Raw genomic sequence first — 119,175 nt, 5'->3', positions numbered from 1 at the left:
GACATATGGATGCACACGTCCCCTCAAAGTAGCATTTTGTGTTCTTCAGATAAATACCCTGAAGTGGGATTACTGCGTCCTTCATTGTCTCTTCATATGGCCTTTTTTTTAAAGTCTATTTTGTCTGGTATAAGTATTGCTACCCCAGCTTCTTTGTTTTTTTTCATTTCCATTTTCATGAAATATCGTTTTCCATCCCTTTACTTTCTGTCTGTGTGTGTCTTTTAATCTGAAGTGAGTGTCTTGTAGGAAACATGTAAGGGTTTTGTTTTCTTATCCATTCAACCTTCCTATGTCTTTTGATTGGAGCATTTAATCCATTCACATTGAAAGTAATTATTGACACACAATGGGATTTATAGATGATGTAATACAGAATTGTACACCTGAAATCTATGTAATTTCACTAACAATTGTCACCCCAATAAATTTTTTAAAAAGTAATTATTGATAGATATGTAGCTATTGCTGTTTTATTATTCATAATTTTGATTTTTCTTTTCCAACTTAAAGAAGTCCCTTTAAATTCCTTGTAATACTGGTTTGATGGTGATGAACTCCTTTAGCTTTTTCTTGTCTGGGAAGCTCTTTATCTGTCCTTTGATTTTGAATGATGGCCTTGCCGGGTAGAGTAGTCTTGGTTGTAACGGCCTTGCTTTCCATCACTTTGAATATTTCCTGCCAATCCCTTCTGGCCTGCAAAGTCTCTGTTGAGAAATCAGCTGACAGTCTTATGGGAGCTCCCTTATAAGTAACTAGTAGCCATTCTCTTGCTGCTTTTATGATTCTCTCTTTGTCTTTAACCTTTGCCATTTTAATTATAATGTGTCTTGGTGTGGGTCTGTTTGGGTTCATCTTGTTTGGGACTCTCTGCACATCCTGGACTTATGTATATTTCCTTTTCCAGGTTAGGAAAGTTTTCAGTCATTATTTCTTCAAATAGGTTCTCAATCTCTTGCTTTCCCTCTTCTCCTTCTGGTTCCCCTATGATGCGAATGTTGTTATGCTTGATGTTGTCCCAGAGGTCTCTTAAACTATCCTCATTTTTTAAAATTCTATTTTCTTTTTGCTGTTTCAATTGGGTATTTTCTTCTACCTTGTCTTCCAAATTGCTGATTGGATCCTCTGCTTCATCTAGTCTACTGGAGATTCCTTCTAGTTCTTCATTTCAGTTATTGTATTCTTCGCTTCTGATCTTGTTGTTGTTGTTCTTTTTTATGGTTTCTGTATCCTTTTTTATGCTTGCAAACTGTTTGTTGAAGTTCTCACTAAGTTCTTGAGCATCCTTATAACCATTGTTTTGAACTCTGTATCTGGTAGGTTGTGTGCCTTCATTTCATTTAGTTCTTTTTCTGGATTTTTCTTCTGTTCTTTCATTTGGGATGCAGTTCTTTGTTTCCTCATTTTGGCTGCCTCTCTGTGTGTGTTTCTATGTATTAGGTAGATCTGCTATGTCCCCCAGTCTTGGCCAAGTGGCCTTATGTAGTAAGTGTCCTGTGATGCCCTGGCACAGTCTCCTTGTTTACCTGAGCCAGGTGCTCCAGGAGTGTCCCTTGTGTGGTTTGTGTATGTCCTCCTATTATAATTGAGCCTTGATTGCTATTAGAACATCAGTGGGTGGGATTGACACTCAAGCTGACTGGCTGTGAGGTTTGGCCACATCCACACCTTATGGGCTGGTGTGCAGGAGGCTTATCCCACTGAGTGGGATTTTCCCAAGTGGGCTCTGGTGCCTGTTGAGACCATTCTTTGTGTGTCCACTTGTGGGGTTAATTGGGGGTGCTCTGCTATGGTCTGACGCCAACCTCCAATTATGTCAGTTCTGCAGCCACTGCCTGGTGGGAGCTACAAAGTGATCTGCAGTGGTTCAGTGCCTGTGCTAAATCTGGAGGCATGTGAGAAATGCCACGCTGCAAACTGAGGATGGCTGCAACCCGTACCAGGCTTGGGATAACTCTGCAAAAAGCTGGAACACCCAGAGGCCTGCTGCCATCTGCCAGCTCCTGTAAGGTTCAGCCACTGGTAAAGCCTCGTGCTGTACACAAGTTGGGTGAAGCAGGGTCTCGGAGTCACTAGAGTGGGAAGAGTTGTGACCAGGTTAATGTAGACTCTGTTTTGGTGCCAGTTCTGAGCCTGGAGTGACTCAGCAAAATTCTCAGAGCACAGAAGCCTGCTGTCATCCACCTGGGGCCTTTGAACTGCCAAGTGTTATTCAAGGAAGGGTGCAATGGGGGAGGAGCTAGCTGCTCTCGGAGAAAGTGTCTGCAGCTGTGCAGGAGTTGGATGGGGGCAGCGTCCCAGCTGAATCAGCAGGGTGGAGCAACAGAGCTCACCAGGCCAATCAGATTCCGATTTGGCCTGTGGGGCAGGCTCAACATAGGAAAGATGGTGCCCACCTGCCAGCTGCCTGGTAAGACGACCCCTCCCCTGGGAAAGACTGTCTGTCCAGTCCTCCTTCCAAAGCCACATGCCTCAGTCTGCCCCCCATATGTCTCCGAGGCCCCCAAGTCATTGGCCCTCTGCTGGAGCCCAAGGTGAGTGCCGGCAAGCGACTGAGTCTGTGCGCAGGCTGTTTAAGAGGATGTCCAGGTTCCCTGCAGCCTTCCATCCCACCCGAATGGTTGGAATCCCCTGTTTTTCATAGCTAGATGCTGTAGGAGCTCCTCTTCCCAGCACCAGGGCTGGGTAGTCGAGTGTGGGTGGCTGAGGTCCCTCACTCTCTGGTGGGAAACTCTGCAGCAGAGATATCCCTCCTGATTCTCAACCACCACAGGGAGGTTTGGGACCCGTTTTGCATCTCTGCCCCTCCTACCAGTTTCAACGTGGCTTCTTCTTTGTATTTTCAGTTATAAGACTTCTGTTGGGCTAGACTTCAGGTGGTTCTCCAGGTTGATTGATTTGTAATTCAGTTGTCATTTTTAATGTGTTCATGGAAGGACGCAGGCGCAGTGTTTATCTACTCTGCCATCTTGGATCTCTCCCAGTTACTTTTATAACTGTGACGTTGGTTGATATTCATAGACTTCCTACCATGAGCAAAGATGGAATTAATGTATTTCCTGTCCCTCTTCTCCACCAACCAATTGATTATCTTCCTTAGTATTTTACTTAGTGCTATTAAATATATTTGCTTCTATCTGGTTCTAAAAATTTCAAAATTCATTTAGGCCAGGGTAAGTTTTTCTCAAAGGGGTTCTTTTTAGACTTTATTCTGCGCTTCCCTCTGTTCTACTCCCACCCCATACCTCCTCTCCTCCCCACCAGCCAAGTCCTTTGTCATCTTAGCCAGGGAAAACAAGGTTTCAGATGATTGGTGGGCAGCTGCAGCCTCCACAAGGGACAGAAATAAATTTAGGTCCTGTCACGGGCTGAGACTCTATCAGAGAAGCTCAGAACATCCTGCCAGTGCTCCATAAAAATAGCATCACTAGGCTTACACGGCTCAAGCCCAGGGTATCATCCTGCCCTGTTCCTTCTCCTGAGGGGCCTAGACAAGCTGAGGGCACCTCCAGATTGTGAAAACCTCTTTATGCCTATCTTCCCATGATTATGAGACAACTGGGTTCCTGAGCACCTCGTTCTCTCCATATAAGGCTCTCATCTCAATATGCACAAACAATTTCAAATTAAATGGTTTTCAGAAGAAATCCTGGCAGAGATCTTAAAGGCTGTCCACCCCAGCCTGGGCTAGCTGTCACGTACACTTAACCATGGCCACACCCTTCCCACCCATTCCTCTTCTCCTAACTCCCATGCCTTTTCTTCATGGACTCCTCCCAAGCTCCAGAGTTCAGGCCAAAGGGAATTGTGCTACCAGATGGCCACTCAGTTGAGAGAGCACCAACTCTGATAATACTGATGTCTGCAAAGGTCTTTTTTCTCCTGGTGCTTCAAAATCCTTTGTTCAGCCCAGGAATTGTCTTGTTGTGTATTTCAGTTTCTGTCTTTATTCCTGTTTTGTGTTTTTTTTTCAGCCCCGTCTCTCACACCCCATCTGTCCTGAATCTCCTTCAACTAACAATTATGTTCTTCCTTCCATCATATGTTATCACATCAGAAGATGTCATTTGTTTACAAGGTGTAGTGCAGAAGGCGGAAGAAATTTCTAGACTCAAGGAAATGAATCTAACCTTTCAGTGATCATGAGAAAGGCAGGAAATACTTTTGAAGAAGCCGTCTTGGTTCTCCTTGAATCAAACTGCATTGCAGTATTGGGACCAGGGAATGAAACCACTTCCCCACTGGCAAGATGGGCAGGAAATAATACAGCACAAACTCTAGATCAGAGTCTTTTCAGTTTGAATAGTCAAACTCAGGCCCCTCCCTTTCCTCTCAGCCATCAAGGACTCATATATCATCATTTAGAGTTTATTTCACTCAGTGGTGTAATGGCAGAGGAACCAGCATGGGGGGGGGAAGGCTCCCCCAAGATACCTCAGTCACACCTAATCATCACTTTTTAGGTCAGAAAGTCAAGACATAGATTAGATCCTAAAGTCACCTAGTTGCTCTGATGTGCTAAGGATCTAGGGCCTGGGCTGACGGGGTGAGTGGGTGCACAGAAGGAGCCCCAGGGGCGGTCTCTGTGAGCGCACAGTGTGGTGAGCAGCTCAGCCAGGTAGAGTCTGGCTATTAGCAGCATTTAGGGCTGGCTCCCGGGAGGCCCCTCCACCTTTGTCCCCTCCAGGGAAGATGACTGTGGCATATGTCACAGGGTTGGAAGAAATCAGGACCTTAGAAGGCAGAGGGGGCAATGAGGACGGGGCTGGGGGTGGAGTTTTCCCTGATGGGGGCTCAGGTAGGTTGCTGTAGGTGGTATTGTCAAAGGAAGGTGGTGAGTCGAGCCTCACATGTGGTACGCCCGACGGCACATCTGCAGTTGGTCCGGAGTCACAGGTGGTGTGGAGCGCTGAGGAGGGCACCTGTAAGAAACACCAGAAAATCAGGCCGAGAGAACCCCTTCCGTGGCCCCAGTTCCCTTTGGTGGGAAGCCCAGGACCACACCGGATCTGCCTCTGGAATCCTGAGTATGTCAGTGGGCAAGACAACTTGTTGAAGATTTTCAAGCCCCAAGTTTTTCCCCAAATCTGGGAAGGTGGGATACCAAGGTGGGAAGGTGGGAGAAAATTGGTGCTAAGTTTACAGCACTTAGGAAGACAGTTTGGACCCTCAATGGGCCCCGTCTTTTCTCCATCCCATTTACCTGGGTCCTCTCAGTGAGCATGGCAGGCAGAGGGTCTGGGGAATTTGGCGGGCAGCCTGCAGAGGCCTCTTACCGTGTGTGAAATTCCACTGCTCTGGGATTGGCCACTAACACCACGCCTGTTTGCTGGCAGGACAGAGGACAGCCACACAGTTTGCTTTCTGTGCTGGCTCAGAGCCCACGTCCCTACTCCCTTCAGAAACCTATTTCCAAGTCCAGATTCATCTTCCCCACGCCCATCACAGAACCTTTCTCACCTCCGTCTTCCCAGCCCAGCCTGCCCTGACTCTCCCCATCCACTTACTGCTTTCCCAAAACTGCTCTCTTCCAAAACTGTCTTGACACTAATCCTAGCTCTTGAAGCCCTTTCCCCACTTCTTCCAGTCCCCTGTCCCCAATCCCACATCCCCACCCTTTCTAGTTCCTGTGTTTCCCCAGGCGTGCTCCCACTGAATCTCCTTCCTCCCCTTAGCCCCTCAGCCCCTCATCCATAGGAATTCTAGGATCTGGGGGCCCTAGCTAATGCCCAGACAAGCCCCTCTGTAGGGGGCAGACCTATTCTTGGCCTGGACTGCAAGACTGGCTGACGTAGAGCCAGTGGAGCCATGCTAGGTTAGGAAGATGGACAGCTACTTACCTTTCCTTTTGGCCATCACAGCAAATAGCACCACCGCAGCCACCAGCAGGCCCAGCAGGACCACAGCGCCCCAGATCAAGGGGATACTGAGGGACACAAAGGGATAGAAGAGCTTGGCCCTGAAGCCAGTCGGGAGCTGCTTGCCAGGAATCCCAGAGCAGTGGCACAGGGGTGTAGCTCTAGTGAGCCATGGTTGGGAGAAAGAGATTTTTGGAATGGAATGAGGAAGGCAGGCTCAGGCAGGGCAGAAAGGAGACACATTATGAGGATATCCTGGCCGAAAGCCCACTGGGATGAAGGGATCATTGCTCAATGGGGATGGAGAAGTCTGTCTGTCTACCTGCCTGATTAGAAGTCCCCCAGGAAGGGAGGAATCGTAAGGTTTCCCTTTGATTTAGTCTGGGGCTCTAAACAAGCCATATCTTCACCACCACCCTTTCCCCAGCCACCCAGGTACAGTTGTTGTCAGTACCTCTTCTCATCCTTGCTGGGTTCCAGAGGGCTGGCACTGCCTGCAGGGTCTGAGGAAGGGCTGTCGGCCAGACTGCCAAACTTGTAGGTCTCGTCTTCCTCCTCTTCCTCTTTCAGGCCAGGGGCTGAGTCAGAAGGAGATGTTTAATGAGCGCATACCCATTGAGGGCAGGGTTCAAGGGCCTGCTGAGGTCTGAGATGGGAGAGTGGGGCTGAGAAAGAAGAGGTCTCTAGTAAGAGACAGAAAGAAGGAGGATTTGGGGTATTCTTTAAGGGCCTTTCATTCTGGGGGCCAGAGAACAGCACTCTACCTGGTTGTGAATACACCCATGCTCCCCTCTACCACCAGCTCCACCCCCTGCCCCCTGCATTTCTCCTTCACCATCTGCTCCCCCATGTCTCTGTGGTCTTACCAGGTTACTCGTACTGCACCTCCTGGGGCATCTGTGCCCACCTCCTCACCCTAGAATAGGTTCTCCACTCTCATCCTCACTGCTGCTCTTGCTCCTGGCGCTCATCTGTTGGTTTCTAAAGGGGCCTCATCACAGCCTGCTAAGCCTTTCCACATACCCATCACGGTGTGGCCCCTCTGCAGGCTGGCTGAGCCCCACCCTGAGCTCTGCCCTCAAGATCTAAGGAACTCCAGGGTCAGCCCTAATGTGACACATGCCAGCTGACCCCCTTGCTGAGAGCCTTGCTCGGACCCTGAGACAGTTTTGCGACAAGGCTTCTGTCATCCTTACAATATGCCCGACTTATGGCTGTGGCACTCAGGGTTGGCTTCTCTGAGCCTGAGGATCATTCTTGGAAAAGCGGCCTATCCTTCTAGACCCTCTGGAGTGGAGGCCTTGACCTGTTCTTGTGAGATTCACCATTCCTCTTCCCCACCCCACACTAAACCAGGAACAGGAGACGCTGTGGCCCCCATCTTGCTGCATATGTTCTGCCCTCCTGGTGCCTCTTAAGCCACCGTGGATGAACCTCTCTGAAACGAAAATCTTGCCCCATCCTTCCTAGACACCATGTACTGAACATCCAACCTCTATAGATATTGGGGTCCCCCGCACCTGCACCATTGCAGGTGCCTGTCTCCCAGCCCCTGTGCCGGTGCATCTGGTCTTGTCATAATCTGCCATTGAAGGAATGATAACCTTGAGTGTCTAGACCTTAGAGCATCAGGGGATGAGGAGGACAAAGATGACGAGGATTAGCAGGAGTGTGTTTATGATATAAAACGGTAATCGTGAACTTGAGATGAGAGGGTTTCTCATGACAACTTAGTCCATCCTCTTACTGAACAGATGGGAAAAAAACCAAGAGAAGGTAAAATGCCTTTCTTGATTTCACTATTTGGGGATTGGGCACGGATTACTTGGGAAAACAAAGACCTGAAAATGAAAAAATGTCAGCATCTATAAGAGAAAGTGAGTAACAGTCTCTGCTTCACCTGATAGCGAACCGTTTTCCCTTCAGCACATTTTTTTTTTTTTACAACATCCTATTTTTCTGGGGATAAAAATTTTTAATACTTAAAAATGTTCTGTTAATTAATGCTGAGACATTAGAAAATTGTAGGCTGTATGAATGAAATCTGTAAAAATAAAGTGCTTCCTATATTGAAATTAGGGTTGAGAATGTTGGCTTAAATATTAATGACACTTTTCTCATTTTTAAAACTGAATGAGTTGAAGTAATTCAGGTATATTGCATGTACCCTGCCTGTAGATGAGGCACGTATTAGATGCTCAGTAAAGACTTATAAGATGAAATAAGATACGACACGGTAATTTTTAGGCCATCAAACCCATTATTACAGGAATAAAATACTGGATGACGTAAAAAAGTAATTCAAGTTGATATGGCCAAATTAAAACGTTGCTTACATTTCTAAGGAAAAAAATAGCATCAAGTAAGTTGGAAATGCAGGACCAGGAGGCCAAAGCCACGGGTGAGGAAAGAGGCTGGGCCTTCCTACCGGGAGACCTGCTTGTGCAGGAGGGGGCAGGGGGCTGCGTTTGGCTCTTTTATCTCAGACTTCTCACCACTTTGGTTTCCGTTCCCTGCAGAACTGTCGAGAGGATATCTCCTGCCAAAGCCTCTCCCCCAGAGGCTCCCACCCCCCAAGGACCCAAGAGCAGAAGGTGGGGGCGAGGAGGGCCTGTCAGAGGGGTGGTGGCCAGCCCGGGTAACTCACCTGCAGGGAGGATGTCCAGAGCAATTCTGTGCAACGTCTGGGGTCCAGCGGGTCCCTCCACCACGCAGCCATACTCCCCGGCATCGTCCTCCCGCAAGGCAATCATCTCCACCTGGAGCAGGCCGCTCCCCAGGTCAGTGAGAAAGGCGCGGCTGTGCCCGGGGGCTCTGCGATCCACAGCTGAGGACACCAAGGGCTGGCACCCCTCAGGCATGAACCGGCACCACACCTTCCGAGCCCTGATATCCTGGAGTCGGTAGAGACACTGCACCAGGATGGAGCCCCCCACTGGTGCCTGCAGCACCTCGGGGAAGCTGCCAGCTGCGCCCTGGCCTAGGGAAGGAAAGGAACGTGGGAATGTTAGGCAGGAGTTGGGGGCACCTCCCAGCCCCCACACTGGCACAGGGACCCAGAGGTCCACCTTCTAGGGCCTCCACATGTTATTGTTGCCACAATAGTGTGCATTATTTCTAGGCGTGGAACAGAGTATACAGGGCCCAAAGTTCAGCTCCTCTGACCCTTACCTGCTAGTCCCAGGAGCAGCGGCAGGAACAGGTTGGGACCCATGGCTGGGCAGGGAGATGTCAACTCTGGGACTTGCCTGGGCACTGACACAGCCTTCCCCTGGGGGCAGGAAACATCTGCCTCAGACAGTCACATGGGGCTCTCGGTGGCCGTGGGGTGGGAGGCAGACACTGCTGGGCCCTCCATGGGTGGGGATAAGGAGCTCTTCCAAACCCTGGTTGGCTCAGTGCTTGGGAACGGACACTGAGGGTAGGGGTGGGCAAGGCAGTGTGAGAAGGCCCCGGAAAGGCAGGGCCGGGGCCCAGCTAAGGAAGAAAGATGAGAGGAGGATCGCAGCAATGGGAGAGCATTAGAGAAAGAGGAAAGATGAGCTTAGGAATCTTCCAAATATAGACTACAAGGCTGCCGAGCTGTGCAGGAGTGGGGTACAGCGTCCTACCCGTGGTCCACAGCCATTCTGATTCTAAATTCTGTGCGAGTGACCCCACCCAAGCTTTCAGGGGACTGTCCTTCTCCTGGGGTACAGCCTCACACCAGGAGGTCCCCCCCGATGGTGGACCTGGCCTGTCTTCATTTATTTCACTGGCTGCTCTCTAGACCCGTTCAATGTGGACCCGTGTTCTTAAGTTCTGGGAAGTGCATTGTTTCTTTGATAATTCTCCATTTTCTTCTTTCGCTCTCTGTTTTTCTGGAACTCAGTAGTTGGTTGGATGTTAAACCTCATGTATTCGTCTCGTTTTCATATCTTTTCTCTCTTATTTGCCATCTTCTTTGTCCACTTCTAGAAGATCTCCTCATCTTTTTCTTCCATCCCTTCTATTATTGTCTTTTCTACTTTTATTCTTTAGTGTTTAATTTAGAAGATTTCTTATTCTCCAAGCACTTCTTATGTATAGCACATTATTTTTGTTTCCAGAATACACTATCCTCTCTGTTGGGAGACCATTCTTCATAAAGATTTTTGCATGTGTGCTTGGTCTGAGCCTTCTGAGCAAAGCGCACTGACCAAGCTTCGCCCCAGGGTGACTGAATGGCAAGCATGCCTGAGAAGCTAGAGACAGGATATCAGCTCCAGAGAGATTTGCTTGCATCTTGGCCTGCCCTCCAAGGAGAAGGTGGCGGGAAAAGGTAGCTTTGTTTTGTTTTGCCTTTTAATAGGAGAGGACCCTGAAGCTCAGAGGGGTTAAGGGACGTGCTGAAAGCCTCTTAGTAGGAGGCAAAGCTGAAGTTTGAAACCAAAGAATCTGACCCCTTAAGTTCAGAGAGTCCAAGGCAGGAAACTCCAAGGACGATCCAAGTCCCCAGGCGGATGTCTCCGACATGGCAGAGCAGGAAAGAGACAAGGCCAGGCTCCCAAGACAGGAAAGCTCCAGCGTGCTCGTTTCACATGCTGCTGACTCAGAAGGCCAGGGGAACACAGATGGGACCAGTGAAGCAGCCTGAGCGGGGAGTGGGCCACGCAACCACGTGTGACCGTGGTCAGAAGATGGGGCCGACTCGTTTCCTCCTCTTCCTGGCAGCCCACCCTGGAAAAGTCTCTCCAGTTTCCCTCGCTCTTGGCCTGGGTGGTACGTGTGTGCTGACGAGAGAGATGAGGTTATCTGAGCTGCCCTGGCTGTTCCCACTGAGCAAATACTCTCCCCCTGATATGTTCATGGGTCACTTCCTGGCGTGAAGTGTTCCCCAAGCGCTAGTTCCTGACTGTCCTTTAGAATTGCATCGTCCCTGTCCCTTCTGCATTCCCACATACTCCTGACCATCTGACTAACTAATTTATTGCCTGTTTCCTCTCTCCTCCCACTAGAACGTGGCTCTGCATGGGCAGACATCTTTGCCTGTGCTCTTCGCTGTTGTGTCTCCAATGACTAGAACAGCCGTGGCCCAGGAAATATCTGTTGAATAAATGAGTAGGATTGGACTAGAGGGCGGGGCACCTTGAACACCAAGTGAAATTTGGATTTCCAGGGTCTATTGGGGACTTTGGGTAAATCTTTTCTCTTGTGAGCCTCAGTTTCCCTTCTGTACAATGAAGGGCTTGGATCAGTCGTTCCCAGCTCTGGTGTGCTGCCCTCTCTAAGTCAAGTCCTTGTCATTTTCTCTGGAGGGGAAGTAACGTGATGAAAGCAAAGCTCTCGGGAGATGAATGGATGAGTCATCTGGAATTGGATGGACTTGGGATGCGAGGGTGAGGGGGTGGAGGGAGGCCTGGGGTAGAGAGGCCAGCAATGATCTTAGGAAACCTATGGACAGGAGGCAAGAGGAGGAGAGCAGATGAAGACTGAATGCGAGAGAAATTCCAGAGGAGGGGACAGGACTTGGTAATTAGATCTAGGTAAGGGAGAGAGAAGAACAAAAAGATTGGCCAGTTTGGAGCCTGTGAGAATGGGAAGATGTAGTATCCTCTGACCCTAGGTCCCAAGGAGCCAGACCTTTTCTCCTCATCCAAATGTACTCTCCTAGCCCTGTAGCAAAAGAGAAGACCTCTGCGATACCCAAAACCACCCAGTTAAACAAAAGTCTTGGATTTATTTGTGAGAGTGTTTAATGCCCAATGTCTAGAAGATGGTAGATGTCCTTCCCACCTCCCAGGCTCATGCATATGCGCACAAACACACATGTGCATACACACACACACACACACACACACCCTTGCTTCTGAGGGCCAGGGGAGTAGCGTATAGGCAGAGTGGCCTTTTGCCAAAGCAGAACCAGGTGTCTTGGTGGCTGAGGAGCCAGTGTGCAGGCTGGGGTGGTCCCTGCAGACCTCTTCAGGGCCTGTCCTCCGTGTAGAATCCTCTCCTCTCATGTGTCTCTCAAACCTGCAACAGATTGAGTGCTTACACGGCCCCTTTCTGGCCTGTCCTCCCCCAGCCACTGCTGTGCTCTCCGAGCTCACCTGTCAGGGTTTGGAGCTGGTAACCTGATTCAGGGCCACAGTCCGGCCCACTAGCCAAAGGTGTTGGCCGTTTCTGCCCATGCCAGGCCGCTGTCCAGAGGGCACTCGCTGCCAGCAGCTTGCTGAGAAAGATGCAGGCCAGGAGGAAAAGGATGGAAGTGGGTGGAAAAGAGATCTCCTCTTCCAAGATGCTCCTTGGAAACACAAGGAGAGCATGTGGGAGGCCTGGAGGTTTCCTGAAGACTGGCATCTGCCCTCAGCGAGGGAATAGGGAGACACCGGGAGCTTCCAGGGGCTCAGGAGACCCCTCACCCAGCACCATCCATGGGATTCAGTTTGTGGGGCTTAGGAAATCTGTAGTCAGGAGACCCGAGTCTTAGGCATGGACCTGCCCACTGAGTGCATTTAAACATTCACCTTCCCTCACTAAGCGGTTTCTGCCTTACATGATGGTGTGGAATGGTGCCGGTGCGTGTGCATGTGTGTGTGTGTGTATGTGTATGTGGGGGGTCACATGTGCTTCATGGTTATAGTAACAATGTTTGACACCAGTAAATAGGCATAAACCAGTCAAACTGGATTCTGGCCCACCAAAGGAACAAAGATCTGGGGATCTCAGTGTTGTACTAAAGTACTAAAACTTTCATTGTTGCTGAATTGTGGAGATGTCCGAGGGCTGCCAGGGAGGGACAGGAGGCTGACCATTCCGGAGTCTTGGAGCTGCAGCAATTTACAAACTGTTATGAAAGTATTTCAATATTTTAGCAACTGGCACAGTCCTACCAACACACCCTGGCTTGTTTGGACAAGATCGTATCTAAGCCCTTCCGTGCCCTAACTGCCTTGGACCCACAGCTGCCACCCCACGCCTGGGCTCTGCAGGGATCTGAGGAAAGACCTGGCACTGTACCTGGAGATGCTGTGCTCCACCTGGACGTCCTCAAAGCTCCGGGACCCCTCGGGGACCCAGACATCATCAGGGTCCTGGGGATCAGGGGGGTCTGCGGGAGACAGAGCCTGTGAGCTTCCAGCCCAGCCCCCTTGAGGCAGCGTGCAAGGTGGGGAGAACCCCTCTAGGCGGCATGTGGCCCTCGGGGCTCCTGCCCTGTGTGGATCAAGTGGTTAAGCTCCCTGAGCCTCAGGGTCCTCCCCTGTGAGGTGGGACAATTCGGAGCACCTGCTCAAGGCTAGTGCCGCGGAGCCAGTGGGAGCACCCTGCGGAGTGCCTCTCACCTCCCCAGGAGCTCAGCAACGCGTCTCCCGTCCTCCCCGCTCACAGGATCTTTGGGAAGGTCAAATGGAATAGTGGTATATTTGAGTGTCCTCTGTGTACTGCCAAGCTGTCTACACCAGCTACGATTATTATTATTATTATTATTATTATTATTATTATTATTATTATTTTCCTGCTTCCCTCTTGGGAGCCGGCTGAGCCTTAGGCCCTGATAGGGTTTAATTTTGTGTCTCCTCACCCCCTACTCAGAAAAGTGGTGGAGGTGCGGTTTGGGGTCCATGGCAGGCAGTCGCCCCTAAGCCCCCCACCTTAGACAAACACTAGCTAGACCCTCATTTCCATGATAATGGGCCACATTGGGGGTAGGAGCTGGGAAAGGAGAGAGTCAGAAAAGAGATAGTAACCCCAGATTTCTTCTCCTTTGGGACGCAATCATGTTCTGGAGACCCAGGCAGAGGCTTTCCTGGAGGACATCCTGCATACCAAGCTCGCCACCCCCACCCTGCCTCACCTCGCCAAGCCTGGAATAAGGATGCCACTCGGTTCAGCCACAGGAGATGGGGTGAGCCTGTCACTTTCCCCCACCCCAGCAGGTTTAACTCTTTCATCTCCCGCAAGCCTCACAGGAACCCTGAGACCACCACTTCCATTTAAAGATGAGGGTCCCAGAGAGATGAAGCGCATTGCCCAGGGTGCTCACAAGCAATGTTCCTTTCCAGGGTTGTTTTTCTGTATCCAATTGGTGCTTAAATTACGTTGGTAGGTCCCTTGGGTGGTTGGGTGAGGGAGGAAATGAACCTCCTCCTCCTACTTAGGGACCACCTACCCTAACCGATGCCAAATGGATAAAGCTGTGTGGGGAAGCAGGCCCACAGCTAGCTCCTAAGGGGCCTGGTGCAAGTTAGAGAGCAGTCCCCTTCCCGCAAGTGACACAGTCCTGCCCCAGAGAGCAAAGCCTGGACAGAAGAGACAGGACGGGATTGCTGCTCCCTTGTCCAGTACGCAACCCGCATAACTATCCATGGTGGCCCTCAGTGGGGGGACAAGAGCCATTCTGTGGGTTTTCCTAGGGTCCCCGAAAGCCCAGAGGGTGGTCCTGTGCACAGACACCAAAGACATGAGCGCCGGCCCAAGGGCTGGCCAAGTGCAGCCAGCACCCACTCACCAGCCAGCACCTGCACTAGGACCTTCCTGAGGGTGTCAGCCTCGCCACCGTGGAGGCTCTGACACTGGAAGAGCCCAGCGTCGTGGACTTGAAGATTCCGCAGTGTGATGGTGAGTGTGCCCCCCAGGGCATCGTCTGCGATGGCTGTGCTCCCATTCTGCCTCTTCAGGAAGGACAGCAGCCACGAGCTGTGGGTGCTGACCACCCGCTGGCACGGGCCCTCTTCACCCAGCTGGCGGCACCAGGCTTTGCGTCTTCCCCAGTGCTTCAAGGAATCATAGGGGCAGGAGACCCGCAGGGACTGGCCTGCTTGGACCTGGAACACTGTGGTATTGTGGGCCCGAGACAGCGCTAGGGAAGAGAGATTCATTCACTCCGTCATTCACTCACCAAATATTGATTGAACACCTACTGTGGACAGCAAACAAAAGAGACAGAAATCCCGCCCTTAAGAAGCTCAGCTTCTTATAGAAGGTGGAAGAAGGTGGCACAACACAGGCATGTGTTTATGGGAAATTGGGAACCAGGAAATCGGGGTCCTGGGTCTGGCTCTATCATCATTGAACCTCTGGACATCGTTGAAGAAGTAATTGACCCTCTCTGAGCCTTTTTCCAAAAGCATTTGGTCTTAAAGTTCCCTCCAGTTGTATTTCACACGTCTTCTCCCTAGCACATGGGACCAAGACCTCTCCCTTCCCCTCTCCATCTCAAGATAAAGGCCTGGCACTGGGTCCACAGGGTCCTGGGCACCCCTCCCTGCCCTGGCCATGCTCGCTTCCTCTGCCACTGCCCACGCTGGTACCGGTTCTGCATTCTCCTCTTTCTGACCTTTGGCTTCCAGCTTCCCTGTTTCTGTGGCTTTGTTCCCCTTTCAGGAGGGACGTGTCCCAGAGCTATTTTGGGGGAGACATGAGGCTGCTATTTTGGCCCTCCTTGCAGTGAGGGAGATGGGCTTAGAGCACCCGTCTCCCGCCAGGGACAGGGTTGCAAGGACCACAGCCCTCTGCTTCAACTTCTCTATTGCGCCTCCTCCCTTCATCCCATCTTCAACCAGATGATGACAGAAACTTGAAAGATAGAATAGGGGAGCTGGTAACCTGTCTTTTGAAACCAGAAAGACATGATGTGCAGTGCCCCTTCCACATGTCACCCCATCCATCCCTTTGCCTCTAGGCAGCCCCTCCCATCTTCCCCCATTCCACCCCAGCTAAGAAGTTGCAGGCGCAAGGCTCTATTAGGATGGTTTCCTCTCACCCAGGTTTGCTTATTGCTCTGCAGGAGCAAGAGGCAACCTTTTTCCAATGAGAAAAGGCAGTTGTGTGCAAGAGGAGGTATCAATTCCCCCAGCTCAATGACAGAAATATTCAGCCCCCCTCACATCCCATCCAGGACTGACAACAAGAGGACCTTCAGAGCATGGGAAGGGGCACCCAAAAGATGCAGATTCTGAGTCCTGTGTTCTTTTCTCCCTCCCACCCTACCACTCCTCTGAGGTTAGTCTTATGCTTAAGTGATTCGTAATTGTAGGGGCTTTCACCAGTGCCCCCCAAAACTTCCCCCAGCTACTAGCAAGTGCCTGAGATGCCGCCATCAAAACTCCTTCCTTTTCTCATGGCCAGAATCCACCAGCCCTCATTTCTGCACATGCATGGACTCTGACAGTGGGTCCTGATCCTGGGGAGGGAGCGAGAGCATGAAGGATGGGGACAGGGTGGGAAGAAAGGGCTGTAGAATATGTGAAGACTTCGACTTCCTTCAGAGCTCAGCCCAGTGCTCCCCCACCCACCCCTCTGCCATACACTCGGGGAAGGGGAAGGAAAGAAGGCAGCGGAGCTGGAGGGAGGTGAACCTACCTGTGACAGAGAGCAGGATGAACAGCCGAAGAAGCTCCATGTCACCCTTCCCTGTGGAAGGCAGACACCGCGCGTCTTGTGCAAGACCTCGTCTTTCCCTTGAACTGAAGAAAGGAAAAAGTCAGGCTTGTCAGGCGCTGCCCACAGGAACTGGCTCCTGGGGATTGAGCAACAGTCAGGACTGGGGTCTGGCTTTATGATTCAACGAGGGTTTGTGGGGTGGGGGAAGAGAGGAGAGGAGGAGCCAGCCGCTGCAGCCTGGCAGCAGGAAGCTGAGGATCTCAGACCTCCGAGAGGCCAGCCCACCATCCGTACCAGCCAGCGTGACCCCACACGGCCGGGGCAGGTCAGGGGCCAAAGTGGCAGAGCCTCGCCCAGGGATTACTGTCCTCCCAGCCGTGTGCAGACCCTCCTCCAGGTGCAGTGCCTGCCCATTCATTGGTTCCAGCCTTGCGAGGGATGGAGAACAGCTGCTGCCGTAGAAGACTGGACCCTCACCCAACCCCTTCTAGTCTTTTGCTCGGGGCCAGCGCCCCTGTCCTGTGGCCGCAGTGAAGAACGCTGCTGTGGAGCCAGACTTCGTGGCTCCGACTCCCTCCTTCCTCCCCTCCCGTGTGTACAGCTACACATCCACCACCTCTTCATTTCTGTACCTGTGAAATGGGAATAATGATCGTGTATAGGGTTGTTGGGAGGATAACATGGATTTCTACAGGGAATGTGCTTTAGACCAGGGCCAGACACACGGTACCGTGAACTAGTACCATTATCCTAGTTAGCACAGGAAAGGGAAAATGGGCCATCTGCGAGAAAGAGAATTTTCTCTGCTACCGGAATCTCCTGGCCAAGCTTAGCCTCCTTTGCACAGCCGGGCACTTCCTGTGTGCACATGCTCACATAGCCATTATTTTGTGCGCACAGCCCCCCGGGAAGTCCCCCACCATCCTTTGGGGCAAGACGGGACCTGACATTTCCTGGAGATCTGGGGTGGGGTGTTTTTCCATAAGCACAGAAACTCTGAAGGGCGATCCAGGCACAGGGACCTGTGTGTGCAAAGGCAAAAGGTGTAAAATGGCCAGGTGAGTCAGGGGTGGGGTGAGGGAGGTGAAGCCGTTTCCAGGGACAGGGATTGAGTTGTGCTGGCGGAAGTAGCAGGGAGGCTGGAGGAACCCTCAGGGGCCAACAGATCATCAGGAAACTTCGGTTTCCTGCAAGCACTCACTGATCTGTTCTTTCCTTCATTTATTTACCCATATTTACTGCGCATCTACCATACAGACAGGGAATGTGGGTGGAGATGGGGGTTAATGAAGAACAGAAGACAGTCCTTCACTTAGCCAGCCGAGTGCCTGGCCTTGAGCTAAGGGCCTAGGCAATGAGGGGTCTGAGGCCACCTATACGTATCCTTCTTTGGTCTTTCAAGTCAGGACTATTGGCACATAATTTAAATACACAAAATTTTACCTCCTTAGGGTATCCCGTCCTATGAATTTTGACAGACTCACAAATCTATGTGACAACCGCCACAATCAAAATATAGAACCTTTTTGTCAGCCCAAAAAAGTTTCCTTGTGCCCCTTTTAATGAATCCCTTCCTCTCCAAACCAAGCCCTGGCAATTGCTGATCTGACTTCTGTTCCTACAGCACCCTGCCCTTTCGACAATGTCATATACATGGAATGTTATGGTACGTAGCCCTTTGAGTCTGGCTTTTTTCACTTATCGTGATGCATTAAACATGCATGAAGTTGTGCTTCTCAGTAATTCATTCCTTTTTAATGCTGAACAGTATTTCGTTGTGTGGCTGAATCACAGGTAGTTTATCCATTCATCAGCAGATGAACATTTGAGTTGTTTCCAGTTTGGGGCAATTATTGATACAGGATAGTTAGCATGTCCCCAGGTAGACAGGGAGGTCCCTGGTGGAATTAACAAAGACAGCCATATCCTAAAACCAGGTTTTGAAATCACTCCTTCCCTCCAGGACATAATGTAACAAGGCCTTGAGGTTAATCATAAAATTCCTTTTGGCCTGACAAATGGAGCAGATCTGATAGATAAGAGTGGGTTACTTTGCTAATTCCTTTAGGATGGGCAAGCAGAACAAACCCGGTAGATGAATTTCATTAGAAGGTGCCAGTTCCCTTCTCCAAACCACTCCCCTTCCCCAAGCAGGCAAGAAGGTATAAAAGTAAGAGCTTTTGCCTCCGTCATTAGACACCCCCATTCGGGACCCCCTCCCTCTCAGGAGCTGCAACCTCTTTTCCTGCCTCTAATAAACTATCCTCTTTTTAAAACTTTTTGCCTCTCCCTGGTCCGTGTTTCCATTCTTCGGCTTCACAAGACACGATCCCGGCCCGCACTCAGAAACTGCCGGCAGATCCAACATCAGTTACATCATTATGAATAAAGCCACAATAAGCATTCATGTACATATATTTTGTGTGGACATGTTATCATTTCCCTCAGATAAAATCCTGGCAGTGGGAATTCTAGGTTATATGGTAAGTATATGTTTAACCTTGTAGAAGCTGCCACACTATTTTTGTCAAGATTTGATATTGTTGGGTTTCTTTTTAAGCCATTTTAATAGGTTTATGGTAATATCTCATTATGGTTTTAATTGGTATTCTCCTAACGACTAATAAGTTGAACACCTTTCACTGTTTATTTGTCATATCTTCTTTGGTGAAGTAGTAATTCAAATCTTTTGACCATTTTTTATTTATTATCATCATTATTACTGAATTCTGAGAATTCTTTATATGTTCTGGATACAAGTCTTTTATCAGATATGTGATCTGCAAGTGTTTTTTCTAGTCTGTAGCTTATTTTATCATTTCCTTAACAGTGTCCTCCAAAGGATAGAAGATTTTAATGCCGATAGAGTCCAATTTATTAATTTTTCATTTATAATTAGTGTTTTTTGTGTTCTACTGAGATTATTGTGCCTACCTCCAAGTCACAAAGATTTTCTCCTATGTTTTCTGTTAGAAGATGTATAGTTTTCGGTTTTTCGTTTTGGTCTATGACCCATTTCAAGTTAATTTTTGTATGTGGTACAAAATATGATTTGCGTTTCTTTATTTTATTTCTTGTCTATAGGTGTCCCGTTAGTTATTCCAGCCTCATTTGTTGATGGAAGGACATCCTTTCTCGTTGAATTGCCTTAGTATGTTTATCACAAATCAGTTGATGTGTAGATCTATTTCTTGTCTGTTCCATTGATCTATGTGTTTATCCTTCAGCCATATCACACCATCCTGACTACTCATTGTGGTTTTACTACAAGTCTTTAAATCAGGCGGTGTGGGGAATCCGACTATGTGCTTCTTTTTCACAATGGTTTTGGCTGTGCTGGTTACTTTGCTTTGCCATGTGAATTTCAGCATCAGCTTGCCAATCTCCCCCACCCCCAACCTCCACCAAAAAGAAAGCCTGTGGGGCTTTTGCTTGGGATTATATTGGCTCTATAGCACAGTTTGGGGGGAACTAGACCTCTTAACACTAGTAAGTCTTCCAATCCACGGACACAGGTTAGCTCTCCATTTATTTATTTCTTGTATGGTTTCTCTCACTAATGTTTAATAGTTTTCACCATACAAATGTTGCACATATTTTGTTAAATTTCTACCTAAGTATTTCATGATCTTGGTGCTATTTTAACTATTTCTAGCTTTCTATCTCTTAGGCAGAAGCAGAACTCAGAAGTCCCATGAATCTTTCCCTTACTTGCTGGCCCGTTTCTGCTCCATTCTGACCCATACTTTTCACTTCCTTTCTACCTGAAGAAAGGGTCTCTTATCTTCTTTTAGCCTTATTTCAAATGGTAGGCACCAAGAATTCTTTATTCATTCCTCACAGCACGTGCATATCAAATGTTCTCATCTTTTAGCTCGTGTAATTTGTGGTGCAATCCCCTGACCCTCATATCTGAGCTCAGGAATATTTGTGGACCACCACCCCCTCCTCCCAAGCATAGGGTGATTTCTTTCTCTTTGCTAAGTATGAGTTCCAAGATACCTTCCAACTCACATGTGGACACAGAGATCGTTTTCCCTCTATCATTACACCTGAACATGATCTCTCACTTGTGCATGGACTCAACCTCCACGTATGTGCCAGTCACAGTGCTAAAGGACTCAGGTCTCTCGGCGGCCCAGCATGCCTGGATGACGTTGACTAGCAGCTGTTCCAAATCATTACCCTCCTCAAACACAAACATCTATCCACCCCCTCCTTCTTCCCTAGGAATAAATCAAGTCCATCATATGCGAGCATCTTCATTCTTTTTCAGATCCTCTGTTATCCTCTCATCCCCAGTCTAGCCAACCTGAGCAGCTAGAGAAGTAGCAGAGTCTGGTCAGGACCATGGCCAGCACCCAAGCCTGCTTTGGACTTAGGGGGTGGGGTGGGGGGAAGAGTGCAACTGGAACAGCTGGAATGGGAACAGACCTCTCGAAGCTGGAACAACTCAGAAGTATCAGGACACACCACCAGCCCAACCGGAGAAATCCCCTGCCCAGCCCTGCCTGAGAAGTGGGCCTGAGAGACTAATTGGTGGTGTCCACTGGCTCCTGGCTATCAAACTCAAACATCAGAGCCCATAAATGTCATTTTCTGATGAGCAGCCACTTAAGACTTCCCTTTCCCGGTTCCCTCTTTGGTCTTGTTCAGCTTTTACTTGATCTCACCTTCCTCGATCCAATCCCCTGCCTTCAAATCCCAACCTCTCTCTCACTTCTGATCCCTTGCAGACTTGACCTTCTTCCACCTCTCTCTCTTTGTATTTGTACTGTCAGTCTCCGGCACTTCCAGCTGAGGCAATTCCCCCATTTTTACCATCTCATATTTTCTAAGTTGAGGATCTCAGATCCTGTCCAGGGACAATGACTCCTCTTTTCAGGGCAGGACATCTCCCAGGAAATGAGCATGAGTGTGTGTGTGTGTGTGTACATGCATACATGTGCATGTACTGGGATTGGATGAGGGCACAGGCAGGCAGACATCAGGCCAGTCAGGCAGCAGCTGGTAGGACCAATGGAGTGATGCACGATGGCAGGTCCAAAGGGAAGATCTGGTCAAGAACCCAGGAGCCGAGAGGCAGGGACCCAGGCACTGAACCTGATGCGTCATAGGGCTGAGACACAAGGCTAGGGACCTACCTGGGGCCACTGGCTAACTGGGAATCTCTCCCCTTGTCTCTCCAGCCAAGTCAGCCACACTCCTACTATCTTCTGTCAGCTTCTGGAGGTTTCTATCAGAAATAGTCATGCCCCTCACCCTCTCCTCCCTGGCACCTTTAGCATTCCTCAAGCTGTAGCCATGATTGCTTTGTATTGTCATTCTTTTTTCATACATCTATCCATTGTGTACATGTGTGTACACACACACACACACACACACCCCAATAAGATCCTTACAGGAACAGAGACCTACAATCATTGTGGTTAAAATGTCAGGATCTAGGGTCCACCATTTACTAGATGTATAACTTTGGGAAATTATCTAACCTCTCTGTGCCTCAATTTCTCCATCTGTAAAATGGGAGAAAGTACTTCCTTTATTGGGATGTTTGAGCCACTAATGCACGCAGAGGCACATAGCCCAGAAGAAGCACTCCATAAATGCTGGCTTACTAGAATTAATCTCTGTATCGCCAACCATGAGAAGTGCCTGGCCGTCAGCAGGCACCCATAAGTACTTATCTAATGAATATAACTCCAGGAGCTCTAGTCTAAGTCCAACCTTTGGGTTTTGACAGTTCGTGAGGAACCTGACCCCTGGGATGGCTCTTGTTGCTGCAGCCAGAGCAATGCAGGCAGCAAACCCAAGTCGGGGAGACCCTCCGTGGTTACTAGACTAAAATACAGACCAAGAGTAGAGGCACCGCTTAGAGTCTGGAACTGTCAAAGGACAGAGATCAAATGAGGCCATCCGTCAATGCCAATGACTTTCTCAACACAAGGGCCAGTCACGTGGGAGCTCAGGGTGCAGCGGCTGCCCTGCCTGTAGCAGTCGGATCTGGGCAGCAGGACTGAGGCAGGGAGGGCCGGACAGAGGCCTGAGCAGGAGGCAGTGAGTTCCCAGTCCTCAGATAGACTGAGGCAGAGACTGCATAAGTCACTGGAACTTCACAGCGGGGGTTCTGGCATCCCACTGGCAGTTGGACTTGATGACCTTTAACAGCTTCCTGGAGAAGTGATGACTGGGCAGTGCCAAGCCGTCTTCCCCATGACGTGGCAGGCTATAACCCTTCTGCCCACATGGCCTGGACTTCCAGAGTTCAGAGCCAGTCCTTGGGGGGCACATAATAAAAAAGGGGCCCAGGCTCCAGAAGGGCCATGTGAAAGGGACTTCAGTGAAGTAGGAGGCCTCCCTCACCCGCTCTGTTTGCTGAGACACAGTTAGCAGAGGGAAAGTGGTTTCCGTGGCAGATGGAGGAGCCTAAGCTGTGTGGCCACCAGGGGACGGAGGCTCCCTCCTCCCACCCTGCCTGTCAAATCCAAGGATTAGGGGAGACCCCTGAGAGGCTGGCACTGCCCACATCCTGGCTGTGTTATTCATGAGGAGAGGTTAGAATCAGGAGGCCGAGAAGGAGAGGAGGTGCTGAGGGGGGAAATAGAGCTTTTCAGCGTGGCTTAGAGGCCCTGAGAGGCCAGTGAATAGACGCAGCTCCCATCTATGGAGACAGTCACCAACAGAAGAACATGCACAATCTGTCAGGATGTCATAGTCCCGGGTCAGGAAGGGAGGGTCAGAGAGGGAGGCGAAGACTGGGCTGCTCAGAGGCTCTGGGTCCCAGACCTTATCTAGTTGGACTCGGTCCTAGTAGCACTCCCTCCAGACGCTGCAGAGGGGAGCAGCCAGGTGTCCAGAAACCCCCTTCCTGGTCCCCACAGCGTGCCCATCGCAGTCCTCAGACTCGATGGACTCCTTTCTGGGTTGATAAGGACGTTCCTTCCTTTCCTCTCCCTTCCTCACCTCCTTTGCAGGAAGGGATGACCCTTGCTGGTTTGGAACTGGTTCTGCCACACTGAAATCACCCCACCACTGGGAGGGCAGCCCTGTACCTCACTGCCCAGTGAATTCTGCAGTCAGATCCTGGGCTCTTCCTCCAGAGCAGCCGGCTTGGAGGGCAGGGGTTTGTTTTTAGGGATGTTGGCACATTCCACAGCCAGAAATGGGTCAGGTATTGGCTTCAGATTGGGCTGGGTATTGACGTAGAAGGAGTCCTCAGGGCTGAGGTGGTTCAGGCAGGTAAGTGTGGCATCGTGGATGTCCCCAGTGTCCTTGCCAGAGCCCATCTGCTGATCGGAGCCCTGGGAATCAAAGAAGACAGAGTCCATTGTCAGATCCCAGCTGGGAGTGCTCAGTGACCCCCTGGGTGCCCAGAGCAGGGCAGAGGACAGCAACAGGGATAAGGTGTAGGACAGGATATGGATGAGAGCCTCTAGGAATGGCTGCAGGACAGGGCGCCACCACCGAACACATTTCAGGGTAAGGAAGGCTACACAGAGCACAGTCCACAGGCCAGCAGCTCCAGCACCCCCAGGAGCCTGTTAAAAATGCACAATCTCAGGCTCCATCCCAGGTCTATTAAAGCAAAGTCTCAGGGGGTGGGGCCCAGGGGACTTTTGTGCACACTCCAGTTTGAGTAGCATTGAGCTAGAAGAGCGGAATGTCTTTTGTAAAGTTGATTCCAGCCTTACAGAGGGTTGGACCACATGACGTTAGATCCTCCCAATTCTGTGATTTCAAGAGCGTCAGATCTGTGATAAGACAGACCTGCCCAAGAGAAACGGCCCTGTCCCCAGCTCCTGATGAGAGAGCGCTCTAGGGAGCACTTTTTGGACCATGCGATTCCCTTTTCCGCAGCTGATTGGACCCATGGTGGCCGAGTCACAGGCTGGTTCACGATCCACAGGCTAAGTCAGCAGGAAAAGCTGTCTCCCACACGGGTGAAGGTGAACAGCTTGGTCAGGAAGCTTCTCCCATGCTCTAAGGGGTTTGCATTGCGAAACATGGGGGAAAGGACACACACAGGTGAGGCATTCGGGGCATCAGCAGTCATGAGTGAGTCCAGGTTCAGAGTAAATAGAAGCTGTGCGTACACACAAGCCAGGAAGTTAAAACAGAACAACATAAATGACAACAGAGTTACCCAGGAAAGCTGAGATTCCCTCTGTCCTGGTGAGGGGTGCTTCCTTCTTACACACAGCGGTCTCGTCCTCGTGGGCGAACATGTCAGATGTGGTGGGATTGGTCCTTTCCTGTGAGGAAAACAGTGAGGTCTGGAGGAGTGACCTCTCCCTACCCCACACTCCCATGGAAATTCGGACAAGGGCTGGAGGTCCTGGCTGGGCAGAAGGACCCTGATGCGGGAGAGGCTGGGCTTGCTCAGGAAACACCATCCCGCGTGGGGAGATCCCAGACGGCACAGATTATTATATGGGAAGCGGACAGAAGTGCTGGAGAGCAAAACAAAGTGGCTGCCTGTGGCCAATCCACATCACGCCAGTAAACTTAATTCCAGGCCGCTGAAAGTTCCAAATTTAAATATCACAGTTAAGTAATCTACAGAGGGTACCGAAAAAATGTATACACATTTTAAGAAAGGAAAAAACTGTATTAAAATTGTAATACTCAATATATACCGGAGCAAAAGAGGAATACAAGTCATGTGGATACATTTTGGGGGGGCCCCCTGGTGTTTGCTGATGAAGGTATACGTAATGATGTCTTTCTAATTTGGGAGGCTGGGCACCTCAATGAAAAACATGACTCTTGTTATATACATGTTCTCCTAAAGTAGAAGTTCAATGAAAAATTATCCTTCCAATGTGCAAGGAATTTTGACATTTTGTTTTTCTGTTTTGTTTTATAAAAATACCGTTGTGACCCACTAAATTGACTTTACGCAGTGTGAAAAATATGTACATAAAATTTTACATACACTACTACTTGAGGATTTTTATAGCTTGAAAAATGAAAATCAATGAGGTCCAATAGAATTCTGGCTTGTTTCTATATTTCACTCTTGTCGACAGACACGTCACTGGGTGACATACTTAATAAACACACAGCACATACGTGCTGAACAAGCCAAGCAACAGAAAACAAAGTAGGAATCATCAAAAGGCACTAATCGGATAAATCTTCCACAAAATGCTGTAGATTTTCCACGGGAGTAATGCTAAAAACTTAGAACTTGGAAGTTTAGAAAGTCCTTCAAGGGCTTCTAGGAAGACAACATTTAAACATGGCAGCAACAATCAAAACACAACATCCGTAACCAGAAAGGTCTTCAGATAAATTTGTTTTAAAATATCCGAAACTATAAAAAGATGATGAAATATAGCATCCCAAATGGATACTGGAATACCCAGTTTTAGGCAAATTGGCGCTGAGTGGAACTGCCTGGGCTTAGCTGGCCTTGAGCCTCGGAAGAGAACTGGTCTGTCCTGGGCACCACCCAGCCTGCCTGCCGCCCTGGCCAAGTGGGAGGGTCCAGAGCCCAGGGAACCCTGGCTGCTTCACCTCGGCAGCCATTTCTCTGTTGGTACAATGGGCATGATAAGCCTGTCCCTGTGGCTGGACGGCGCCTCAGTGTGGCTAAGCACACTGCTCGGAGCCAGTGATGGGTTTCCCTGTCCTGGCTCTTCCTCGGGCTTTCCTGAGATACGGGATCCCGAGTAGGGTGAACATCCGCGGCAGAAGGGCCACCTTCACGATGGAGATGCCATTCCAGTGGCCTGGGGGGCTTTGCAATAAGGACCAGCCAGGTGAGGAAAGTCAGAGCCTACCTTCTGCCACGGAACCATCCCCCCACCCGCTCCCCCCCCCCCCATGCCTGTTGTCGGGACAGATGCTCCCCTCCTGCTGAGCTGGCAGGAAGCAGCCCCAGGGTCAAGGGCTCTGCCCCATAGGCTGTGCGGTTTTGCCATGTCATTCCATCTCTGGGCTTGTTTCCCTCTCAGTAAAGTGGGAATGCTGACGATGTCTTTATTATTTTTATTATTTTTATTTTTTTAACATTTTTTTATTAGCTTCAAGTGCACAAAACAATGTAATAGTTAGACATTTGTCTAACTATATATATAAATATATCCCTCACACAGTGACAACCCCCCCCATCCACTATCCCTCTGACATTGCACACAGCCATTACATTTCCACTGTCTATTCCTAATGCTGTACTCTGCTTCCTGTAACTATATATATATAAAATTTTTATATTTATATATATATATAAAATTGTAGTTGACATTCATTATTGTTCAGCTTCAGCTTCTGGTCTTTAGACTTTGCTCCTTTCCCCTTTCTGGCTGCTGTCCTTACCTGGTCTTCTGGGCCCCTGTTTTGGGATCTGTGCTCACCTCTCCTGCATCCTTCCTTTAACCAGCCTTAGTCTCAGCTGCTTACCATTAGCCCTTCCCTGTGAGATCCAGTTAGCAATCAGAGAATACTGGTGTCATCAGACAAACAACTCTACACATAATAAACACGTTTTAATAGGTCCTGTCGTAAGTCAAAGGAAGAACACAAAGGTAGACTTTCTTACCACATGGCAGCCTTCTAGGAAAGGTGTCTGGGAGGTCAGAGGTCCTCCTTTGGAGGTCCCCCCTGTCCATTGCGGGGACAGGGCAATGGCAATAGGGACACCACCACACAGCCCCGCTGCCCAGCACCAACTGATTTCTGGGGGAATGCCGTGAGGAAGGAATAGTGGTTTGCAGGAGCCCAGGGTTCACCATCCGCAGTGACAGAGGAAGGGGAGAACATACGCAGGAAGGAAAACAGCCATCAGGCCAGTCCCAGGGGCTGGGGACTAGAAACCATCAGGCAGGGTAGAGAAAAAAAATCAGGCCCCAGGGGCTGTAGTGACTACAGTGTGTGCCCTTTCTCTAGACCCCTGTGACTCTGGGATAGCTCCCCTGAAAGATGGAGAGGCGCTGGGAGTGGGGAGAGGAAAAAGAAGCAGCCCTTCTCGTGGGCCTGGCCCTGGGTGCTTTGTGTCCCCCGAGGCAAACTTGGCACTGTCTGGAGACAGTTTTGGTTGCCACAGCTGGGCGTCTGCGGGAGGTCTGTGCTATTGCTATCTCGTGAGTGGAGGCCAGGGGTGCTGCTAAATATCCCACAATGCACAGGACAGCCCCTCACGACACAGAATAATCTGGCTCAAAATCTCAATAGTGCCGAGGTAAGAAACTCTAACGTAAGGTGGGAATGTTACTGGCCCCATTTTGCAGATGAGAAAACTAGGGCTCAAAGAGGTGAAGTGACCTGAATCAAAGTGTTGGACTCCCATTTCATCCCCTGAGAGCCAGGTGTCCATGGGAATGTGGTAGTTGAAGGCATTTGCATGGTCGCCAGTGGATGGGAGGAAATGGAGATCTAAGAGGACAGGGGAGGGAGATAGACAGTACCCATCAATGACAGGGCTGGTGGCAGAGGTCCAGGCTGTGGTCCTCCTGGCGCTCCTGGTGGTGGGCAGGGTTAAAGCTACAAAAGACAACAGTGAGGTGAGCCCCCATGTATTTGCCCCACACTCCAGGGCTCCCCACTTTTAGCCCTCAAGCCTGGGTAGGAGGAGCCCACACATGTCCCTGGACCAGGTGAAGACTCTAAGAAGCAACACATGCCCTACAATGAATGCAGGTGTTACCCTGAGTCGTGTTGGATTTCCTTCGCAGTGAAGTGCCACGCGGCAAGCAGCTCTAGATTAGGTATCACACTGTCACTTGTATATTGGATATATTCTATAGTCTTTTCTAGTTTCCTTGTTCTTGAACATGTCATGCTCTTTCAACCTGGAATGCCTCTCTTCCCCCACTCCCAACTTTATTGTCTCCCCTCGATAAATTCCTGCTCTTCTAATCAGGCCCATGTGGTGTCACCTCCTCTGGGAAGCCCTCCAGGAGAATCCATACCCCTGGTCTTCTCCAGCAACATGGTCCCTCCTTTCAAGGGGTGTCCAACCACCTTGCATCATAACCCTTTACTGATGTGTCTGTCTTCTTGGCTAGACTGTGGGCTCCTGTGGGGACAAAGCCCCAAAAAACAGTTTCCAGGCTCTTGGCCTCACATAGAAAGGTGCTGGCTCGGGTAGTAAATGGCCGTCAACTGTGATCAGATGGCCAGCAGCTGCGGCTAGTTGGCCATCAGCTGTAACCCGTAAGCCATTGGCCACTAATATAACGGTTGTGGCTATGCTCGCAGAGAGAATGGGGGCTAGCAAGAAGATGGTGGCTGGCAAGTGCGGACTGCTGTTAGGCAGATTATGCAGGTCCTGCTTCCTGTGTCTCCAGCCCAGCCACCAGCGAGAATATATTGGTTTGACTCCCCTACCTATGGCTCCGTGGGTGTTCCTGTTTGGCCTTACCGTGTCCTGCATTCTTATGTGGGGAGCGGGACCAGAGACCCCGCAGGCCGCCGCGCCGGACGCCCTGCACGACAAATGGTGCAGCGAGCAGGGTCCCCTGCGTGACAGCTCCTCCAGCAAAGATGGGGGCTCAGGTTTTGGATTCCCCTTCCAGAGCCCAGCTCCGAGCCCTACATGGAGCAAGCAATAAAGCAAGGCTTGTGACTGACGGAGCAGCTGATCTGGGTCCACCCGGCATTTGACTGAGCAAACGCCGGGCAGGCGTGGCAGCAGGGTGAGGGCCTGGGAAGGTGTCATTCAACGTCTGACCATCACAGAGAAATGCAGGGGGCTTTGTAACGCTGAAGTTTTCAGGAGACGTAACCAGGGGCCTCAGGGTTCGGCGTAATCTCAAGTTCTCCACTCTGAGGTTTAAGGTCTCTCAAGTAGTAGGGGCAAGTCCAGGGTGAGGACGCAGCCCCTCTGAGCTCGCGGCCACTACACCTCCCAGCCTCACCCCCAAAGCCTCACGTCTGCCTCACTCGTTGGCTGTCTCCTGTCTGTCTACATTTCTTGAGCCCCAGTTACCTGTGACCCACCTCCAGCACAGCCCTTTGAGAGAAGGTCGGGGATTAAGGCCAGGGGAAGGGATGCCCTGGAAATTACCAATAACCCATCTTGCTCAGACTTGAGGAAGCTGGGTGATCATTAGAAATCAGCAGTGTCCTGTCAGCAGCAACGGAAGTGTTCAGAGACATGGGTGTGATGGGGAAGGAAGAACAGACCTGAAAGTAACAAGTCTGAGTTCTGGTACTGGTACTGCCCTTAACCAGCTGGTGACTTTCGGCAAGGGGCCCTAGCTGTCAGCTTTGAGGGGGCTGAAGGAAAGGACTTTTAGGGTCCTTTCCAGCTCTAACATCTTGTGATTCAGGGAGTCTGAGAAGCACACATAAGAAGGGAAAGAACTCACCCTGAGATCCCACCAGACGGATGGTTCTGAGAACAGAGACTCTGGAAGATTCGTAGGTTCCACACCAATAGAACCCCGAGTTCTTCACCCTAAGCTCAGCCATGGTGATGGTGAAGTAGCCCAATCTGAGGTCATCGTGGACACAATATGTGTCCATCGTGGGCACTGCCAGGAGCCTGGGGTGGGTGACTAATGTGGTACAAGGATGTGCTGATGATTTTCTGCACCAGGCTTTTGTCTTCAAACCTTGTCAGAGCGGATACCAGCCTCTCATAGAGACTGTCTCACCTTCCAGTTTATGCAGCAACTCGAGCTGCTCTTCCCAGGAGCCTGAGAATAAACCCTCAAATCAGGGAGCCCCAGTTGGCACTGCAGACCTGTGAAACGGGCCTCCCTCCCTCCTCTATGTTTACACTCAGAATGTGCCCCAGAAATGGCCTCCGGCCATAGCACCACCCTGCCCCTTGCCCTGTCCTCTGCATAGTCTGCTCATGCCCACCTTACCAGGCCACCCCATCTCCTCTTGCCGTGTTCCCTCTGCCCTCCTCCCCTGCCCCTCACCTGAGGCCAGGAGCCCCAGCAGGACAAGTGGCAGCAGGTGTGTGGCCTCGCAGGCCCTGGGCTGGGTGGAGCAGGGTAGCCCCTGAGAAGACGGAGCCAGAGCTGGACAGGATTCAGTGCAGCCCCCCAGCCTGTCTGGGAAGAAGAGATGAGGAGGGCAAAGGTGGAACACGGGGGAACTGGGAGGAGGCCTTGGCCTGTAGGAGGGACCCTCCGCCTGCAGGTGCTGTATCTGGGCCTGGATGGAGACTCCAGGGCACTCTGTATCTACTGCTGGGCCCTCTTGTGCCCAGTTCCTTTCCCATCAGGCTGTTTCCTTCCCACTGGGGTGGGGAAAGCTGGGAAAGCCCAGGAGGAAACTATGGTGAAATAAGAACCGATTTCTCCTCCCTCTTTCTCACCTCTATCCTACAACTTCCTTCCCAGCCTCAACTTTCTCCTCCCGACCCAAGAAAAGCAGGGGCTGCAGGTTAGTGACAGAGTTAGGGGACCCTCTGGAGGTCCCCAGTGGTCAGAGACTTCCTGCCCAGGCCTGCCTGCGAATTGCGAAGTTCTGTGGGGACTGGAAGGGAACAGGAAAAGGAGATGGAGGGTCATTTCCAGGAGTGGAAGTGCAGGGAAGTTCCCTGGCAAGGGTGGGAGAGAGCAAAGTAGACCACCAGAAGGGAGAGGGAGGGGGAGATAGGTTCAGAATGAGGGGAGACACAGGGAGGAGACACAGGGAGGAGAAGAAAGGGAGTCTCTGCCCCAAGGTCACCCCTGTGTCCCCAGCTCCCCGCTTGCCAGTAGCACTCCATGAGCATTTGTTGAAAGACCACACTAATCAAACACATTTAAAAACTACTTTGTCATTAGACGAGCTACAGACAATTGTCGCAGACTGTTTATAGTTAATAAACAACGAAGAGAAGAGAAAACCCTGTAAACGTGCAATGTGGCAGGCTGGGTTTGGGTCTGTGGGGAGCAAACTCTGAGGTGGAGATTAGCACAGAGCGTTTAAAGCGCTTGGGGACCAAGCTGGGAAAAAAGACAAGGGCAGAAAGCAGGACGGCAAGAGCAGGTGGGCCGCCCTCGGCCAACAGGAAGCTCAGGCCACCATCTGAGGTGTTCTAAAGACAGACTGCCCTTCAGGACTTACCAAGGTGGCAGGGGATACCAGGTCCCCTGTGTCACAGTCAGGCGGCTGGGCTGCCCTGGCAGGGGGTCTGCCCTTCAGAGGACGCCTTCCACCTTCACTGCTCCCAGCACCGGATGAGGAGTCCATCAGCCCTGACAGAGGGGCTGGGCGGCATGGCGGAGCGTCCACAACTCAGTTTAAACCACATTTTACAGCCGTCGGGAGACCTGAGCCTCAGGCTTGCTCGCTGGCCTCCCAGGAGGAGGGGTCAGGTCCGCCTGAGCAGTGCAAGAACATCCCAAACATTCCTGGGAGTCTGGTTTTCTTTGTTCTTTCCCTCCATCAGACAGGAAGCCTTTCAGAGGTGTACTCCGCTCAGCCTGTTGTTCTGGGAGCTTGCTCGTCTCACCCACAAAAGGTGGCCTCAGCCCCAGCCTGTCTGGAACCCTTGCCTGCCCTGGATCTGCTGGGATCTGGGTTCCCCCTGGAGCTCTGGAGACAAGGGTAAGAAGAGGACGGCGGAAGTGAGAGGCCAGGGTTTGGAGGCAAATGTCCCAGAGGCCTGGAGTCCCCAAGAGGCCACCCAGGCCCCGAGGTGTTGGGGCAGTGGGGACAGCACCTCCTTCTCAGTGCCGTGTTCTTCCTTACCATCCATGGTTCATGTGGGACCAGGCCCCACGAATGGGAGCACATGCAGGTCTGCCCGGGCTAAGGAGACCCTCATCCTGGGCCAAAAGGATGGTGGTCACCCTGATGTCAGCGACCGCCTGACATCGGGGCACAGACAAGGCCTCTGCCTGGGGCCAGCACCCACCACCCAGGGACCATATTCCCCTCCGTCTGCCCTACCCCTTTATAATCCAGGACAAAACAGAGAAGTAAGAGTCCTAAGGTCTCAAAAGTAGAACGTGACAAACAATGTTAGAACTTGAAAAGGACCGACAACCACGAGGCACTTACTCAGGTGTATGAGGTTCACATTCTTTCGTTTTATTCTGACAACAGCCTTGAGGTAGGAATTAGTGTCCCCTTTCACAAGAGGAAAACTGAGGCCTGGTAGGGTTAGTGAGTTGCACAGGGTCACAAGGGGGCAAGTGGCACCCGAGTCCCAGTCCTGAGTCCTCTGTCACACTCTCCCACCAGACACTTGCTCTCCAAGGAGGCAGTCCCATCAGGGTGGATGGAAGTGAGCTGTTTCTCCCGGGTGAGTTAAGACCCCCACCTAGTTACACACCAGCTGGTGGCCACCCCCTCCTGATGAGGACAGGTGTCAGTGTGTGTGTGTGTGTGTGTGTGTGTGTGTGTGCTGACACGGGGCCAGTTAGTTCCTCAGTCTGAATCTCCCCTCTAGTGCCCCCTCCTGGACACAGGGAAGAGGTGCCTCCTCCCCGCTGTCCCCTGTGATTACCCCCTGCCCCTTCCTCTCTCCTCACATGCATCCTGGAAAGGCCCCACCATGGCTCCAACTGTGTCACCCTCCTGACTGTGGTGTTTGCTCTCCCCCCCGGGAGGTCCCTGACTCAGGGCCGAGAGTGGAAATGCCACATCTGTACCCAGGTGCTTATTCCAGTGACTCCAGGCTGGTGGAGCTCCCTTCCAGGGGAGGAATCCAGCCCGTATCCTCCAGCCTTCACCGCAATAGAGGCCAAGTCTCAACCATGAGCCTGTGAGGCAGGGGCAGACTCCCCAGGCTCCTTGGCTCCATCTTCCCCATCTTGCCCCCACCGGGCAGTTCTCCAGGTTGTGGTCAGCTGAGTTGTCTTTGCTGTGTCACAAGTGGCTCCTCTTTTTCCCTGGAGGTGGGGGTGGGGGTGGGGATGGTGATTTCCCCCCTTTCTGTGAGCCCTGGTCCTCCCTTCACTGCACTCTGAGGGCCCTCGGTCCCCTCCAGGAGCTCAGACCTGGAGCTCAGGTGTCGAAACTGGGGGAGAGAGCCCTGAGTTCAGCCTCTGCACCTTAGTCTGGGGACAAGGTGGTCCTGCCGCTGAGAGGGGCTCTCAGGGGCTCTGTCACAGCTTTCCCAGGAGGGGCCAGCCAGCAGGCGGCAGCACTGAGAGTGTGGGCTTGCTGGCTCCCAGGACTTGAGGGACCAGTAGGTGCCAAGAGCAGGGGACATCCAGAGGCCGGTCAGAAGATGCATGGCCCAGAGGGGTGAGGGCTTGGACATCTCTGTGGTCCCCTGCTGCCGATGCCTCTGCGGACCCCCAATTCTTAGTTACTGTTCCTTCTCCAGGGCAGGTCACAGGGACATGGGCTTCCTCTGGGACGCTTTCTTCTCCAAGTGCATGGAGAAGCTTGGAGGGAGCAAAGGGAAGCTGAGGACACAGGGTTCTGGTGAAGAGAGGGCAGCGATCCACCCCCCAGCCCTGCTCCCTTCACCGTAGTAGTAAGAGGTTTGAGGCCAAAGGGAGCTGAGGTTCTCTGTCTGTAAACAGCATCGTCGTCGGGGCTTCTCTGTCATCCAGCGGGGGCCCGGGGGCCTGTGGCTCTCAGCAGAATCCCTTGGTGGCTTCCCCCAGGGCTCACTGCCTGGTGTCCTCCACTCTGGGTCCCGCCGCAGGTTCCTGGCAGCCCAGGGGGACTGTGTGTAAAGTGCAGCCTCTGGTTCTGGAAAGGCCAGAGTCCTCTGCACAAGTCCTCAGCCCCCACCCTGGCTCCAATCCAGATAGGTCCCCAACTTCACTCCTCCTCTGGCCTCCTGGGGCCCCTCTGGGAGAAGCTCCCCCACTCCGTAGGTGGCCTTAGACCAAGCAGGTTTCCATGGGGGCTCCGACCGTCCAGGTGGGTCCTTCCAGGGTCTAGCAGAATCCCTGCACACGCGGTAGCCTGTGAGGACCGGAAAGAGAGATGAAGGACAAGGCTCCTGCTCCCCGTCCCCCAAGCTCCGGCCTAGCCCAGCCTCTTCCGGCTCTGCCCTCCACTTCCTACCAGGTCAGCCCCGGAGGATTATGCTGTCCTGGCCCAGCCTGCCCACCCTCCTCCCTCACCTGGGGGCCTCACGGTCCTCCTGACTGGCAAGGACACACTGCCTGGGGACCGACTGCAGTCAGACACTTTGGAAAGTGTGTCAAGCCCCCAGTACTCTGCCCTCGGGAATGCGGGAGGATGGGCTCTACTCACGTCCCATGTGTCTCTTCTTCCAGAACCCATAGACCACGATCAGCACCACAGGCACTGAGAGGAAGGTCAGTACTCCCACAAGCACAGTGGGATAAGAATCCTGCTGCCTGAGGAGATGGGACAGAGTGGGGAGGTGAGCACCAGGTCCTCCCCCTCCCCACGTTTTTCTGCATACCTAACACGGGAGGAGTCCGACCAGGGGAAACCCTGACAGCCCCTGCAGGGAGTGATGGCCTTTCTTCTTTGGGGACCCAGCTGTGGGGGAGGGAAGTGAGGCGCTCAGAGTTCAGGGGCGGAAGTCCCCAGGTGGAGGGAGCACCTCTCCTCTTTATTCCCCCAAACCTGCTCATCGTTGAGGACAAGAACTCTAAGAGACACCCATTAGTGATGGGAGAGACCAAGATTCTTATTCCCCTTACAGCGACAGAGGAGGCGTCTTCCCACCTTCCTCGTCTGTAACACATGCTGTAGGGGCCCTGCCGGTATCTCTTGCTTGTATCACGCCCATGTACCCCCATGGTCAGCACCTCCATTTAAATATTTTTTGTGCCTAAGGACTTTCTGTTGTCACTGGTGCCCTCCAGGCCACATACGGCAGGCAGCCCTCTACCGATGACCCCCAGGAGTGGGAATTCCCTTACCCCTCTGGTGGCTGCTTGACACTGGACCCCAGAGTTTCCCCAGGGGGACTGAGCTCCTGCTGCCCACAACGGCTTGGTGGAGTCCTCTGCCCGCTGCCTTCCATGCCCTGTCTCACTGCTCCACGTTCTCCCTAGTGTTCCCAATACAACACGAATCCTGATCTCAGAGTCTGCTTCTGGGGGAACCCAAATCAGAGCGTCCTCCGTTTCCTACTTCCTACTGGGCAAGCCACCACCTTGTCCTGTCCCGACCCTCTCCTCTCCGTCCCCTGGCCTCATTTCCATGCCATCCTTTACGTCACGTCTCCATCCCAGCTTCCAGTCTCCACCTCTTATTCAGCAACAGGCCAGACTGACTTTCTGGGGGCTGAAAGGGGAAGGTCTGCTATAACATTTGCACCTTGACGTCTGTTCAGGCACCAAGAATTGTTGCCATGGCTGGTAAGATCTCGTTCAACCCCAAGTCCCACAGGTACCTGATAGGGGGTAATTTGTCGAGGGGGGATCTGCTGGTATGGCACAGTCGCGTGGTGGGCGATCTGGTGGGCAGGTGCCCAGCCTTGGTGAAGACGGATGCGGGGCCAGCAGAGGAGGCTCTGGCATTGCTGGGAGATGCAGTCGCAGTCTGGAGCTCCGTGGTCCTCCTGGGCTCCGGGCTGGAGGGGCTGGTGAAGCTGTAGCCCGTCAAGGAGGCCAGGCTGATGGTCCCTGAGGCAGTGGAGGGCAAGAGTCTGGCAAGGGTGAGGACTCCAGGTGTGAACACCGGCACACCGGTTGTAAAAGGGGCATCAGGGCCTGAGGGAGGGGCTTGGCCCGTGGTGACGACCATTCCGCTCTTGAGGATGCTGGCCAGCTGGGTAAGAGGAGTGTTTCTTTTGGTTGTGGGGGCTGAGGGACCAGAGAGGGAGGAACGTTAGACCGAGTTGGGGGCCTTGATGCTGAAGCAGATTGTGGCCACCGAAACGGCTGTCTGGCTGCGGGGGTGGGGCCTCTGCTCCTCCTTGACCTTGGACCCAGGATTCTGCTCTGCTGGTGTGCGTTTGTTCAGAGGGTGATATCAGAGAGAAGTAAAGAAGGGAAAAACCTTCACAATTTCTGCAGCCTCCCCGGCCAGGCCTCCTGGGCCCAGAGGACACACCCTCCCCATCCCATCTCTCTCTTGTCCATTCCAGACCCTCCATGTTCCTGTGGGTCAAAGAGATTTCTCTACTCTGGTGCTGAACAGGGACTTTTCCAGTTGCTCCATAATTAGTGACTGGGGTCCAGAGATGAGGATAAGGAAGAGCAAAGGCCCCGATTCCAAAGAACGCCACAAGCAGCTTGGTCAGACAGCTTCCTTGGGGGCTTTCTAAGAGGTACCCAAACTGGTCCTGCTACTCTTGTCCATCAAACTAGCCCTTTGCTATCTCATTTTCTAGAAAAAGACTGGTGTATGGATGGTGAGGGAGAAGGGACTTGTAGTTGTGAGGTCCAACCTAAGGGGACAGTGTTAGGTCTTTCTCTGCAGGGAACAAGAAAATTGGAGAGAGATTGGGGTTGGGGGGGAAGCTGCTGCATTCTGGGATTGTGCATGGCAGTGACACATTCTTCAGGGCTCGGGGGTCACCATGGAAGGTGCCTGTTTTTCTGGGCAAGGGAACCCAGAACAAGCGGCACTGGTGAGGGTGGGCATAGGGGAAGAGGCTGACCGGGAACCTGATCTCCTACTCAGCAGTGGGGAGACACTTCAGAGAACTCACAAATAGGTGCTTTGGGACACCCACCTCATAGAGGATCTCAAAAGGTTGGGCAGAAAAGGAGTGGCATCCAACAGAAAGAGAACTCCTACAAGGGTCAGGGAAGTCACACAACCATCTCCTTCTTCTTCATGACTGCCCAATACACCAAGGAGTTGGAAGGGGGAGGACGAGGAAAGGGTGACCGAGAGGCACCCCCTCTTCCCCACCTCCTGAGATGGAGGAAGGAGAGGTAGGCAGCAGGGTACCTCCCCTTCTCTACTTCAGGTGCCTTGTGCCATGAAACCTGGTCTGCAAGGGGCGCAAGGGGGAGTAGAAAAGAGCACACATTGCTAGAAGATTTGAGCTTTTACTTGGGCTGAGGATTTTTTATTTCCTAATAACTGAAAAGGTCTGCAAAGTTGAAATTTCCCCCAAATTGTCATTAAGAGATGGAAGGTAAGAGTTGACGTAACAGAATAGAGGGATACGCTAACCGTTTCATATTTGTAATCCTACAGATGAAGACATCAATAAACTGGTTTCAGCTATTTCCCTGGTCTAAATCCAAACAAGAGTGGAGGAATGAGATTTGGTTCCTCATCTTAGACACAGCAGTTGCCTAATTCAGGCCCCGCAGAAGATGGGGATATAATTGGACGAGGGGAACAAGAATAGGTTGATAATGAATTTCATAATCATTAGCTACTTTTTTCAGGCTCTTTCACTGGCCCTTCACCATTTCCTATCTATAAATGTGGGAGGACCTTGCCCTCCTCTTTTCTTTTTCTACACTCAAGGGAGAGCTTTCATAGCTCCTTGATTTTTTAAGAACTACGTTGAGATATAATTTAATTTACATCCCATGTAACACACCCATTTATAGTGTCAAATTCAATGGTTTTTAGAATACTCAGAGAAGACCTTGAGCAAGTGACATTGAGCAGAGCCCTGAATAATGAGAGTTTATCAACCGTTATCAGTGAATTTTAGAGAATATTTTCAACTCAAAAAGAAACCACTTACCGTTTAGCTGTTACCTCCCTATTACCTTTTCCTTCCCTCCAGCCCTAGGCACCCACTAATCTACTTTCTGTCTATAGATTTCTCTAATCCCTTCAACTTTAAACTGTCTTTACTAAGATACTTTCAAATACATCTCTAGCTCTCACCTCTCACCTGAGCTGCAGGCTGATACATCAACTGCCTGCTTTATTTCTCCACTTGAGGTTCTAAAGTATCTTAAACTCAACATGACCCAATAGAGTTCTTAATTTCCCTCCTTCAAACTAGCTCCTCTTTCGGATCTACCCTATCCAATAAATGGAACCATCATCCACCCACCTTGCTGATGAAACAGGACACCTTGGAGTCATCCTTGATTTCTCACTTTTGCTCACCTCCCACATGAGCAAATCCTGTCTTACCTCAAAATCGTACAGGGTGGGCAGGAAGTCTGACGGTCATAGATTTGAGCCACTCCACTTCTTTCCACCTCCAGGGCCCACACTCTATCCCCACACACTGCCATTTCCAGCCAGGGCACCCTCAGTGGTCTCTCTGCCTATGTTCTTACCTTTCCACAATCCATCCACACAGCAGCCATTATTATCTTGAAGATAAGCCACAACACACCCCTGTCGGCTCTCCACTAGCTCCCGATTACACTAGGAATAAAATTCGAACTCCATATCATGGACTTTAGGGTTGCTGTGTGACCCTCCAACCTTCTCCTATCCTTGTGCCCCCACTCAGTATGGACCTGCCACACCGGACTGCCTTATACAGGCCTAGCACCTCACCTCAGGGCCTTTGCACATGCAGTTCTCACCACCTAGAATGCCATCTGAAGCACCCACATTTCCACAGGGTTAGAAAACTCTCATCATTCAAGGGCTCTGTTCGATGTCACTTGCCTCTGAACCCCTGTTCTTTGGCAGTTCCTCCTACCATCGAATTACTCTCTAGTTTACCACACAGTTTTATTTTCTTAAGATCATTTATTGGTATCTGCAATTATCTGTCTGAAGATGTGCTACTGCCTATCATCTCCCATAAGGCCAAACTGTCTGTTTTTGCTCATCACTGTACCCTCAGAGCCTAGAATAGTGGCTGGCACATAATCTGGGCTCAGTGAATATATATGGCACAGATGACTGAATAAAACAAAGCACAGAGAGTCCTGAGTTTGAATTTCATCTCCGCCACTTGCTAGCTCTGTGAACTTGGACAAGGTCAGAGGCACGTACGACTTTCGAGATACCATTTATAAAATGGTGGCAATAATGTTCATGAAGCTGTCTATAAAAGAACGACGAAAACTCTACTGTGCAACATGCCCATCGATGGATTATTATTATTATATCTGATGTTAGTGGAGTGCAGGGCCAGGAGAAGACACCCCACCATCCCAGGGCCCCAGCAGGCCTGCTCACCTGGAGCCACTTCCAGCTGGAAGCCCATCAGAGGGTAGAGGGTCCCCGAGCTGTTGCGCATGCACCAGTACCGGCCCGAGTCCTGGCGCCTGAGGTCCGCCATGGTGATGTTGATCACCTTGGCCTGGGTATCGTCCTGCAGCACGTAGCGTGGCCCCTGTGCCCAGATCCGGGGAAACCCAGTCTCACACTTCTTCTTCCTGATTTTGCACCAAACCTTACCCTCCACACGGTTTTTGCGGCTCTTGTAGGAGCACTGCACAGACAGAGTCTCCCCTTCAAAATGCTGCACTTTGGAGTACACACTCTCGACAGGGGCACCTGGGGAGAACACAACTTGTTGAGCAAGGTCTAGCAAAAGAGGAGGAAGGAGGCATCTTGCAGCTTGAAGCTCGTGGTGAAGGGAGAGAAGGTGGAGATTGCCTGGCTGTCACGGGGCTCAGTCGGAGGGAGAAACACAGCCCTACTATGAGGGACCTCCCCCCAGTCTGCCGGGGGAGGCACAGACCTCATGCTCAGGGCATTCCCAATCTGATGGCGGAGACAAAGGCATAGCCCGCAGCGAGCCCCTCAGGGAGGCCCTCGTCTAATGGAGGAAACACAGGCCTGACAGTCAGGGAGCCTCATCAGACCAGCCCCTTTCTTCACAGTATTTTCTAGCCTGATGGGAAAGAGCTAAAAGAGCCCCATCTTCAAAGTCTTGTGGGACAGACCCAGGACTTGCTCGTAGTGAGACAGATGCACAGACAAAACCCAAGTCATTAAGCTATGAAATTCCAGAGCACAAACCACTTAGGTGGATAGGAAAATCCAATCTTAGTTTTTGAAAAAAATAAGAGTAGTTATTTATTTCACAAATAGGTTCACATAGATATCTATTAAATAGCAAGTTGTCTTAGTTCATTCTAGGTGGTGTTTAATTTTAAAAAATGCTAGTTGCATAGATTAAATATGCCCCAAATTGCACATAAACTCCCAACCCAGTGCAAGCCAAAGAATGCTACAATTAGTCACTGTTCATTTGCAATACATTGTACTCTATGCCTAGGAATAAGATGTGGTCTGTACACTGGTCAGAGGTGGTGAATCAGGGACAGGGAGAGGGAGAAGCTGGGGTGCGACCCCAGAGCCTTCTGCAAACAAACACATACACACAAGTTACTCCCCACTAGGCCAGAATAGTGAGCACACAAATTGGAGTCTACATAAACATGGGTTAAAACTCTAGACCTACCACTGACTAACCACATGAGCAGATCTCTTAACATACATGTTTCTTCATGTGTCTCAGGTTGGCTCTGAGAACCATGCCCCAGGACAGTGCCTTGAATACAGCAGGTGCTCACTGTTTGATTCCTTTTCCCAAACGCAGGTTGCTCCAGACTTTTCCACTGCAGCTCAAAACTGTGATAACCAACGGCCCGGCATCTGCCTCAGTTTCCAACCCAGCTCCCTACAGTTAAGGCTTGGAGTAAGATAACATCCTCTCTGAGCATCACTAAACAGAATGATCCAACTCAATTTTTTGGTGGGTGGGAGGTTTGGGGGACCCCAGGACAGGTCTGCACAGCAGACACTCTTCTGCCCTCTCTGGGGGAGGGGCATGGGTGAGGTAACCTTGGAAACAGTCTCCAGGATACTGTGTTCTTTTGTGTCCACCTTCCACCCCTCTCACAGGTGATGAGGAGTGGGTTTGGCCAACCCCCACCATGGCCAGAACTGAGCAGGAAGTGGTAACTCGGTTGCCATGGTAGCAAGGAAGGCAGGATTGGGTGAGGCCCCCTCCAGGAACTTCAGCAGCTGTAAGGTGGGAGAGGCCTTCAGGGATTGCTTCCCCTGGAGACTGGGGTAGTGGCATCAGCATTCTGAGAAAAGGTGAGTTCAAAGGGCACACACATGATACAATGATTCCCCTAACAACCAAGCAGGGTTTTTAATAGAGGCCAAGGGAAGGCTTTTTGTGTGAGGAACTTGAGTGTCCCTGGTCAGAGGTCCCGAGGAAGACTGGTAGATAAGAGGCCGCATGCAGAAAGGGTCCAGAGCTTTTCCTTAGTTTGTAAGATCTGGGTTAGCTTTGCCTGGGCCAGGTATTAGGATGGAAACTTCTCATTGGTCTCTGGTAAGGAGATCTACCCTAGGTTAGCCCAGCCTCCTTCTCCCTCTCCTCCAACTCCATAAAATATTAAACAAGATCATTGGGCAAGAAACATCGGGGAGGGAAGGTCTAGGAAAAGGTCATTCGGTCCCCCCTCACCAAGCCACCCACCTTCTCACCTGAGATGCAGCCCTTGAGCCACAGCAGCAGCAGCAGCAGGAGGAATGTGGGACCCATGGCTCCATCCAGTTGGAGACAGTCACAGGCCAGCAGGGGGCCAAGACACCCCGAGGATCCAAGGTTCGGGCCCCAGGCCCATGCAGGGTTGGCTACTTATGTCTGCCAGGGAAGGACCTGGGCTTCTGAAAGTGAAGTTGCCCATTTAGGGAAGTGAGGAAGTCACGGGACCCATTGTAACCAGCAGACCGCAGGAGCCCACTGAGCCTAGGAGAGGGTGGTGCCCGTTGCAGTTTCCGCCCTCTTCCTCGAAACTTCAGGCAGGTGTGGCTGCTCCACCCAGTCTGGGCCCCCAGCCCAGGGAGGGCTCGCAGGGTGGGAAGACTCTGAGCCAGACACTCTCTGGATTGCCTCCTGGAAACTAGTACAATAGGCGTGGCTCCTATTCTGAGACAGGGAATCCATCTAGGGACTGGTGTGAAGTTTCCAGAACCTCAGGTACAGACTTCCCTGGAATCCTGTGGGTTCAGAGGCCCAGGGGTAGGGTCTGTATGGCTGGGGCGAGGCATCTCGAATACTACATTTTTCACAAACACAAGCTCACAAGGAGTTTCTTATAAACTCACATTCATTCATTTATCCCTCACCAAATGCATTCATTCTGGCTCTCTCTCTCTCTCTCTCTCTCTCTCTCTCTCTCTCTCTCTCTGTCTCCCTCTCTCTCTCTGTCGACTTCTGGCTGGGCTGGTCAGAACTGTCACTCATGCTCACACCCTTGTTCAAATAACCCCCCTACGTGCTCAAATGCAATCATACTTTTGCCATGGTTAGAGTGGCAGGGGTAAAAATGATGCAAATTGTAAAACTGAGAGCATAAGGTTTGGGTTCAGGGAGGGGCCCCTGTGCTCTCACATGTGGGGGCGCGCACACACACACACACACACACACACACACACACACACACACAAGCTGCCTCTCCTTTTCACTACTAACATGTCTTCGTATCCTTATCCTTTTCGCTACCTGTCCTATTGTCCTGCCTACTTACCCACCAGCTCTCTCCATACTCCTGCTCCCTCTTGCAGTCTTCCTAAAGCAACACCATTGTTCCCCTCCCCCACCTCTTCTCCAGAAACCACACCCCCAGCCCCCTCTTCCTCTAGGTCTGGCCCTCAGCCAGCACAGAGGCATACCCACTCCACTTCCTCCCCTGCAAGCCTATCTCGCCTATACAGCCGCCGGGCTCCAGCTGAAATGACCCAGCATTTGGCCCAAGACCCCACCCTTCACTTAGTCCCCAGGGCCAAGAATCAGGATACACTTCAGACAACCAAGAGCTGTGTCATCTGCTCCTTTCGGCTGTGGGGACCTAATTGGAGCCCCATGACGATGTGTTCTCCCCCTACTCACCTATGTGAACTTTCTCCTCCTTTGATGGGACTCAGAATAAAACGTTCTCAAGTTGCATGGCCACCGTCTTGAATGGAGTTGGAACCCCCAAGTCCCAAACCAAGGAAGTTTTATCTTTGTTGACCCCAAAGTCTCTTAACTTATTTATTTGTTCATTTGTCCCTTCTTACAATCGTCCGTGCTATGCACGGTGTTAGGTGTTGGGAGGTACAAGAATGACATTCAGTTGTCACTCCAGACCTTTCAGCTCCCAGAAGACCTACTATGCTTTCCTCATCCACTTCTCCTTTTCCACATTTCTCCCTCAAAGGCTATCTCACCTCTCAACACACATGGTATCTTCCTTCCTTCCTTTCCTCAGTCAACACAGTAAATGGCTTCAGGAGATGGAATGTCCCCCTGGGGGGACTTCACGTGCCTGGAATCCACACTGCTCTGTGCCCCGCACAAAGTGAGGCATTGTGAAAAGTGCCATCACTGTGATAGCTGATGAGGGTGTAAGAACCTAAACATTCTCAGTTCCTCTCAGAGAGGAGGTATAAACTAGACTCATTGTTTCTTGAGGGATATTTGGAAGAATTTGTCAAAATTGCTAAAAATGTGTATACATTAGGCTTTTTGTACAAAGTAACTTAATACAGCATTATAGTTTTCTGTGTCTTTCTATTTCCGTTTAAAAAGTAAGGTCTGATTTACACAGAGGAAAATTCATTCCTTTCAGTGGAAAGTTCTGGGAGTTTAACAAACCCATAGGCATTTGTACCCACCACCATCATTATGATTAGAAGCATTCCATTACCCCCCTAAAGTTTCCCCCATGTCCCCTGGCAATCATCTCCCCTCAGTCAGCCCCACTCTCAGTTCCTAGCAAACACTAATCTGGTTTATTTCCCCTCTACAGTTTTGCCCTTTCCAGAATGTTATAAAAATGGAATGATATAATACAGCTATTTCTTAGTGTAATGCGTTAGAGATAATGTGTGTTGGGTGTATCAGTAATTTGTTCCTTTTTTATTGCAAAGTAGGATTCCATTGTATGGAAGAACCACCCTCGATATCTCAGTTGGGGGACATTCAGGTTGGCATCCAATTTTGGGTTATTCCAGATAATACTACTACAAATATTTGTACACAAGTTTTTGTATGAACATAGGTTTACATGTCACTTGGGTAGATACCTAGAGTGGGGTTGCTGGGTTGTATGGTCAGATTATGTTTAATTTCAAAGGAATTGACAAATTGTTTTCCAATGTGGCTGTACCATTTTGCATTTCTACCAGCAGTTTTCCAGTAGTTCCCTATTCTTGCTAGCATTTTGATATTGTCAGTATTGGGTTTTTTTCCTCCTTTCTAGGTGTGTTCATTGTGGTTTTATTTTGCATTTCTCTAATGATATTGAGTATCTTTTATTATGCTCATTCATCCTCAATATATCTTCTTTAAGGTAATATCTGCTCAAATATTTTTCTCATTTTTTATTTGTTTTCTTATTATTGAAGTTTGAAAGCTCTTTATATATTCTGATGTATTCTTTAATTAAATAGGTGTTTTGCAAATATTTTTCCCAATCTGTGGTTTGCCTTTTTATTTTCTTATTAGTATCTTTCATGAGCAAAAGTTTTTAATTTTGATGAAGTTTAATATGTCATTTTTTATCGTACTTTTTGTGTCATATCTAAGAAATCTTTGCTTAATTCAGGGTCAGAAAGATTTGCTTAACAGCCTTTTTGAGATATAATTCACATAATATAAAATGGACTCATTTAAACTGTATACTTCAGTAGTTTTTACTATGTTTACTGAGTTGTACAAACATCAACACGATCCAACTTTACAACATGTTCACCACCCAAAAATGAAACTCCATACGCGTTAGCAGTCACACCCTGTATTAGTTTCCTATTACTCCAAACTTGGTGGCTTCCCACACAGACATTTATTGTCTCACAGTTCTGGAAGCCAGAAGTTGGAAATAGTATCTCTGGACCAAGATCAAGGTACCGGCCGGGCGACAGTTCCTCTGGAAACTCAAGGGAGGAAGTATCTCTTGCTTCTTCCAGCTTAAGGTGAGTGCCAGCATTCTTTGGCTTGTGACTTTGTCACTCTGCCCTTTAAGGCCAACATCTCCAGACTCTGTTCCATTGTCCCATCACCTTCTCCTTTGTGTGTTCAAATCTCCCTCCGTCTCTCTCTTATAAGGATACATGTAATTACATTTCGTGCTGGGCAAATCATCCAGAATAATCTCCCCATTTCAAAACCCTTAACTTAATCACATCTGCAAAGACCCACTTTTCCCATATGAGGTAACATTTATAGGTCCCAGGGATTAGGACATGGATATCTTTTGGGAAGCCATTTTTCCGTTTATCACACTCCCCTTTCCTACCTCTTCTCCTCCTACTGCTGCCCCAGGCAACCACTAATCTACTTTCTATCTTTATAGACGTGTCCATTCTGCATATTTCAAACAAACTTAGTTATATACTATATGGTCCTTTGCAACTGGCTTCTCTCATTGAGTATAGTGTTTTCGAGATTTGTCCATGTTGTACAGTACTTGCTGCAACAAGTTGTATCAGTACCTCATTCCTTCAAATAGCTATTGTATTCATATGTGTTTGGTTTATCCATTCATTGGTTGATGAGCATTTTGTTTGTTTCCATTGTTTGCCTATTATGAACAATGCTACCATAAACATTCGTGTACAAGTTTTTGTGTGGACAGATGTGTTCATTTCTCTTGGGTATATGACCATGAGTAGAATTGCTGGATCATATGACAGTTCTATACTTACCATTTTGAATAACTGCCAGATACTTTTCCAACATGGCTGCACCATTTTACACACTCACCAGCAATGTATGAGAGTTCTGATTTCTTTACAGACTCTATAATACTTGTTACTTGTCTGTCTTTTTGTATGATGCCATCCTAGTGGGTATGAGGTACTATCTCACTGTGGTTTTGATTTGTATTTACCTAACGACTGGTTGTTTTGAGCACCTTTTCATCTACGTACTTGGCATTTGTGTACCTTCCTTGGATAAATGTCTATTCAAATTCTTTGCCTAATTTTCAGGTAGGTTATTTGCCTTTGTAGCACTTGAAAAATGTGTCACTTTATTGTGACCTCCGTGGTTTCAAAATTAGAGTTTCTGTAATTCGAATTGGTGTTCCTTTATAGGTAATGCATCATTTCTGTCTGGCTGTCTTTAAGGGTTTTTTTTCTTTGTCTGTAGTTTTCAGAAGTTTACTTATGATATGTCTTGGTGTGTGTTTCTTTGGGTTCATTTCTTTTTGGAGATTACTCAGCTTTCTGGATCTGTAGGTTTATATCTTTTGCCAAATTTGGGTTGCTTTTATCATTATTTCTTCAAATACATTTTCAGTTCATACTCTTTTTCCTCTCCTCCTGGTTCTCCGATGATGTAAACATTAGCCCTTTTGTTATTGTCCCACAGATCACTGAGGCACTGCTAATTGTTTTCAGTCTGTTGTTGCTCTGTTGTTCAGATTGAATAAATTCTATTCATCCGTCTTCAAGTTTACTAGTTCTATCCTGTCATTTTCACTCTATGGTGGAGTCCGTTCAGTAAGCTTTTTATTTTGGTTATTGTATTTTTCAGTCCCCAAACTTCCTTCGGTTATTGATTTCTAATTTAATTCCATATGGTTGGAGAACATACCCTTTACGGTTTCAAAGGGCTTTGTTGTTATTGCCACTAAAGGTACCTGGAAATGTTTGTCGATGCCCTACCTGTGGGGTAGGTTTGGGGATGGCCCAGGACCTTGCAACTGACATTGCTGCTAGTGGATCAGCCCACACGGTGTTCTCTCCAACACCCAGTTCAGGGAAATGGGGGGATAAAAAGAAAACTCAGGGAACTGACCGTGTTTTTGTATCACAGGTCCTGAGGTCTCTAGCCAGCTGCCTCCTCTACCCAGCTTTTAGGATCCTTTTATCATTATTCGTTGAGTAATTTACAGGATATTTAGTTGTATTTAGAAGAGAGGAGCAGAAAAAAGTGAATCTACCCCATCTTGTTCTGGAACCAGAAACTATTGCTTATTTCTATTATTGAATTATAAGGGTTTGTTATATATTCTAGATATGAGGCCTATGATTTGCAAATATATTCTCCGATTCTGTGGATTGCTTTTTCACTTTCATGATGGTATCATTTTTCAGTACAAAAGTTTTAAATTTTGATGACGTCCAATTTATCTAGTTTTATTCTTTTGTCACTTAATACTTTTAATATCATATTTTAAAAACCATTGCTTAACCCAAGGTCACAAAGATTTACTCCTATGTTTTCTTCTAAATTTTTTATAGTTTTAGCTGTTACATTTAAGTCTATGATCCATTTTGAGTTAATTTTTATGTATGATGAGATAGATATGAATCCAACTTCATTCTTTTGTGTGATGGATATGCAGTCATTTCAATATTTTCAAACCATTTGTTGAAATGATAATTCTCCCCCATTGAATTATTTTCACATCATTGTCAAAATCAATTGACCATAAAGGTTAAGGTTTATTTCCAGACTCTCAATTCTATTCCCTTGGTCTGCATGTCTAGCTTTAAGACAGTACCACACTGGTTTGTTTATTTGTTTGTTGTTTGTTTGTTTAGTTTCAGGTGCACAAAACAATGTAATAGCTAGACATTTATCATTTATATCCCTCACACAATGACAACCCCCATTCCCCCATCCACTACACCTCTGACATCACACAGCCACTACATTTCCACTGTCTCTATTCCTAATGCTGTACTCTTGCTTCTTGTAACCATATATATGTATGTATATCCATCCATATATATATAAAATTATAGTTGACATTCATTGTTGTTCAGCTTCAGCTTCAGGTGTACGGTGCAGTGATCAGGCATCTACATCATCCCTGAGTGGTCTCCCTAATAAGACAAGTGTCCATCGGATACCCTACAAAATCTTTACAACATTATTGATTATATTCCCCAAATTGACTTTTGTATCCCTGTGGTAATCTTGTGGTGACTGACTGTGCTTTCTAATCCCCTCACCTTCCCCCTTATCCCCACCCCCTGTCCCATCTAGCAACCCTCAGGTTTTTCTCTATGTTTCTGAGACTGTTTCTGATTAGTTCATTCATTTATTCTTTTCTTTAGATGCCACATATAAGTGAAATCATGTGGTATTTGCAGCACTATAGACAATAGCCAAGACAAGGAAACAACTGAAATGCCCATCGATAGGCAACTGGATTAAGAAACTGTGGTATATTTATACAATGGAGTATTATGCAGCCATAAAGAAAAGGAAATATTACCATTTGCAAGAATATGGATGGACCTAGAGAACATTATGTTAAGTGATATAAGTCAGACAGAGAAAGACAAGTACCACACTGTTTTGATTACTGTAGTTTTGTAATAAACTTTGAAATCAGGAAGTATGAGTTCTCCAACTTTGTTGTTTTTTTTCAAGTTTGTTTTGGCTATTCTGGGTCCTTTGCATTTCTATACAAATTTTAGGATCAGCTTGTCTGTTTCTGAAAAGAGCGACCTAGGATTTTGATAGGGATTGTATTGAATCTGTAGATCAATTTGGAAACTATTGTCATGTTAACAATATTAAATGTTCTAACCCATAAACATGATATTGATTTATTTAGATCTTTAATTTCTTTTAACAATCTTTTATAGTTTTCAGTGTACAAGTCTTGCATGTCTATCGTGAATTTTATTCCTAAATATTTTATTTCTTTTGATGCTATCGTAAATGGAATTGCTTTCTTAATTTCATTTTCAGATTGTTCATTGCTAATGTATAGAAATATAGTTCAATTTGTGTATATTGACCTGTATCTTGCAATCTTGCTGAATTTATTAGTTTGACATTTGCGTGTGTGTGTGTGTGTGTGTGTATTCTTTAGGAATATATAGAAGATAATCTCATCTGCTAATGCAAATAGTTTTACTACTTCTTTTCCAATCTAGATGACTTTATTTCTTTATTTCTATTTATTTATTTCTTTTATTTCTAATTACCCTACCTAGAACCTGCAGTCCTATGTTGAATAGAAGGGGCAAGAGTATACATTATGTTTTTATTCCTGATCTCAGGAATAAAGCTTTCAGTCTTTCATTATTAAGTATATTAACTGTAGGATTTTCATAGATGCCTTTTATTGGGTTAAAAAAAAGTTTCTATTTCTTATTTGTTAAGTGTGTGTGTGTGTGTGTGTATGTGTGTGTGTGCGTGTTTATCATGATAAGATGTTAGATTTGTCAATTGCAGTTTTTTTCATCTATTGAGATGATCGTGTTGTTTTTCTCTTTTATTCTATTTGTATGGCATGTTACACTGATTTTCATCTGTTGAACTAACCCTGAATTACTGGGATAAGTCCCATTAGCATGATAGATAGTCCTTTTTTATATTTTGCTGGATTTAGTTTACTAGCATTTTGTTGATGTGTATTAATTAATACACATGTAATTTTTTACATGTGTATTAATAATAGATATTGGTCTGTAGTTTTCTTTTTGTTGTGATGTCTTTGTCTGATTTTGTTATCAGGGTAATATTGGCTTCATAGAAAGAGTTGGAATGTGTTCTCTCCTTTTCTATTATTTTGAAAGAATTTGTAAAGAATTAATATTAATTGTTCTTTAATATCTGATAGAATTCATCAGTGAAGACATCAAGGCCTGGGGTTTTCTTTGTGGGAAGTTCTTTTTATTACTAATTCAATCTCTTTATTGTTATAGGTCTATTCAGATTTTCTGTTTTTTCTTGAATCAATTTCAGTAGTTTGTGTCTTCCTATGAAGTTGTCCATTTCATCTAAGTTAGATAATTTCTTGACATAGTATTTCCTTATAATCCTTTTCATTATTCTAAGGTCAATAATAGTGCCCACCTCTCCTTCATTTCTGATTTTAGTAATTTGAGTCTGCTCTCTTTTTTTGACCAGTCTAACTAAAGGCTTGTCAATGTAGTTGACCTTTTCAAACAACCAACTTTTGGTTTCATTGATGCTCTCAATTGTTTGTTTTTTTAAAAATTTTCTATTTCATTTACTTCCTATCTAATCTCTATTATTTCCTTCCTTCTGCTTGATTTGAGTTTAGTTCTCACTTCCTTCTTCTAGTTACTTAAAATGGAAACTTACATAATTGATTTGCAATCTTTCTTCTCATAATATAGGCATTTTCAGCTATAAATTTCTTTCTAAGTACTGAATTAGCTGCATCCTACAAGTTTTGCTATATTGTATTTTTGTTTGAATCCATCTCAAAATATTTTCTAATATTTCTTGTGACTTCTTTTTTGACCCATTGGTCATTTAAGTATGTGTTGTTTAATTTCCACATATTTGTAAATTTTCTAATTTTAGTATTGTTATTGATTTCTAATTTAATTCCACTGTGGTTAGAATTAACCACTTTATATGATTTCAAACCTTTTATATAAACTTTATGTGATTTATATGAAATTTATATGAAATTTATATGAAATTTATATGAAATCACTTTATATGATTTCAAACCTTTTAAATTTATTGAGGCTTATTCTATAGCCTAGTATGATCTGCCCTGTATCACATGCAATTGAAAATAGTCTGTATTCTGCTATTTTGGTGGGGAAGTGTAATACAGATGTTGGTTAGGTCTAGTGGCTAGTGTTATTCAAATCTCCTATTTCATTGTTGATCTTCCTAGGTGTTCTATCAATCATTGAAAGCGGGATATAAAATCTCCAATTAATATTGTTTAATTATTTATTTCCCCCTTCATTTCTGTCAATTTTTGCTTCATGTATTTTGGGACTCAGTTTATAATTTATATATATACACACACACACACACACACATATATATATATATATATGTGTGTGTGTATATATGTGTGTGTATATATGTGTATATATATATTTCTGATGGATTGACTCTTGTCATTATAAAATTTTTTTCTATCTTTAATAACAATTTTTATATTAGAATTTATTTTGTCCGATATTGGTATAGCCATACGAGCTGTCTCTTGGTTACTGTTTGTATTGTATATTTTACCATCCTTTTATATGCAATCTATTTGTGTCTTTGAATCTAAATGTGCCTCTTCTAAATAGCATATAGTGGTTCATGTTTCTTTGTATTCTTCCAATTTCTACTTTTTGATTGAAGTATTTAATACGGTTATATTTGATGTAATTACTGATAAATTATAATCCATGTCTTCCATTTAGTTATTCCTTTTCCACATGTCTTATGTAATTTTTGTTCCTCTATTCTTCCATTACTGTCTTTGGTTGTGTTCAATAGATTCTTATTGTGTACCTTATTAATGCCTTTATTGTTTTTTCCCATTATTAAAAAATTGGGGGCAACTAGTATGCTCAGTGGTTACAGCGTGATGCTCATACCATCAAGGTCGCCAGTTCGATTCCCACATGGTTCAGTGAGAAGCAAGGGCTTGAGCGTGGAGCTGAGTCACTGGGCGGCTGGTTGGGTCAATGGATGGAGCGTGGTGCTCAGCACACCAAGGCGTCCGGTTCAAGTCCCACATGGGCCCGTGAACTGTGCCCTCCACAACTAGATTGGAAACAACAATGACTTGACATCTTGGAAAAGCACACTGTTCCCCAATAATAATAAAAAATAATTTTAATAGTTGTCCTACAGATTTCATCTGACATCTTAAGAATTTTTGTTCCACTATAGCTTCATTTCCTTCCCTTCTCCTTTTTGCCATTATTGCCATATAAATTATATATTTAAATATTATAAACCCATCAAACAGTTTTATAGTTATTGTTATATTCAGTTGTCTTTTAATCACATAGGAGAAGAGTTATAAACAAAATAATACATTTAGACTGCCTTTTTTAAATAACTGTTTTATTTTTTAATTACAGTTGACATGCAAAATTATATTTGTTTCAGGTATACAACATAATGATTGGACATTAATATAACTTATGAAGTGATCAACCTGATAAATCTAGGACACATCTGACACCATACATAGTTATTACAATATTATTGACTATATTCCTTATGCTATACTTTACATCCCCATGACTATTTTGTAACTATCAGTTTGTACTTCTTAATACCTCCCCAGTTTTCACCCACCCCCTTTAACCCCTTTCCCAGCTGGCAACCATCAAAATGTTCTCTGTATCTATGAGTCTATTTCTGTTTTGTTCTTTAGATTCCACATATAAGTGAAAAATATCATATTTTTCTTTCTCTGTCTGACTTACTCCATTCAGCACAATACCTTCTAGGTCCATCCATGTTGTTGCAGATGACAAGATTTCATTACTTTTTTATAGTTGATTAATATTCCATTTTACATATGTACCACCTCTTCCTTATCCATTTACCTACTGATAGACATCCAAGTTACCTTAATATCTCGGCTATTGTAAATAATGCTGCAATGAACATATGGATGGATATGTCCCTTTGAAGTATTGTTTTGAGTTTTTTCAGATAAATACCCGTAAGTGGGATTACTGGGACCTTCTTTGTCTCTGTCTGTAGCATTTGTTTTAACGTCTATTTTGGCTGTTATAAATAATGCTACCCCAACTTTTTTGTTTGTTTCCATTTTCATGAAATATCTTTTTCCATTTCTTTACTTTCAGTCTGTGTTTATCTTTCTATCTGAAATAAATCTTTTATGGGCAGCATATGTAAGGGTCTTATTTTCTTATCCATTCATCACACTATTTTTTTTCTAACTTTTTTATTTATTTAAGTGTGTTTTTCCAGGACCCATCAGCTCCAAGTCAAGTAGTTGTTTCAATCTAGTTGTGGAGGGCACTCAGCTCACAGTGGCCCATGTGGGGATCGAACCGGCAACCTTGTTGTTAAGAGCACCACGCTCTAACCAACTGAGCTAACCGGACACCCCATTACATCACACTGTCTTTTGATTGGAGCATTTAATCCATTTACATTTAAAGTAATTGTTGATAGATTTGTAGTTATTGACATTTCATTATTCATAATTTTGATCCTCCTCCTCTTTCTCCTCTTCCCCGTCCCCCTCCCCCTTCTCCTCACTCTCCTTTTCTGTCTTCAAGAATTACCACTAACATTTCTTGTACTGGTTTGGTGATTAAGAACTCCTTTACCTTTTCTTGTCTGGGAAGCTCTTTATCTGTCCTTTGATTCTACCATGTTTCCCCGAATATAAGACCTAGCCGAACAATGATCTCTAATGCGTCTTTTGGAGCAAAAATTAATATAAGACTGGTATTATATTATATTATGTTATGTTATGTTGTTATGTTATGTTATGTTGTTATGTTATGTTATGTTATGTTATGTTATATTATATTATATTTTATATTTTATATCATATGACCAGATCTTATATTATAGTAAACTAAAACCAGGTCTTACATTAATTTTTTCTCCAAAAGACGCATTAGAGTTGATTGTCCGGCTAGGTCTTTTTTTCGGGAAAACATGGTAAGTGATGGCTTTCCTGGGTAGAGTAATCTTGGTTATAAGTCATTGCTTTTCATCACATTGAATATTTCCTGCAAATCCCTTCTGGGCTGCAAAGTTTCAGTTGACAGTCGACAGTCTTATGGGAGATCCCTTGTAACTAACTGCTTTTCTCTTGCTACTTTTAAGATTTTCTCTTTTTTTTAACCTTTGGCATATTAAGTATGATGTTTCTTGGTGTGGGCCTCTTTGAGTTCATCTTGTTGGGGATTCTCTGAGCTTCCTGGGCTTGTATATCTATTTCCTTTGCCAGGTTAAGGAAGTTTTTTGTCATTATTTCTTCAAATAAATTTCCAATTCCTTGCTTTCTCTCTTCTCCTTCTGGTACCCCAATGATGCAAATATTGGTACTCTTGATGTTGTCCTAGAGGCCCCTTAAACTGTTCTCACTTGTTTGGATTCTACTTTCTTTATGCTGTTCTGAGTGGGTGTTTTCTGCTACTCTAACTTCTAAATCACTGATTCAATCCTCGCTTCATCTACTCTACTGTTGTTTCCCTTTAATTTATTCTTTATTTCAGTGATTGTATTCTTCGTTTCTGACTGGTTCTATTTTCATGTTTTCTATCTCCATTTTTATGTTTCCATCTCTTTGTTAAAGTTCTCACCGAGTTCATTTACTCCTCCCCTAAGTTCACCGAGCATCTTTATAACCAATGTTTTAAACTTTGTGTCATGTAGCTTCTTTGTCTCTATTTTGTTTAGCTCCTTTTGGGGAGCTTTGTTCTGTTCATTTATTTGGGACATGTTTCTTGTCTCTCCATTTTGACTGTCTCCCTGTGTTTGTTTCTATGTATTAGGTAGAGCTGCTATGTCTCTCAGTCTTCGTATAGTGGCCTTGTATAGTAAGTGTCCTGTGGGGGACAGTGGTGCCGTATTCCTGGTCACCTGAGCTGAGTGCTCTAAGTGTGTCCCTTGTGTGTGTTGTGTGTGCCCTCCTGTTGTAATTGAGCCTTGGTTGCTGTTTGCACATCAATGGGAGGGACTGACCCTCAGGCTGATTGGTTGTGAGAACTACTGGTGACTACAGTGGAGGAGCTCTTGAGCAGGGGCTGACCCTATGGAGCAGTATTAGCTTTAGCAGGGTGCTGGTGCCTGCCCAGTCTGCCCTTTGGGTGTGTCACCCATGGAGGCAGCTGGGTGGTGCTCTGGCTAGGTCCAAAGCTGGCCACCAGGTGTGCTGGCCCTGAGGCCTCCTGGGAGGGTCCCCATTGCAGGTCAATTTCAGTCACAGCTTGTACCCTGCCTGGGGCCATCTGGCATGAGCCACAAAGCAATCGCAGATGGGCAGCCACTTGCACTGGGCTTGGAGGTGCCTGGGAGAGGCCAAGCCATGGACTGAAGCTGGCTGCCATTAGTGCTGGGCTTGGAGCTGCTCAGCATAAGGTACAGGGCATGTTGAGGCTATATGCTGCTTGTTTGGGTTTTGTGAATCTTTGAGAGATTTTAGGAAAATCTATAGAATGAGACAAAACAAGAGTTGTTTGTATGGAAAAGCCCCTGGAAGTAGCTTGGGTGGGCCTGCAAGTTGGGTGGGGCAAGGTCTCAGAGAATCACCAGGGTGAGACCAAGAACGTTAGCTAGGTTGATGGAGACAGCTATGTCAGCCGCCTGACTGCCCTCCAGGAGTGGGGGAGGGCTCAACAAGGAAATAATAGGTTCTACCAGCATGTCTGTCTGGGAGGGAGCTGCTCCTTCAACCCTCTCCCTTAAACCAGACAATTTAGTTCCCCTCCCCATATGTCCCTGGTAGGTTTTGAGCTGCTGCCCCAGAGCTGGAGCTCAGAGCAAGTGAGTCCATCACCGAGTAAGTCCAGGAGCAGGCCATTTAAGAGGAAAGCCTGGGACTCCAGCAGCCCTCTGTCTCATTCAGCCACAATCTCCACTGGTTTTCACAGTCAGTAGTTCAGCTTCAGGCCAACTTCAGCTGCAGCCTGTGCCCTGCTTGGGTCCACCTGGCCATCTGGACTTCTCTTCCCAGCACTGTAACCCTGGGCTGGGGAGCTTGGTGTGGGGATGGGACCCTTCACTCCTCAGGGGGGACCTCTGCAGCTGAGATATTCCTCCCAATTTTTAAATGCCACTCATGGGTTTGGGACTAGCCCATTCCACGTCTCTGCCCCTCCTACCAGTCTTGAGGTGGCTTCTTCAGTGTCCTTAGAGGTAGGGCTTCTGTTCAGCTAAACTTCAGATGATTCTCAATGATGGTTTTTCTGTAGTTTAGTTGTAATTTTGATGTGGTCATAAAAGCAAGTACAGCACTTACCTACTCCACCATCTTGACCAGAAATGCATTAGAATGCTTTTATATTTACTTATATGGGTACCTTTCTAGCATTCTTTATTCCTTCATGTGAATTTGAATTATTGTATACTGTCCTTTCATTTCAGCCCAATGGAATCTCTTTAGTATTTCTTATAGGGCAAGTGTGCTAGCTCAGAATTCCCTCAGCTCTCTTTTAACTTTTCCTTCATTTTAGAGGGATAGTTGTGCTAGACATATACAGAGGGTACCAAAAAATGTATACACATTTTAAGGAAGGAAAAAAACTGTGTTAAAATTGTGCTACAATGAATGACACTAGCATTCATTTGATTAACGCCATCTTTTGAGCAAACACCATACTACACATTGCTACCATAATTCAATTAAACTTTGAAAAGTAATACATAGATAACATCTCTTAAAATGTGTACAGTTTTTTGGCTTCCCTGGTAATTCTTGGTTTACAGTGTCTCCCTGCTAGAGTAACAAATCCACAGCATAGCTGGAAGTGTTTCACACTCCTTTATTGATAATGGGCAAAACATGTAGACAAAAAAAATCAGTAAATATATAAAATATTTAAACAAAACTGTCAATCAGTTTCACCTAATTGACATTTATGCACCTAATAACTGAAAAATACACATTCTTTGCAAATGCATATTTTATGATATATCCTGGGTCATACTGTATATACAACTCAATAAATTTTAAAATATTGATGTCATATAGGGTATGTTCTATGACTAAAATGGAATTAAATTATAAATCAAAAGAAGTACAATATCTATAGAACACTTAAATCAATGGGAATTAATTGACACATTTATTTCCAAATAAACCCATGGGTGAAAGAAGAAATCATGGGAAAAATTAAAATATATTTTGAACTTAAAGACACTAAAAATTTCCAGGATCTAGATAAAGCTGGCCTTCTACAGAAAGATAAGGTTTAAATGCTTATATTAGAAAAGTAGAAAGGTTTCCTTGAGGGTAGTATGCTAAGTTAAATAAGTCTGGCGGAGAGAGACAAAAACGATATGATATCACTTATATGTGGAATATCACAAAGCCACTCAGAGAAACAGAGAATGGTGGTTAACAGGGGTTGGGGGTGGGGTGGGGTGTGGAAAATGGGGAGATACTGGTCAAAGGGTACACATTTCCAGTTATAGGGTTAACAGTTCTGAGGATCTAATGTACAGCATGGTGTTTATAGTTAATAATACTGTAGTATATACTTGAAAGTTGCTAAAACAGTAAATCTTACATGTTCTCATCACAAAAAAAAATGGTTATTATGTGATGGGATGGAATTGTTAGCAAATGCTATGGTAGTAATCATTTTGAAATATTTAGATGTATCAAATTAACACATTGTACACCTTAAACCTACACAATGTTATATGTTAATTATATCTCAATAAAGCTGGGGGGGGAATGAGAGTAGAAAGCTTTACAATCAGTGCTCTAAGGTTCCACATGAAGAAGCTTGAAAAGAAGAGCAAATTTTAAATGAAAGTATGTAAAAAAAGGAAATTAAAAAATGAGTGCAAATTAATGAAACAGAAGACAAGTAACAGAGAAAACTAACAAAGCTAAAGGTCTTTGAAAAAAAATACATTTGTTAAACTTTACCTAGACTGATTAAGAAAAAAAAGAAAAGAAAAATGATAAAAAGACATTTCTATAGATCCCTGTATATATTACAAGGATGTAATATTATGAAGCTCTTTCTACCTATTAATTTGACAGCTTAGATAAAATGGACAAATTAATTGAAACATACAACTTACTAAAACTAACACAAGAAGAAATTTAAAATCCTGATAACCTCATATTTATTAAAGAAATTGAATTTGTGATTCAAAACTTTCCCCCAAAGAAACTCCAGGCCCAGGTTTCTTCATCAATTTCACTGGAGAGCTGTATCAAATATTTAAGAAAGTACTAATACCAATGTTACATAAAAACCCTTTTAGATTATACAGAAGGAGGAAACGTATCCCAAGTCAGAATATACTTGATACTAAATCCTGACAAGGGCATTACAATAAAAAAAATATATATAGATATACATGCCTTATGAACATAGATATAAACAACTATTACGAACTACTAGCAAATAAAATTGATTAATGTGTATAATAATTATAACATAATGTGACCAAGTGGAGTTTATCTCAGGAATGCAAACTATGTTCAACATTTGAAAAATCAGTCACTTTAAATTTACCACATTATCAAAATAAAAGACAACAATTATGTGATTATCTCAATAGATGCAGAAAAACATTTGACAAAATGCACCCTCCCCATTCATGATAAAAACTCAGCAAACTAAAATAGAAGAGAACTTCTGATGCCTACACCCAAAACATGGTCCCCAAAGCCAGCCACCCTGCTCCCTGCCCCACCTCTCTCCTTCACCCCCTGCATCTCACCTGAGGCCAGAAGCGCCAACAGAACAGGTATTACGGGCAGGCATGGAGCTCCCCAGGCCATGCCACCCGCAACCTGTTGCTGACAGTAGAAGAGAGAAGGAAAGGGGAGGCCTCTGGGGAGAGGAAACCAGAAGCTGGGCCTGATTCTGCCCCAGCTTCCTAACATTACTGAGCTGGAAGAGAAAGGCCAACACCTTGACTGGAGAAGTGGGTGGCCTGAGAGGCAGTCTCTGTAGGCAAGCAGAGGGAGGGGCAGCTGGGCCTGGGTTGGGGAAGGCACCGGCTGCAGGGTCTATCTCTGAGCCTGTAGACCTCAGCCCTGCCTCAGTTGCTTCCTTTTGCCCAACTTCTCCCATCTCTATCACTCCACACCTTCCGCTTATCACACTCCTTCATTGTTTCTGGGGGAACCTCTGAGAATGCCCAAGAAGAAACCATGGTACAATAAGAAGCCATTCCTCTTTTCTTTCTCTCTGTACACTGCCTATGAGTGTCAAGCGGCCTGTGGTGGCCTCACCAGAGTTCTTACTCCTTCTGGTCCCCAGGGCAAGACAAGGACCCCATTCCTAGGCATGGTGGGTCAATGGTGTGTTTTCACCCTAGGAGGTTTGGTAGGGGGCAGAGTTTTAATTCCAGAAACTGTAAGTATGGTCCCTGGGAAACGGGGGGGCCAGGAGAGGTGGAAGGAAAGAGAGCGCTGAGTGGGGATGATCAGAGGGGAGTTTGGCATCACGTCCGTGTCTTCAGTTCTTAACTCCCTAATGGTGCTGAATCAGTGTTGGTTAAAGGAATTCATGAGTGTGAAAGGATGAAAAATCCTTTTGTTTTAATGATCTGTGTGTAAAGATGTGGGGGGTGGGGGATGGCAAAAGTTGGAACAACTTGAGCAAAACAATAAAGTGGTATTGAATTATAACCCAAAGTACAAAAAAAATCTTTGAGTTCATATTAATATACATGATTGAATAAATAAGTAAGTAGGGAGGACAGACAAATCTCCCATGCAGAATTACAAATAATTTTTGTAGACACTCTGCCCTCAAGGGGGGACAGCCTATCCCACCCCTTAAATGTGGGCTAGCCATAGTGACTTCCTTCCAAAGAACACAGTATGGAAAGGGAGGAAGAGTAACCTTACAGTGGACAAACTTGGCAAACACCAGCTCAGCCTGGTGATCAAGATTGAGGTCAACGGTGATTATCATGTTGACAGTATGTACACTTGCTATGATGAGATGAGAATGGCACTTTACCTCTATGGTCTTCCTACCCCACACCCCTAACCCTATGAGAAAAAACATCAAACAACTCTCAAGTGAAGGACATCACAAAATTCCTGACCAGTTCTCCTCAAAAATGTCAAAGTTATAAAAATAAAAAAATTAATAAATAAATAAAAAGGACATTCTGAGAAACTGTCATAGCCAAGAGGAGCCTAAGGAGACATGATAATCAAGTGTAATCAGGTATCCTGGAACAGAAAAAGGACATTAGGTAAGGAAATCAGAATGAGGTATGGACTTTAGTCAATAATAATGAATCATTATTGATTAATTAATTATGATAAATGTACCATATTAATGTAAGTTATTACTAATAGTGGAAACTGGGCATATGGGAGCTCTGTAATAGCCTCACAACTTCTCTGAAATCTCAAACTATTCTAAAATTTTAAAATGTAGACTTCAGGTCACAACAGAGACTGTTTACCAGAACCTGTTTATAAACACTCAACGACTAACAAATACAATAAAATATTTTTTAAAACTTAGTTTGATTAGGCATAAAGAATATCGACCGCAGCCATGTAAATGACTAGTTGATTGAAGATCTGCTTACTGCACTACGCTCGAACTACTTCTTGTATCCCAGTGGGTGCTGAATTCGCATCGCTGGTTTGCCCAGTTGCTTGTAACCTAGCTCTCCTTAGGTGTGTTCAGTCTTCAGAGCGTCCTGTGTAGGTAGTGGTCGTTTCACCTCCCTAAAATGAGCGAACACTCTGGCCGGCTCAAGATCCCACATGTCCCTGGATCTTCCTGTCCTAGTCCTGCTGTGGTACTGGGCCCCAGGAGACCCAGGGAGAAGGGTGACCACAGGAGAGAGGAGGTGGGAGAGCTGGAGTTTCTGAGGCAAATGACCAGAAGACTGGAGCCCAAGAGGCTGCCCAGGTAAGAGGGGACAGGAGGGGACAGGAAGTACAGCTACTTCCTGTCTGTGACCATGTCTCCTCACCACCAGGCTCAGTGAGTGCTCAGCTACCCTGTCTTAACTGGACCTCTTGGATGAGTTAGAGGCCCCCGCCGGTGTTAAGACCCCATAATCTGCGTCCACTCCTGTCTCTGGCCCCCAATGTGTCTAGTTCCCTCACGACCCACTCCTGACTGCCATGCTCGTCCTGCCTCAGACTGTGCTGGAGCTCGTCCCCTTCACCAGTCTCTGGAATGCCTCCAGGGGCTGCTCCCCAACTAGCCTCACTGTGCGGGGCCACAAGAGGGCTCTCTTGCAAGAGGATGGTGCTGAGGACTTAAGCCTGTAGCCATCAACCCCATCCCTGTCATGCGTGATAGCAACGGCTGTGCACTGTGGCTCTGATCCTGTGCTGTGTTTTGTCACTACCCTATTGTGGACACTCTTTGTTTCTCTCCAGACAGACTGTGAGTCCCCGGAGGGCCAGGCTGGCTTCTCACGTTTGCTGTACGAGCTCTACCTTGCTCGACCTATGTCAGTTGTCGGGCGAGGTCTGCGCATGCTCCTTGATCTGATGGGGCGGGGACTACAGAGTGTATCTCCAACCCCTTGGCGTTTTTCCCTGGGGAGGCTGAGCTGCAGAGCCAGCCAGGGGGATTGCCCAGGGTTTCACAGAGATTTCACCGTCGAGCTGCGCATTTGAACCCTGTTCTCAACACCCATCGCTTTGCCCTCCGCTGAGCAGCTCCCATCCACAGCTTCCTCAGTGTGTCCCCAACATCCTTGGAAATGGGCCACCTTTGTACTAGCAGGCCCAAGGACAAGGCGGTAGTCGAGGAGACACCAGGAAATGGACAAAAGGACTGCGGCCCCCAAATAACATGAGCCCTTGCTTTGAGAAAGGAAAAGAAGAAGCCAGAACTGTGATTCCCTGTTTCAGAGGAAAATCTTCTTTAATTAAATGGAAACTACCCAGGTGTAAAATGCCACGTGCTATAAAAAGTTTTCATCTGTATTACTAAGAAGTTAAATTTATAACAAGGAACTGAAAGCTTTGATAGCCGACTAGTTGTGTTGAAACAAAAATCTAGAAATCACGGCTGTCGAACAGCATTTCCTGCAGTGATGGAAACGTCCCATACCTTCCTGTCCAACACATTGGCCACTAACTATGTGTGGTTGTGGAGCACCTGACATGTAGCAGGTGTGAAAGAAGAATTGATTTTTTATTTTCCGTTTAATTTTAATGTATAGAGCCACATGTGGTCAGTGGCTAGAGTATTCGATGACACAGCTCTAGATGGCTGAGATAAACTTGAACAGGGGGCAGATTTCTTTATTGGGTCGTGTTTGCCAATGTCAAAACTGTAAAGTTAATAGAAGATAATGTGTGAGAATATATTTGTACATTGCCTAAAAGACAGTATTCAAACTATGATTGTGCTTCAGATTGGGAAGGACATCTTAACTAAGACCCCACATCATTAGTTATGAGGGTAAAAGGGAGGGATTTAATTCCAGTGTCCACTGCTGGCTTCCCAAATGTCACCAACACAAGCTGATAAGATGAAGCTGAGTTTATGGTTTCTGGGGGTCGTGGAGAACACCACCTGGGAAAAGCTGTAGGAGCGTCTCAGAGGGAGGCAAAGTCAGAATGTATTGAGAGGTTTGGTTTCAGGCAGGTATTTCAAGGAGTGGCTGGATTGGAATTACAGAAGGACCGCAAGATACTAATCCAGGATTGGTAGAAACAGCAAAATGAAGATTTTAAAGCGGGGATTCAAGAATCTTAGTGTGCAAACTATCTCTTGATGCTTTCCACTGAAGAGTTGATGGGTCTTCCAGGAAGTTATTATAAGGAACAATCAAACCATATGCCTCGGCAAGAAAACTCCCAGAAAAATAAATACCAACCAGGACAGTGGGATAGAAATGCCATGCTAATACAGACAGTAAGAGGTGGTTTCAGGTCTCAGGGTCAAGACAGAATGTGGTTATCGGTGGTTTCGGTTCACAAAATAAAAATGTATATTCAAACAAAGGGTATTGTGGAGAAAAGCAATGTTGGGAGACACCTCCACAATGACACTCGGGCCACCTCGCATGCATCCACAGGAGCCACACAGGCAAAGGCTGAAATGACAGGTAATCTGACTCATGGCAGGAAATGAGAGGCTAGGAGGCCTGTGCGAATATCTCCGTCTCCGCTGGAAAACAGTTTCTCATCACCATCTGCGTTTTGATGAGGGGAGACGCTTTCTGCCCAATCCCCTTAGAACAGAGACGCAGACTGAGACCGCCGAGCAAAGTCACAAATGGACTCCTCGGCAGTGAGATGTCACAAAACTCACCTTGCAGTTATCTGGCTTTTTTTATTTTGATGTGTGAAACAAACCACTGGAAGTTGGTAGCTTTGGCTAATCTTGTGGGCTCGACAAGTAATAGAAGAAAGACCGACATTTAGACATGCAATGTCTAAAACTGACCATGGATTAATATCTCTACAAACCAAGTGGTTATTAAAAATCAGCAAACAGAAGAAAGAAAATCCAACAGAAAAATGGTCAGAAACGGATGATACAGTGCAGTGAAAATCAAATACCTAATAAGCTCATATACAGATAATTGACCTCATTAGTTATCAGAGAAATACTAATTTTAAAACACTGAGATGTCACTTTGTACTCATCAGATTGGCAGAAACTAGAAAGTTGGGTAAGATGCAGCGTTGGTGAGAATGTGAGAAAGAGTAGATCCTCAAGCCCTGACAGAAAGAATGACCCGGCATGCTGGAGAACAATCTGAAATGTCTATGTAGAATAAATATGTGACCATCCTACACTCTGTGTCCCACCCTTCAATACACACCCTAGTGTGGGTACGTATTACTGTTTTTTGTGTCCTGTTTAGGAAATACTTGCCTACGCCAAGGTCATATTTTTTGTGTTTTCTTCTAGAAGCTATATTGCTTATACCTTTCATATTTAGGTCTATGGCTTATTTTGAATTAATTTTGTATACGGTGTGAAAGAAGGGTAAAGCCTTTTTTTTTTCTGTGTTGCTATACAATCGATCGTCACCATCATTCCCACTCCGTCACAGAGGCACCTTTGTGGAAATCAGGCAATTGTACATGTGTGGTATGTTTCTAAACCCTTAGTCTGTCTGGCTGGAGGCCAACTGGCCATGTACTCTAGAAAATGTCTTCTATGGGTCCTCCAGGAACATGAATGGGGCTGTTTATTTTAAAGTTCTGTTTTTTGTTTTTCTGGGGTTTTGTTTGTTTGTGTTTTTGTGGTAAGCTGTTGAAGCAACTTGGGTATCCATCAATAGGGAAATAGAAAAGTAAAATCCAACACTTACATTATATGGAATCCTACATAGCAAAAAAAAAAAAAAAAAATCAGCCATTTAGATTTACATATAGTAAGGACAGTCTCAGAAGCACAATATTGAGTAAAAATTTACAAATTGACTTACACTTTTCCAAAAAGATTAAATCATGATTCTCATACAGATAAAATAAACACGTGTTAACTATTTTATTTAACTCATACTCAGTGAGTGAACCAGGTAGATGTGAGAACCAGTTAGAAAAAGAAGTCAAGAAGCATAAATTTATATGGAGTAAATGAGTGTTGAAATGAATTACAAAGGAAGTCAAACCAGTTTGGGAGCTTGTGTCCCTCCCACAGCAGAGGAAAGAAGACAAAACAGAATTTACATGTCTATGAATTACTTACAATTTGTGGAATTATATATAAAACAGCTCTCATCAAACCAGAATCAGAGAACACAAACAAGAATGTGCTAGAAACAATGCAATTTTCCAAGGAAGTGCACATTTTTTATATAATAGAACGAAATGAGTGTAAAATAAAGCACATGAATCAATTCTATGTATTTTCAAGGATCTACACAAATGTAAGTACACACGTGGAAAGTAGCTTGCAAGTAAATACATTAAATATATTAAGAGGATATTTGAGTGGGGGAGGGTAGGAAGTGCAGCTAGGGGATAAAGGTGGGAAAAGTAAAAAGCCACATTAAACAAATGAATGGCAAGGTATTCCCATGGAATACTTCCCTGTGTCCTACAGAATAAGGAGTATGCCAGCTCAGTTTGGGGCACTTGAAGATCTTCGATTTTTTTAAAAAGCAAGAGCAAAAATACTTACATTCACATTCTTTGTTTGCAATTGACCTTCTCATCTATCCAGTAAGTAGGTTTGCCTCCTAACATAAATGAGAAGATTTAGGCCCTGGGAGCTGGGCAAGGACATCTGACTTTCACTGAGATTAACTCAGTAAAGTGGTCCACGCCATGGGGACATGTCTAGAACACCATGTAAGCAAAGGAGGTAGAATGAAACAAGTGCTTCCCTTCGAGTCCTAAAGAGAAGCCTGGTCCTTGAAGACTAGCCCCTAACTAAAAAGTAATCATTGCTGATTTTATGAGATTTTGAAAACTTTGGCTTACAGGGTGCTAAAATGGAACTATTTTCCCTTATGTGACTGCCATGGGAGCTGATTGTTCCCAATGTCACTGAACGATTAATGATCGTGTTGACATTCCAGGAATAGATTAGAGGGGATTGATGAGAAATAGGAGTCATTTTCTTAAACACACTGAAGTTTCTAAGAAAAGTACCATAAATTTTGAAATTTATTCTCTGTGTCTGTGTCTTTTTATGCCTTCAATGTGATATGTAGCACATAATAATGTCCAATATATTGTTTTTGGTAAATAGGAACTTGATATTATAACATAATTTTATAGTAGACAAAAGGGTGTATCTGCCATAACACAGCAAAGAATGGATGCTTGTTTGTTTGTTTTTCATTTAATTTGTCTTTCATTGACAGTAAAAGAAAAAAAGAAACTTTAAAATTTAAACTATTTTAATCTCAGTTTTGGCTGATATGGTTTAGGCAGCAGCTATGGACTTACTCAACTTTCATTCTCACTTCCTTTTCATGTGTCTTTCTGTAGTAAAGGGTCTGCAAAATCACTTCTCCGACTTTCTGGTAGCTAGGGTTCCAGATAATCTAGGCTGCACCAATCAAATGCATTTGTGTAAAGACTTAGAGTCAAGTAAGAGGAAAAGCATCCATTTTGCTGTCATGGATTGTGGCAGAGACGGGGTAGACGTGGAACCAGAAGCCATGCTTCCTGACTTGGGAAGTTTCTGATTCTTCAGGGTCCTGACTATGGCAAGAGTAGTGACCCTGTCATGTGCCTTTGAGAGTCATTCCCAGAAACTCAGCATAGGATCTGATTCTGTAAAGCATTGAATATTTTATTTTTTTAAATCCCTTTATACTTAAAATAGATAGACTGAATTTTGTTGTCTGCAACTATAACTTGACTAATGCAAGTACCAAGAGAATAGATGCTATACTCCAGAGTAAGGCAGGAGACCAGTGTGTAACACATGCAAAAGGGTATCTAAACCTCACCCACATCAACGGTATAAAGTTGTGGGGATTTTGAAGATTGGGAGAGGGTTTTGGTGACAATTTTGATGTACTATGACCTTGTGAACAAAGGGAAATGGATGTCTGCCCTTCACCTCAAGCCTATGGAGAGGGGATTCAAGGTCACAATTTGGAGAGCTTGTAAGTGTCCCCTGCAGTTTGGGAGACACAGCATACTGCTGTCTGAGAACTATAATGGGCAGAGACTCCCGAGAGGTAGCTGTCCCAACGGTGGAGTGAAGGAGAAGTGGCTGCATGGGGATTCACCAGGTTTCCATGAGTTTGTCAGGGTGAATGAAATGGGTATTGTCATGCAGGGCGGCCTGCAGGGCCTCTGGTCCTGCTCCCCACATAAGAACGCAGGATATGGTGAGGCCAAAAAGGAGCCATAGATGGGGGAGTCATACTACTATATTCTCACTGGAGGCTGGATTCACACGATGTGTGACCTGCTGTCTGCTTTCCTGCCTGCCAACTGACCAACTCTCTGCAATCCGCTCTTGCTAGCTCAGCCACCATTTTCTTGCCAGCCCTCATTTTCTGCTAGCGTAGCCACGGCAGTTATATTAGTGGCCAATGGCTCACTGGTTACAGCTGACGGCCAACTAGCCACAGCTGATGGCCATTTACTACCTGAGCCAGCACCTTTCCATGTGAGGCCAAGAGTCTGGAAACTGCACTCCTGGCTCTGTCCCCACAGGTGTTACCATGGAGCAGATGTGAGCTAAGTCCATTAGCGTGGGTTGTCATAGATCTTGACCACAAAGACTTTGCCTAAAGGTGAAGGGACCTCAGTGGAAGGCAGCTAGAGGTTGACTGATATAGGGGGAGGAAATAATTTTCCCTCTACCCTTCTGAGTTCTTCACTGAGATCCTTATAATAAAAGACAGACTAACAAGAGAAAAATAAACAGAAGTTTATTACATTTATTATCCCCTCATGCATACACAGGAGATACCCAGGGAATAATTAGTAACTTCCCAAGGTGGCTTAGAACTCTGGCTTAAATGCCATCTTCAGCTAAAGGCAAAAGAAAGGTGTGGGGAAGCCATTATGGGGGAGATTACCAGGAAAAGCAGGGTAAACCAGGGTAAGGTTGGTTATGCAGATTCAAGTCGGTGACATCGCTGCCATCGATAAGATTTCCCTGTGACCTCAAGTCATCCTTCCCTTCCTGGTACAGAGAGGGAGACACTCTTACACATGGAGATTTTCTTCATAAATGTACGTTTTCCCCACATAAGGATGACATCCACTCTCTCCCAAACTCTGTTTTCATAGTTTCTTTTGTGTCAGCTGTTTCTCAAAATAATTAGCTCAAAATAATCCTATTGCCAAAGAGACATATTTTCAGGTGGCATATTCTGTTCCCCTTCACTACCAAATGCTCAAAGAGGAGACTGAAAGAGAGGCAGAAGAGAACAGTCGAAAAAGAGATGCAATTGCTTGTGTCAAAGAAACTGCAGGTGAGAGACTGGCATTCTCTGAAAAGCCCCCAGCAGTGCCCTATCAGACAGCTTTAAACCTACTGACCACCAGAGTAGTGCTACCAGGTAAGTCCTTTCCTGCTCCCTTCCTCTCCTCCCTTCCTCTGCTCCAGTCCTGGAGGCATCAGAAGCTGCAGGTAGAGGTGGAGATGCAAAGGAAAGAGAGGCCAAACTGTACCTTTCTGTCCCTCTGACACTGGGACAAAATCTAGGGGATGTGGAGAAGATTTTAAACAAAACCCTTTTTCTCCCTGCTGAACTTAAGCTAGTTTTGAAATAAACTTGTTACTGCTTACAAAAGGAGAAGGATGCGGGTAAATCGACAAAGCACAGAGGATTTTTACGATAGAGAAATGTTGATGAAAATACATCCAGCCTAAGAGAAAGCTTATGAAAATTTATTTGAGCCAATGGACATCAACTGCCGGGAAGCAAAGTCTCAATGGATTGAGAAAATGGCCGTTTTGCAACTTATTTTATACATTAGAATCAAAGGAGGAGGGTTACATGAAATCCATTGGTTGTAAATTAAGGGGGTTGGAGAAAGCAAAGCAGGGAAATCTCTGGGATTGGATAAAAAAATACATCTTTTATATTGATGGATACCCAATAGTTAATAACATTTAACAAGATAACAATGAGGGATTTTGTCGCGCAGGGAACCCTGCTCGCTGCGCCATTTGTCGTGCAGGGTCTCAGCTCCCACTCCCCGCCCAAGAACGCAGGACACGGTAAGGCCAAAAAGGAACACCCACGGAGCCATAGATAGGGGAGTCAAACCAATATATTCTCGCTGGCGGCTGGGCTGGAGACACAGGAAGCAGGATCTACATAATCTGCCTAACAGCAGTCCGCGCTTGCCAGCCACCATCTTCTTGCTAGCCCCCATTCCTTTCTTTTTGCTAGCGTAGCCACAGCCGTTATATTAGTGGCCAATGGCCTACGGGTTACAGCTGACGGCCAACTAGCCACAGCTGCTGGCCATCTGATCACAGTTGGTGGCCATTTACTACCCGAGCCAGCACCTTTCTATGTGAGGCCGAGAGCCTGGAAACTGTTTTTTGGGGTTTTGTCCCCACACTCCACCCCTACAGGGTCTCGCCTCACAATCTACGCGACAAGCGTCTTCTGCGAGGGGCCCTGTGCAAGGAGCCTGGAGGTGAATGCACTATCCTGAACACAGCCAGGCTCTCTGGACACAGCCAGGGTTTCTCAGGGCACCACCACAGTACTTCTGGGCACAGCCAGACATCCTGGGCTTCTTAGGGTACCACCTGTCTCCCCGGGCACAGCCAGGTTTTCTCAGGGGACCACCACAGTACTTCTGGTCACAGCCAGACTTCCTGGGCTTCTTAGGGTACCACCTGTCTCCCCGGGCACAGCCAGAGTTTCTCAGGGCACTGCCACTCTCTCTGGACACAGCCAGACTTCCTGGACTCAGCCAGGGCCTCAGGGCACTGCCACTCTCTCTGGGCACAGCCAGACTTCCTGGACACAGCCAGGGCCTCTCAGGGCACTGCCACTCTCTGGACACAGCCAGACTTCCTGGACACAGCCAGGGCCTCAGGGCACTGCCACTCTCTCTGGACACAGCCAGACTTCCTGGACACAGCCAGGGCTCTCAGGGCACTGCCACTCTCTCTCTGTGCCTCTCGGGGTACCGTGCTGGAACAACAGCGGCTCACATCAAGGTGCTTACATATTATCAATGGCGGCCAGTCAAGACACAAAAGCAAACATTCTCGCCAGTCCCACTACATGGTGGTATGTTCCCAAACAGTCAAGCGTCCATTAAATTAGGGATAGAAGGCAATTCCCCATAGTCCATAGTCATTCGCCAGGGCTGTCCTGGGGGTGAGGGATGACCTTGACCTCACCCTCATCTCCCAAGGAGGACTCAGCAAGCGTTTCCTCCTGGGACTAAAAGTCCTGCATCCGGGCTGCCTCAGCAAGCAGTTCCCAGCCCACAGGGCAGCAACAACCTTCGCTTTCTCCGCTTTCTCCGGCCTCTGCTGGTTGGGGAACCATCCACTTCTTTCCACCCCTCCATGGGAATCGAGCTCTCCGGCAGCTGCTCCTCCTGGTCTTCCTCAGACTGAGCTTTCATACGCACAAACTGCTCCACTGCCCTTCGGAAAGCTTTGGCCAGCACCGTATCCTGCCGACTACGCCATGTGTCGCGCAGGGAACCCTGCTCGCTGCGCCATTTGTCGTGCAGGGTCTCAGCTCCCACTCCCCGCCCAAGAACGCAGGACACGGTAAGGCCAAAAAGGAACACCCACGGAGCCATAGATAGGGGAGTCAAACCAATATATTCTCGCTGGCGGCTGGGCTGGAGACACAGGAAGCAGGATCTACATAATCTGCCTAACAGCAGTCCGCGCTTGCCAGCCACCATCTTCTTGCTAGCCCCCATTCCTTTCTTTTTGCTAGCGTAGCCACAGCCGTTATATTAGTGGCCAATGGCCTACGGGTTACAGCTGACGGCCAACTAGCCACAGCTGCTGGCCATCTGATCACAGTTGGTGGCCATTTACTACCCGAGCCAGCACCTTTCTATGTGAGGCCGAGAGCCTGGAAACTGTTTTTTGGGGTTTTGTCCCCACAGATTTTGTAGTTTCCTGCTCTGGTATAGTGGGTTGTGCCCCCTGGCAGGTCCAGAAAAAGGGATTATTCTGACATTCCAAGGGTATGTTATCTGAGATGCAAAATGACAGTTAGGCTCACTTAAGGTAAAGTTTGACCTTTGTCAAGGAAGCTACAGGCCAAGGATATGACTTCCCGCTGTGGCCCACCTTAGTTAGGAATTTTTATGTTCACACCATCCTGTGTGGTTATTTTCAGTCTCCTGAACTTGTCAGGTTTAACATGTGACCCCTTTTCCATCCACAGAAACTATTCTGTATGACATTATCATGATAGGTACATGTCATTATACATTTGACCTTTGACCGAATCCGTAGAACGTACACCACCACCAGTGAACCCTAAGGCAAACTACGGACTCTGGGTGATAAGATGCGTCAATGTAGGTTCATCGGTTGTAACAAGCGGACCACCCTGGGAGCGATGTTGGTAGTTTGGGAGTCTGTGCATATGAGGGCACAGGGGTTACCGTGCTGAAGTTCCCGCTGCTCACTGCACAAAAGACAAAACTCGAGAGACGAGGTTGGTGGAAAGAAAAGCAGGTTTATTCAAAAGGCCAACATTCTGGGAAGATGGCAGACTCCTGTCCAAGGCCATTTCCCCACCACCACCACCCCACCCGCCCCCACCCAGCGTGGCCAAAAGGTTTCATAGGCACAGAAGAAGAGGCAGAATAAAAGGAAAAGGATTGGGGTGTAGCCGTGGCCTAGAGTAAACTGTCATCGATAGGAGTGGATCATATGCAGACGTGAAATCTTTCAAGTCAGTGTCCTGGAAGTTTCCTTGAGGAAACAGGGTCATTGAGCCTGGTTTGCATACAGTCTGGAGAAAACAGCATCATTGAAACTGGTCTGCATAGTAAATGTACAGTAAACAAAATCATTGGAAAGAAGGAAAGCAAAGCAAAGAAAAAACTCTCAAAAAGTCTCAAGCTAAACTACACTGTTAAGTTGAATTACACTAGAGTTTTAAATCGCAAAATAGAAGATACAGTGTTACCCTTATAAGGGGATATATGGGAACTCTGTACCGTCTCCTCAATTTTGTTGTGAACCTAAAACTGCTCAAAACAAGAAAGTGTTAATACGTTTTTAATGACCAAAAGAGTGATGGGTCTTGCCATAGTTTTCACCTGAGAACCAGATGTATGGAGCAGTAATTATGAACACAAAATGGACTCTAATAATTCTGGTAGTTATGTTGGTTACAAAGAGACAGTCATGCCAGAGCACCATGGGAAAGGTGTACCCAGGGAACGCCCTAACCAGGTAACTCCAGATACAGGTGGAGTGTGACTGATGAAGGAAATTTCTGTGAGTGCTGGGATCGTGTCTCGTGAAACCGAAGAATGGAAGCACGGACCAAGGAGTGGCGAGGAGCTGTAAAAGAGGATAGTTTATTAAAAGCAAAGGATCACAGCTCTCGAGTGGGAGGGGGTCCCGAAAGGCGTGCCCAGTGTGGGGCAAAGGCTCTTATTATGTCTTTTCTTGCCCTTTTGAAGAAGGGAGCTGGCGCCTTCTAGTGAAAGTCGTCTATTGGGTTTTCTCTGTTTGCCCATCCTGAAGGGATAAACAAAATAACCCATTTCTATCTATCAGATCTGCTCCGTTTGTCCTGGAGTGAATGAGCCATTCCGGAACCTGGAGTTTCCGGATATGGCTGTCTTTGTTTATTCCACCAGGGATCTTCCTGTCTTCCTATCAACATGTTAACCTGTCTCATGACCATCTGGACGTCTCTATCGGCCTGCAGATGGGTGCACTGCACCCCGTCTTCAGCATAAAATCAGAGCTCTGTGACGGCTCATCACTCAGGTCTCAACTGATGAGCTGACAGTCGCCTTTACACTCGTGCCAGGTGGAGCCCTGGAAGCCTTTCTTGCCTCCTGATGGTCTCGCCAGTCCGGCCTGATGCCCGAAGCTATGAATCCCAGGGCCGGAGAGACTCACCGAACACCAAACTCTGTCTCTCATCCTTCTTTCTTTCGTAAGACTCTTCGCCTTGCCTAACCTATTGCTTGCAAACCTGTGTGACCTTTTTGTGCGACACCACTCTACCTCGACTATTGGAGACAATCCTCTGGCCGGAGCCTTGGTTAATGCCCGTGGTAAATCGAGTCAGTAGGACTAGATCCATGGCTTTATTCTAAACATGTCTGACATTATAGAAAGACACAAATGTGTGTGAGACTCCTACTTTCATAGTCACATGCCACTCACGACAGCCAGAGAAGGCCCCAGCAAAGCAAGTCTGGACAGCAGTAAGGGGACGGATGTAAGGTTCATTTGAATTATACTTTGTGAGTCCCAACTGTTGTATTTCCTTGGCCTCTGATTACTTCCCCAGGTCTCTTTCTACCCAGTTCTCCACACTTTGCAGCTCAATACTGTTTTTCTCCCTCTGCGTAAGAGGGGCCGGGCAGAGATCTCACAGGAGAAGCATAGGAAGCCTTTTATTTACCTCAGAGAGAAATTTATTTGTTTGTTTATTGAACAGAAGTGAAATGTGATGTTTGTTAGGGGAGGAAGGCATGCCCATCAGCTCCTGGAAGGCTGACTTTGCTGTTTCCTTGGGTTTGCCTCACCTGAGATGTGAGAGAAATGGACAGCATTTGAAAATGACCCATCCATGCCAGCCCCAGCTTCAGTCTCCTCTCTCCTCTAAAGAAAAGACTGGATTGCCAAGCAGCAAAAAATCTCCCCTGCCTCTCCCACCCCCAGGTCTTTGTGACCTGAGGAGCTCAGCCTAACTCCAGTCACAGCATTCCCAGGGCTGGCCCTGCCTCCTGTCCAAAGACTCCTCAGAACAGAAGTGAGAAAGGTCAGGGGACAGGCTCTGGGGAACCCCTGTGTCCCTCTAAACCCACATCTGCAGCTACCAGCTGGGTCCCCTCATTTATTTCCACCCAAAGCCTAGCCTGAGCCCCCACTCACCTGAGGCCCAGGATTTGCGGACGAGGAGAAACAGGACTGAGGACACCAGGCCCTTGTTCAGGACGAATCCACAAGTCAGAACAATAGCCAGCATCAGCAAGTTGGAATGGTCAAAGGCAAGCAGCAGATCTGGAAGGTCAAGAGCAAGAATTGGTGTCCTAGGTTTGACCCTCCTTAATCCAAAAAGGTGGGTATCTGCCAAATGTTCTGCCCTGACGTTCAGCCTGCTCCCTGCCTCCTGGCCATGACAGCAGACAAGCAGGGATTCACACCCTTAAAGATGGGCCTTTACCTTTCCCATGATCCTCTGCCCTGGCTCTCACCCTGAAGGATCCTGCCTGGTCTCCTGCCTCAAATATCTCCCTTTTGCACACCTCCTGCACACAAATACTGGGTCACTCTGCACGGAGCCCTCACTCTTCTCAAAGGGCTAGGGGAAGCCTTTCCTGGTCCCGTCTGATTAAAGGACAGAGTGCACAAGACTCCATGGTACTCAAGGCTCTCACAATCTGAATGGACGGTCCTGCTTTAACCTTACCTATCTCCTCTCTGCTCAGCCAAGTGTCCGCCTTTGTAGCCAGCACACTCCGTGTGTGCATTCCCATCACCCGTTCCTGGCATGGCAGCCAACCCCTCTTCTGCAGCTATTACTCCTCTGCTACCTTCAAAGTTTTTCTCCTCTAGGTAGTGTTCTCTGCACCCACTTCCAGCCCCCACATCCCAGCAACTCTGGTAGGGAAAGACTTCTGTCAATCCCTTCTTGAACTCCAAACAAGAGGCTGTTGATCGCTCAGATTCCATTCACACCTGGGCCACCTTTTCACAGGGAGGCCTTATTGTCAGGGGTATAATACGCCTGTATGATCTTAGCTCCTCTCCTCTGTGGCTGGTGGCTGGGACTTCTGCTGCCTTAAAAGAGTAACATTCAAGGCTTGCATGAGGGCTTCGGGATAGAAATGGAAGTGAACCTCATTCTGCCTGCTGAGGTTCAGGTCTTCCTCAACCTGCCTCCTCTATGTAGTCCAGCCTGGCTCTCCATAGCCCACGTGTGGGGCATGAGCCAAGGGCCCCAGCTAATCTGAAAGCATTATTCTGCTTTGCTGTGGACTCTGTGCAGTGACTTTCATTCACACACAACTTACACTGAGTCCAGATTGCCCTGTAGGGTTGGTTCTCTTTAGTAGGTGCTGATGTAGCTGATGTTGGATCTGCCGGCAGTTTCTGAGTGTGGGCCGTGATCATGTCTCGTGGAACCGAAAAATGGAAACACAGACCAGGGAGAGGCAAAAGTTTTAAAAAGAGGATAGTTTATTAGAGGCAAGAGAAGAGGTTGCAACTCCTGAGCGAGAGGGGGTCCTGAATGGGGGGTGCCCCATGACTGAGGCAAAAGCTCTTACTTTTATACCTTCCCTTTGCCTGTTTGGGGAAGGGGAGCAGTTTGGAGAAGGAAACTTGTTTGAAGAAGGGAACTGGCGCCTTTTTTTTCTTCTTTTTTTTCAGTGTATTTGCAAAACAAGTCTAGTTTTTATTAAGTAGTTTTACACAACCAGCTTTTGACAATCTGCAGTTAAAACACTGTATATTCACTGCTACTCAATTACAAAATCTTCAGAACAATGAAAAAAATATTCAAAGTAACTCAAGAATAAAAGAAAAGTACCGTGGTTCCTTGAACAAAATGTCAGATGTAGTCACTTGAGACAGGAAGTGAGGATTTTCTTTTAAATACACATTTACCATACTTTACGTAGGTTTTTCTTTAGTTTGTAGCACAAGTTTAATTGCCCAGGACCAACATAATAATTTATTGTGAACCATTTTAAACGTAAAATAGTTTGCATTTATCACTTAACACATGCTATTCTTGAAACATTTCAATATATAACACTTGAAAGCAGAATACTTCCCAATCAGTACCAATGAGTCTCATCAGATAGCCTATACGTAAATATCATTTTCCTGTCTTAACTTTGAAACATACTGTATTTTTCTTATATTTGTATCACACTTTGATGGGGGAACTGGCGCCTTTTAATGAAATTCGTCTACCAGGTTTGTTCTGCTTGCCCATCTGTGGGGACAGAGCCAGGAGTGCAGTTTCCAGGCTCTTGCCCTCATGTGGAAAGGTGCTGGCTTGGGTAGTAAATGGCCATCAACTGTGATTGGATGGTCATCAGCTGTGGCTAGTGGGCCGTCAGCTGTAACCAGTGAGCCATTGGCCACTAATATAACTGCCGTGACTACCCTAGCAGAAAATGGAGGCTAGCGAGAAGATGGTGGCTGAGATAGCAAGAGCAGATTGCAGTTAGCAAGGGGTCGGTTGGCAGGCAGAAAAGCAGACAGCAGGTTGCACGCCGTGTGAATCCAGCCTCCAGTGAGACTATAGTGGTATGACTCCCCTATCTACGGCTCCGTGGGTGTGCCTTTTTGGCCTCACCATGTCGTGTGTTCTTATGTGGAGAGTGGGACCAGAAACCCCGCATGGCACCCTGCATGACACATGGCGCTGTGAGCAGGGTCCCCTGCATGACACCATCCTAAAGGAATTAGCAAAATAACCCACTCTTATCTATCATGTCAGCTCCGTTTGTCAGGCCAAAAGGAATTTTATGATTAACCTCAAGGCCTTGTTACATTATATCCTGGAGGGAAGGAGTGATTTCAAAACCTGGAGTTTTAGGATATGGCTGTCTTTGTTTATTCCATCAGGGACCTACCTTCCTGTCTACCTAGGGACATGCTAGCTTAACCTGTCTCCATGCCACATCCCAGAAGAGATAAAAAGCTCTTGAGGGCCTTGAGTGACACTGGGCCCCGACTCAGTGCCCAGAGATGCTTGATGAAGCTGGGCAGCATGCCCTGGGCTTGCCAGGCTGTCACTACAATCTGCCTGACTTAATCTGAGATGGAGAGGGACCTCCGACATATTTGGAACAATTTTTCTTCTATAGGCTGAGCAGCTCTCTCTCACGCTCATTGCCATGAGACTACTCTTTTGAGGGGACAAAAGTTCACAGCATCCTAGAAGGTCAAAGGTAAAAGGAGCATTCAACACCAACCAATCTAACCTCCCCAAGGAATAGGGTGGACAGGAAACGCCCAAGGTCACTTAGTAGAATACAGCAGAGCCAGCACTGGGACCCATGGCTCCTGATTCCATCGCTGGGTGTTTCTGTGACAGCTTGCTGGTCTCAGCCTTCAGAGCCTTGTTCAGTGAGCCTGGCCTAATTCCTTAACTCAGCACCCACATGCCCCCAGCCCATCACAGTCAAGCAGTCCTCTCTCAACAAGTCCTGTTTTTGCTTCTGACCCATCAGTGAGCTTGTCCATTAGGCAGGATCCATTAGGCCTACCCTCTCTCTTTTAAATTCCCATTTCAAGCCTTTCTTTTTATAGTATGGTTGGGTGGAAAATATCCATCACTTCTGAATATCACCGCGTTATGTATGTTTCTTTCTGTGGTTATCTGCTGCCATACCCACCCCCACTTGGAAAAGTAAAGAAAAGACAAAGAAGGATTCCCCACAATCTATTGAGGGAAAGTCTGTTTATCTCTGGGAAGGCCCAATATCACTCCAGAAAGAAATCTCCATTCATTTGTTTTAACCTAATTGAAAAACAGTCCTTGGGTGCCATTTCCTATCCATGGAACCTCGGTGTTTATGGCCGGTGTCCTTTTCAGAGGATTATAATAGTTTCCCCTGGGAGACCAATAAATCCTTTGGGCGGGAATAGACTCAGTTTCTTCAGACACATTAACCTAAGTTTTCTCCAATTAATGGAGAGAAGGAATATCACGCTACTGTGAAAACTCCACTGCTTGTTACTTGTCGTTTGATGAAAATAATTATGTTTACACTTATCCTGTGTTAAACTTGATATCATTCTCATTCAACCCTATGGGCTCATGAGAATGGGGTCATTCTCAATTATTTCTCTTGTCGTCTTCATTAAGACTTGGCGTTAAAGAACCAGGCTACTATTGAATGACAGATTCAGAGCTGGGGGACCTAAGCTGTCTACCGGAGTGGAGAAACTTTGCCAAGAGTAAAATATAAGGCTGTTGTTTCTCTGAACTTAATAAATACAGAGAAACCCAGAGAAATGGAGCCATGGAATGTCACAACGGAGAAAGCCGAGAAGAGGGTGACAGACCTGCTCAAGGTAACTGAGTAAGTTCAAGGTAGAGAGGGAATGAAAATCCAGGCCAGTGCACCTCCCATTATCCCACCACAGCCCCACTTACCTTTGTAAAGAGCAACAGTTTTAGTACGTCCACGTGTATAGGTACTAAGACTAAACTAATAAAATGTTCCTGAGTAGAGGACAATGAAACTGATTAGCTGATTGCATAAATCACTTGTAATCAGTCTCTGAATTACTGGGTGTCACTGAATGTTCCGCAAGAACTGGGGTTTTTTTTTCCAATACGTGGGCTCCATAGCCTCCCTCCACTCCTGCCTAACACACTGTCATTTTGTTTGGTCAACTCTTTATTTCCAGACACTACTGTGAAGTTCAACTTCAGCCCAGCCCTGGCCTGATATTCACGTATTCAGGTTAGCTGGAGGTGGACGAGCAGGGTCCTACGTGGTGGAGGCTTGTCCAACGCACTGGCTCAAGACGTTTATTGAGAAGCTTAAAGCAGAAGTATTGGGCTCCACAATCCCGGCTCTGTCTCCCCATGTGGGTAGACAGGCTTTCTATGGAAGGAGGGGAAGAATTCCAACCAACGAGAAGCAGCTCAAGGACAGTGAGAGGCCCTTCATTTTGCTGTCTAATGTCTATTCCTCATCGGCATCTTTTTAGATCCTGAGAAAAGAGGACAGTTTTTACTGGGCCCACTTCCAGGATTCACCAAGGACCATCCAATCAGGGGGGTGTCCTTGTATCAGCTGAAAGACACGGTGAATAACATAACCGCTTTGAGCGTCTTCCCTTGGACAGTGGAGACCACAGCAATGCTGGGTCCTGGTCGATACCGCGTTATCCAGGTCCTCTAGCAGGTTCCCTGCCACAGACTAAGAAGAGTTTTGAGATTACCTAGTCCAACTTTCTTGCCTTAACAGGTGAGAAAACTGAGGCCCAGAGAGCAGCTGTGACTTTCTCAAAGTCATAAAGCGAGAGAGCAGAAGACCCAGGGGCTCCGATTGCAGGTGGAGAGCTTTTCCCATGACCCTGCGCTCTCTCTGCAAAGCAGCCCTCACAGCAGATGGGGCTGGCGGCCTGTGGCTGAGGGGCTCAGCCTTCACAACCCTTTCCTGTCCGGGCTCTCACTGCTACTCACCTTCACACTGTACCAGCCGAATCCTAGGAAGCAGCACTACGGGGCTCTGTGATGAGAGGTCAATCACACACTGGTACAGCCCCAAGTCCTGCCTCTGGAGCTCTGTCACTGTGACGCTGATGACGGCCATGGTGGGATCATCCTCCAGGAGGTATCTCCCAACCCGGGCCAAGTTTTGGTCCGGGTTTCTCGTGTTCGTGCGTACCAGTGTCTCTGGGGGACCCTGGCTCCCCACCCGCTGCCAGGCCTTGAGGCTGGAGTCATAGAGCATGATGTTGTAAACACAGGTTACGGTCAGGTTCCTTCCTTCTTGTAGGCATATTTGCTTCTCCTCTTCACCTACTACTTCGAATCCTAGAATAAGAAGTCAAAGTGCTTCTCTGAGCAAAGGTTTCTCTCAGCATCCCACACCCACAACCACACCACAGGTACAAGGGCACAGGTGAGAGTCCTAGTAGTTCCACCGAGCTTTTAGGGCTAATTTAGATTTCTGCAAATTGCTGTGAAATGGTTCAGCAGTATACACATAGGTGGCGCAGATAAGGGAAAATAGCAATCATGGTTCAATGCTTGAATCTAGGTGAGGACTTTATGGTGGCTCTTCTGTCAATATTTTGTAGATCAGAAAATTTTCATAATAAAAAGGTAAAAAAAAAAAAAGGAAAAACCACGTAACCACTTTTACCACCAATGTTCTATTCAACTAGGGGTTCCCCAGACAAGTCCCTTGCTTTCAAGTATACAGCACTTTACACTAGCTCCTGGTGTCAGCCAGCTGAAGGCTTCTTCCCACTCCTCCCCACCCATGGCCATCCCATTTGGGCCCAGAGGGAACGTACTGAACAGTTCCAGATAACACTAATCTCTTTCCCCTCTACGTTCAATGTCATTCATCACCTACACCTGGTTCCCTCAGCAGGCTCATCAACGTCATCCATCATAACTTTTATTAAGCGCTTCCTAAGCCCGAAATACTGAGCCAAGTATTTTATATCAGCCTGCTGTTGATCGCTTAGGACAACCCTCTGATACAGGTACCTTTTACAAATGAGTACTTCTGAGGGGCTACTATTTATAAATGAGAGGTTAGGGGGTATCTTAAGGTCACATATGTAGAAAGTGAAAGAAATGGGATCTGAACCCAGCTCTGTCTGGTTCCAGCACCCTTATCCTCTTTTCTACACTCCCTCTCTGTGCCTTGGTGGGGTGGCTTCCATGGCATATCTATCGTCATATTGTCACTTGGCCCTTTTGTCATTATGGACCTTTTCCTCTGCGAATGCTCCTCCACCTCAGTGCCTCAGCATTCCTTTAAGGGGAGACCGTGCCTTATACCGCGTTACATCTCCCAGGGTATCAATCAGCACAAGAGCTTGTTTGGTTGATTTCACATAATTTTCTCAACTTCCAGCTTCTGTTTCATCACCCATTCCCTTTAGGTGAAGGTCAACCAGCACAGTCTACATTTATGCCTTCCTTTCCCCGTTCCCGCCTCTAACACATACCCGGCTCCCATTACAGTACCTCCTAAATAAGTGAGAGAAAACCCCTTTTAGTAAGTACCTCTCCTCAGCCATCTACATCCCTCTCCTTGCCTCTCCTTACCTGAGACCCAGAGCAGCAGCAGCAGCAGCCACGGCCACCCCCAGAGCCCTGTCCTCTTCATTCTGTCTGCTTCCTGGACCCACTGTGTGCTGGCGGTCCCGAGGGCTCTAGCAGTTGCTGGAGGATATTGGCCCACATGGGTGTTTTCCACCTTCCCTGACAGGCTTAACTGTTGTTTTGCAATTGAGAAACCCTGGGGGAAATGCAATGAGAAAGAACAGCTCAGGAAAATGCAGAAGAAGAAAGAGAAGAGAGATTGCTGCTCTTGTGACAGCTTCCTTCCTGCTTTCACTTTCCTGCATATCCCTGTTGGGCAACATTCCATAGCACCCCATTCCCTACCATAGCAATTCTAGACCCACCCACCTGGTGTCCCACCTCTGCTCCACTCACTTCTGAGACATTCTCGTCACTGGACACTGGGCACTACATTCCCACAAGCCCTCCTGCCACTCTCACTGTGCGGAAGGAACTATCTGTAAACCTACATTTGGTTTTCCCTTCAAGGTCCGGTTCAAACCTTCCTGATGATGTGCCTTCTTTAATCTTATTCCACACAAAGATTCTCAAGTCTGGGCGTGTGGCTGAATCACTCTGCGATCTTGGCAAACGTAAACATACCTGGGCTCCACCTCCAGAGACTCTGATTTGGTAAGTGTGGGGAGGGCCCAGGAATCTGCATTTTAACAAGCAGCCCAGGTGATTCTGAGACAGGTGGTCCAAATAAACGTTGCCTGTAACAGCTCTGTATGAGGTTGGATGGGCCCCAAGGCATTCCTCAGGTACTCTGCCTGTGTATGAGGTGTGCGCTTCCCTGCGCCCCAGTCTAGGCATAGCCACGGAGACCACAACTATAATGGTACTGGGGGTGGCTCCCATGGATTGGAGGCCTACTGTGTGCCAAGTGCTTTCGTCAGGTGTAATGACGAGCAGGGAAAAGAAGGAGGCAAAACATACTCTGCAATGGGGCTAATTAATTTATTTAGCAATACCTAATCAATTTATTTAGCAATATGCAATAGCAAAAGACAAAGGCAATAAATAGAATGTGCTAATGACAGAAATTAAAGGTGGTTAAGACTAAACTATATACATTGATACCAATGTCACGCCAAAGGTATACACACACTTATAAGTTTACGAGATCCCAACATATGTTTGCTGTTGATCAAAAAATCACTTGGCTAAATACACAAATGACATCAGTAAGGAGTATCCAACAGCAGTGATAAGCTCTATAGGATAGTACCTATTACAGATGATGCCGAAAGGTCATCAAAGTGGGGGAGAACAGCACTGGAAAAGTCACAAATCAAAACCTTGCCAGGTCTGTAGCTCAGAGAAACTCAGGGTCTCCCACACCGCTGCTTGCTAGTTCCCAAGAACGCTGCTGCTGTTGTTGCAGTTGTTGTTGTTAGAAGTCAGGAAATCTTCTGATGTTATAAGCTGCAAGCTGCATACAAGTTCCCAAAGATGCTAGAATGATGACAATCACCAATCCCTTGAGGCAAGTTCCGATCTCTTACTTTGAAACAATCCATCCCGAAAAGCAGTCCTGAAACAGCAAATCTTCTGAATAGCAATGTCTTGAAACAGCCATCAGCCAATCAATCCTCCTGAGCTCTGTCTTATACATCTCCATAGATGCACCCCAGAGCCAAGTTTCTTGTTCCCGCCTCCCCCTCCGGGAGTGGCCAGTTCCGAGAGGGTCCTGCAGTTACTGGTATGAGTGCTGCTCATCTGGCCGAAAGGCCAATTCCTCCGGATAAGCAGTATCTGCTGTTTTTGCTCGGGATCATCACTCCAAAGTCTTCCGAAGCCTGGCAACGTGCCTGTCACGTCGTCCTGATATAACTTAGCTACTTCTTCACTTCATCTATTGATGTGGGCGAAACAGACAGAACAAAGAGGGAATTCTCTCAATCCCTGATCAATCATTTCTTTAACCATAAGCTAACCATCACCTCACAACAGACAGAACAACAAACATCATTTCATATCTCCCCTGCTCGGGAGAATGAGACCAAAGGGGGAATTTGCTCAACCCCTGATCACAGCACAGAAATCCCCTCACATGCAGGAACAGATAAAAGCTAATAGACAAAAGCTCACATCAACCAACAAAGGCAAGTTTTCCTCAACATCTACCCCACATCAATTTATCTCAATCCTATCAGCTTTGAGAGGTTGTATAATAAATATTTGTCATCTTTTGGGTTTCAAGCAACCAATGCCTTTTCCATTTGGGGGATATGCCCAATGTGTGGGTCTGTGAAGTATGGAGGCAGGTATTCTTCCTGCCCCTTTCCCTGGCACCTATGGTACAGGCGTGTCACTTGACCTAAGCTTGGCCAAATGCGTGATCGGCCCAGGCTTCTGGGTACGAAGGGAATGAGGCCAGAGGCAGGGCCGGCGGGAGATGACTGCACAGAGGCAATTTCACCACGAGTCCAGGAATCGTCTGGTGGCAAGTATGCGTTGGCTTCAAGCGTGCAGGGGCGCTGGCACCAACGCCAAGTTCATCACTTGACTGCCTTGCTATAACCTCCGCTGCGGCCTCTGCTGTCCACTCTCTCTTAGTTTCTGCTAGTTGCTCAACCTGGTCCTCCAGCCTTCTCATCAACTCTGTCAGCTACTGATACCCTTCTGGATTCCTTTGCTGTTTAAGATAGCCAAAATCAGATTCACTTGTTGTATCGAGAATCCTGACGTGTTGGTTATTATGCCCCACGAGGAAATGAGGAATATCTCCAGGATGAGGGAGAGAGAGCCTAACCGAGTCAGTTGAGGTCAGATACAGCACTTCAAGGAAGTTGCAGAGCTGGGGATCAAACCCAGCTGCTGTTTAATCCTAAGGCCTGTGTAATAACCGCATAACACTATGGTGTCAGTCAAGGTCTCAGCGAGAAACCGGTGAGTCCCTGAAACTGGGTAATTGAGAAGTGTTTGATAAAAGTGTGGTAGAATTGGGGGAAACCAGTAAAGGATGCCTGGAGTACCCTGAAGCCAGCGACAGTGGGGAGTCATTACCACCTCTAGGCCTAGAGGGGAGAGGGGAGGGAGTAACTGTTGGTGAGGAGCTGGAAGAGACCTCCAGCAGAGGAATGCAGCCACTCCACAGACAGGGAGCCCAGAGGAGAAAATCCCTGCCCTCCTTCTCTTCCCATCCTCCTCTTTGCTTTCATGCGGCCCACCAGCTAAACGCAGCCAGAAGCTGGCAGGCAGGGGAGTATATTGATTCAGCCCACCTCGGACAGGTTCCCAGGCAGAGAGCAGGAAGGGAAAAGATGGAGATGGGCGTATTAGAGGTACAAACAGTTGAGCGTCCAACACAACCACTTGTCTTCCGTGTAGGGCATATAATTTCTCAGGCAAGTTTAATGCATTGGACTTAAACACGGCTTTTTCTATAATTAAGTTAAGCACGCAAGCACAGTAATTCATGCAGGTGGTTACCTCTACAATGAATGTGTCCTGGGGTTTGGTAAGGAGCATGATGACTTCTCCGAACTTCATCCCCTAAATAAGCTTGAGGACCATTAAGAGAGAACCACACGCTATGATCCAATAGGTCTGGCGAGGCCCCCGGAATCTGCATTTTAAACAAATACTCCAGGAGACCCCAATGCGGCTGGTCTAAGGACTACAGTTTGAGAAACACTGCCCTGAAGCAGTCTGACTCTCCTCGGTAGCATTTAACAATGGTACCTCCCTCCCCCTGGCCTTTTCTGTCAACTTCCCAAACAGGAGTGACATAGAAACTGCAAAACTTCGGGTGCCACACAGGCAACCTCAGAAAGCCAACACTGCACGCTGTGTGGTTACTGCCTCTGAGCCGCTCGGTTCTCTTAGGCAGGAAAATAGATTGACTGAAATGAATAGTTTCTGGAACAAGTGTTTCTCAGAAAACATGAGTTCCCTTCACAGCTAATAGACTCAGAATTAGGGAATCAGAGATAATCTCTCTAAGGTCAGTGACATCTTCCTGAGCAGATGTTCAGAGCAGCTGTTCTCAGGTTGAGGAGGAAGTCCTTGGATGATGGCAGTGGGATCAGGACAGCAGGTGGGGGGACTGCACCTTAGCTCTCAGGTACCTTATTCACAGAAGCGGGGGGAAGTTCATGCTGATTGTAGGAACATGTTTTTCTAACATGAGATGGATGATGTGTGATAATGCGTGTTTGCTCTGGGGGAGTTTAGGATGAAATTGGCCTTGGCCATTGCTGAATTGTAATAGAAGGACCCATCATCTTTGCCCCACAAGTGGGACCCTTCTCCTTTAGAGCCAAAAGAGGTGGGAAACTGGAAAGTCTTGGTTTAAATGTGTTGGAGTTTGCAAGACACAGGTGTGTCTGGACACCTATTCCATGGGTGGTAATGGAAGCTGAAGGGGAGATATAGGGGCAGATAAAGGGAGAAAGAGGAAGACAGTGCAGAGCTAGGAGGACACATAAGGGGGAGCTTCCAGAAGCCTCATGGTGAGATCTTGTCCCCCCACCATCCCTGCCCCTTGTGTGATACAAGGAAAAGAGGCACTCAGAGGCCTCTTTATAGGCAGAACCCCAGCTATTCTAGTCTATGTGTTTTTGACAGGCTTAGTCTTCAGTAAAGGAACTCTTTTGTTTTTGTTCCTGCCACTAAGTGGTGGCTTACTACTCATGTGGCCTCATTCTAGTCACACTTCTCTGTTTTCCCAGGGTTGTTCTGAGGATCCAGTGATGACATACACATTAGACAAATGATATTCTCTATCAATCCTAACCTTTAATCCTATCTCACCCTCCCAGTAGTTTCCCAGGATGCAGCATTCTGCTTAACTGGGTTTCTCTTTCTCAGTGATGGAATTCACACCATGGTGTCATGTCTTCTCCTCTTTCCATGGTTTTCAACACCCTTTTCTGGGATTGTTGGTAAGGGTCACAGATGAAGGGAGAAACCCAAGCATCTGATTCTAGAAGAAAGGGAGGCCCCAGTGTCCAGGAGAGCTGACGCTTCTGTCATGGAGCTCTGTCCAGGTCAGGCCAACATGCTATAGTCCATGGCAAGGACCAAGGCAGACGTAGCAGCTGTGCCCTCTGTACCTCACGGCACCCACGAGACAGTGACAGTGACAAGCATTGTCTTTATTTAAGGCACATCCTGAGCCACTGGTGGGATGGAGGTCCAGGGCATGCTAGGGGCTGTATTGTCTCTTCTGATGGAGCAAAGCACACACCCAAGGTGATTAGTGAAATGGGGGGAGTTCCTGGGGCCAGGAAGGTGGGATCCTGAACCTTCGAGACAATCTGTGTTACAAGCCCAACTCAGTCATTGTCTCCACTGACCCCTCTCCTTTTCCTTTGCATTCTTCTCCCAGCACAACTGTCAGATGGACAGGGATGAAGGTCACAGGTCATTCTTGTGGGTTCACGGGCCTCGATCCAAATGACCTCTGTGTGACAACCAACAGGACAGTGAAAACCAGGCTCTTACTCAGGATTCCACACACCACGAAGATGACAATGCTGATCGGAGAGATCCTGGGAAGAGAGAAGGTTTAATGCTGCTGCTGGAAATGGCGCTCCTTCATGCTTGAGTTTTGTGCTGCAAAAGGCCTTCACGCCCCTTATTCTATCTGCATAGATCCTTCTGGAACCTTTCCCCATACTGACGGCCCTGTGCTTTTAGTTTGCCCAACAGCCTACAACTACTGATTAGAAATATATTTAGTAGAGAACACAGGGTCCAGAAGAGGCAGTGGGGAGGAAGGCCAGGCTAATTAAGCTCCTCTTTCTCCACTATTATGAGTAGAGAAGAGAGGCGAGGTCCAGAACTAGGAAACCTAGTTTTTATTCTCAGCATCGTGACCTACTTCCTGGGAGAAGTACCTCACCTCTTTGGCCATCTATCAACTGAGAAGAATCCAATCTTTGTCAAAATCCCACCATGAATTTCTATAGATTTTAGCAAAAATGATTCTAAACGTCCTGTGTAAATGTCCGTAGATAACCTAAGAAAGGGACTAAAATGAGTGAGGATACTTGACTAGACTAAGTAGATACGGAAATGGATTATAGCACATCTAATCTGCATGACAAGACACGGGAACAAAAAGGAAAATGACTAGCAGTGAAACAAACTGAAGTCCAGAGACAGATCTAATGTTATGTAAGAATTTAACATCTAAGGAAATCAATCGGCAGCCCAGTAGGTAGACAAGGATTGCTTAGTAAATAGTCTTGTGGTACCTGGATAGCAATATGAAGAAAAAGTCATCTTTTCTACAATTTATACCATATAGCAAAATAATCCCCTTCCAAAGATGGACTAAAGATTTAAATGGAATTTTTTTAACATAACAGAAAAGTCACCAGGAAATAGAATCAAGCTCAAGAAAGGAATAAAGCAAAGCATTAATTTTAAAAATCGATACATTTGCTACACAACACTTAAAACCGAATGTACAAACCAGCAAAGAGCAAACGACATAATGGAGATAAAAAACAGGAAACGGCCCTTTTGCATTGAAAACCACCTCCAGCCTGCGAAACTGTCCCCTGTCACTGGGAACTAGCTATCCAAAGTGGCCTGGTCAAGTTCAGCCATTGGTAGCTCTGTTGAGAGAGAGGAGAAAGGGCCTGCTGGCCAGCGCCTCTCTGGCCCTCCTCTGTGAGACCCCTGAGCTGTTTGAGCCCTGCTGCCAGAAGATCCCAGCTCTGGGCTCAGCTAACTCCACCTTCTCCCAACCTCTCCTGCCAGTGTCCCGCCTTTTCCCCTCCCAGCCCTTTAACTGATTCATTCACAGAGCTCCTGAGTGCATCCACTCTCAGCGACCAGCACAGGCCCTTCCGGAGACTGCACTGGGCTGCCAGACATGTGGGTTCCTATGACCCTCTGAAGGACTGAGCCAGAATTCCCCGTGTGGATCTCAGCGTGGTTATGACACCTTTTACGAGGCTGCCTTCTCTCCTGGCCCCTCTTCCCTAATGGTTTTATCTGTGATCACTTCCTAAAACATTTACACTTTTCCCACAGCCTGCTTCTGGGGAACCCACCTGTGGGGACAAAACCCCAAAAAACAGTTTCCAGGCTCTCGGCCTCACATAGAAAGGTGCTGGCTCGGGTAGTAAATGGCCATCAACTGTGATCAGATGGCCAGCAGCTGTGGCTAGTTGGCTGTCAGCTGTAACCCGTAGGACATTGGCCACTAATATAACGGCTGTGGCTACGCTAGCAGGAATAGGAATGGGGGCTAGCAAGAAGATGGTGGCTGGCAAGCGCGGACTGCTGTTAGGCAGATTATGTAGATCCTGCTTCCTGTGTCTCCAGCCCAGCCGCCAGCGAGAATATATTGGTTTGACTCCCCTACTTATGGCTCCATGGGTGTTCCTTTTTGGCCTTACCGTGTCCTGCGTTCTTGGACGGGGAGTGGGAGCTGAGACCCTGCACGACAAATGGCGCAGTGAGCAGGGTTCCCTGCGTGACACATGGCGTAGTCGGCAGGATACGGTGCTGGCCAAAGCTTTCCGAAGGGCAGTGGAGCAGTTTGTACGTATGAAAGCTCAGTCTGAGGAAGACCAGGAGGAGCAGCTGCCGGAGAGCTCGATCCCCGTGGAGGGGTGGAAAGACGTGGATGGTTCCCCAACCAGCAGAGGCCGGAGAAAGCGGAGAAAGCGAAGGTTGTTGCCGCCCTGTGGGCTGGGAACTGCTTGCTGAGGCAGCCCGGATGCAGGACTTTTAGTCCCAGGAGGAAACGCTTGCTGAGTCCTCCGTGGGAGATGAGGGTGAGGTCAAGGTTATCCCTCACCCCCAGGACAGCCCTGGCGAATAACTATGGACTATGGGGAATTGCCTTCTATCCCTAATTTAATGGACGCTTGACTGTTTGGGAACATACCATCATGTAGTGGGACTGGTTGATGTTTGCTTTTGTGTCTTGACTGTCCGCCATTGATAATATGTAAGCACCTTGATGTGAGCCGCTGTTGTTCCAGCACGGTACCCCGAGAGGCACAGAGAGAGAGTGGCAGTGCCCTGAGAGCCCTGGCTGTGTCCAGGAAGTCTGGCTGTGTCCAGAGAGAGTGGCAGTGCCCTGAGGCCCTGGCTGTGTCCAGGAAGTCTGGCTGTGTCCAGAGAGTGGCAGTGCCCTGAGAGGCCCTGGCTGTGTCCAGGAAGTCTGGCTGTGCCCAGAGAGAGTGGCAGTGCCCTGAGGCCCTGGCTGAGTCCAGGAAGTCTGGCTGTGTCCAGAGAGAGTGGCAGTGCCCTGAGAAACTCTGGCTGTGCCCGGGGAGACAGGTGGTACCCTAAGAAGCCCAGGAAGTCTGGCTGTGACCAGAAGTACTGTGGTGGTCCCCTGAGAAAACCTGGCTGTGCCCGGGGAGACAGGTGGTACCCTAAGAAGCCCAGGATGTCTGGCTGTGCCCAGAAGTACTGTGGTGGTGCCCTGAGAAACCCTGGCTGTGCCCAGAGAGCCTGGCTGTGTTCAGGATAGTGCATTCACCTCCAGGCTCCTTGCACAGGGCCCCTCGCAGAAGATGCTTGTCGCGTAGATTGTGAGGCGAGACCCTGTAGGGGTGGAGTGTGGGGACAAAACCCCAAAAAACAGTTTCCAGGCTCTCGGCCTCACATAGAAAGGTGCTGGCTCGGGTAGTAAATGGCCATCAACTGTGATCAGATGGCCAGCAGCTGTGGCTAGTTGGCTGTCAGCTGTAACCCGTAGGACATTGGCCACTAATATAACGGCTGTGGCTACGCTAGCAGGAATAGGAATGGGGGCTAGCAAGAAGATGGTGGCTGGCAAGCGCGGACTGCTGTTAGGCAGATTATGTAGATCCTGCTTCCTGTGTCTCCAGCCCAGCCGCCAGCGAGAATATATTGGTTTGACTCCCCTACTTATGGCTCCATGGGTGTTCCTTTTTGGCCTTACCGTGTCCTGCGTTCTTGGACGGGGAGTGGGAGCTGAGACCCTGCACGACAAATGGCGCAGTGAGCAGGGTTCCCTGCGTGACACCACCCTAAGACAGAGTGACAAGTGGCTTCCTCTGAGGGGCCTCGCCATCCATCCCCAGTCTGGGAGTCTCAGCTCTTCCATCACCTGGTCAAACAACTCCCTGTATTAAATTACCTCCTTTTCAAACAGCTCAGCGGCTTCTCATTCCTGACAACTGTGACTGAGAGACTCGTTTGTAACTAATTAACAGATGAAGCTAATAGATAAAAGGGGTACAGGCTCCAGTAGGAATGCGGGCAAAAGTTATGCTCTCTCATTCACATACTGGAAAATCAAAGTAATGACTAGAGAAAAATGTTGACTCTCACTAGATCATTTATTTTATGTACTTCCCCCAAATTTAATGAGCACCTATTATGTACCAGGCACTTAGGCTGGTGCCAGTGAAACAACAGCAGGGAGAAAAGGCACCTCTACCTGCAAGGAGCTTATGGTCCACAGTAATAGAGAAATTGAAGCAGGTACAGGTTCACATCTGTTTTGGCAGGAAAATTTTAGAAATGCTAAATCCTTGTAGGCAAGCCTGCAGTCTCACAGCTTCACTTACGCCTTATGGACCACACTGTAAATTGTTTCCAATTTTTGGAAGACCATTTGGCAATATGTATACAGAGCGATATACATGTTCAGATTCTCTCAATGGGAATTTCATTTGAATAAATGATTTTAAAAAAGACAAAGACATCTACAAGAATATGTTCATCTCAGAGTTAATAATATAAAAAATGAAAACAATATCAATGTCTAAAACAGGGAAATGATCACAGAAGTTATGGCTTCTCTGTTGATAGAAAGTATGCATTTGTTGAAATTCTCGTTACAATGACTAGGCAGCAACATCAAAGAATAGTTTTCACAGAAAATGATAAAAATATTTATAATTAGAATTACTATTATGTTAAAATATGTATAAACATGAGTAAAGACTAGAAGAGAATATGGAGAAAAAGGGACGCTAACATCACTAACAAGATGAGTGAGACTATGGAGAACATCTCTTTCTCTGCTAACTCACTATTTCCTGATAAACACATGCTAAGATAAATCAACGTGTGAGGATAAACTGTAAGGGGAGTGTGCATGCAAAGTTGATGGTTCTTCGCTTTGCCTGCACGTTAAGAAATCTCCTGAAGATCTTATAAAAACTGCTGAGACCAGTCCAGCCCCACCTCCCAAAATCCTGATTCTGTGGGTCTGCAGTAGGGTACAGACAACGGTACAAAAAACAAGCCAAAGCAAAAGCATACACTCCAGGTAACCCTAACGCAGCAGCTGCTGAGAACCGTTTGTCTAGGTCAGCACTTCCACCTCTGGCTTCCTAGCTTCCCTACTGTATAGACAGGGACACTGAGGCCAGAAAGTGTTCCTGACTCACTCAAAGTCACTCAGCCCATCAACTGTCTGGCATTAGAATCCAGGGCCCCTCATTCAAAATGTTTTTCCACTACACCATTAGGCCCCGGGCTTGGCTGAGGCCCGTTGGAATTCCGCAAAGATGCCATTTCCCTCTCCTTCCTCCTCTGGCAGGCAAGGAAACACATACACAAGGTGAGCTGGGGAGAGTGGCAGCCTCACCAAGAGCCTCCTCCTCACTCTGGCACCACCTCCTTCCTCCCCTGGGAATTTCCACTAGACTGAGGTGACTCAAGTCTGCTCCCGAGCTCCCCACCTCCCTTCTCCACTCCCCACATCCTCTCCGCACGTGGACTGGGGATCAAGGAGCTCGGTGTCCAAACCAGGGCTCCGGAGACCTGTAAGCCATACCTGATGGCATCTGTCCTTTGTGTGGGGTTGACTCCGAGGCCAGGAGAGGAGAGGCTGGCAGTTACCATGGGCAGGAATTGAGTCACAGTTCTGGGGCTGGTATGGAGAATGCTCTGGGACTTGGGGGTGACATGAGGAAGGGTGGGAAGCTGAGCCTTGTTCTGGGAAGGAGTTTTGTCTGAGGCAGGGGTATCCGGAGGATCTGCAAGAAGACACGTTAGATGGGTGGGTGGAGGGATGGATGGATGGATGGATGGATGGATGGATGGATGGATGGATGGATGGGTGGATGGATAGCAAGGTAAATAAACCTGAGGAGGGAAATGAACATGACCATTCATGAAACAAGGTTTTCTTTTGCTAAGATTTAAAAAATTGTATGGCATCAGCCTGGGTCAGAGACAGGAAACAAGAAAAAAAAGAAGAAGCAGGCCGGCCCGGTGGCTCAGGTGGTTAGAGCTCCATGTTCCTAACTCCGAAGGCTGCCGGTTCGATTCCCACATGGGCCAGTGGGCTCTCATCCAGAAGGTTGTCAGTTCATGTCCTCGAGTCCCGCAAGGGATGGTGGGCAGCGCCCCCTGCAACTAAAGATTGAACACGGCACCTTGAGCTGAGCTGCCACTGAGCTCCCGGATGGCTCAGTTGGTTGGAGGGCGTCCTTTCAACCACAAGGTTGCTGGTTCGAATCCCTCAAGGGATGGTGGGCTGCACCCCCTACAACTTGCAACAACAACTGGACCTGGAGCAGAGCTGCGCCCTCCACTACTAAGACAGAAAAGACAACAACTTGAAGCTGAACTGATTGAAAGGACAACAACTTGACTTGGAAAAAAAAAGTCCTGGAAGCACACACTGTTTCCCAATAAAGTCCTGTTCTCCTTTCCCAATAAATAAATAAATAAATAAATAAATAAATAAATAAATAAATAAATAAATAAATAATTTTTTAAAAAGAAGAAGCAAAGGAGGGAGAGGTGAGAGTAAGAACGAGAAAGAGGAAGCAAATTTTTATTCATGTTACTGGAAACGCACTTGCCTGCTATTTGTCACCAATCCATAGTGCCCCCACCTTCTTCAGGAATAATTCCCTACCATTCACTCTGCCTTTCACTCACCTGTACCTGTGGCATACTGCTTCACAAGTCATCTTTTACTGACAGAGCGCATACCACCTTATCTTCCTTAGGTTTAGAATTCCCCAGGTGCTAGGAACGTGAACTGTCTCTCTTTCTTCTTTCTTCCTTAATTCACCTGATCAGCACCTACTTGGGGTCTCCTGGGAGCCAAGCACCATCAGTTGCTAGAGATGCAAAGCTGAGCAAGGCACTGACCCCTCCCTCAAAGTGCTCAGGGATGAATACGAGAGACAGTTAAGTAACTGGCCACTACTGCCCAGTGAGATACCGCGGTCCATGAAAGGGACACAAAGTGAACTCTGGAGCCTTCCTACCGATGGACCCCAGCCTCAGCACCTCCTGCGAGCAGATCAGAAATGCACAATCTAGGTCCCACCCTACACCTATCGCATCAGAGTCTGTATTTGAAATAAGATCCCCAGGTGATTTGTGCCCACAGTGAGGTCTGAGAAGCACTGCTCTGTAAGCACATAGGAGGGTCATGAAATGCATCTTTGGGAGGGGGAGAGTGGATCACAGAAGCTTCCCAAGGGAATGCCTTCTACCTGGAGACCTGAAGAATTAGACTAAATTATCCCAAATCTACCACTCACCTTTCACAGTCCCCCACATCCTACAACAGCACCCCAAATTAAGAATCTCATCCACAGAAACCACTTCTCACTGTTGGACGAAATGCCTCTCAAATGAGAGGCAAGGAGCTTCTGAGAGAGAAACAGGCTGCCAGCAATCCTGAGCCACAGCTCTGCTGGTGCTACCACACTACCCCTCCTCCCACCGTCTACCTCCCAGGCCCAGGTCACTCACCTTTGGTCACCACCAGGCGCACAGGATGATGAAACACAATGGGGGGGTCTTTGGCTTTGGGATGCTGGTCAATCACACACTGATATAATCCCGAGTCCTCCACTCGAAGGTTTGCTATTCGGACGTGCAGTATGCCTTCATCGGAGATTTCTTCTAAGAAGTACCTCCCCACCTGCACTTGACTAGGCCCCCCGGAAGACTTGTCTATTAATGCCAATGTCAGACGTTCCCCTCCATCGGTCAACCTCTGCCACGCTTTCCGGCTGTTGAGGTATTGCCAGATGGAGAAGTAACAGTTCACATTAAAGGTCTGCCCCTCTCGTAGGATAAACTTATCTTCGGCTGATTTAGCTGCAGCTTGGAGTTCTGTAAGTAGGGAATCAGAGTTAGGCTCTGTGAGGAATAACTTTCCTCTCCTTGGAAAAAAGAAGAGAGGAAACACTTCTGTTTTCTTATTCAACCACCCATTTTTCAGACAAGATTCTTAACTCCTCCAGCAAAGATGCAACTTTCCATACAAACCAGCACCAGGCCCCAGGTCTTCATTGTGAGTAGTTTGTTTTTGTTTTGTTTTGTTATGTTGTTGTTGTTTTTTTTTAACTACAAGAGAAAGACTGCCTATGGTTCTTGCAAATCAACTTTTATAAATGAGTATTTTTGAGAGGAAGAAATTGCCTGATTGGAGATAGAACATGAGGTGAGTTTAAGACCATGAGTGACAGGGGCATAATCGGAGGGGAAAATTATAGAAAGACATACAAGGTGAAAAGTGGATGTGAAGACATGATCCTAGCAGAGAGTGACCTCTCTGAACACCTATAGGAACTTCATCTAAGTTAGGGGAAAGAGATTAGTTCAAGAGACTTGGAAAAGCAGTGAGGAAGCCGTGTTGAGGATACAGTGCACATTGATATCTGACTTTCTGGTACTCCTCTGGGCCTTCCTTGAGTATCAGAGCACCTCTTTCTCAGGAGATCCACCCTCTGTGGCTTTACTGATGGAACTGCCCCCATTCATAAGGATGGACACCCACACAGTCTCACCCTGGCTGCTGTGATTGGTTTAGGAATGGGCATATGACTGAGGCTGGGCCAATCAGAATCCTCTCTGGGGCTGCTGCTCCTATTAAAAGCAATGCTTTTTCTTGTTGGTGTTGATAAGTCAGTGGGATATGAAACTTCCACAGGGGGCAATTTTGCCTCTCTGGGGACATTGGGCAATTCCTGGAGACATTTTTGGTGGTTGTAACTGGGAGCCCAGGGTGCTACTGGAATCTAATGGGTAGAGGCCAGGGATAGTGCTAAACATGGTACCATGCACAGGACAGCTCCCATGACAAACAGCCCCCCACCCAAAATGTCAATAGGACCAAGGCTGAGAATCCTTGGGTTACAGGGACAATAGTGTCAATCACACAATTGGAGGTTGAACCAGGTTAACCACCTAGCATTGGTCATGATCTTCTTGTCTGGTAGAAGGGAAGCTTGCTGATAGGAGAGTCAAGTAGAGTGGAAATAAGAAGATCCAGGTCTACGTCTTCAATTGGGCACAACAGGGCTCTATAACCTTCCTGAGGGACAGCAGTTTATCCATTCAGGCCTGGGATGGCCTAGTGTTCCTCCTGGAACACCAAATATTGGGCTGGACAGTAATGCTGAATTAAATGATAGGTCAGGCTATCACTACCTATAACTACGACGACGACTACTACTAATACTCTTTCTGCAAACACGCACTGTGATCCTTGGATGGTAGCTCCCAGAGTGCACATTGAAAAACGCCAACAGCTGCCTCTTTGATGGAGCCCCTTGTGCAGTCAGCACAGACGCCCTGCATGCCCATCCCAGGATGGGCCAAGAACTCCAGCAGGCCCAGCCTACCTCAGCCTGACCTTGCGAAGGCCCAGCTCAAGGACTCCTGAGGATTTTGAAAGTGAAGCCATGCTGAAAGGCCGATTCTTCTGGGACCAGACTCCAGTTTCTAAGGAAACCTTGAAAACACACTTCCTGGTGATTCCCATGAACTCTAGTCAGGAATGCCGCTCCAAGAGACAGGTGAGCAGAGGCTACGGGTCATCTTAAACCAAGTCTGGTTCCCTCGTTCATTCCCTCATTCATCTCTTAAGTTAATGTTATAGAGCAATTATTTGCCAACTCTGGGCAAGGTGGTTGTTACAGCCTGAATGTTTCTGTCCCCCCATGATTCATATGTTGAAATCTGAATCCCTAATGTGACGGTGTTAGGAGGGAGAGAATTAGGGCATGAGGCCTTTGCCATCATGGACAGGGTTAGTGCCCCTATGAATGAGGCCCAGAGAGCTCCTTTGCCCCTGATACCAAGTGAGGACACCATGAGAAGTCGGGAGTCTGCAAGCTGGAAGAGGGATCTCACCAGAACCCCCCCATACTGGCACCCTGACCGTGGACTTCCAGCCTCCAGAACTGTAAGAAATAAATTTCTGTTGTTGATAAGCCACCCAGTCTGTAGTATTTTGTTATTGCAGCCCAAATGGGCTTAAACAGTAGGCGTTCCGGGAGACTGACATTGCCTACAAATTTGTCTACCTGTTGTGAATGGAGACAGTAAGAAATTAATGTTGATGTGCTGTCTGTGTACCATTTTTTCCACCATTGCCAGGAGTTCCTTATAATATGTTAACTGAAAAGATTACCAAATATCACTTATTGTTAAGTGCTTAACATACTATCTCGTTTAACTTTCATCACTTTATCCTTTCATCTTCATAATTTATAAGGTTGATACTGCTGTGATTCCTGTTTGAGAGTAAGGAAATCAAATCACAGGTTATTTAATAAATCAGAGGTTAGTGACTTGCCCAGGGTCCCACGGTGGAAAGTGGTAGAGTCAGGACTCAAACCCAGGTAGCCTGACTCTAGTGTCAGCCCTAAACCTCTACACTCCACGGCCCCCAATACCTGTCTGGTTGGAATTAGAGCAGTCCAGCCCAAGTGTGAATAGATGTCTAGTGACAAAGTTCCCTGGGATGCAGGAGCTAGAAGGAGCTTTTAGTTAACCCGTAACTTACCCCCATAGTACGCAACAAAATGTATACCGTTGGTTTTCTCTCACACATGTACACAAACATCACCCCTCCCAGTTCTCCTTTTGAAAAACATGAATAAGACACAAGGAAATGTACTCATACGTGAAAACCAAACTCCATCTGCCCACTTGGACTATCACCCCAGCTCCAAGAGGACCCAAAGTAAGGTTTGTGTGTGAGCTCTGGAAGGCGGTCGTCTGTGACCTAGCTCAGGTGGTGGGTCCCCAGAAAGCACCCTCTCCCTGTGGCCTTTCCTGTCTTTCCAAGGCAAACCTTACTATTAACTCACTATTGACATTTTCCCTTTCTCTGCTTATTTTCCCAATTTGTTCCTAAGGATTAGGAAGAGGAGCAAGTAAAGCCCCAAAGGCTTCCATTTTTACTGAAGAGATGAGCTGTGCAATAAGAGGGGAGAAGGAAGGGCCTGGAGATGGAGCAGCCTGAGCAAAGCACCTCCCACCCCCGCAGAGGGGAGACCTGGGAGCATACCCTCCAGGAAAGCGGGTGGCAGGTCTCTTTTGTTCACCACTGTGTCCTCAGCAGGAGCATATTTCCTGGCCCAGAGGAGAAACCTGGGAATTATTTCTTGAGTGAATTATGTCCTTTGGGTTTAATAAGCTGTCAATAGCAAAAGCACCATGATGGAATATAAGGCAAAAATCTTCAAACTCCAGTAAAAGTATTATAGGTCATGTCAAGTTTCGATGTACTCTATCGTTTATCCCATCCAGGGTTTTTCACATTTCTAACAACATCAAAATGCACAGACAGCCTGTTTCCCCATCCCCTTTTATTTCTGTTCTCAGGCCCTGTGTGTTCCCGATTCTGCTAAGTCTGAGTAGAGAAACCCAGCTTGGTGTAACTATTGGGTGGCTCTGCCTCTGGTAGCCATATCCTCTGGAGCTTCAAAACCAAAGGGAAACCTTGAGGTCCTAGGCAGAGGCCTCACCTGCTCACGTCTCTTTCTCTCCTTACCTGAGATGAAGAACACGCAGAGCAGCACCTGGAGCCTGACCTGTCTCATCCTTCATGGGCACCAACTCCACTGCCACTGTGGCTCCTGGGACAGCTACAAGGCGATACCCTAACCTAGAGGCTCCAGAAAGTTGCACAACAGGATATGATGCTATTCCTGGGAGGTTCTGTTTTCATCACTGGTTGCTTTGGCTCCAGACGTCAAAGACAACGTAGAAAACCAGAGACAGCCTCAACTAAGCTTCTCCAAACCCCAGTTTCCTGTTTCCTGGGGATAATGACAATTAACTTTTCAACGAATCTCACAAAATTGTAGTGAGAATAGTACTTTTGTGTTACCAAAAGTAAGGTGTTAATATTATCAGGGGACTAGAGGGCAGCCTTGCTTTCCTGAAGCCCACTCTCCATTCCCGTCCAGTTCAGCCTAGGTAAGGAGTGCAAGGCACATAGAGTGACAGATTGGATAATAATATCTCATTTTTAGGGTTTCTATGAGGACTAAAAGAGGTCCATATGGAAAGTACTCAGCACAGTACCGAACACACATATTATTGCTACATCCTGTCCCTTCTCACACCTTCCTGTTTCCCTTGGCTTTTCCTGATGTGAGGCTCCTCGTCACCAGGATGGCACACACTCCACACTCGCCCTCAGCATCCTGTCACAGACATGGCCTGGGGGCTCACAGAGGTGTCGGAGACCCAGAAACAATTGGAGAGGACATTAAACAAGAATAGACCTAGATGAAAAAGCAGAGAAACCAGGGTGATATAGGTCAGGACAGTGATGAAAGACGAAAAAAACCCAGCAGATTTCATACTGGAAGCAGTAAAGGCAGATTTGATGCTGTGAACAATCAAATGAATAACAGAGAAGATTCACTTCAGAAATATTCCCAAATGTAAACCGAATACATTTTGAAGAGCTCAGAAATAAATTGGAGGATAAGTCATAGAAATCCAACCTACACATAATCTACAAATAAAATGTTGTTGAAATTGAACATATAATAGTGTAACACAAACGAGAATAAAAATGTATATTTTTTAAAAACGTTAAGTATAGCATATTGACTCTAGTTAATAATACTGCATTGCATACTTGAAAGTTGGTAAGAGAGTAAATCTTAAAAGTTCTCATCACAAGGAAAACAATTCTGCAATTATGTGTAGTGATGGATGTTAAATTGACTTCTTGTGGTGATCATTTCACAATATATACAAATACTGAATCATTATATTGTACACCTGAAACTAATATTATGTTGTATGTCAACTATGCCTCAGTAAAAATTTTTTTAAAAATCTTTCTAGATTTGAAAAGAAATCTGTAATTGGGGCTTGAGAGAGTTCAACATGAGCAAGGAAAAATTCACGAAGTGAGACCAAGCCTAGCAAGTTTCCACATGAAACATATCAAATTTGAATAAAAAGACTTCTGCTGCTAAACAAACAGGAGAAGGGGGGAAAAACAAACAAACAAACAGATTTCTCCAAAAGCCTTGAAAGGAGCAGGACTTTGATTTCTTCTCTGAATGAGAAATACTATGGCACAGTGGAATGACCTGTAAAGAACATTATGACTCTAAAATTTATACTCAAACTGATTGCTGTTTGAGTATGAAAACAACTCAAATCATGTCTGCAAATTAAGAAAAGATTCTAAGGGTAACTTTTCAAATTAAAACTGTTGATTGTAGCAATTTATAAAACATAGACAATAATGAAAAGACTTAAATCCTACTTTTACACCCTTCAGAGAGCATTACATTTGTGAATGAAAAGGGGGCAACACGGCCCCACAAGCCCAGTGACCCCACAGGATGGTCTGATCCTTAACTCCTAACTGGGTAGGTCATGGTGGGTAGACACATCCCAGGCCTATAGCTTCCTTAATAAAAGTTTCATCTTTATCGTAAGCATGTCCTGTCTATTGTTCTTGTACATTTAGGATTACATGTCTTTGGAATGTCAGAGTAATTTTCACTTCCAGACCCCTCAAAATCAGACCCCCTGGCAACAGAGCGCAAGACACCCCAACTCCCTGTTGTTGGTTCTCATTGCCCACATATCTCTATTTGCTGTAATGTCACATGTTCACTACTTTGTGCCCATCTATGTAAAAGAAGTGTGTATTTTTCCATTTTACTTTTTATCCCATCCTAGAGATTTCTCCACTTTGTTTTCTCCAGCCTCCTTAATCTACCACTAATAGATTTCACGTAACCGCCTTATTTTTCCTCTTTTGAGTCTAAATATATAAAAAGAAATCTAAAACAGCCATTCTCCAAAGCAGTTTCTCAATCGGTGGAGATCTTGCTTCTCGGCAGGTCCCCAAAATCTTGGTTCAAATAAATTCTTGTTAGGGCTTTCTACAGGTTTGGACGTTTCTTTTGTTGACATAGTTATGATTTTTCTAAAGTTCCCTTTCTTTATTCTTTGTTCTATAAATAATATAGAATTCTTTGTTCTATAAATAATATCGGACACCAGGCTTCCAACTATGCTTGAATTGAAGTCTGCCAGACCCACCGTTTGACTTTCTTGTTTGGCCCACCGGAGGAAAAGTAGATATAGAGGTTTTGAAATTTCTGACTCAGAGAGGAGCCCACGTGAGTTTTACAGGGATGAGTCAGATTACCACAGTTCATTTAGCAAATCCCTTTTCTCACAACAAACACCTCCCACACCTAAGTGAATAATACAACACTCTCATTTTTTGTGTCTTCCCAGACGTTGTTTTGAGAATCAAGTTCCCGGAAGATTAAGAGGAAAACAATTTTTGTTTGTTTCAGCTCTATTAGTTTTTGCTTTGTGGACAGTTGACCCTTAAACAACACGGGTTTGAACTGCACAGGTCTACTTATATGCAGATATTTTTCAGTAAATACATCTAGCATGTAAATGTATTTCCTCTTCCTTAGGATTTTCTTAATAACATTTTCTTTTCTCTAGCTTACTTTACTGTAAGAATACTGTATATAATACATATAAGATAGAAAATATGTGTTAATTGACTGTTTATCAGTAAGCCGTCCAGTCAACAGTAGGCTAGTAATTAAGTGTTTGTGGAGTCAAAAGTTATACATGGATTTTCGACTGCACAGGAAGTCAGCACTTCTAATCCCCGTGATGTTCAAGGGTTAACTGTACTTTCCGGATCTGTTTTTTCCGATTTCTCTAAAGCGGTTGTAGAAGTTTCTATTGTTAGGGTCCGGAGTCAACCCCTCCTCAAGTGAACAGAAGTCACACGATAATGCAAGTCACACAGCGAGGTTTATTTCCAGCTAGCTGGGGTCCGAGTATCTGCCCGACGTAGCGGGTTTCAACAAGGACCCCAAACACTTAAAACTCAGGGTTTATATAGCATTTTCAAGGCACAGAGTAATTAAACTACAGGACTTACATAGCTTCAAGGAGTATATGATAAACTGCAGGACTTACACAGCTTCAAAGAGTATAAGATAAGCTACAGGGCCGCTTGTCTCCACGCTGTCACTGCCCACATCTTGGAATTTACAGTCAGGTTGTGTTTACACTTAGGTTGTGTTTCAAGCCAGGGGCCGTTAACCCTGACCTTAAGATAGCAGTTCTCATGCTAACAGTCTCTTACACTATCAGCCAAGTCTCTAAATAACTTCACTGAGCAGAGATTTGATGGCTCATTTGCATCAGAAATGAGATATGAGGGCCAAAATTTTGTTGGGCCAGACCAGTGAGATTCCGAAAGGAAGAGGGAGAAGGATGTTCCTTCTCACAATCTAGCCCATTCTATTACAATGCTAATATTTTATTCAAGCATTGATAAGATAATGTCAGCAATAGATTTGTTTCCTTACCTTTTCATTTGTGTTTTAGGAAGAAACAGCCTGTTCTACATTTTGACAAGTATACTCACTCATACATAGGTGTAGAACTTATGGGAACTGTGTGAGGACTGTACTTATTCTTCCACGTTCTCAGCCCCAAAATCTTAGCATTTATTTTGTGGTGTTTGTCTAGAGTATCCTTCTCTCAGTATGACTTTAGTAAACTGCAAAGAAGCAATTCTGTTCCAACCTCAGGTTGAAAATAGGGAGAGCATCTAATAACTTGAGGGGGAATTTCATATGACGAATGAAAGGGAGAATGCTGACAAGAACAAGTTTTTGAAGCTTATCTAAAATCCTCTTAGTACTTTACTCCATTGGTCAGAATTACCTATATCTGTGTATGTCTGTGTGTATGTGCGTTATAATACATATATGTGCATTATAATATATGTGTGTATGTATGTATGATATATAGTGTATATAGTGCCAAAAAAGTATACACATTTTAAGAAAGGGAAAAACTGTATTAATTGTAATACTCAGTATATACCGACAACAGAAGATGAATACAAGTCACATTTGACTTCTGCAATGACAAGAGGTGCTCAAAGTGGTTCCCGTCTGCGTCCAGACACTCCTGATGACGGTGAACTACTGCTTGAGCATAGATAACATCACTTAAAATGTGTATACATTTTTTGGTACCCCCGGTATATGCATGTATGTATGGTATATATTAGATCTTTAATTTAGACTCGGTCCCTAATATATGCCAGTATTAATTTCGTTGACCATAATATATTTTAATTTTGAACTCGGTTCTCAAAAATATTTAGATAAATATATTTATTGCCCCAGCTTTAGTCCAAGTTTATTAAAAATCTCATAAAATATGACTAGATTATGGTCAACAATCAATTCAATTATCTGAAGAATTATTATAGAAATATTACACTTTTAAATTTTTACCAAAAGGTAAATAATACAGTGAAATGATAACACCAGTCCACGCAATTTTCATTTTTATATGGATTACAAGAACCAATTTACACAGACACCAGTTTCTTATACAATAACTAGCCTCACAATGGCTACTTTAAAATTTGTCATAAAATTTTTTAGCCATGTAAGTTTTAGTAAGAAAACACTGCCATTCGTTCCACAGTAACTACACTATTATCACAAAAAGGAACACAAACTCACTTTTTAAAGAAAAAAGGTTTTAAAAATCAGTTTAACAAAATTTCCAAACTCAGAACTGTTTTTAGTTCCCTAATAAAACAACAAAACCATATCAAAATCGTATCGCAACCTTGTATACATCTAAAGTCACCACTAGAGGGAGGAATTTTCCTAGTTTATCTTTGCATAAGCTTCTGGAACTTCACAGGCCTACTTAAGTGGGGGTTGGCATTCTACCGGGCCAGCAGGTTTTGGACTCTTATCTTCAGCCTCAATATTCAAAAAGTTATATCTTTTATCTTAATAACATCTTTCACACTAAAATAATTTTAGCCTAGAATATTTTTTTTTCTTAGCAGCTGGCATTTGCAAGGTCGGCCCATGGGAGCACAAGGTTGCCTTCTGGCCTGGCTGAATCTTGATTTACACACAGAGTTTATGATCTAGGGAAATCCCAAGGATATGAGGTTTCTCTATGAATGAGTTGTAGGCCTAGTTCTGATTCAGTGAGAATTAGCCGGCTAAATATAACAGAAAACTCCAGTAAAGGTGGCTTAAGCAAAATGGTTTATTATCTCTCACTAAAAAGTTCCAAGACAGGAACCTCAGGACTGCTATGGTAGTTTTGTATCATCAAGTACTTTGGTTCCTTCTCTCCATCCCAGTTCATGATCTCTGAATTCCATCATCCTGTGGGCCAAATAATTGCTGGAGCTCCACTCATCACATTTGTGTTCTAGGCAGCCAGAATTTGTGTCATATATACTTCCTTAGCTTCAGTGGGTCTCCACCTCTGCTCTGGGGTATTGAAACTTCTTACCCCTACCCTAGTGGCTTGATGCTTTTGTTCCACAGAGGATAAATGTCTATTTCCCACACCTTTTCTCCAGGTTCTCACTGAGGGAGATTCCCTGCCTTCCGTCTTTCTCATGAGCGGCTAGAAAAGAGATTGCAAGTGGGTGTGAACACTCCTTTCATGTCTTGGGATCTCGGGGTTCGACACTGTCATGCTAGCCTGCACTGACCACTGACAAGTTGTTAAATCCTAGCTGAATTGTTCGGACCCACTTGTTTGTATTCTGCATCTCTTCCTCCCTTTCTGCTAGACAGGTGAGCTGGTGCTCACATCGCCAAGTCCCCTTGGAGTGGCTTGTCTTTCCTTGGATTTTATGTTACTTGGTTGCCTTTCAAATTCAGTTCTCTTACAGGTTCAGGAAGAGTTATGATTTTGTCATTTACCTGTCTTTTTCTTCTTGTTCAGATGGGAGCTCTACTCGCTTGAGCTTTTTACATCCTAGGCATAAACTGAACATGAGAGGCAATATATGAAGGTGTAATAGCTGAGAATTTTCCAGATCTATGAAATGTCATTAAGCCACAGATACCCATTATCATACACCAGCAATATAAACAAAAAGAAATCCTCATCTCAGCATATTGTTAAGAAACTGCAGAACCCAAAACAGAGAGGAAGCAGCAATCAGTTATGAAGAACTTTTAATAGGCTTCTCAAATGCAACAATGCAAGCCAGAAAGTAAAAGAATAATGTCATAAAAATGCTTGAGAAAAGTAACGTTAAACCAAAGTTGTATACCTAGCAAAACTGTCAATAGTGACAGCTGTGTTCAGTAGAACTAGGTTCAGCTATAAAGAATTGAAAAACTCCAAATAGCAGGGCTTAGAGGTGCTTAGAGGTGTATTTCCATCTCATGTGAAATCTAGAGCTGTGCTGTCTAAGGGGTGGATGGGGCTGTGCTCCACAAAGTTCTCAGGCTCTGGCTTGCTTCCGCTCAATATGCTACTATCGCCAAACGTGGTACTTATACTCATGATCCAAAGCAACACTCACAAATTCAAAATCCTTTTTCTTGAAAGAAAATCTTGGCCACCAAAGATGAAAGTAATCTTTATATAAAATAAAAATTTGGTTGTATGTCAGCATGTAACATATGTTATGAAATGCTATTGGTCTGAGGAATACACAATTCTGGGAGCTGTGGTTCAAAGTCTAGAGAAAGAACCTGGCCTAAACTTACATCCTGGTGGTGACGGTAGGAGTAGGACCAGGGCCTCTGTCTCTTTCCCATTAAACTGTAGCGCATCTGAAAGGATAGCAAAGCTGTTGTTGTCTATTAGTGTGTCCAGGCTTGAAGACACTTCCTCAACCATCATCAGTTACTTCCATCCTTCTAAAACTCTCACGAAGCATCCCCCCGTACATGCTCCTAACTGGTCGGCTCCATATTTCATAGTTGCTACATTTTATTAAAATATTTTGTATCTATATCTATGAGAGATATTGGTCTGTAGTTTTCTTGTGATGTCTTTGTCTGGTGTTGGTATTAGGGTAATTCCGGCCTCGTGGAATGAGTAAGGAATAGTCTCTCTGCTTCTGTCTTCTGGAAGAGATTGTGGAAAATCGGTATAATTTCTTCTTTAAATATTTGGTAGAAGTCACCAGTGAACTCATCTGAGCCTTCTGTTTGGAAAGTTCTTAATTGCTGATTCAACTTTAATAGATATAGACCTATTCGGATTGTCTGTTTCTTCTTGTGTGAGTTTTGGCAGATTATGTCTTTCAAGGAATTGGACCATTTCATCTAGGTTTCACAAACACAGCTTTTGGTTTTATTAAGTTTCTCTACTGAGTTCCTGTTTTCAACTTCACTGATGTCTGCTTTAATTCTTATTATTTCTTTCCTTCTGTTAACTTTGGGTTCTTTTTCTAGCATTCTAAGATAGAAACTTACATTAGTGGTTTTACATCTTTCTTCTTTTCTAATATATGCATTCAATGCTGTTATTTTTCCTCTAAGCACCACTTTCACCGCATCCCACAAATTTTGATAAGTTGTGCTTTCATTTAGTTCAAAATATGTTTTAATCTCTTGGGATTTCTTCTTTTAGAAGTGTGTTGTTTCATCTCCAGGTATTTTCTCTTTATCTTTCTGTCATTGATTTCTAGTTTAATTCCATTGTGATCTGAGAACAGACATTATAACATTTCTATTTTTTAAATTTGTTACTATGTGTCTTATGGCCTAGGATGTGGTCTATCTTGGTGACAGTTCCATGTGAGGTTAAGAAGAATGTGTATTCTGCTGTTGTTGGATGAAGGAGTCTATAGATGTCAATTATGTACCGCTGACTGATGATGTCGTTAAGTTCAACTATGTCCTTACTGATTTCCTCCTGCTGGATCTGTCCGTTTCTGATAGAGGAGTGTTGCAATCTCCAACTATGGTAGGAGACACATCGATTTCTCCTTGTTCGGGGAGTTTTTGCCTCACGTAATTTGACAGTCCCTGGTTAGGTGCATGCATGTTAAGGATTGTTATGTCTTCTTGGAGAATTGATCCTTTTGTCATTATGTAATGCCCTTCTTGATCCCTAATAATGTTCCTTGCTTTGAAGCCTGCTCTGTCTGAAATTAATATAGCTACTCCTCTTTTAAAAAATTAGTGTCATTATTGCTTTAATATCTCTTCCATTCCTTTCTCTCTTTCTTTTCCTTCTGGTATTTCTTCGCATGCATGTTATACTTTTTGTAGTTGTCCCATGGTGCTTGGATATTCAGTTCTGTTTTCTTTCAGTGTATTATCTCTTTGCTTTTTCAGGTTTGTAAGTTTTTATTGACATATGCTCAAGCTCAAAGATTCTTTTCTCAGCTGTGTTTAGTCTACTAATGAGTTCATCAAAGGCATTCTTCATTTCTGTTACAGTATTTTTTATATTTCTAGCAGTTCTTTTATATTTTTTCTTAGAATTTCCATTTCACTGCTTACATTTCCCATCTATTCTTACGTGTTGTCTATTTTTTTCATGAGAACCCTCAGCCTATTCATCACAGTTTTTAAAATTTCTGATCTGATGATTCCAGCATTCCTAACTGTTTTTCTGGATTCAAAAGTTATTTGCTGTATGATATGGCTGCATTAAAAATAAATGAACAAAATGGGAAAAGGAACATATACAGTCATATATACATCTACTGAATTGTAGTTTTCATGACTCTTAAGTTCTAAAGTCATATTTTTCTACAGTCCCACATCTTGGTTTGTAATCCAACTCTGCCGCTTATGAGCCGCATGAATTGAGTACGTTGAAATACCCCTATTCGTCTCAATTTTTTCATCTCTAAAACATTAAAGTCAGTGGTTCCCTATGGGTGTTTATTAATTATATGAGTTAACCCTTCATTGGACTTAGAGCACAGTCTGGTACATACTATTCAGTAAATTCCAGTTTAGTAAATATTTAGTAAATAGGTGTTATCTAGTGCTGTATGTACATCAAGTGCTGTTCTAGGACTGGGATACCAGAATAAACAAAGTAAACACACAAAACAAGTTCCTGTCCTCAGAGAGCTTACATTCTCATGGGGAGATAGAGACAAATAGATAAGTAAACCGCGTATCACGTGGTGACAAGTGCTATGGAGGAAAAAGAGGAAGATAGTGGGGAGACAGAAGTTGTGCTGGTTTTGTACTGTATCAGCTTAGAGAAGCTGTCACTGCGTTTCTCAGAATCCGCTTCCTTCTAGGGTTGCACGTTAGGGTTTGCCACAGAGCAAATTGCATGAGAGTTGGAAGGCAGCAGTGAGGCCGCAGGCATCATGCCCTGGAGGTTGGTGTCGGTGCTCCAGCAGCTGAGGCACCTGGGCCTGAGTTGTTGGCCTGGGGCAGCCCCTGGCCTGCAGCTGCTTCAGCTCAGTCTCCTGGAGTCCTGGGTCCAGCATGTGTACAGCTCTGCGGCCACGTGCATCAACACCTCCTGCAGTCCACCGTCGACATTGAAGTTGAGAAGCCGTGGTGGGTCCTGGGTCTTGATCTGTCCCCATTTTTCCTTCCTTCAAGTTCAACTTTCTTTTCAATTGTCAGCCCTGCTGACTTATAGTGACTATTGGCCAAGTCAACCTCTTAGACCAGCTCCCACCCTCGCGTAAGGTCTGATACCACTAAGTTCCGTAATTCTAAATGACTCATAATGTTTCTCCTTCTCGAATTCAGTGATTCAGAGGGTTTTGTCTGTCTGAAAGTGGAAGTTGCTATTTCATATAGGGAGCAGAGAAGGTTTCACTGATAAGGAGACATTTAAGCAAAGACATAAAAGAATGGAAGGAAGAAGGCATCCACGGTCTGGAGGAACAACATTCACACAGAGGGAGAAAAAGTGCAGCAACCTTGAGGTGGGAGCGCGTTTGATGTGTGTTCAATGATCAGTAAGGAGGCAAGTGTGGTTAGAGCAAAGTCAGAAGAGGAGAATGTTAGGAGAGGGGTCAGTGAGAGGGAGGGGCCAGACCCCAAGGTCACCTTGTGGGCCAGTTTAGGACTTTGTCTTTTACTCTGAGAAGGAAGCCATTGAAGGGTTTTGAGCTGATCTGCAGTTTAAAAGGATGATTCTGGATACTGTGTGGACAGTGCACTGTAGGAAAACAAGGGTAGACGCAGAGAAATCCACTAAGAAGCCTTGGCAATAATCTAGGTAGAGGTGGTAGCAAGTGACCAGATAAGCTTTTCAGGTAGAAACAATAGGGTTAGTTCATGGATTGGATATGGGTCATGAGAGAAAAACAAGAATCCACAGGAGTTACAGTTATTGGCTTGATTCTTAATTGTATATTTTTTTCTAGAATGACACTATTTAGAAAAGATCTAGAAGAAACTTACATGAAACATTTACATAAGCTGGCAATGAAACAGAAGCTTCTTGGCATGACTCAATGGCAGAAATCATACAGGAAAGATGGAAAGAGCTGACTGTATAAAAAAATATAGCACAACATAAAATTACACACAAAGTAAAAGGGCAAACTAAGAAAAAATGTCTATACATCAATATATAATATTCCAAGCGTTGTTACATGTCATGTAACATGTTCGGTACCACGTAACATGCAACATGTCATGTAAGTTTTTGAAATCAACTAGAAAGATATAAACCTGAATAGAGGAGGGATTAAGACATCAGTGAGATAGTCAGTAGAGAAGAAATACAAATAGACAACAAGTAAAGGCAAAATTGCTCAACATACCTAGTAGTCAAAGAAACGCAAATTAAAACAGTAATGGGACATATTTGTTTTATCATTAAATTGATGAAAATTAAAAGAAGGATATACACAGTGAATACAATTGCAGGTCACTCTCATTTGTTGTTGAGGTGGGGGTGGACACAGGAAATGGAGCTGGCACCATCTTTCAGCAAACCCCCAACAGTATGAAGGGAGGAAATGACAGATGTGAAAGCAGGGAGGCAGAGCTGCTCCATGCCCACCCAAACCTGTTTTCTGGTCTTCCTGGGCACTCCAGTAGACCCCATGTTTGCCCAGGTTGTGGCAGCAAAAGTGATGGCCACTGTTCTAAATCTGTTCCAGACCTGGCCTATAAGCCCTCCCAGGGGCCATATTTTCTCTTTCCCCATCTGATGCTGGAAGCAAAGGACTCAGGGGACTCAGAGTGGAGGAGCCACGAGATGGAGTAAGCCTGGATCCCTAAGTGGTCCTTTGCAAGGTCTCCCCCATCACCCTTGTAAGAAATCAACCTTTATTCTCTGCGATCGTGGAATATATCTGTTATAGCAACTATGATTAACTTATTAAGACAGGCAGAAATCAATTAAACATGGAAATGAGAACGAGAGAGAGAGAGAGAGAGAGAGAAAGAAAGAAAGAGATGAACAAAGTTAATGTTTTTCTTGCGGATAAAAGAACTAAATATACAAATATCTAGCGAGACTAAACAAGAGAAAAGTTAAAAAAAAAAAAAAAAGCAAATAAAAAAAGGAAGAAAAACAAATGAGAGCTACTTTGGAGACCTAAAAGAGATCGCAGAATAAAAGTGCTATGAATAATCAATTTGATAACAAACAAAATGCACACATTTCTAAAAATATAAAATTTCAAAATTGGTGTAAAAAATTAAAATCCTGACTCAACTACAAACAGCTTAAAAATAAAAATCCAATCATATGATTATTATGGAGCTTGGGGAGGGAGAGGCCACCCCAGGCCAAGAAGCATTTTCGAAGTACAGATATTTCCTAATTCATACAACTTATACCAGGAAATAAAAAATACAGAAAAGCTCCCTGTATCATTTCTGTGACTAGAACAGCATTAATTCCAAAACCATGTAAGAACTGAATGAGACTAACAGGTGATGAGTCCATTTAGTAATGAACATAGATGCAGTAATCTAAAATCAACATGCAGACTCTCGGGTAAGGATGACAGATAGAACACACACCCTGATGTTTGCTCCCTCCTGAAACCCACTGAAACAAACATGAAGAAATGGGGGAAACACAGGGATGAGGAGAACTGGAAGATAAAAGAGCAAGAAAATTGGGGGAACTGAAAAGGATACCAACAAGTGAAAAATGACTTAGCAGAACTGAGAAACCAGAATCCTGTGTGAGAATTAGGGAAAATGCAAATCAAACCTTATTCACACTGCAGGATGTCCACCATGGCTGAGGAGGTGGGGGAGCAGTGGAGGCATCCTATGACAAGGATGGTAGGAAGTCATGGAAGCAGGAAGGAGGCCCCCAGATCCTCTCGCCCACTTTCTGCATTTGGATGGCTGACTTTTCCCCACCTTGGAAAAAGGACTGACTGTGAATGCCCTAGAGAGGTTACAAAGGGTTTCTTGGCCAGGTGGGAAGGGGGTGGGTGAGAGGCCTGGTTGAGGATGGTGACTAGAAGACCATGGGATTAGTGAAGAATGCATACCTGAGTCTGAGAAACCCCCCAGCCCTCTTCTATTTACATTCCAGAAAGTTGGCAGCCAGACCCTTCTTCCTCCAGACAAGAGACCAGTGAGTCTTCCCTGGGGATCCAAGCAGCCTGAGAGGGAAGGCTGAACATGACAAGGGTGTTTCATCAACAAAATAGCCAAGGACATCAGCCTCCCAGTGCCCCCAGTGTTCCCAGGGCACAAGCCCTGCCAGTGGCTCAGGGCGTCCAACGATCTTTGAAATTTGAACAGTTAACCTCCTATTGCCACATAGCTAAGGAAAAGCTCTCCAGTGAAAGAGAAAGAACTGAACAGAGCGTGGGGAAAGGAACTGGAGGAAACAGTGGCCATCAAGGGAGTCATGAATAAAAACAGGTAAACAATTCACAAGCAACATTCAGAGAAATAAAACAGCCCTTGGAAATTGAAAATTATGTATGACAGCAGAAATTTAAATTTCATGAAAGGAGTGAAATATAAAGCTGAGGAAATTGCCCAGATAATAAGAATAAGAGAAAAGGATGGAGGGAGAGGAAAAAGGAGGAGAGGGAGAATGAGAAAGAATGAGAACAGCAGAGAAATGGAAGAGAGAAAAAATAATAAGACAGCTGGTCCAAGAGGTTAATATTTGAAGAAAGGGAGTTCTAGAAAGAGAAAACAGAGAGGGGGAACTAATGAACTAATCCAATAAATTTCCCCATGAATTTCTAGATCGAAAAGGCCACTCGTTGTGCTGAGCAAATGGATGGAAATAGACACAGGCTCAGTCTTGTCCCTGTGGCATTCCAGGGCGCGGGAAACAAAGAGAAGATACTAATAAAGTGAAAGCAATAGATCACATATTATCATAGTCATCATAATGGTCAGACTTTTCAACAACCATGGAGGCTAGAGGAGACTAGAGCAGCGCCTTCAGAATTCTGAGGACAAATAATTTCCAGCTCAAAACAGGGCATCAAACTATTAGTTTCAAGGTGAAAAGAGATATTTTAGATAGAAAGAGCCTCAGGATGTATTTTGCATTCCCCTTTTTTCTGGTTGTTGCTGAAGGATATGATCCACCCATACAAAGATGTAAACAAAGGTACAAGAACCAGGAAAATGCAGGGGGAGATGAAGGGAAGCCGCAGATCATGAAGGAAAAGAGACCCCAAATGGCAGCTGTGTACCAGGCATGGAGGCAAGGAGTCCAGCCTTCCAACTGAAGGCTGCAGGAGTGACTTTGTAGAAAGACAATCAACAGAATCCCTGCTGTGTCAGAATGTCTTGAGAGGAGATTCAGACATGTGACCAGGAATTTGGGATTGGATTATATCAGTACATGAAAAAGAAAAACAAAAATTTTTAAAGACAATTATTTAAATTCTAGTTAAAACAAATTATTACACAGGAAAGGAAATTGTAAGGGTTTATCACATGGGAGAAAAGTGCACAAAGATCAACCCAAAGTTTTTTCTCAAGATTGCCTGGAATTCACACTAAACACTGGGCTTCAACCGCACTGGCAGAGCTTAGCGAAATGGCCACTTGTACCCACCAGGGAATCTGGACACCATTCACTCACTACACACTCCACCTCAGAATACAGCCCACATTTTGCAACCATGATGAAGTTAAATATGGAATAAATGGCAAAAATATAACTAACAGTAGATAATGGAAAAATTAATATCACATTTCAAAATAACTCGTGATGAAAATTCACAGAGGACCAGGCTGCTGTGTGCTTTCTGCTCGCCCGGGAGCAATGGATGGCACAGTGAGAATCCTGGCTGGAAATGTGGAGTATTGCCTTCCCGTTCAGGAGCATGACCAGCAGACTCATTACCACCTCTTCTAGTCATCACTACAGTGAAAAGCTGAAGCAACACCTAGGACAAGAGCAAAGGAAGGCCTAGGGAAGGAGATGAAACTAGCGTCTGCAGGTGATACGAAGGAACTCCAAAGATATACACAACAAGGCTTTAAAAATAATAGGAGAAACTAGCAAGTGACCAAACACAAGATCAATACGCAGAACTCAGTACATTTCTAGGCACGAGCAACAATTACAGACATAAGTTTCTGTATCTGTAACACAGAATTACAGCAGTCACTTGAGCTTATCTTTAGCCTGACTGGTTTCTGATTTACTCTAGTTTTTTAAACCGCAGCTGTGTCATTTTGTGTTTCACTTTATCTCAGTGAACTGAAGATCATTTTCAATGTATATTTTTAAGGAAAAATACCTCAGGTTCTTTCCTATGAAAACTCTTTGGGTTGTCTTTACAAAATTAGGACAATTTAATGAGGCATAAAATTACTAGATCAAAATATTTCCCTCTGTTCTCAAGAGATGCTAATTTGTCATCTTCTAGCATTTACTGCAGTGGTAGAAAACTTTGAAACCAAAATTTTTTATTAAGTCCTTTGCAAGTAACTCTTTCTTCCTTTGAACATTGATGATCATAGATTTTTTTCTTAATAGTCATAGAAAAATAAATTTTGCCAGCCATGCCTAGAGGCGGTGTTCAGTTATCTTTCTTTCTACACATTTAGGAGAATCATATTTCTCAGCCCCCTTGAAATTGGGCAAGACAGTCTTACTTGTTTTGTCCACAGAAATGTAAATGACAGTGTCACTTCTAGATGGAAGCACTTAATTGCTTATCTTTCTTCTCTTGTTGTAGAAACACTTGCTGATTTGGAGAGGCCATAAGATTGAAGAACCAAGCTTGGAGGACAGTGTACTGGAAATCCTGGATCCTCAGCAGACATTGCACAGGAGAAAAATAAACTTTTCTCATGCGATGCCACTGAATAGCTCCAGCAGACACAAGAATATCCTGACTGATAGGATATAGATCTCTTTTTATTGATTTTGTCTGGGATGCAGTAAGTCCCTTTAATCAGCACACACAATTTTCTTCACCTCAAGAAAGTTTTCTCCTACAACATCTTAAATCATTAATTCTATTTTTATTCTGCTGGTCTGTCCTCAGGAAAACTTATGCATTTGCTGTCTCCCTATTCCTTATTGTTTTGTAGATGATCATTTTAAAATTAAATTACTTTTTCTTTCCACATTCTGGGAGATATTCTGAAGTTGTTATTCCATATCAATGATTACTTACCACAGCAGCAGCTGTGATTTAAGAATATTAGCAGCCACGTTAGCTCTTGTCTACACCCCAGATAGGAATGTTAGCAGATTCATTTCTGGGGGGAAATGACTAGTACACGAGAAAAGTACTAGGGATGCAGAGAGCTGGGCATCCTTCAAAAAGTACAGAGGATTTGCCTGATTATTCTATTAGGTTGATGCAAAAGTAATTGCGCTTTTTGCAATTATTTTTAACCTTTAAACTGCAGTTACTTTTACACGGTTCTCAATGGGCGTGACTTTGCCTCCCAGGAGAAATTTGTCAGTGTCTAGAAAGTTTTTTGGGTGTCATAAATGATGAGGAGGTGCTACTGGCATCTAGTGGTAAAAGTCAGAGATGCTGCTAAACATCCTACAATGAACAGGACAGCCCTTAGAACAAAGGCCCGAAATGTCAATAGTACCAAAGTTGAGAAACTGTTCTAGAGTAAAAATCCAACATTTAGAAAATCACACACACAGAGAATTTCCAAGCACTTTTATGCTATAGTTGTTCTTCTTTAACTTCTAATGTTTAAAAATTTGCAAACATACAGAAAAAATATACAGAACGAATAATATGAAATATGAGCAACAACACCTGTTTGGAAAGCCTCTAATAAATAGCACAAAAAATCTAAACATATAAAGCAGCACGAGGGAAATAGATAACACAGGGCCCTGAATTAAACCATTTAAAGGCCCTATACATCATATCTTTAAAAAGAAAAGAGAAGACATCCATGAAACTAGAATAGAATACTATAAAATGAGACTCCTCTGAGAACACAAATAGTACCTTTTGCCATTAAAAATATGATAGAGATAAAAAATAACTTAATAAAATAGTAGGAAGAGAACACTGACAAAATGTTTTGGGAAGTACAAAAAACAAAAAGAGATGAAAATTAACATAGAAAGCGTGAGAAATATGAAGTACCAATCCAGGAAAACAACTAAGTGAAGAGACATACCATATTCATGGATCAGAAGACTCAATAATGTTAAGATGCCCACTCTCCTAATATTGATGCATAAGTTCAACACAATGCCCCAAAAATAATTTCTCTGTAGAAACTGATAAACTGATTTTAAGATTTTATGGAAAAACAAAGGACTTAGGATAACCAGAAAAAAACTGTAAGGGAAAAAAAAAGGTTGGAGGACTTGCAGTACCTGATTCTAAGACTTGATATAAAGCAACAAAAATTAAAAGAGTATAGTGTTAGTTAACCGATAACCAAATAGATCTGTAGAACAGAATCGAGGGTTCAGAAGTAGATCTACTTTATATATTTAATTAAATTTTTTTAAATTAAAAATGCCAAAGCAATTCAATGGAGAAGAAAAATATTTTCAACAAATGCTGCTGAAACAATTGAATATCCATATGGGGCAAAAATGAACCTCAATACATGAAAATTAATGAAACATTGATTATACATCTAAACATAGAAGCAAAAGCTATAAAGCTTCTACAAGGAAACATAAGACAAGCACTGTTATGATACTCGGGTAGACAAAGATTCTTGGTACTTAGAAAACATTAAACATTAAAAAATATATAAATTGGACTGCATCAAACTTAAGAATTTTTGTTCTTCCAAAGACACCATTAAGAAAATAATGGTGTCTACCCTATTAAGAAAATAATGGTGTCTAGCCACACAGATAAAATATGTGCAATTCTGCAATTGGAAAAGGATTTATATCCAGAATAGTTAAAGGACTCCTAGCACTTAATAACAGAAAGAAAAAAAATCCAATAAAAGTAAAGAAAAAGCTGGAACAGGTACCTTCTAAGAGAGGAAATTGTAGTAGCTGGTAAGCACAGAAAAAATGCTCAACATCATCAGTCATCAGGGGAATGCAAGGTCAAACCACAGCGAGAGTCCTGTATGCATTTGTGAGAATAGCCAACATTAAAAAGACTATCAATACAAAATGTTGGCAAGGATATAAAGGAACAGAAACTCTCATACATTGGTGGGGTGGAGGGTGGTTAAAATGATACCATCACTTGGTAATTTGTCTGGCAATTTCTTATAAAGTTTCATGTCCTCGTATCCTATGACCCAGCAATTTCATATCTAAGTATTTAACCGAGAGAAAGGAAAATGCATGTTAAGGGCTGGATTGAGTCCCCCCAAATTCATATAAGTTCTGACCCCTTGTACCTCAGAATGTGACTATATATGGAGATAAGGTCTTTAAAGAGTCAATTAAGTTAAAATGAGGTCATTAGGGTAAGCCCTAAACCAAATGACTGGTGTCCTTATAAGAAGAGGAGATGAGGATACAGTTAAGTACAGAGGGAAGACCGTGTGAAAGCATAGGGAGGAGAAGACAGCCATCCTCAAGCCAAGTAGAGACACCTCAGCAAAACCCAGCCCTGCTGACCTTAATCTTGGATTTCTGGTTTCCAGAGTTGTGAGAATATAAACTTCTGTTATTTAAGCCATCCACTCTATGACAATTATGGCAGTCCTAGCAAACTATTACTATGTATGTCCATAAAAAGACTTATTCAGGAATGATCACAGCAGCGTTGTTCATAATAGCCAAGTTGGAAGGTAACCCAAATGTCAACAGGTAAATTGATAAGCAAATGTGGTACATTCTTGCAAAGAATATTGCTGAGGAACAAAAAGGAACTGATACATGGAACAGCATGGATGAACCTCAAAAACTTTGTGGTGAGTGAGAAATGCCAGATACAAAAGAGTACATGTTCTACGATTTTACTCACAAAAAGTTCCAGAAGACATAAATGCTGCTGAAACAATTGGGAAGAAATCAGAACAGTGGTTGCCTCTGGGAGTGAAGTATTGCTGAATTTATGTTCTATATATTGATACAGGAGCAGGTTACGTGCATTTGTCAAAACTCATCAAACTATACATTTAAGATCTGTGCATTTGACTGTATGTAAATTGTAATAAAAGGTAAACAAAAAAGATGACAAGTAAAAAAGAAAAAATGAGGAATTTGGAGGATGAGTCCATAAAGCCTAACATTTGTATAATAGAAATTCCATAGAGGGGGAAAAAAAAACAGAAAACCAAGGGAAGATTATAAAAGAAATAAGGAATATATGCCTCAGAATTAAGGATACAATTTTCTGGATTGAAGAGCCCCCTGAGTCCTCAGCACAATAAATGACAAAAGACCCACACCAGCATGGAATTTCAGAACAGGGGTTGGGGGGCGTGGAGATCCTAAAAGCATCAAGAGTAAGAGGGGAGAAAAAAATCTCACAGTCAATGGATTGTAAATAAAAACAGCATTGGACTTCTCAAAAGTAAGGGAAGATATTGGCAGGAATGTTCCAAGAAAAGAAGTATAAAACTAGACAGAGAAAGTCATGAAAATCAGCAGAGAGCACGTCCAACGGAGTGCCTGAGAAGATGGCAAGAAGGAATCCTGGGACAGCTGTGCGGCAGGCTTACACAGAAACCAGTGCAGACACCGGCAAAAGGCAAGGAACATCTACCGGGTCTCAAGGGAATGGGTCCAAGTGATGCCTTAAGGTATTTGAACCGACAAAGATGAAATTTATACTTGTGGTAGAGAGTTCAGAAATGCGTTTGTGGTGAATACTTAGAAAATAAAATGAACGAAATATAAGGTAATTTGGGGGATAATAAAACACAATCTCAGTACATCATTCCATGGCTAGGCTATAAAAAAATATTTACAGGGTCAGAAAATGTAAAATCTGAATATCTGTCTTACGGACAGCTGTGATTTGACTATGTTGTGGGTTTAGGGATAGAGGAGTGGGGTGGGTAGGAAAGTGATGTGTTAAGTGACCAGTTCTCATCTTCCTTCATAGGGGATGATTGGATAATACTAAATCTGGAAAATCAACAAATGGCAGGAGAAGCTTTATTTTTTCTCTTCCAAAAATATAGAGGCAAACTTCAGAATAAATAGATCTAAAGTGGGTTCCTTCAGGGGGCATGGGAGCAGGGGCCTAAAATGGTGGCACAGGGAAACGCTGTGCTTGTTTGAGTCTTGTACAATGATTTGCCTTTTTAAACAACAGCTATCAGCACACTGTCAAATTACTTAGACAATTGTTTAGACCGGCTGCTTCACCAGCTAGCTGCTTCTTTACTTTGTTTTCCTTTCTCCACCTTTTTTTAAATGTTCTTAGCCACCTATTTACAACAGCCCCAAACTAGAAACAACCCAAATGTCCATTAACAGTGGAATGGATGAATAAATTACTTTTTCTGCCTTTTAATTCATCACCACACTGCCCTCCAGGAAGAGGCTATAAATTATGTCCTTCCAACAATTCACGAGAATTCCCTTTTCCCTACACCTCTCCAGCTCAGAATATGATTATCATTTATTTTAATCTTCTTTGAACTGATAGGCCAGGCCTGGGGTCTCACTTCATTTCACATCTTTGATGATCAGCCATTTTGAACCCATGTTCATACATATTATTTGTTCTTTATTCTTTAATGAATTACTTGTTCATATTTGCAGCCCTTTTTAAAAAGGAAATGCTTGCCTGATTCTTATTTATTTAAAAGAAAAAGATGTTTATGTACTAAAGCTATTAACCTTTTTGTCTGGCATATAGGATGGAAATATTTTTTTCCTTCATTGCCATATACTTTCTAAATTTATATATTAGAAATATCAAATATCACATTTTTATATAACATGAACTAAGGGTATTTCTTTTACTGGGAGAAAGGAACCAAAGCTGACCACACGGGCAAGGGCGACCTGGGCGACCAGCTAATCTGTGGGCTGACAGGAAAATAGGGAACCCTGAAAGGAAGGGATAAGATCAGGTTAAGGGGGAGGATATCTACCAGTTGATCTGGTCCTGCTTGGGGGAGCCGGGTGGGAGAAGGGTGGCCCAGACGCACAGGGAGAGTCCAGAGGTGGTGGGTCCACGCTTTGGGGACATGGAGCTGGAGAACGCAATCTGGGGATTCTCAGCTTTGGGGTAGAAGCGCCATCACAGTAGTGGATTCAGGTGCTGCGAGGTGTCTTCCAGAGGAGGGGGAGGGAAGAGGGGCATTTCAGGGCATGAAGTACATTCCCTGACAGTGCCACACCTTCTCTTTCATCTGACCCTTTTCCGACCCCAGTCCCTTCTCATCCCTTAAAGTCTCTCCTCACCAGATTCTGTCATCTTCTTCTTGTGCCCACACTTGCTCCCCTCAGAACGTAGAATGATACAAAGTCCTGGGGTGGGAGCTCTAGAACCTGAGGCTGTGCCCGTCCCCCAGGTTTGGGGGACACTAAGAGGGGACTTCTGTCTGTGCAGGTCTGGTTTCTGATGGAGGGAATGAATCTCTGTAAGTGTGTGTGTGTGTCTCAGCATGTCCACGTGCATACCTGAGAATTAGTTATGGGAGACGCCTGAGGCCAGCTTCAAAACCTGGCAACCCAGCTGCTGTGGGTGGATATGACCCTAGGGCGTGCATGTGAAGGTCAAAGGCAATGGTGGTTTGTGACAACCAAATGAGTGTGGAGAGACAGATGGGGTCGAAGACAATTTAAATTTATGTAAGCTACAATTGATATAACCCATCTGTGGGATCCCTGGCTACTCCTGTCCTGCAACCCCTCCTGCAGGAGAGAAGCTTCCCCCTGCTCCATTGACCCCAAGCCAGCCCAGGCCCCACCTGCCGGGGCTCCACAGGTCAGGAGCATGAGGAGGGCTGTCAGCACCAGGACCTTGCTCATGATAAGTTCACACAACAGAAGCACCGGGAAACTGTTAGCAGGCAAACAGGGAGGGAGAAAGAAGTTTGGTCCCACTGAGGGAGAATAGAGGGAGGATCCAGGTTGGGGCTGCAGCCCTTGTACCCAGCATGGAGCTTGTGTATAAGCCAGACCCACCCTGAACTCACTCGGGTCAGCCAGAGGGACCTCCTCGAACAAGATCACTGGGACCCAGTCCCCCTGGGTAGAGGGAGAAGTTGTCCAGAAAAAAAGAAATGACCAGAGTTCGCATTTCTCTGGGTGACACTGTCAGGGGGGCCACAGCACAGAGCTCTGGGTCCCAAGGGAAGAACAGAGGGAGAGAGCCCCAGATGTGCAATAGACACACCTGGATGGGGACCACCCAGAGGTGCCCTGGAGAATACCTGAGCCAGGAGCCAGGAGAAGCACAGGACCAGGAGACAGGAGGCCTGGGTCCTAGTCCCGCTTCAGCCCTCAAGGAGCCCCGTGACTTGGGACAGGCCTCATTGCCCTCACTTGTGAATCCGCACTGATGGAAGGCCTTTCATTTCTGATAAGCAGCTATTTCCCAGCTCCATCGTGGGGGAAGTTGAGAGCTGCTCCTTCACCCCAGCCCAGTGGGCATTGTCCCCGAGGTTTCCTTCTCGCTCTAAAACAATCCTGCTTTCCCACCTGTGGTCCTTTGGACGCTGATAGTTGATGCCCCTATAACATCCGTCCTCCTTTTGTCTGTCTCTTTGCCCTTATCCCCGGGCTCTGCTCACTCCTATGGTAAGGAGAACCCTTCACTGAGGCAGAGTGAGGAGTAGGAGTTGGGGCTGGGGGAAGAGGGGCAAAGCAGTAGACTTAGAATCAAGCCTCCTTGATAGTTTCCCATTGCAGTCTAACTGCACACACAGCTCCCTGGACTGGCATTAGACTGGCTGCCACTGGAATTACACAAAGCACCTAATTTTCTCTCTAAATACGTATATACCTATAAGTATATGTTTATTAAATACAGAGGGTGCCAAAAAAATGTATACGGGGGCCGGCCCAGTGGCTCAAGCGGTTGGAGCTCCATGCTATCCTCCTGCCTTCAGCACCCACAATACCAAAGGCTGCCGGTTCGATTCCCACATGGGCCAGTGGGCCCTCAACCACAAGGTTGCCGGTTCAATTCCTCAAGTCCCGCAAGGGATGGTGGGCTCCGTCCCCTTCAACTAAGATTGAACACAGCACCATGAGCTG

General features: G+C 45.7%; 5 protein-coding genes across 8 annotated transcripts; all 5 read right to left on the bottom strand.

The window, feature by feature from the left end:
• Positions 1 to 4,353: 4,353 nt before the first annotated feature.
• TREML1 (triggering receptor expressed on myeloid cells like 1) lies at positions 4,354 to 9,124 on the bottom strand. Its single transcript, XM_081044377.1, has 6 exons — positions 9,030 to 9,124; positions 8,506 to 8,838; positions 6,313 to 6,436; positions 5,841 to 5,926; positions 5,277 to 5,329; positions 4,354 to 4,922 (listed from the first exon to the last, which is right to left on the bottom strand). Exons 1-6 carry the CDS (start codon positions 9,070 to 9,072, stop codon positions 4,611 to 4,613), a joined length of 951 nt encoding a protein of 316 aa, XP_080900503.1. The 5' UTR covers positions 9,073 to 9,124; the 3' UTR covers positions 4,354 to 4,610.
• Positions 9,125 to 11,538: 2,414 nt separating this feature from the next.
• On the bottom strand, positions 11,539 to 16,325 carry TREM2 (triggering receptor expressed on myeloid cells 2). 2 transcript variants are annotated; one of them, XM_081044375.1, is made up of 5 exons: positions 16,179 to 16,325; positions 14,326 to 14,676; positions 12,837 to 12,927; positions 11,927 to 12,120; positions 11,539 to 11,849 (listed from the first exon to the last, which is right to left on the bottom strand). In XM_081044375.1, the coding sequence occupies exons 1-5, from the start codon at positions 16,216 to 16,218 to the stop codon at positions 11,833 to 11,835; spliced, it is 693 nt and encodes a 230-aa protein (XP_080900501.1). In that variant the 5' UTR covers positions 16,219 to 16,325; the 3' UTR covers positions 11,539 to 11,832. The 2 variants fall into 2 exon arrangements, with proteins under 2 accessions (XP_080900501.1, XP_080900502.1); XM_081044376.1 differs by having other exon boundaries at positions 11,562 to 11,849; positions 11,927 to 12,048.
• A 15,833-nt stretch (positions 16,326 to 32,158) lies between these two features.
• TREML2 (triggering receptor expressed on myeloid cells like 2) lies at positions 32,159 to 41,433 on the bottom strand (the record flags this gene model as incomplete). The annotated part of the gene is made up of 5 exons (XM_081043024.1): positions 32,159 to 34,016; positions 34,311 to 34,417; positions 35,428 to 35,839; positions 39,102 to 39,422; positions 41,376 to 41,433. The coding sequence occupies 5 exons, from the start codon at positions 41,431 to 41,433 to the stop codon at positions 33,829 to 33,831; spliced, it is 1,086 nt and encodes a 361-aa protein (XP_080899150.1). The 3' UTR covers positions 32,159 to 33,828.
• A 25,253-nt stretch (positions 41,434 to 66,686) lies between these two features.
• Positions 66,687 to 81,182, bottom strand: LOC308494566 (triggering receptor expressed on myeloid cells 3-like; the record flags this gene model as incomplete). The annotated part of the gene is made up of 5 exons (XM_081042380.1): positions 66,687 to 66,703; positions 72,750 to 72,878; positions 78,037 to 78,390; positions 79,642 to 79,834; positions 81,168 to 81,182. 5 exons carry the CDS (start codon positions 81,180 to 81,182, stop codon positions 66,687 to 66,689), a joined length of 708 nt encoding a protein of 235 aa, XP_080898506.1.
• On the bottom strand, positions 80,607 to 96,479 carry LOC308496217 (triggering receptor expressed on myeloid cells 1-like). 3 transcript variants are annotated; one of them, XM_081045102.1, is made up of 4 exons: positions 96,377 to 96,454; positions 92,338 to 92,703; positions 90,395 to 90,596; positions 80,607 to 81,517 (listed from the first exon to the last, which is right to left on the bottom strand). In XM_081045102.1, the coding sequence occupies exons 1-4, from the start codon at positions 96,423 to 96,425 to the stop codon at positions 81,514 to 81,516; spliced, it is 621 nt and encodes a 206-aa protein (XP_080901228.1). In that variant the 5' UTR covers positions 96,426 to 96,454; the 3' UTR covers positions 80,607 to 81,513. The 3 variants fall into 3 exon arrangements, with proteins under 3 accessions (XP_080901228.1, XP_080901227.1, XP_080901226.1); XM_081045101.1 differs by lacking the exon at positions 80,607 to 81,517 and adding an exon at positions 84,745 to 85,160 and having other exon boundaries at positions 96,377 to 96,479; XM_081045100.1 differs by lacking the exon at positions 80,607 to 81,517 and having other exon boundaries at positions 88,930 to 90,596.
• Positions 96,480 to 119,175: the final 22,696 nt, after the last annotated feature.

This window comes from Rhinolophus hipposideros (assembly GCF_964194185.1).
Source record: "Rhinolophus hipposideros genome assembly, chromosome: 3".
Classification (NCBI taxonomy): domain Eukaryota; kingdom Metazoa; phylum Chordata; class Mammalia; order Chiroptera; family Rhinolophidae; genus Rhinolophus; species Rhinolophus hipposideros.
The sequence above is the reverse complement of the archived record's forward strand: the minus strand, read 5'-3'. Positions and strand labels throughout refer to the sequence as shown.

Excerpts from the sequence above, each read along its gene's own strand:
- LOC308496217 (XM_081045100.1), bottom strand. The coding sequence starts at position 96,425 with ATGAGACAGGTCAGGCTCCAGGTGCTGCTCTGCGTGTTCTTCATCTCA. Across the intron at positions 92,704-96,376 it reads CTGCGTGTTCTTCATCTCAG|AACTCCAAGCTGCAGCTAAA; the intron begins GTAAGGAGAGAA and ends CCCTACTTACAG. Across the intron at positions 90,597-92,337 it reads GCGCCTGGTGGTGACCAAAG|ATCCTCCGGATACCCCTGCC; the intron begins GTGAGTGACCTG and ends GTCTTCTTGCAG.
- TREML1 (XM_081044377.1), bottom strand. The coding sequence starts at position 9,072 with ATGGGTCCCAACCTGTTCCTGCCGCTGCTCCTGGGACTAGCAG. Across the intron at positions 5,927-6,312 it reads CCCAGCAAGGATGAGAAGAG|TATCCCCTTGATCTGGGGCG; the intron begins GTACTGACAACA and ends TGTGTCCCTCAG. Across the intron at positions 4,923-5,276 it reads GCAGTGGAATTTCACACACG|GTGCCCTCCTCAGCGCTCCA; the intron begins GTAAGAGGCCTC and ends TGTTTCTTACAG.
- TREM2 (XM_081044375.1), bottom strand. The coding sequence starts at position 16,218 with ATGGAGCTTCTTCGGCTGTTCATCCTGCTCTCTGTCACAG. Across the intron at positions 14,677-16,178 it reads CATCCTGCTCTCTGTCACAG|CGCTGTCTCGGGCCCACAAT; the intron begins GTAGGTTCACCT and ends TCTCTTCCCTAG. Across the intron at positions 12,121-12,836 it reads GTGGAGCACAGCATCTCCAG|GAGCATCTTGGAAGAGGAGA; the intron begins GTACAGTGCCAG and ends TGTGTTTCCAAG.